Source organism: Palaemon carinicauda, chromosome 9 (genome assembly GCF_036898095.1).
Source record: "Palaemon carinicauda isolate YSFRI2023 chromosome 9, ASM3689809v2, whole genome shotgun sequence".
NCBI lineage: Eukaryota > Metazoa > Arthropoda > Malacostraca > Decapoda > Palaemonidae > Palaemon > Palaemon carinicauda.
This window is the reverse complement of record NC_090733.1, coordinates 116,141,704-116,285,882: the sequence shown is the minus strand read 5'-3', so window position 1 is coordinate 116,285,882 and position 144,179 is coordinate 116,141,704. Positions and strand designations below refer to the sequence as shown.

Below are 144,179 nucleotides of genomic sequence, written 5' to 3'. Positions count from 1 at the left end.
TGTGGTGATAATGATGATGATGCTCATAAAATTAAAACTACTAAGCGATGGTCCTTTTGCTATGGTCAGGATGTAAAATGCTACATTTTCTGGAGGGAAAGTAATTTATTGGCGTTGGAAAGGAAATGGTTTCCACATTCATGGCACCATGTAGTGTTTCCCAGAAGAAATTGCTATAGTACTTTTCACAGAAAACAATTCAGATTGTAGATATTTTTGCATATACTACATATACAGCGGCTTTTATTTCTTGTGGGAAATTTGAGAAATGTGTGGTTAATGATAAAAGGAAATTTATATAAAAGTGTTCACGGTAGATTTATGGCATTCTATACGTATTTAGGATGTGAAAGTGTCTGTGAAGCTGCTTGGCATTCATAATATGTGCGTAGTATAAGTTGTATTGCATTACTTAACATGACAAATATCAAGAATAAAAATCTCAAAGGACAAATGTCTTCCTGTTGAAAGTGATTAAGTAATATTTTTAAAAGTCTGAAAATTTTAACAGATGTGTAAATGGACAGCTTAGGAATTTTGGAGACTTGTAATTCATGATATTAATCACAAGATAACAGATGCTTAATGAAGAATAGGGTGAGTATTTTTACATTTTTTGGATAAATCTTGCATGTAAGTACAATAGTTCAATTCGTTTTTGTACTGCATGAACTACTTTCAGGTTAACTGAATTTCTTAGGGGAGTAAAATACAGTAGAGCTGACAATCCCCATGAGTTTGTACAAACTCTGATGGATGATTAGCATAATTTGGTCAGTGACTACTGTACTCATAGCATTTTGCTATGTATACTGATATCCGTAGAGTATTTGGTGAGGAATATGCGCTGTATGTTCTTCACTAATGTGTAGTTTCTGTGGATAGAACACTAATATCATAGTGCAGTCATAATGGGATTTGTAATAAAAAGGGAAAATTACATTGTGTGGAAATTCAAGTTTGATCATTACTAAAAGTTACTAAACTTATTTTCTGAATTTAATTGATCAGACATTTCTGCTTTTAAAATTAACTATATGCTTATAAAATCACTGTTCCCTATTATACAACAGTTGACATTGTTTAAATGCATTTGGCCCCTGGACCAATAAATTTTATCTTATTTGTTGCACCACAGGTCAAGATTTGTTACGAATGGTTTCAAACTCGGTTTCATAAGTATTGCTGTGAAGACTGCATGAGTAATTTAATTTCTAAGATTATTTATGTATTCACAAAAGCTTTTTAGAAGCAACAGTGGAGGGCTTTTCGAATTTCTCCCTTCCCCCACTAATAAAAACTATAGGCAACACTGCAAATCATTTATATTATCTTTAATGCATTTTAAACTTGAACACTTTAATGAACAATTGACTCCGAATTTGCAGGTGTTTCTGATAATAATGGAGAAAATATCACTTAATCAGTTGGTTCATCAAGCTTCACTTTAAAAAAAAAAATTCTGTAAAAAGGAAAAGACCAGCTAATCAAGTTAGTAAAAGCTATTTTATTGAAGACCCAGTGTGCCATACTGTATAAGCAAAAGCCATCTTATTGAAGACCTAATGTACTTTGTGTATACAGTATTATATATGTGTTATTTGTGAATATAACCATTTTGTAATCGGTGTAATCATGACATTTATATATTAAGATATATTAGATATCCATTTTTCAGTTGCTGAATGAATTTGAGTAATGCAGGTCTCCGTGTTATATGTTCTTGTTTCTTTAGCAATATCTACCTCAAAAGGGAAGTTCTTTTCATGTGAAGCTTGTACACTTATGTTTGATTCCATGTTTGTTTATAAGCAACCTAAGAGTTTGTTGTATTACATATAATGTTACTGTGTTTTAAATTTCCAAAGTGTGATATTGAAATTTTTACATCTTCATTATATTTGGGAGACAAATATCTTAATTTTTCATATGTCTACTTGTTAGGTTCAAGTTGATAAACGAAATGCAGAATACCTGCTTACACCTAGCAAAGTGATGGTTAGAAATAGGCAACCCTTCTGCTTGTAAAAGGGGAGTTCATACACCATTTAGCATATCAGATGCTCCCATTTTTTTTTAACTCAAGAAAACTAAACTAATCAGAGGAATTTGGAATAGCTCACTCCTGGTAATAGTGTTTGTGATCTTTATGTATAGAAATTTTATTTGTAATTTTGAATGGTCCCTTACAGATTCTAAATCTGTTAATTTCCTGAGCATATTTGCTTTTTAAATCAATTAGATTGATTCCTTGGCTCTTAAGGCTAAGTAATTAAACCAAAAATCCTAGTATCGGTAGGTAATAAGTACCTGTAACTAAAGGTAAACAATTTGTCATTGGAGTACTTTAGGTACCATAATCCTTTTAGATTAATTTTTTCATTACTAATTTTGAAGTTTAAGGGTTGTGTTAATTTAGTAAATACATGTAATCTTTGGTTCAATGTTTGAGTTGTACTCCCAGTAAAAAATATTTAATTAGTGAGCACAAGCTGACCAGCTATCTGTCCTTTTGAGCTACGAAAGTTGGATGTTTATAGGTCTACCTCCTAAGTCATCAACAGCGATTTCCCAGCCCTCCCTGTTCCTAGTTCCTAGCTTTGGTGGAGAGTTGTGGTCATGGACACTTCATAAATGTACATGTCCAGTCTCTAAGACATCGTAATAAGCTTCATGGTCCAGGTTTTTGTCATTGTACAAGCACATTTTCCATGACTCATCATCATGCAGTGCTGATATTTGATGTGGACTGGATACTGTGGTTACAATGCTCAAATTCATGAATCCAACAAATGCTATTCAGAGAAAAGGATAAAGGACACTATATTTGCTCTCTGTTATAAATAAAGTTTCCCTTTGTCAAACTTACATTCTCACAGGTCTTGGGAATCTGTATGATTCCTAATGCCACAACCCTATCCTCATGCTGCTATAATTGTAGTGGACCTTCTGAAACAGATGCCACTCTGATTCTAGACAAATGTTTGGAAGGTTATGGCAATCAATAGTCCTAACAAATGGTCCCTTTTAGCAGCTAGTGACTAAGTCTGGCCACAGTGATTGTATCACGATGCATGATTTAACAGCTCCCTTTTTGAATCGTGATTGTTCAAGACTAGATTTATGATGAGCGGCTTTTGCTGGTAATAAAGTAGTTCCAATTCTGTAAGCAAATTCAGTTAAGAAAATATTTAACCTGGCTGGGACAGGCATTACTGGTTGTTTTTACTAATAACACATGTACAAAACATCTCAAAGTTACACAAGTTTTGGGAATGAGAATTATAAAAGTTTAAGGGGCAGGTTTCACCATCACTTTTCTTAGTTTAAACAGCTATTTGATACTTACGTTATTTACCATTAACCAAGTGTGCAGGCTTAGATAATTTAAAAACATTGTTAATCATATGGACACATTTGTTTTAATTTTTTTATTTCATTTACTCCAAGAAATCTTAGTGGGAAGACCACATTTCAAGTGATACTAAGATTTCTAGTAAAATCGAGTACCTTTTCTCTTTCAAAAATTCATTTGTAGTACTGTAGCAGTAATTTTTTATGGCTTGGAACTTCCTTAAAGTTTTCATGTTCAAAGTAATTTTTTGGCCAGTTCAGTACTTTGTTATTTTACTTTAGCATTTAAGGAATCTGACTAATGAATCCAAAAGAAGGTTGTACTCTGTATAATTTTTCTACTTAGTTGACTTTGGCTTGTACCATAAATGACAAAAACTACATTATTAATATTGGATAACACGAGGAAAAGAAAGAAGCTATAAACAGAAAAATATTTGGCAGAGAAAGTGAGTGAATTTAAGGATTACCTTTTAATTCCTCTTAGTGCTTTTCTTTATACAAAAGGTGGTTATGGAGCTGAGGTGCTTTTATTTGATGGTAGACATTTCAAAAACATGTTAAGACAAAATGAATTGAGGAGATAAAGTATTAAATTCTACCAGGATAAGCTTTAGAACGTATAAAGTTTGTCGATAAAAAGCTTTCTTTTCTACATTGAAAAGGGGCAAAGAATATAGAAAATTTATTTTCTGTGAAGAGAAAATTACAGTTTCACGAAAATATTACTGTTTATGATGAATATTAGTTATATGTATTTTCAGTATGCTTTTATATGGTATAAAAGGATGCTATCCATGACATTATTCAAAGACTTTAAAGTACAGTAGTGAGTAAAGAAATTATACTGTACTTCTCTTAATTTAAATAATACAGTAGGTGCTCATAAACTTAAGCATCAGTGTTTAATATTTTTGCATTTTAGGTAGCAGTAGTGCTAATGTCCGAGCCAAACACTGAAACATTTGGTGCTTTGAATAGAATATTTATGTCAAGATTTTGGATAAACTGATGTTCTTGTGTATACAAGTTAGTGGTCAGATATATGGCATGTTTGTTTCATTGTGAGTAAAACTATTTTCCCCAAAACACTTTTTACAACTAAAGAAACAATGTTTCAATGTTCTTTGAAAAATATAATTTTTATTCATTAAATATACAAGGCATTATGTATATGTATCCATAATTTTTTTTTCTATTTGTGAAATATTTCTGTTAACATTTAATGGTAATTTTATAATCTAAAAATTTATCTGTTTGGCACCGGACTTTATGATTGGTACGAGTGTCAACATTGATATCATAGCTGTAAGTCAGGTCCTCTCATTACAATTACTCATAAGGGCCTTATCATACACATAAATTCTATTTTGTCAGGATGCTAGTACACAGTTGTGACTTGTGTATAGGAACAGTGGAGCTGCAGCCCCCTTATTTTACTAGATATAATCAATAACATTCAGTATAATATCAGTTTTTCTTTAATATTTTCTTTATACAGTGCATTATATATTCCTGAATAACTGCAATCTTCACAGTTCAAGTTGATTACTTTCGGCGAAGCTGGAAGGTAGCCATTAGACTTGAAGTGCGAGGTGGCAACCCTGCCTAACCGCTTGAGTGGGTAACCTGGGTGGTACCCAGCCACCTCTATATATACTGTACTCTCACAGCTCTGAGGCACTTTCTTTCTGCTCACTAGAGATTGGACATGTCCTCTCTCTTGTAGACTGTCATTGGATGTTTTTATCTTTTTCTTTTCAGGTGTGCATGTTCTCTTACGATTGCCTTCATGCGAACCTGTCCAGGGTGCGAGGGTGCCGCTTGCAGTACCTTCGTCATCATTGGAGACCGACCCTCACTCTCTGTGTTCTTCATGCAGAGAGTAAGGAGTGGCCTGCCTCCCAATGAGAGAGATTTGGATGGCGCAAGGAGGAGGAGGCCAAGCACGATCTTTCTCCTTCAGAGACAAGGAAAGAGCGTTCTTCTCGCCCCCTCCCCAAATCTCTTTCAAAAGCTTTCTCACTTGTGCCCTTCCGAGGGATGATCAAGTAGGAGCGCACACCAACTAAATCTTTGGCAACCCCGGAGTACTAGGGTGGTTGCTTCCCCTAGAGGAGCAACTGCACCTCCAGCTGCCGGGGAGCCATTCGCCTTTTCAGATGCACTGCAGGTGTGGCCAACCTTAGGGATTTCGGGACCCCCTTCAAACGAAGAACTTATGCATCTCCTTCAGTGCTAGGAAGGGCCCGTCTCTAGAACCTTCAACATCTCCCCTCTCTGGAGTTGTGCGAAGTCCATCTTCTGGACCTTCCACGCCCGGACAAGGTGATCGCTAGCGTTCGCCCCTCCAACGGCCTCCTGCTGACGACGACCCTGCTCGCCATTCTGGGACCTCGTCGTCTTGTAACCTCCAACCTTCTGTTTCTCCCAACAGGAACTCTTCAGTTGCAGGTGATGATCTTCATGGGACCAGCGCTCCTGTCACTAGCAGCGCAAAAGGACAAGCCTCGTCATTGCCTGGCCCTTCTGGACACTTCCCCTGATCGCCATTCGCGACGATTGGAAGATCAAATGGATTGTAGGTCATCACGATCCAAATGCTCCTCTTCTGGAAGGCGTTCATGCACTAGAGTATTACACTAACAATCAACGCTCTCCTCAGCGACGGTCCTCTTCACGAGCATCCCAGTCTAGACCTAGGTCCAGACGCTCGTGTTCTAGATCTCAACGATCTAGATCACCAGGATGACGCTTGCGCTTGCGAGGACGACACTCCCGTTCTCGAGCTAGCATTTGTGACGCTCACCCCATTCTCAAACAAAAGCTAGAAACTAGCGTTTACAAACAGCTCGTTTCGCGAAGCCCCTCAACCCAACCTTCACCTAAACGACCTCGGCCCGAACCTGATCATGAGACTGACTGACAGTCTCTCAGACAGGCGTCCGGCTAAGCCTCCAGTGTCGTTTACCGCCTGGGGAGTATTAGCAAAGCGTTCGCCTATGCGGCACTTGAAAATGAGTTCCCGATGTTATGTATCCTCCAACGCACAGGGTTGTCCCTACTCAGAGGCCCTCTCTGCCGACTTTGTCGGATGTAGGTACTTCTTTGCGGCAGCAGGAAGGCGTAATACCTTCCTCTTCTAGTAAGGCTCCTAGAGCTCTTGTTACGATCACTTCTGCTCGTGAATCGGTGACATGCAAAAATCGTGCCCATTGACATGCGAAACTCGGGATTTTGCATGCGAATCTCACGATTTTGCGAGCAAATCAGCGATTTCTGCGAGTAATTCACGAGCAGATGTGTCGGAACCGCGAGCAAGTGTGGTACGAACACCTCCGCCTCCGGCTTCTACCACCTCCAGCGGCAGGCCGATACCCTTTCCAGAGTATCAAGTAGCCTCTTAATAGGTTCGCGGATGTTCCTATTAGTCCGGATCGTCCTTCTTGTCCATCAAAGGAATGAGTTCCCCTGCCACAAAGACACTCCCCTGCGTTGACTAAGGCTCCTTCTAGAGATCCCCCCAGGGGACATTCTCCTCCTGGATCTTCAAGGGAAGCCCATTGCTTAAAGGTTCTGAGCTTCCTGCATGGGTGTGCACTTCTCTCTCCAAACTGCAGGTCTCTGGGAGTGGCTCTTCCACAACCACAACCTCCAACTGCCCCAGTTAGAGCGACCCCTGGGATTCCTTTGGAATCCTTGTCGAGTTCGTCCGTTGGGAGTGTAGACCCTAAAAGGAGATCAACGTCGAACAACGCACGCAGATCATCATCTTTATCGCGTGCCAAGGGTCTTCATTCTTCTGATTCTTACATGGCCAACCTGCCCTTTACCCCCAGTTAAGATGAGGGAAACCATGACCAAGAGGCAGAAGAGAAGGATGAGAGGCCTAACACCACCTCACGCCGACATCATCCACTCTGACAAGTAGGGACATAGGTTCTCCCAGGGATATAACTGTCCATCCCTTCAATCCTCAAGATATTGAGTTAGTGCTTCCGGACCAGCATCAAATTTGCTTACCTCCTCCAAGGGAAGAGCCTTCAGCCCCCCTTTGCCAAAGCTTCATCTGCTGGTGTCTCGAAAACCTCGCAAGTTCACCCTCCTAAGACCGCGGAAGAACGTCCTGTGCTTAGGGAGTTGAAAGACGCCAAAGACGAAACCCAGGAACGATGCGGCAAGGGAAGCTCTATGGCTGAGGCACAGAGAAGGTCCCCTGGGGGGGGGGTCCCACTAAGTTCTGGACGTGAGCCTGGAGATGGACGACCCTTTGGATATCAATGATAAGAATTTTCCAAAGGCGGCTAGTCCAGCTTCCACTTGAGCAAGAGAGACGCGAGTCTGAGCACACCTTTTAGCAGGTCCTCTCTTGTAAGAGGGCCATTAATACTGTAGGATGTCTACTCCTGGTACCACCACCCAGGAGGGTAAGGACATGGTTCTCGACAAAATGTTGTGGTCAGGAAGTTTGTATAATTGGCCTTGATTTTAGTGCTGCCTTTGACCGTGTTAATCATGAGGCCCTTATTTTCAAACTCAAACAGTTGGGAGTGGGTGGGTCGTTTCTTAGCATTATTATTGATTTTTTAAGTAATAGATCTCAAAGAGTGGTTGTTGATGGGCACCATAGTGACTATAGGAATGTGATATCTGGTGTTCCACAGGGTAGTGTTCTTGGCCTATTACTTTTCATACTATATACACATGACATGTGGTTTGGCCTAGAAAACAAGCTTGTTGCATATGCAGATGATGCTACTCTCTTTGCATCAATTCCATCCCCTGAATGCAGATCTGGGGTTGGTGAATCCCTTAATAGAGATTTAGCTAAAATTAGTGCATGGTACAAATTATGGGGTATGAAGTTGAATCCTAACAAAACTCAAAGTATGATTGTAAGTAGGTCAAGGACGGTGGCTCCTCAACATCCGGATCTCAGTATTGATAATGTTTCTTTAAATTTTTATGACTTAAAATTTTAGGTGTGATTCTCGACAGCAAATTTACTTTTGAGAAACTCATTAGGTCTGTCTCTTCTTCAATTGCACAAAAAATTGGCTTATTGAGAAAGTCTTTTAAGATTTTCGGTGATTAACCTATTCTGAAGAAGTGTTTTAATTCTTTCATTCTACCTTGTTTAGAGTATTGTTCTCCTGTTTGGTGTTCAGCTGCTGATTCTCATCTTAATTTGTTGGACAGAAACTTAGTCAATTAAATTTCTTATTCCTGATCTAGATATTAATCTTTGGCACTGTCGTTCAATTAGTTCATCATGCATGTTGCATAAGATTTTTCATAACTTTGACCATCCTTTACATTCAGATTTCCCTGGACAATTCTGTCCTGTTCGTAATACTAGGCAGGCAATTAATTCTAATAGCCAGGCCTAATCCATCATGAGGCTCAATACTACACAGTATTCTAGAAGTTTTATTACAGCTGTTACCAAGTTGTGGAATGATCTTCCTAATCGGGTAGTTGAATTAGTAGAACTTCAAAAGTTCAAAGTTGGAGCAAATGTTTTTATGTTGACCAGGCTGACATGAGCCTTTTTATAGTTTATATACGACATATCTGTTTTTGACGTTGTTAATAGTTTATATAGGACTTATCTGTTTTGACGTTTTTACTTATTTTAGAATGATTTATTGTTAACTTGTTCTCATTATTTATTTATTTCCTTATTTCCTTTCCTCACTGGGCTATTTTTCCCTATTGGAGCCCTTGGGCTTATAGGATCTTGCTTTTTGAACTAGGGTTGTATCTTGGCTAGTAATAATAATAATATTCGAGATCCAAAAGCCTTCCAGGACCAGTGTAGCTTTGCCTTGGTCTAAAGGCCAAAATAAAGGCTAATCGCTTGGATAGCCGGAACTTCTGGTTCCTTGAGGGTGGTTCCTCCTTCTGGTCTCTTCCACTTCCTTTTGTCGTACAAAGGAAGTACTACGAGATCAAAGGGGAACCTCATAACACCATATCTCTCGACCCTTCAGTAAAGTCCCTAACGAAGGGTCTTCCGACCCAAACCCTCTCCACTCTGAGGGCCTCCCTCTCGGCAGTTGAGCTTCTTAACATAGAGAGGGACGCGAAGTATGTCATGCGGGCGGCTTTGTAGCTTGATTCTATAACTAGGATCCTTGGGGGTCATGGTCTGCTACCATGATTTTTCGAAGGAGTCAGCCAAGAAGACTTTGTAGACTTTCCTGTTGTCAGGTACGCGAATTCCTGTCCCACCACGTCGTCAACTTGTGGGCAAATGCTATAATCAAGAGAAGGGATACAGTCATTGGGAAATTCCACAAACAAGTGCCGAAGGTGGAAGTCTCCTGGTTGAGGAACTCCACTCTTGAGGGTTCTTCTCTCTTCGTCCCAGAGGAGATAGAGAGGGCTGCTGAACAATGGAGGAAATTGTCAAACGATTCTCTCCTCCATAGGGCCATGACATCGAGGCCCTATGGTAGACCTTCTCAATCATCTCTTAGTCAGCAAGTATCATCATCTTCTCACCCTTCAGCTTTCAAGTCCTCGGGACCTACCAAGGTATCTAAATGGCCCCTTCCATCCAAAGGCCAGAAAAGAACCAAGTCCTGCAGAGGTAAGAAGGGAGGAAAGTGAAGTGGATGAGGTGGTCACTCCCACTAGGAATGGCATTCCTCTTCATCTACCACCTGTGGGAGGATTCCTGCAGCCCCTCTGGCAGAGGTGGGAGTTTCACAGGGCAGAACCCTGGATGGTAGAAGTGATCGCACTACGGTATCGTGTCACGTTCATTCAATCTCTCCTTCCTCTGACTTGGGATCCAGTGCATGTAAGCTTCTATACAAAGGGATTCCTAAAGGAGCTGACCCTCAGGGCCAAAGCCCAGACCATGCTGCAGAAGGGTGCTCTCCAAGAGGTTGCTGACTGGTCCCCAGACTTCTACGGTCGAATTTTTCTAGTTAAAAAGGCGACTGGAGGCTGGAGACCAGTCATCAATCTCTCTTCTCTGAACAAGTTTGTGCAACAGACTCAGTTCAGAATGGAGTCAGCAGACACAGTCATTCAAGCGGTTTGTTCAAGGGACTTCATGTGCACATTGGATCTAAAAGACGCATATTTCCAGATCACAATCCATCCATCTTCAAGGAAGTATCTAAGGTTCATACACGAGGAAAAGATATACCAATTCAAGGTTCTATGCTTCGGTCTCGCGACACCTCCTCGGGTATTTACCAGAGTGTTTGCCCTAGTGTCATCTTGGGCTCACAGGAATGTCATTCATCTCCTCAGATATCTGGATGACTGGCTAATCATGGCAGACTCTGAGACGACCCTTCTTCGTCACCGAAACATGCTTCTCAAGTTTTGTCAGCATTTGGGGATCCTGATGAATCTCGAGAAGTCATTACTGGAACCTTCTCAAAGGCTGGTATACCTCGGTATGATAATAGACACCACCAACAGAAAGTCCCAACCAAGACCATTCACCTGCATCTAATCAAAGTAGTGAACCATCATATTGGGCTAACAAGCAGCTTGAAAAACCCTAAAGGATATGGGCGCTGATGCTCGCTCCAGAAGAGCTGTTTCCTAAGGGCCAGGTTGTTCCTTCTAGAAGAGAGGATACTAGAAGTGAAAAGTAAACTCTTGTGAGAGGCCTCCTAAATTAATATTACTGCTTTGTCTTCCTTCTGAGAAGTATGAACAAAGAAGAGCATAAGAGGAAGAAGAAAGAGCAAATACATCACCCTTTGTCAACCAATGTTTACCATTACCACGAGTGATTCAATGGTTTCTACTAGTCAGAAACAAGAAACAAGTGTACTACCTCTGATTTTGCTGATTGAAAGGAAAAATTCTCAGTCAAACAGTATTCCTAGGTATTTCGTCCTTTGCTTAGATATGAGATCAGTCTCTCCTTAATCATTATGATCCTCAAATCATAAGAGCAAGGAGTCGTCTGTATCTCGTCCGGATAGAGTTCAAAGAATTCATCAAAAGTGGCCCAGTCCTGATACTCTGGACACTTGTAAACTCCTGAGGAATGAGAGTCGCCTTCATGGTGACTGAAGGACTGCATGCACTACAAGTCTTTCGATTCACCAAAACCACAAGTCTTTCCCTCTGCAGACTAAAGTACAGTATGGAGTAAAACTTCCAGTTAAATATGATCTGAAACTACTTATGTCACATTACGACCCATTAAGAGTTGATGGCAGAGAATTGGCGAGGTTTTAACAAGACTAACTACGCAAAAATCCAGGATCGTTCCAACTCTGTTGCAGATCCAGAGATGGAACCTGGAAGATAAGTCTCGAATGGATTTGGGTGAGAGATGGAGAGGGAATGTGGAAGCCAAGACAAACTCCATATTGACAGCAGGAAACCTATGCATTGCTCTCCCCTCCTTGACTCGGCATAGAAGGGGATGTTATGGTGGAGTAGGATCCAACCCATTCAGGAGGAAGAAGCAGGTGCTTGGAGAAGGCTGGGGGCCTTCTCAAACCCGAGCCCTTGAAGGATACCACACAGTGAATGGAGAGTTCTGGTATACAGCATCCCTTTTATCGGGGCCTCAATGTTACCCTCCTAAGAGATCAATGAGGAGTCTAGCGTTTCACTGATCCATAGAGCAACTCTGTATCCAAGAGGTGCTACCATTGGTCCGACGGTACCTCAAGGCTAGAGACGATGTGCTCATCCCTACCATTGGTGCGACGGAACCTCAAGGTTAAGAGACTATATGCTCATCAACCCATTCTGGGAATTGTTTCTTCTAAATAGCAGACAAACACTCAAATTGGTAATGGATCCAGAAACAAATATGGAGAGGCAAATTATGAATTGGCGGTGTTCCATGTCTGGAAAATAATCCTTAGCATGGGAGAGCAAAGATAGTGTCTGGTGAATGGGTGTGGCTGACTGCTTGAAAGCTGAGAGGGGGTGGATCGTGGTCACTGACAGGCTCTACTCGGTTCGGTTCCTGTTGTTCTAAAGAGTGGGATGTACCATATGGTATTATATCTAATTCCAAAGGTAGTGAAGTATCATGGGAAAGAAGAGAGATAGAAGTGCTGCTCCACTGTTCAGGAAAAAAAGGTGAGAGGGGGCACCCAAGCTCCTTGATCACTTGGCCGTCAGTGTAAGTGGTTGGCCCTGTGGCTATCATTATGGGTGATCAATGACTGATTGGCCTTGCAACAGTAGCCATGGTTGAATAGCCTCATAAACATGGGCCTCACACAGGACCAGTCAGCTGGTACAGCTGTGGGAGCAAACGTTTGTGACACATTAGTCGATGCACTGGTCTGCATGTAATAGGATACAAGATGGGAACCAGGTCTCGCCTTTTTGACGGACACTGAAGGATTGGTTGGTGAGAAAACTTTGTACCAGCTCGAACAACGGTAACATTTAACTTGAGCTCATGAAGGCTAACCTACCTTAAAGCAGAAAGCAGGCGAGCTCTGTAAGAGCGCTGACCTTGACTCATTGGGCTGGTAAATCTCTTCCTTTTGGGAATTCTGTTGGTTACACTTCATACTGGCTACAATGAGTAATACGAATGATAGCCTTATTAGCGCACAGTACAGTACGGTACTGATAATTGGTCCAGGCAGGACTGTTCGCTTCCAACTAATGAAACTGCACTTCTTGTCACACAAGGCTCAATATCAGTAAGCAACTGAAGGTAATGGTGGATGTGTGAGCTCTGTATTGGCACATGGAGGTGGAGTGAGTGATATTGCTCTCATCTTACTGCATGATGCTGGGAATTAGTCTGGGTAAGACTGTTCACCTGCGACTGATGAAACAGCAGTGGTTGCCACACCAGGCTATCTATCGCTAACTGACCCAACTGGTACCGGTTGGTGTGTGGGCTCTGTTAGTCATGCTCCATGTGGCACGAGTAGTAGCACGAAGGTTACGCCAATTGGCCTACTGTCGAGACCTGGAGATTTATCAGTGATAATCTTGATCTGCAACTGACAAAACGGTGGTCACTGTCACAAGGTTTACAATCACTAACCAATGCCAAATGTACCAGTTGATGTGTGAACTCCACATTGGTACAGTAGTGCAGACAGGTAAGCCACAGTCGTCCTCTATCACTATGGTGCTGGAGTTAGGTTGGAGTAGGGCTGCTACCCTACCCTGCCCTGGTGCAACTGCAGTTATTTTAACACCAATTTGTTACATTGTGACTAACCCTGAAGGGACTGTGCCTGTTAGTGGGCAAGTACCATTACTTGTCCACAAAGGAGGAGATCAATCACTAAGTCACAAGTAACTTTTAGTGCAAGGCCTTCACATGCAGCTGTTTTCTTCATCCTTGTCTTCTCAAGGAGGAAGAAAGAGGATAAACTCTCCTTCTCCTTGCCCTGCATTCTTCCCTGTTGTAACAGAGAAGTCATGATTTAGGTGACCAATAATAATTGCGCTCCCTCTGAGGATTAAACTACAAAGAGCTTCCTTCACTGCAGCACAACCACTACATTGTAGGTTTTGTCTCAAGGAAACCATAGGAACCACTCACCAATACTGCACTATGCAAGGATTACCATCTGGGGAACTGTTTGTGCCAAGTGTGCTCACCAGACGAATAATTTTTATTATTGGGCATGCAAGTATTTGAGACACTCAGTCCAAATCAGGCAACTGCCTCTCAAGCAGAGGTATGCTCAAAGTTCAGTGTCTTTTTTTATTGTAAGAGTGAGAACAATACTCCAAAGAAGGATTGGGTGACTGCTTATAGTCACCCAATCACTAAGGTAGCACATGTTGTTCTGAAAGGTTTGTATCATTATAGGAAAAAAGTCCACTCCAATATATGCTTGTGTTTTGGTGGGCTTCCCCTATCAAGGACAAGGTAGTGCTCACAAAAACCAAAATTCTTTTTACAAACTAAAGTAAGAAAGATCCAATAGTTGAGAAAGCAGCACAAGAGTACTGTATATCCATTCTGCTTGAAGCAAAGAAAAAAAGTGACTATTCTGTGACAGATGGATGGGCTGGGTTTTCCTCTCATGCAACCTGTCTTTACCTTGCTCACCATTATATCATATCACTCCAATGTCGAACCCACGGGAGGGCATTGTCGTTTGCCTCTCTCGGGTCTTGATCTGAGCAATGAGGGCACAATGGGCACCCTCGTACAATGTATTCCATTGTTTGTAATGTGCCCCACAGGGACATATAGGGTTAATGGCTAATCCCCATTTGTGGCAGTGTCTACAGTTTAGCTCACTTTTACTCGATCTGTTAGGGTTACCTATTCCTTCTTAGCGAGGGTTGTTCTGCTGGGCAGCTCCTCGTTGGATGGCCATCAGTCACTTTCCCGCCACTTCTCTAGCCTGTGAGTAGCTGCCCAGATTAATTTTAGTTCATACACTGTTGCAAATATTCTGTGGAATTTCAATCTTCGCCTTGCTCCCCGACGAGTGTTGAGTGTATGCCTGGGATCATTAATTAATTTATTTTCAATTTTTGTTGGAGTTTCTCCTCAGATATGGTTTGGTGGAATACCAGCTATTTTATATATAGATGGTAAAGGTGTTGATTTTTAGGTACTAGTAATAATGTCAGGACTTGTTTAGCTCTGAGTCTACCTTATGCAGATGGCATGATTTAGCCCACACTGGTGCACAGTATCCACAGTAGAGTAACAAAATGCTAGGGCTGTTTGTCTCGGTCTCTTCCCCAGCTGGTGTTGGAGAGTTTGCTGAGAAGGTTGTTCCTAGTTGCTATTTGGTTTGCTTTCATTTGTGTGCTCTTTAAAGGAGAACATTCTGTCAAGGGTGAGTGACACCTAAATAGATTGGGTAGGGGTGATTTTCCAGTTTAGTCAACCCACTTTGATCTTTAGCTTTGTGTTTCCCGGTGATTGTTCAGGTAGACAGCACACACCTGTATTTTGCTTGGATTGGTAATGAGATGCCACTTTTTATAGTAGGTGGAAAGGGTAGTTAGGGCGCTAACTGTCTTCCTTCAACAGTGGTGAAGGAGTCCCATTGTGAGGAAATACACAGGTTGTATGCATATATGTACCTGTGAATGTTCTGGTACTGTAGCTGGTGATTTGTATAAATGTTAAAGACCAACGGCACCAGCACTGACCCTTGTGGAAGGTCATTGTTGTGTATCCTCCATCTGCTTTTTTCTGCCATTCACCTCTACATAGAATCATCGATTGGTAAGCAGTGATTCAATAATGTGGACTATACTGATATTGTTTATAGTTTGAGCCACCATCTGGAGTGCTCTATGGTTTACACTGTCATTTGCTGCTGTAAGGTCAACAACGACTGTACCAGTGATTTGCTTCTCCTGAAACCCATCCTCTAGTACGTCGCGCTTAATACCTGATTGCAGCAGGATTGACCTGATCTAGAGCCAGCTTGGTCTGTCGACAGTTGGTCAGATATGGGCCAATATCATTCGTTTGTATACTTTGTACAAGATACGCAGTAAAGATATTGATCAATTGCTTTCAGGGAATAATGGGTTTTTCCCTGGTTTCCACAAAGCCACTATCACTTCAAATGTTTGCGATCTGGTAGGTCGTTGCAGTAGAATTATGCTTTTATTTTGTCTCCAAAACTGATCTTATTACAAGTCAATGGCCCTGTTCCAGCATCACTGAACACATCACTATTTTAATGGACAAAATGTTTCTTTGTGTGTAGGAATAAATTATATTTTTAACTTTATATAGTGCAATTAAAAAAAAAAGAAATTATGAATTTAATGAATGGAAAATAAAAATAAATTTGGTACATAAAAATGTTTGCTCAATAGAATTAAGTTGATTTTGAATGTTGCAGTATGATCACCTATTAATATAAAATACTGATTTGGAAAAGATAAAATTAGCATTAAATGAATATAAAAGATACTCTCAATTCTGATTAAAGAGAATATTAAGTAGTGCAGGAATTACGTAGAGACCAATACTCACAATGAGGGGGAGCAATTTGTGCTTGATGTAAGTAATAAAGTAGATTGTTTTTTTATATCCTCAATGTTTCAACTTCTATGGTGTGAGCACAATTGTCAAAATGTTTGTATTCATGTTAATATAAATTATATATATATACCCCTTATAACATGTACAGTATGTATTGATATGTATATACAGTACAGTATACAAGGTTATATGTAAAGTATCTATACATTTCTGTAGGTCTACACATTACATTCACCTTACAATTGATTATGAATAGCTCAGTAAGCACAATTAACCAAATAGAATTCAAAGTTAAACAGTATTTGAAACTAATGCTTTTTTCTACACTTACATATCAACCGTAAAATATAAAGAAACCGAGTTTTAACAAATTTCCTTTGACATCCAATGCTGTGGATCAAAATGTGCAAAAAATAAAACATAGCTTTCCATTTGGCATAAGTGAAATCTCTAACATTTTTAATTTTTGGTTTGTACCCAAAGGCTAATACTGTTTTGCAATGTCATTTTATCTTTTCATCAGCAATTTTTAGTAGGTTACATTATAATATAAATGTATTATTGAAGCTTGGGCCCTTTTAACAGTACTTAGGCCTACTTATTTATCTTAAGTGATGATTTCGAAGGGAAAAAGCAAAACATTTTGGTAATGTAAAGAAGACCTATACTACATACAATTTAAAAATATTTTTGGAAAAACCCTATGTAGTGTTTTACAAAGAGAAATATCTTGAGTATAGTACTGTAATTATTATAATGAAATGAAAATTACAGAAAAGGAAAAATTACTAAAATTTTTTTTTTTTTATAAATGTAAACATCCAAAAAAACATAAAACTCCTACAGAAATTTAAGTTTATTCTGCTTAAAAATGAGCTATTCTGATTACACTGAAACATACAGTACACTATACAAAATTATGCTATACTGTATATATATAGATTTAAATGTGCCAACCTATCTACCTAATGTATATTGTAAGTTATGTTATTTTTAACACTTGTTTTGTGATTTGTTTTTTCTGAACTACCTTAAGTTTTGTACAAATTGATTTACTGTTATTGGTTTCATAATTGGTTTCACAAATATAATTTTAAAAATTACTACTTTCAGTGGTAACAAAGAAATTTTTTAATTTATTCAATTTCAACAAAGGCATGAAGTTTTTTAAGTTATACAGGAAAAATATCATTTATGCTAATTACTGTTAACAAGAATTTGGACCCTGTACTCTAATTTTTTTATTACAATAAATTTCAACTTATTTTATGAAAAAATTCCATGTTCCAATGATAAAATCATTAAAATATACTAACAACTAAATGGATAATAAAGATTAGCACAAGTACCACCTTAGTATTTTTACCATGGTCGCAAATAAACCCCAACTGCAAAGGATACAATAACAAATACTTTAATTTTTCTTAACAAAATCTAATTTTTCTTAACAAAATCACAAATTTTAGGTAATTTTTATTTTTCCTAACTACTTACCTCGAACTACTTTCTTAGGAGTATCTGGGATCTCCTCCCATCCGACCAGAGTTTTGTGTAGTTTACCCTAAACCCATTTTCTATGAGGGGTAACCTCAGGCGGATTGATACGCGCCCTGAGGCTAACCCCAGGTCAGAGAGCATGCTTGCTCAGGTCTCGACCTCCAGTAAGTTCTGGTTGCTAAGGTCTCTCAGAAAACCAGGGGACACTCGGGGAAGGCAGGGTGGGCCATTACCCGAAAGTAGTTCGAGGTAAGTACTGTTAGGAAAAATACAAATTACCTAAAATTTGTGATTTGTTCCAACACGAAGTACTTACCTCGAACTACTTTCTTAGGAGACTTATACTTTAGGAGGTGGGCGTGGCCCTAAAAAGTTCTAAAGACCGTGCTGAGGGATATCCAGAGACCTAGAAAGTGGCTAGGTCGTGTTGACCCCATAGAAAACGATTGAGAGGAAACTACACACAAACCCATCTTAGGGTCTTAAGAAACTCACCTGTGCAAGAAATCCTAGGGGACATGTCTTCCTCTTGTCGAGGTACTCGTCTCTGGCTCAAGGCCCTCACAGAGCCCACTTGAAGCGGAAAAAAGGGGGTAAGGAAGTACAAGGGGGTTTAAGGAACGAACCTGTCTCTTGTGCTTGTTACCCGCGGTTATCACTGAGGCTATGCCTTTAAACCGTTTGGAGCGCTGAAATGATGGTACCTATTGACAACCCGTCCAGGGATCTTCTTGAATAGTCCTTCAAATTGTGAGCCGTGAAGGTAGACTGATTGGCCCAGGTGCCTGCCCTTAGGATCTGGCCCACTGCCATATTTTTCTCGAAGGCCAACATAGTACTCAGGCCCCTAATGTCATGGGGCTTGGGTTTCCCCGGCAGGAGGATTCCCGCCTTACTGTAGGCCCTGATGATGACCTGCCGTAACCAGAAGGAGATGGTATTCTTCGAGACTGGCTTCTTCACGAGGCCAGTGGAAACAAAAAGACTCTTGATCCCGGGTCGGAGTCTTGCTGTTCTTTCCAAGTATTTCCTCACTGCCCTGACAGGGCATAGGCGCAAATCCTTCATGTCGTCCGACCGGGGGATTGCCGGAATAGAGAAACCCTCAAACCTGGGGTCCCGTACGGCAGGGTTCTGGGTCTTAGTTACGAAGGAAGGGACGAACTTGAACGTGATTTCCCGCCAACCTTTCAAGTGAGCAACTTCGTAGGACAGACCATGAATCTCGCCTACCCGTTTAGCTGAAGCCAACGCCAGCAAGAAAACTGTCTTGAGAGTGAGATCCTTGTCCACGATGTCTTTCCGGGGCTCGAATGGAGGCTCGGACAACATTTTCAGGACCCTTGCCACGTCCCATTGTGGCACCTTCACATATTGCGGGGGTCATGATTGCTCAAAGGTTTTAATGAGCATTGAGATATGTCTGGAGTTACCCAGATCTATGCCCTTCAGGAGAAAAACTTGGCCCAAAGCCGCAAGGACTCCCTTGATGGCTGGAATGGACATGTTGACCACATCCCTGAGGTAAACTAGGAAGTCCGCTACTTGCGGGATGGAGGCCTTCAGGGGCCTGATGTTCTTAGTGGCGCACCATTTGGTAAAGGTGGCCCACTTAGCCTGGTATACAGCTGTCGATGATCGTCTCGGGTAGCCCGACATCCTCGTTGCTGTACTCGACGAATAGCCTTCCCTCCTCAGGAGACACTCGATAACCTCCACGTGTGAAGGCGGAGGGACCGAGGATTCTCGTGGAACCTTTGGAAGTGTGGTTGCCGAAGAAGATCTGGCCTGTCCGGTAGGGGCCAAGGCGGCTGTTGTGTTAGTTCCCTTAGGTCCACGAACCACTCTCTCTCCGGCCACCAGGGCGCTACCAAAGTCATCTGTTGGTTGCTTGTCCTTCTCACCCTGTTGAGGACCTGCCTGAGCATCCCGAAGGGGGGAAAAGCGTACACGTCGAGATTGTCCCACGGATGTTGGAAGGCGTCCTCGAACGCCGCCTTTGGGTCTGAAACAGAACAGAACAGAACACGGGGAGCTGTGTGTTCAGCCTTGTTGCGAAGAGGTCCATCACCGGCGAACCCCATTTCTGAATGACGGACCTGGCTACTTCTGGTTGTAGAGACCATTCGGATCTTACCACTTGCCCCATCCTGCTGAGGCCGTCGGCGAGGACGTTCTTCTTCCCTGGGATGAACCTCGCTGATATTCTTATCTGCTCTACTTCGGCCCATTCCAGAAGTTGTAACGTGAGGACGCACAGCTCTTTCGACCGTAGGCCTCCCTGCTTCTTTGGTGTTTCCCCGGAGTAGGTGTACAAACTCCAGGCACGCTCTTTGCACTGCCCTCAACTCTAGAACGTTGATGTGCTTTGGACTTCTCTAGGGTTGTCCAGTTTCCTCTTGCTGATTTCCTTAAGAGATGAGCACCCCACCCCTCCTTCGACGCTTCCGTGAACAGGAGCATCGCCGGAGGGTCGGCTGCAAAGGGCATCCCTTTGAGAGTGTTCGTCCTGCAGCTCCACCATTCCAGGACCCATTTCGTGTTCGGAGACACCGGAACCACTCTGTGGGGGAATCTGTTTGGTTTCAGTTCTCCTTCAGGTTCCATTGGAGCTCCCTGAGCCTTAGCCTGCCCTGGGGGACCAGTTTCTCCAGGGACACAAGGTGACCTATTAGTCTCTGCCAGTTCTTTGCCCTCCTGGGTTGGTCCGTCAGGAAGGGGCGGAGGACCTGGTCTAAGTTGTCCAGTCTGTCCGCGGAAGGGAAGGCTTTCACTAACCGGGAGTCCAGAACCATCCCGAGGTAGGTCGTCCTGGTGGAGGGAATCAGTTGAAACTTCTTTAGGTTGATGGTGATCCCCAGAGCGTTGCAGAACTGCAGTAGCATCGCGCCTTGCTCCTTCAGTACTTCCTCTGAGGCTGAAAGTAGCAACCAGTCGTCCAGGTAACGAATCAGGCGGATGCCCTGTTCGTGTGCCCAGACTGAGACCGTTGTGAAGACCCTCGTGAAGACTTGGGGGGCAGTGGACAGCCCGAAGCAGAGGGTTTTGAACTGCAACGTCTGGTTCTTCCATTTCACCTGTAGGTACTTCCTGCTGTAGGGATGAACCGGGATCTGGAAGTAGGCATCCTTGAGATCTACTGACATCATGAAGTCCCCTTCTCTCAAGGAAGCCAATACTGATTTTGGAGTGTCCATTTTGAAGTCCGGCTTGTTGAGGGCCGAGATGTCTATGACCGGTCTCCAGCCTCCTGTTGCTTTCTCCACCAGGAACAGCCTGCTGTAGAACCCCGGACCTGGGTCCCGAACAGGTTCCATTGCTCCTTTCGCCAACATCGCTGAGACCTCTCCCTGCAGAGCTATCTGTTTCAAGGGTTCCTTGGGGGCTAGCCACTCCGCCTGCTGATCTGGTATCAAGAGGAGGAAAGTCCGCTAGGAAGGGCAATCTGTACCCTTCTTTCAGAACTGTCACTGTCCACGGGTCTGCTCCGTGTTTTTCCCATGCTTGCCAAAAAAGTTTGAGGCATCCCCCACCTGAGGCTCCGGCAGGAGTAGGGGGCCTCCCTCCCTATCTCCTCCTCGATGAGCGGCCTGAATGACCTCTTCTGGATGCGGAGAAGGACTGTCTATAGGCGGCTTGATTCGGGGCTGATCATCTACGGGAGGGCTGAGACGACTGGGACCATGTTGTTGCCGAGTTCTCTCTCCTAGGGTGGTTAGGAGCGGCCCGAGAAGGGCGAGGCGAGTCGACGGAGGGTCTTCTAAACGCCGGCCTCCTGACCGGGTGGGGCCTGGTCTCAAACGGCTCCTTCATCCTCCGAATTCTCTCCATAGCTTCCTCCGCTGCGTTCGGGGGAAAGATTGAGTCGTCCCACAGGGTCAGGTTCCTCAGAGATCTGGCCTCTCTGTCTGGCAGCCTCTTGGGTATCTTGCTCAGAACAGTGTCCCTCCTTCGTAGGACCGAGTTGGCGGACATGGCTAACGACTGGTAAGACAAGAATTTTAGGGCCTTGCCTCCTGAGCTGATGAGTTCCTTGAGCAAGGCCTGGGTCTCCGAAATTGACAGGTCGTATGACGACTGAACGCCCACCAGGGTGGCGGCCCACCAGTCTAACCAGGAGGAGACGTTGACAAGGTCCTTCAACATCTCCTCCATCATGACCGCCTCCGAAGGAGAGAAGCAGATCGGAGCCGTGGACGCCCTTTTCTTCTGAGGCTCCTTGCCCTAGTATGGTGAGTGCTGGCTCCAGTGCACAGGCACCCGCTCGCTGTCCCTCTGGAAGGTAGAACCTGCTTTGGGACTTCAGGCCCTGGAGCAGCTTGGAGGAGCTCTGGCTCTTGGGCGCCTCAGCATGGTTGGCCACTATCCTGTCCACGTGAGCCTTGCCCAAATAAACGTCCCTCGCCAAAGGGAGGGCCAAGGAGGGGCGCTGCTGGACTGGGGCGTCCACAATTCTATTTAGGCTGGAACGCCAAGCCTCTTCGGAGGAGGGTTCCGGTACGTCCAGCCTGTGATGACTTCTGATGAGGCATATCACCCTCCAATAGGCCGATACCTCCACTGCTGACCCCTCTCCATGGTCGTCGAGCTCCTCCGACGGAGGTGCTGGTGCGAGTGACGAGGGTACCCCGACGGAGGACCTCGCACGTGGGGGAGTCCTGGACCGACGCTCCCGCGGGGGCTCCCGACAAAGGACGGGCATCTCCGTCGGAACGGGGGGTCTCCATCCTGGGCCTAACGTCTCTCCTGGAGGTCCTCGAATCTACGGGCCTGCTCGTTGAGGAAGGCTGAGGGCTGCGCTCGTGCCGAGCTAGGTGGCCCTTGGAGGTCAGGACTCGGCTGCCAGACCGAAGGGGCGACTCTCTCCGCTGGGTGGATGGAGACGGAACCTTCGCGGTCTTATGCCTGTCAACTGGAACCTGCCATGAGGAATCCCTCCGTCGGGTGCCGCTGCTGCCGGAGGAGTACCTATCTGGAGAGGCCATCCTCGGATGCCAACCTGAGGGGCCCGGCGCCGCAGCTAGTTCCAGAAGTCTGTCTCGGTGAACCATCACCCATTCGTTGTTCTTGGGGGATCTTGGGCGCCGACTCTCGTGGCGCGACCTCGAGGGGGAGCGGGAACGCAACAACTTCCTGCGGGACTTGCCTTTTCGCCTCTGAGGTTCCTCAGCGCCTCATCCTCCGAAGAGCAGGAAGGATCCTCCACCGATGAGACCGACGACTTATAGGCCCTCTTTGAAGGCCTCGGCTCCCGCGGTGATGTAGGAGGATTCCTACGACGCTCCGCGGACGACGACGCCTGCAGAAACACCTCTGGGAAGACAGCCGACGGCGCTGGGGGGGAGCGAGGAGGCTGTTCCGTGGGAGCCCAGGTCCCGAAGTCATCTTCCATCCTCATCGGGGACCTGAAGGGCGTCTTAGGGGGAACCCAAGCAGTGGGATCCAACGACGGGAAATGCTCCTTCTCGACGTCGCCCTCGGCTGCTGAACCACCTGAAATACACGCCCAAGAGGCTGGGGAGAAATTAGTAGCATTATTACCCCACATGGGGTCATCATAGGAGATGTGACCAGCAGGCACCAGGTCACCATCTCCCGAAAACACTCCCGCCCCTCCCTCGCCTGAAAAGACGCCACAACCCCACTGTCATGAAGCTCAGACTCCTGGGGAAGGGCCGCGGGCCTCTTCCCTGCAACGGACTTACCTCGTCCCCTACTCTAGGTAGGGGAGGCTGGTAGAGAAGCTCGGGCCGCCGAGGCGCTCTTCGAAGCAAGGGGGAAAGGGACGTTGGTCTTCTTAGGCGACTTCTTCGCCGCCGCCTTCTTCTTGGTGCTATAACGTACCCACTGCACCTCGTTCCAAGACGCGCACTCCGGACACGTGTCGGAAGGAGAACACACGCTGCCCCGGAACGATGAACACAAGGATTGCGGGTCAACTTCTGATTTCGAAAGGAACGCTCCACACGATTTGCCGGCCATAGGCCCAGGACAACGGCAAGGATGCTCCATGATGAAGGAGAAGCACTACGAGACACAAGAGCGCACAGAGAAAGCACAAAGGGACCACGTGGGAAGCGCGTGGGACACAAAGGGTCGGGGACACACAAGTCACACTGGGATAAGGAGAGCGGCGAGATGATATCGCGACGCGACCAGAGAACTTACTGGAGGTTGAGACCTGAGCAAGCATGCTCTCTGACCCGGGGTTAGCCTCAGGGCGCGTATCACTCCGCCTGAGGTCACCCCTCATAGAAAATGGGTTTAGGGTAAACTACACAAAACTCTGGTCGGATGGGAGGAGATCCCAGATACTCCTAAGAAAGTAGTTTGAGGTAAGTACTTCGTGTTGGAACAAATAGGGAGATTGGGTACTTGAGATATTTATCCTGGGATTACAATTGGATTGTGTGTTTCATGTCACTGGCTACCATAAAAAATGCAATGTTTCCCTTTTCTCTTTTGGTTTATTGTAACTTTAACCAAAGTTCACACAAATCACAGTCCCTGACTGCACTTGGAAATACTGTACAATATTTGTTATTAGTCATCTTTCAAAAAATTTAATTGTTTAACACTTACCTGTAATGTACTTCCTCTGGCTTCCTCTCTAAAGTATCACTTTTCCCTCCTATTTCCTCAGATCCCTAGCACACTATTGCTGAGTATATGGCATTGTATGGCAAGTAGTGTGGTGTGGGTATGCTTTTAGTAAGCAAAGTCAAATCAAACTCGACAACCTCTTGACATCACTAATCAGTGGGGGAGATGAGGGGAATTAAATTTATCTCAAGTGAGTATTGAAATAGCTTTTTCTAAGAAAAATTAAATTTATTTCCATGAAGCTCACCTGAGGTTCACCTGGCTGACTCCAACACTGAAGAAGGTGGGTAAAAAAGGGAAAAATTTTAATTAAACAACATATAAAAATTGGCCCGACTAACCTGACAAGGCTCACCTTAGATTTTCATTATCGTAAGGATTGCACTGCTACCAAAACATAGAGGCACTCATCGATAAAAATTATGTAAAACTAGAACATCCCCTGCAAATACCATAGGACTTAATGTCTTGCAATTTTATCAGAAAATCAGACTTCCCTTAAACTGTTCTTTGCAAATTTGGAAATAATCTGTACTTTTCCTAATCATACAAACCTGAAGCTCTTTACTATGGAGATACAATTCAGAAACAGCTGAAACTATCCATAAAATTTTTAGCAAGGTGTTACTGCCCTCCACTGGTTAGCGGGAGGTAGACCTTGCTCTCACTCGCAGTAGCCAACACAAGCCACTTTGCAATTGCAGGCAGGACTTCTTGGGGATAGGTGACAGCAGGCCAGTGTGTGTAAAGAGCTTGAGGTTTGTATGGTTAGGAAAAATATGAATTACTTCCAAATTTGTCATTTGTTCTGGCACCAAATACAAACCTTTAATCTCTTTACTATGGAGACTCGGGGTTAAGGGGGTGGATATCCAAGACCAAGTGGCTAATCCCAGACCAGGAGAGGTGGATGACTATTATGCTTTGTATGAGCTGTGGAAGAGCACACCCTATCACCAAGCTAATTCCCAATAAGATAATAGCCTGAACCATTTTGCGAAGGTTTCAGGACTAAGCAATGTGACTCATCAGGTATGACCTGAGGGGCCATGCTTGCTTACCTGAAATTTACCAAGTCTCCCTTCGCTAAGAGATTGGGGACATAATAATATATATGCACATATTAGGATACAAGGAACAATGGTACCCACCTACAGTCAGAAGAGGTCACCTTGCAGGATTAGGGGCTCGGCTCGCTCAAGCCCCAAGAGAAGGGAGAATGAAGGATTAAAGGATGAAAAGGCCAGTCATATGCTCATTCATACTACACTTACAACTGGGTAACATCTGCCCTCAACCAACTGCTACCTGTCCTACGAGGGAGCTGAGGTGTTACTGATAGTGTTTTGTGCAACCACCATAGGAGCCATGGAGAATGTGTCAAGGATCCTGTTGGTTACATCTTGCAGGCAGTGGCCAGTGAAAGTAGACAGACTTTTCCACACGCCTGCTTGTAATACCTGCGTCACATTCAAGTTTTTTTAATGTCAGGGGCGTACTAATTCCCCTAATTTCATGAGCTCGAGGTCTACGTGAGGGGAAGAGTCTGTTTGGAGGGGTCATTCGATGACTTTCCTGATCCAGGAAGAAATTGAATTTCTGGTAACTCTCCTCTTGACTCTACTTGTACTGATAAACAGCATGTTGATCTATGATCGAGCTCAAGCAATTCGTTTAAGGCATTTCTTCAGCAACCTTACAGATAAAAATAACAGTTGAACTGGGTCATTTGTTATAGTACGGAGAATCAATCTGGAAGGGCCCGAATCTAGGATCCGCTAAAGCTGGATTTTGGGTCTTGGCAAAAAACTTAGGAACAAAGCCGAGTGTCACTTGCCCCCATCCTCTTGAATGGGCGATGTCACAGGACAGACCATGTAGCATGCTGACTATCTTCGAAGAGTCCAGGGCTAAGAGGAATACAGTCTCTAGAGTCAGGTCATATTCTGAAGCCTAACTAGAGGTTCATAAGGTGCTCCTTTCGGGGATTACAGTACTGTATTCATGCTAAATTTACGATTAGGGACAAGATAACTCAAAACTAAATATTAGGATAGATAATTCTGTCCAAGATGAAATGTCAACTCTGTTTAGTTTAAAGGCGAGGCTTAAGGCTGAGCGATAGCCTTTCACGGCTGACACTGAACAGTTTTTCCTCCATGAGGTATAACAAGAGCTGCTATTGTTGGAATAGCAAATGTTCTCTCAAAGGAGAACCTGGAAACCCTAAAGAAGACCACAGCAAACGTTCAGGGTCAGCGGACAGAGATTCCCTTGTAGAGGAAGTCTGAGTCACTTCTCTAGTTACCTAGGGGAAGCAACCAGGACTTACGAACCACAAAGTTGTCCTAACGTGAAGGTGCCTCCACTCTTACCCGACCGGTCCCCTAAGGAGGCTGATCGGGCAGAATCAGGGTGGTGGGATCGAGATGTAGAAGTAAGATGGAGAGGTTCTTTCACCTTCGAAGATGAATCCGAAGGGGAAGAATTCCTCTTAGCCTTCTTCCTACGCTTACCAAAACACAGCCACTAGGAGGGAGACCACTCCCTGCACACATCACATGGAGACTCCAGCAAACAGGCGTGCCTTCTGCACGCAGAACAAAGTGAGTGGGGATTTGTCTCCAAGGAAGACATGGAGGTGCTTCAACGATGCCTGCCTGGACAAATCCGCATTCTATCAGACTGCACTCTTTATCATACTAGAAAAAGGAAAAGTTAAAATTTTAGGCCAGTTGTTCTTTTAATAGGTTTTGAAAACCGAGTAGAGCACAGATCAGAAAACGTCTGTTCTGTTTCGAGCTGAAATGCATCGACTTGTGTTGGCTACTGCTTATGTAAGTGGGGTGGTAGGTCTACCTCTCCCTAACAGTGGAGGGGAGTAACACCTCTTTAGAAGTTTTACGGCTAGTTTCAGCTGTCGCCAAAATGTATCTCCATAATGAAGAGCTGAAAGGTTTGTATTTGGTGCCACAACAAAAAAGATTTGGTATCTCCCTGACCTTCTGACAAAACCCTTTCCAAAGAAAGATCCCTAAAAAAAAAAAAAAAAAATAAGAGAAATAACCACACTCATAATATGAACCTGAACTTTCAATGTTCCTCACCTAACTGGAATCCAATTTGATGTGAGCTTCATGCACTGATGGACTCTAACCTCTCATTCTTTGTAATACTACCCGTCTTGTCTATTATTATTTCTAGCTAGGCTACAACATTAATGGGAAAAACAGGATGCTATAAGAGCAAGGGCAAAATAGCCTTGTGAGAAAATGAAAAAATAAAACAGATGGAATGGTGTGCCCGAGTAAACTCTCAGGCAAGAAAACTCTAACCCATAACAGTGGAAAACCATGGCACTATCCAAGACTAAAGAACAAATGGTTTGATTTTGGAGTGTCCTTTTTACCATAGCTAGAATGTCTATTATACCCTTACCAAGTGGAAAGTAGCCACTAAACTGTGCAGTAATTCTGTTCTCCTTGCGTGAAGAATAATTTTTGGTTTTTTTTGTTGTCAAGTGTATGAGGAAAGGGAATGTGTAAAGAATATACTATTCAAAGTATGTGTAGTAAAATGAAAAATGAACCGTAACTAGAGGGGGATCCAATGTATAACTATCTGCCTAATCAAAGGACCCTGTAATTCTCTAGCGGTAGTATCTCAACAGGTGGCTGGTGCCCTGGCCTACCTACTACCTCCAAATACACCTTAACTATCATAATTGGACAGAGGAATCTATTCTCTGAAGCACTACCAGTCATACTGCCTAATGGTATGGAAAAGAATAAGGAAAACTTTTCATCTTGAAATTATTCTTTGCCCGAAAACTTGGTGAAAAAAAATTTCATCAATAGCAAACCCCACCTTCTTGGAAAGAACTTTGCAATTCACAAATGTGTTTAGCAGAAGCCAAAGCTAACATAAAAAGCAGTTTGTTCATAAGATCCTTGAAGGAAAGGCATCTCAAAGGCTCAAAACAGGGACTTTTCAAATACAGTAATACCACATCTACATTACATGAGCTGATCTGACAACCAGAGGTTTCTCGATGGTGAAAGATCTGAACACCTGTGATACCTACAAGGATAAATCCAATCCAAGATGCTTGAGGACTGTATCAAGCATGGACCTATAAACCTTACTAGAAGAAATAAAGTCTTTTCATAAAACAGAAACACAAAAACTAGTTCTAGTCACCCAAACATTCTTGGACTTATACTAGTCAAAAAACACATGTCACTGACTCTGATACAAACTATTGGTAGACTGCCTTTAGAAAGCTAAAATAGAATAACTAGAAAACCTAGAATACCCTTTTTATCCAAGGATAGTGATTGTGGTTGGATAAAACATGTGGAGGATTGGTTGAGCCACTTGTGAAATACAGTATGTTGTCTGTGAGAAAGTTTTCTGCAATCTTATAATATAGACCATAGATATGTAATCCACTCCTTCTAAGGCCAATGGGGAGCCACCAGAATCTGGCCGCTGCTTAAAGACAGTCCGAATCATAGAGAATGGGGTAAATGCATAAAGGTCCAAGTTCAACAACTCCTGCAAAATTGCATCCCCATTTCACGCCACAGGATCTGGAACTTGGACATTTCAACCTTACGGATCCTGTACAGGAGCAAGGAAGGCAATGCTAACAACCTCCTAAAAGCTAATCATACAGGTGTATATGATGTTAAGGCTGTGGAAAGCACTAATTGAAAAGAAAGCTAGTACTAACACAGAAAAACTATTTCCCTCTGGTGAACACCTGAGGAATGAAGGCTTCACTTTCAGAATGGCTGATTGATTTGGTTTTCTGGCAACCTGACTTATAAGGTCAATGACACTAATATCATTTATAAAAGAATAGAAGGAAATTAAATTTAAAACAATTAGAGCAAAAATTTCCTTATAAAATATAAATACCTTTCAGAAGACCTGCTTCTGAAATAAATCTAAAAATACATCTAGCATAGAGACACATCATGTTCAAGAATCTTGAAAGGATGAACCTGCCATCCTCACCTTGAGCCTCAAACTGATATCTATTTTCTAAGATGTTAAAAGTGGGGCATTCAATCAATAAGTGCCTATGTTAAGGGTACCAAGCAGTTGTCGCAATATGGCTGGTGTTGCCCATTCGTCAGAAGCTCGTGTGTCAACCGAGTAAGACCAATGCGTAGACAACAAAGAGTAGTCTCCCATTTGTAGGGGCATCAAGTTATACCTCCAAGAATATATAACATTTGTTATTTCTCTAATCTTATTTCCATCTAAAGTAATCCAGTGCTGTTGCCAATTATTATAAAATAAAATTCTTAATGCTAGGTGACAAATCATTACAGAGGATGGGATACCTTCTTGGTAGCAATTCAGCTGCAGCATTCTTTGCAATAAATCTGCCTTCTAATTCCCAGACACACCTACGTGTGCCGGAACCCAACAAAATCGAACTGCTATACCCCTCAACACAATAGTGAAGAGCCTCTCTAAAATCTTTAAAACAGTGAACCCTCGTTTATCGCGGTAGATAGGTTCCAGACCCGGCCGCGATAGGTGAAAATCCGCGAAGTAGTGACACCATATTTACCTATTTATTCAACATGTATATTCAGACTTTTAAAACCTTCCCTTGTACGTAGTACTGTTAACAAACTACCCTTTAATGTACAGAACACTTAATGCATGTACTACAGTACCCTAAACTAAAACAGGCACAAATATTAAAGGCGATTTTATATCATGCGTTTCCTAAACACGCTAAAAAGCACGATAAAAAATGGCAACCAATGTTTTGTTTACGTTTATCTCTGATCATAATGAAGAAACAAACTGGAGGTAGAGCTTTGCTTATTACCCAGACATATTTCCCATACTTTTCCCTTAGAACTACATCACATCTTCCTACTTTAGATATATATATATATATATATATATATATATATATATATATATATATATATATATATATATATATATATATATATATATATATATATATATATATATATATATTTACAGTATATGTATACACATATACATACCTACATATATACATACATACATATATACATAAATACATGCATACATATATATATATATATATATATTATATATATATATATATATATATATATATATATATATATATATATATATATATATATATATATATATATATATATATATATATATATATATATATATATATATATTACTGTATATATATGGGTTATGGAAAAAATCCGCGAAGTGGTGAATCCGCGATGGTCGAACCGCGAAGTAGCGAGGGTTCACTGTAAAGGGTTACTGGAATTAAAAACTTCTAAAGCTTGTAAGACACTTCTTGCATCACTAAAAAGGTAAAATTGCCCTCTCTTTTAACGCTATTTTTTCAATAGCGTTTATAGTGCCATATAGTTTGGCAGTAAATATAGAAGATACTAGAGGAAGTGCACCTTTACAATTAAAAGCATTACAATATACTCCAAATCCAATGCCAGCATCAGATATGGAGCCATCATTATATATAAAAGTTGATTCCCTATGTTCCGCAACATGTTCTATAAAGAGATCTGGCTTCTAAGTCAGTCCTATTCTTTGTTATACCAATAAAATACTTACAGAAAGATGTCTCTGGTTATTTCTATGGAAGGGTTATCTTAAATGGAAGCACCTTATTTCAAGACTCTTTACGAAATTTAATTGTTTAACCCAAAAACCATAAGGTTGAGGAGATTTTGGGTGCAACTCAAAATATCTGCAATGCCTTACAAGGTATTCAGTCTGATAGGCTAAAGAACTAGGAAGCCTTTGCTACCTAAATAAATACCGAACAATAGACGACTTTCGGTAAATGTCTAAAGGTGATTCTCCAGCATCAACAAGATGGCTTGGTATAGGTGAGGTTCTAAAGGCTCGTGTGGCCAATCTGATACCAGAATGGTGTCTAGAATTTAAGATGTTTAAGCAGCTCAGGGTGGCTAAGTATCTTTCACACCCATAACTAATTTTTTAAAACATTAAGGCCTCGTATTACTTTAAAACAGTTTTGCAGTCAGCCCCACATGATGTATGGAACAACGCTTTTAAAAAGTTTCAGAGCCTCAAAACATTTTACTTTTGATGCTTTTAAGTGAGGGACCCATATCAGGTTGCTATCAAATATCGATCCTAAAATTCTAGCTTCACTTACACATGGGATCCGCTGACCTTTGCTGTACATATCAGGGTCAGGATGTACTCCCTGAATATGACAGAAATGGACAACGGTGGTTTTGCTTGTCGAAAACTTAAATCCGTTCATATCAACCAATTGAATAATGTCAATTGAGAGTTGTAGTTTTCTCTCAAACTTTGCCATTCTAGCTCCAGAAAATGATATGGAGAGATCATCTACAAAGAGTGTTGAGAGAATATCTTGGGGAATGACAGAGAATATCCCATTAATGACTAACAGAAATAAAGTTACACTTAGCACACTAGTCTGGGGAACTCCTCTCTGATAATTTCACCTACTCTAACTTGAAAAAATCTATGTGAAACAAATGCTTGAATGGACAATGGTAGCTCTCCTTTCTATTATTATTATTATTATTATTACTAGTCAAGCTACAACCCTAGTTGGAAAAGCAAGATGCTATAAGCCCGAGGGCTCCAATAGGGAAAAATAGCCCAGTGAGGAAAGGAAATAAGGAAATAAATAAATGATAGGAAATAAGGAAATAAATAAATGATGAGAACAAGTTAACAATAAATCATTCTAAAACAGTATCAATGTCAGAACAGATATGTCCTATATAAACTATTAACAACATCAAAAACAGGTACAGTATGTCATATATAAACTATAAAAAGACTCATGTCAGCCTGGTCAACATAAAAACATTTGCTCCAACTTTGAACTTTTGAAGTTTTACAGATTCAACTACCCGATTAGGAAGATCATTCCACAACTTGGTAACAGCTGGAATAAAACTTCTAGAATACTGTGTAACATTGAGCTTCATGATGGAGAAGGCCTGGCTATTAGAATTAACTGCCTGCCTAGTATTACGACCAAGATAGAATTGTCCAGGGAGATCTGAATGTAAAGGATGGTCAGAGTTAGGAAAAATCTTATGCAACATGCATAATGAACTAATTGAACGACGGTGCCAAAGATTAATATCTAGATCAGGAATAAGAAATTTAATAGACTGTAAGTGACTGTCCAACAAATTAAGATGAGAATCAGCAGCTGAACACCAGACAGGAGAACAATACTCAAAACAAGGTAGAATGAAAGAATTAAAACACTTCTTCAGAATAGATTGATCACCACATCCCATATCATGAATGGTTTTAAGTATACTATATCTCCAAGAAGTATCATAGGCCTTTTCAAGGTAAAATAAAAAGACTGCTACATGGTATTGTTTGGGGATAGCAGTCCGGAATAATATAACTGTTGTAAGATAACCAACAGGTTGGCATATATTCCAATATCATCCTCCTCGTCTAGGGAGATTGGGGAAGAAACTTTCCTATCTTTGTCTACATTCCAAAGAATGGAGTTCAGAAGTGTAGTTTACCAGAAAAAATAAAAAATTTTAAGTAATTTTTATTTTTCCTAACATACTTACCGAGAACTACTTTCTTAGGAGTTACCTGTAATCTCCTCTCTACCGACCAGAGTTTTGTGTAGTATACCCTAAACCCGTTTTCTATGGAGGGCTAACCCGGGAGTAAGAGAACGTGCCCCGAGGGTAGCCTTTGCGCTAGGTCGAGGTCCGCTTGGGTCGTGAGCGCCAGTTAGTTCCTCGGATGTTGCAGAAATTCTTGCAAGGGCAGAGAGGCACTCGGGGAAGGTAGGGAGGGCCATTACCCGAAAGTAGTTCTCGGTAAGTCTGTTAGGAAAAATAAAAATTACTTAAAATTTTTGATTTGTTCCAACACGAATACTTACCTCGAACTACAGTACTTTCTTAGGAGACTTACACTTTAGGAGGTGGGAGTGCCTTCCTGACCCTCAGACCCAGCAAGCTGACGCCAAGAGGCCTAGGTATAAAAAACATACTGGGAAAACGGACGATAGGGTAACTACATAAAGAGCTCACGTTAGTGTCTAAGTACTCACCCTTTGAAAAACTTCTTCTGATGTTGAGTCCAGTAATGCAGTTGCAGAGACGTGTTATCCAATGGTTACAAGAGGGTTATCTCCGATAGGGATAGGAAACGGGGATTAGGGTGAAAGGGAACGAACCTGTGTCTCCTGGTTTTGCTATCCACGATTGAGCCTGGGGCTTTACCATTAAATCACTTGGAGCGCGGAGATGACTGTTCCAATGGAGAACCCGTCTAAGGACCTCCTTGAGTAGTCCTTGAGGTAATGGGCAGTAAAGGTTGACTGGTTCGACCAGGTACCCGCACGAAGGATCTGACCCACTGCCATGTTTTTCTCAAAGGCTAAGGAAGTGCTCAGACCTCTGATGTCATGGGGTTTGGGAGTGCCTGGTAAGGCCAGTCCCTCCTCCTTGTAGGCCCTGGCAATAACTTGTCTCAACCAGAAGGAAATGGTATTCTTCGATACCTGTTTCTTAGTAACACCTGTGGAGACGAAAAGGCTCTTGATGCCTGGCCGGAGATGTGCAGTCCTTTCAAGGTATTTTCTAATGGCACGGACAGGGCATAACCTCAAATCCTCAGGATTCCCCGTCCTAGGGGGGGGGGGGGGGGGGGGCCCAGGACTGCTCAAAACTCCTGACAAGCATAGAGATGTGTCTAGAGGAACCCAGGTCGATGCCCTTCAGAAGGAAGACTTGACCCAAGGCAGCTCGCACTCCTTTTATAGCTGGGATTGACATCCCTATCTCGTCCCTGAGATTTACCAGAAAGTCTGCTATGTCTGGGACCGAGGCTTTGAGGGGCTTTATGCGCCTCGAAGCGCACCACTTCGTGAAAGAGGCCCACTTCGCTTGGTAGACCGCTGCCGACGACCTTCTCAGGTATAGCGACGTCCTCTTAGCTGTTGCTGCTGAATATCCTTCCTTCTTCAGGAGCCGCTCGATAGTCTCCAGGCGTGAAGGCGTAGAGACTGTGGGTTGTCGTGAAACCTGAGAAAGTGAGGCTGTTGTAGAAGATCTGACCTGTCGAGGAGTGGCCCCGGAGGATGACTCGCCAGGTCTTTTAGGTCTGCGAACCACACTCTCTCTCCGGCCACCAGGGCGCTACCAAAGTCATCTTTAAGTTTCGGGCAGTCCTTACCCTGTTGAGTACTTGCCTGATCAACGTGAAAGGGGGAAAAGCGTACACGTCTAGGTTGTCCCACTTGTGCTGAAAGGCATCCTCCAAGGCTGCCCTTGGGTCTGGGACAGGAGAACAATACACGGGAAGTTGCGCGTTCAGTTTGGTTGCAAAGAGGTCCATCACCGGGGAACCCCAACGTTGAATGATGAGCTTGGCTACTTCTGGAAGGAGGGACCATTCTGTCCCTACTATTTGACCCATCCTGCTGAGACCGTCGGCTAGAATGTTCTTTTTCCCGGGGATGAACCTTGCCAATAACACAACCTGGTTCGTTTCTGCCCAATCTAGGATCTCTAGGGCGAGATCGCACAATTCCCTTGATTTCAAGCCTCCTTGCTTCTTTATGTACGCTACCACTGTGGCGTTGTCGCACATCAACGCCACAGTGTTTCCCCTTAGTAGATCGACGAAGTGCAGGCAAGCTTTCTGGACTGCCTTCAACTCTAGGACATTGATGTGTAGGTCCTTCTCCCCGTCCATCCAGGTTCCTCTCGCCGTCCCGTTGAGGAGATGGGCTCCCCATCCCTGGTTGGAGGCATCTGTGAATAGAAGTAACTCGGGAGGGTCGTTCGCGAAGGGCATCCCCTTGAGCGAGTTCGACCGGCAATGCCACCATTCCAGGGAGGGTATTGTGTTTGGTAGGACTGGGATTAATTTCTGGTGCGAGTCCAGTTGGCACCAGAAGTTCTTCAGGTTCCATTGGACGGCTCTGAGTCTGAGTCTCCCCTGGGGAACCAGTTTTTCCAACGACACCAGATGACCTATTAGTCTTTGCCAGTCCTTCGCCCTCCTGGGTTGCCCCGACAGGAATGGACGAAGGATCTTCATCAGATTGCTTATCCTCTCCTCCGACGGAAAAGCTTTCACTAGTAGGGAATCCAGTGTCATCCCCAAATAGGTCATTCTGGTGGAGGGAGATAGGTTCGATTTTTCTGGGTTGATCATGATACCCAGACCCTTGCAAAACTGGAGAAGTTTCATACCTTGCTCCTTCAAAACGTCCTTCGAGGAGGAAAGAAACAACCAGTCGTCCAGGTACCGGATGAGGCGAATGCCTCGCTCGTGAGCCCACACCGAGACTGTCGTGAAGACTCTCGTGAATACCTGGGGAGCTGTCGACAATCCGAAGCAAAGGGTCTTGAATTGCAGGATCTGGGTACCCCATTTCACCCGGAGAAACTTCTGACTCGAGGGGTGGACTGGAATTTGGAAGTAATCGTCCTTGAGGTCTATGGTCATCATATAGTCTTTCTCCCTCAAGGACAGCAGGACCGACTTCGGAGTGTCCATTTTGAACTCTGTCTTTCTTATAAACTTGTGGAGAGCCGACAGATCTATCACCGGTCTCCACCCCCCCGTCGCCTTTTCGACCAGGAACAGGCGGCTGTAGAAACCTGGCCCTGGGTGTAGGATCTCCTCCATGGCGCCCTTCTCCAACATGGTGGACACCTCCTCTTGAAGGGCAGCCCTCTTCAACGGGTCCTTGGGTACCAACCACTCCGACGGGCAGGCCGGAATTAGAGGGGGAGGTTCTGCTAAGAACGGTAACCTGTAGCCCTCCTTCAGTACGGACACTGTCCAGGGCTCTGCTCCGTGAGCCTTCCATGCTTGCCTATGTAGTCTGAGGCATCCCCCAACCTGAGGCTTGGGCAGGAGTAGGGGGCCTCCCACTCTATCTCCTCCTGGAGGAGCGGCCTGAACGGCCTCTCCTGGAGGCAGAATAACCTGTCCTAAACGAGGCCGACGCTGCTGGGGCTCCTCTACGGGGGGGCTGAGGTGCTGAGGCCCAAGAGGAAGAAGGGGCTTCTCTCCTCGTCAGGCTAGGGGGGGCCTGAGGAGCCGAGGAACCGTCTGAGGCTGACCTCTTGTAGGGGGGGCCTCCTTACCGGTGGAGGCCTGGGCACGTTTACTTCTTTTCTCTTAGCCACCTTCTCCATGATCTCCTCTAACTCCTTCAAGGGGAACAAGGAGTCACCCCACACAGGAAGGCTCCTCATGGCCCTCGCCTCTCTGTCTGGGACCTTCCGGGAAAGCTTCGCCAGGATGGTGTCCCTTTTGCGAAGCACCCAATTCGCTGACAGGGCGAGGGACTGGTAGGTGAGGAATTTAAGGGTCTTGCCCCCGGAGATGATAAGCTCCCTCAGGAGGCTTTGCTGTTCTGGGTCTGTCAGGTCATATGTTGCTTGCACACCTACTAGTGTGGAAGCCCACCAGTCTAACCAAGAGGAGACGTGAACTAGGTCCTTAGACATCTCCTCCATCATCGCAGCCTCCGATTGTGAAAAACAAATCGGGGCTGAAGAGGCTCTGTCCTCCGAGGCGCCCTGTCCCAGAATGTCGAGAGCAGGTTCCACTTTGCAGGGTCCCGGTCGTTGTCCCTCTGGCACATAGACCCTGCTCTGTGTTTTGAGCCCTTGGAGCAACTTCGAAGAGCTCTGCGTCTTGGGAGCTTCGGCATTGCCTGCTACCACTCTATCAACGTGCTTTTGGCCCAGGACGAGATCTCGGGCCACAGGAAGTGCCAGGGAGGATTTTTGTTGGACAGGCGCTTGCATCAACCGGGTAAGGCTGGACCTCCAGTAGTCCTCATCAGTAGCAACTGGCTCTTCAATCCTGTGATGTCTCCTGATCAGGCTTATAACTTTTCGATAGGCCGAGTCCTCGGTCGGGGAACCTTCCCTACCGTCGACCGAACCCTCGACCTGGTCCCGGGGAGCCGGGTCACCGGGCACTCCCACCGGGCGCCTTGGTTCTGGCACAACAGGCACTCCCCTGCGGAGGTACTGGTCTTCCCCGGCGGAGACCTCCGTACCAGGTACGGGGGTTAGGACTGGCATCGCCGAGCCGGCGAGGACTACCGTCCGATCATGCTCTCTGGGGGACGAGGACGCGGATCCCGTGGGCTGACCCGACGGCGGGAACCGTTCCTTAAAGTCCGAGGGCCGCACCAGCTGGACTGATTCGGCCAGGCTGCCCGTAAGGAAGCACGGTTCCCCCCGCTGGGCGGGGTGAACCGGAGGCTTCGCGGTCTTACGCCTGCCTGCAGAGGCCTTCTTGCATTTCTCCCTGCGAGGGTCATACCTACGTCTGGAGGGTGGTCTCCGTGGCGAGAAATCCCTGGACCGCCGGTCTGGGGAACACTGTAACTCTGACTTACGGGGAACGAATACCCAATCACCATCGGGGGACCTACTCCTCCTGTGTTTCCTCCGTGGAGAGCAGGACCGTCTCCTGCTGAACCTCGAACGGGATCTTGAGCGGGAACGCCTGCTCCTGGACCGCTCCCTCCATCGCCGATGTCTCCTCCTGGCTTCTTCTTCCGAAGAGAATGACTCCCCACCATCCGAAGAGCCCGATGACACCGTACCACCCGCACGGTGGGCAGAAGCGGGGGCCGCAGAGGGCTTCGCGACTCGTTGCGTACCCGAGGTAGAGGGTTGCAGGAAGGTTTCTGGAACCGCCGTCAGAGGAGCTGGGAACGAGGGTTGGCGCCCAACACTAGGGAACCAGGTATCCAGGCCCTCTTCCATCCGTATAGGGGACCTACCTGGCGTTTTAGGGAGCTTCCACCCGCAGGTATCACTTACTGTGGAGTCTAACTTACCTTGGGTGTCACCGCCTGCCGAAGAACCTGAAACACAGGCCCACGAAGGGGGCGAAGACACAGGAACAACATTACTGTACTACACCATAAGGGGTCATCGGAGGAAACGTGCCCCCCAAGCACAAGGGCCGAGTCTCCAGAACCCCCCGACACAGCACTACCAGGCTCCCCACTAGCCCGAGAAGGCCCCGCAACTCCCACTTCACACACACCAGACTCCTGGGGAAGAACCCCTGGCTCTTTCCCCGCAACGGACTTACCTCGTCCCCTACTCTGGGAAGGGGAAGGAGAGACAGAAGCCCCGTCGGACCGTCCACTGGGTGACGGTAGCGGCGAAGAGACGCTAGATTTTCTGGGCGAACGTTTCGACGACTTCTTTTTCTTCGTGCCGTATCGCACCCACTGAATCTCACTCCAACCAACACACTCAAAGCACGTATCTGAAGGAGAGCAAATCTTGCCCCTACAGGAAGAGCAAAGGTAGTGAGGATCCACTTCAGGTTTGGAGAGGAACACTCCACACGATTTTGCGGCTCTAGGCCCAGGACAACGGCGGATTTGCTCCATAGCGCACAACCACCAGACACAGGAACGCAGGGAATCAAAGGGATACACTTGGGAAGCACAAGGAAGGGTAGTGAACGCACAGGAACACAAGGGATAAGCACAAAGTTACCACGCGGTAAACACGCGGGACACACGAGGCGGACACAAAGGGTCGAGAGAGATGAGAGCGACGTGGTATCACGTCGCGACCAGAGAACTTACTGGCGCTCACGACCCAAGCGGACCTCGACCTAGCGCAAAGGCTACCCTCGGGGCACGTTCTCTTACTCCCGGGTTAGCCCTCCATAGAAAACGGGTTTAGGGTATACTACACAAAACTCTGGTCGGTAGAGAGGAGATTACAGGTAACTCCTAAGAAAGTAGTTCGAGGTAAGTATTCGTGTTGGAACAAATGCAGATTCAGCAAGTAACACTTCCACCGCTTCGTCCCAAGAGAGGGGCAGAAAGAATGAGGAAGAGACAGTCATTCTGCCTTAATTTGAGACCTACATCTATACATTACCATGGACAGGATGCTTACTGTCCCTCATGGGAAATTGGCTTGCTACACAACTGCTTCAGCAGCCACCACAAGACCAAAGGCAAAGACATTCAGGGACTTATGGGTACTTCTGTAGATTAAAAGCTGTGAAGGTGTTCTGGTGTTAACACACCCCAACCTTCAATACCTGGCTGACTGCAAGATTCCTCTTGAGGGCAAGGGAGGGGCCTAATCCCTGACTTTGCAAGTTATGGTTGTAGCTGGTATCTTGACCCTCTCAGCAGTCGAAGCAATGCATTAAGGAACTTTTCACCCAGTCAGAAAGAGATTGTGTTCCTAGACACCTTTCTTGGTTCTGCCAGTGCAAAGGAAGAGTTGCCGACACTCAGGTCCGAGTTGTTGTGTCTTCTTCAGATAGCACTACAAAACTAAAAAAAAATTTTAATCTATTTACTTATATTTATGACTGATGAATGACATCACTGGTTTCAGTGCTTGTCCTTCAACATAAAATTAAGTGTGATAAGCTCTCACTAAGTAAAGGAGAACCTCTACATATAGAAACTATAATAGTCTGGCAAACTGGATTGTTCAGCATACAGTATTGGAAATGTCCCCGCCTGCTGATCTACTGGACTGTGGTTTGAGTCCCACTTAATTTCGATAGTTTCTTATAGTATCTGCAATCTCATCATACTTGTGAGCTAAGGATGGGGGAGCCTATAGAGCTATTCTCTGAGTTGTCAGCAGCCGTTGCTTGGCCGTCCCTGGCCTTAGCTTGGGTAGAGAGGGGCTTAGGTACTGATCAATGCATATACAGACAGTCTTTAAGGCATTGTTACTGTCCCTTGGCCTTTGCCATTCATGAGTGGCCTTTAAACATTAAATAAGCATTGGCAGTGAAGTCAGAAGCAAGTCACTTCTAACCAGATCCCTGTTGTCCGCTGACCATAGAAGAAGGATCACTAAACATGCGGCGATGCAGCAGTGAAAAGTAAGCTCCAAAGTTCTCATGACAAGAAGAATGCTGAATATCAGGTACCCTGATTCCTGCTACCACTGGAGAATTAATGAAATAATTACCAAGACAATAAATGGTGTATGAGTTAATCCAAGCATGATTTTCATCGAACATATTCTTACAAAAAATAGGGAAAACATCTCTAAACAATAATATACCGTTACAGCTTTAAGACTTTTCTCTAAAACCACTTGCATATATATTAAGCAATAATTCAATTGAATACCAGTACTGTATCTTATCTATGAATTATATAAACTTATAGTAAACGTGGGAGAAAAAATCAACAGACTACTTAAAATACAAAGTTTTATTTCTTACCTGCACTCAAAATTGTTATCATGAATAAGAGTTCCATACTACTGAATCTGAAGTATAGCTACAAATAAAAATACTATAAATCCTAAATCTACTGTACAAATAACATCTTTCCATAAAAATAAGAGAAATGTAAGATGGAGTAAATTATAATTATTTTCTATACAAAGATCCATACCTCCAAATATAGATAGAGATTTACTTTTCTTAAATGTAAATTAAATTATCTGTATAATTAAAGGAAATGAAGACCTGCATCTCTGGCATTTCAACTTTACTTAGAAGGTAATGGAGATTTTAAGTGGAAACATATGTTAAAGCCATTCAATCGCTGGTAACTGTGTCGAAAATATATTTCATCCATAATATTTTGGCCTTCCTTTATAATGTACTTTTAATTTGGATGAAATTAAAAAAAAAATAACAATTGGCTATTATTAGGAAAACATTAAAAACCTGGGATAGCTTGAGAGTATTTGTCGCATAATTAATTCCTTTTAAAAAAAATCTTCCTATTCCTAGAAAATTAACAGGTACTGTACTTGAAAACAATGAAAAACACTTCAATTTCAAACTTAATACTGTAGCTCTGCAATCACGAATAATTGATTACTGTACTTTATAGAAAGGTCTCTCGCCCAGAAATAGATTTTTCCTTCGTCAAAATCCCTTTTATAGATCTGCTATCTTTGACAAGAATAAGATCTCTAATCAAAATTTTTTTTAAATGCAACTGAATTTTAGGTAATCAATTGGCATAGAACCTTTTTCAAACTATCAAATAAAAAATGACAAAGGTCCCAATTTCTGATTAGATGTTACCAGCACTAAATTGACGTGCCAATTTCAAAAAGAAACTTTCATAAAAATCACGGTAAATTTTGTCCCAAATTATCTATAACTCAAGAAAACTTCTTACCCAGTGAAAATTTTTAATCTTCTATTTCCTTGAGGATGAAACAGCAATTCAGGGATTATTGAAAATCATGAAAAAATACAGATTCGGCCACCATTAACTTCTCCAGCTGTTGAAAGCCAATAACAGGCTATAAATGCATCTCCACACTAAAGTGAAGGGACAAATTTTATGCAAATTTTAGCATAATAACATGGCCAATTTCCTGGGGGACACAACAGATTAACTATAATTGTTCCTTTAGTGCACTATGTAGAATATATATATAGAGCAAATGGCAGCACTTCCTGGGAAAGAAAGGGAGTAACATCATGTGTAAGAGAAAATACAACTTACAGTCAAGCTTCCACTCTTTTACTTATCATCATACAGTACACTCACAATAGCATACCACCACCAGCAGATAACAGATCATTGTAACTTAAACATTTATTCCAAATTCTAACATTTCAATGTGAATCAGAAAAGATAAGTACTTCCAAGAAAAAATGAAAAAATGCATTAATATCAAAAGAAAAGATATTTTTGAAATATAATAACCAGATATCATTCTCAAGGTTTTTTTTTTTTTACATCACAAAATAGTGCTATATAAAGTCTCCCTATTTATGTTATAGGATATATCTTACCACTTCAAAATATTATACTGTACATAGTGAAATAGCAGAGACTTACCCCCTTCCTGAAAACAACAATATCCTTTCTTCTTTTTGAGCTACTTTAATACTGCAACTCCAATTTAAGCTGACAATCTAATCAAACTGCTGACAGGTAACACCAAAATATACAAAACTACACTAAATAAATATTTTCAATTAACATATTCAACATAATTTATAAATATAAAAAAAAACCATACCTTATATGATTATTTCCTCATTCTCACATACCAGGCATACAATATAAAACATTCTTGAATAGAAATTTGAGAAATAATTCTGCTTTCTAGGCAGAAAATTTTACTTCTTTACTAGGCCAAGATGTGTCTGTTTTCTGATTCATCTTTTTTGTGGCCTTGACAATGTTGTTGCTGGAATCAACAATGGCACCTGAAAAGAAAATTGCACTTTAATTATGGAGCCATCAATAATGAGAAGCAATCCTATAGATACTGGTATTTATATAAAATACAATGAGTTGCATTTCTAAAACTAAGGACTTGACTCTTGACTTAAAAAAGAATGAAAAAGATAAGTACCATCACTATCAATGGAGAAGACCCTCTTTTTATTTTCTTTCCCCTTAACAAAGAAATATAGGTGGTAAAGAGTGGAGACTTACATGAAGGTTTTTTAATACAAAAAGAAAAGGACAGGACCTCAATTGAAACTTAATTTCACTATATAGCATTAATCCACATTAAATATTGCAGTAGCATGTTAGTAAAATCACTCCAAGTTTACTTTTTAATCTGCAATTTATTTGAAAAAAAAAGACATCCATAAAAAAAAAAAATGTAAAATAAGGAGAAAATATGAAAATTTTTCAGAAAACTAAATAATTTTGTGTACAAAGTCCTTACTTAGGATTAATAATTAGTCCTTTCATGTGTCAAAAACTCATCCCATACACATCAGTCCCTCTTAAATAAAAAAAATATAAGAGCCATTAATGCCAACTGATAGCAAGTTTATGTTGTAAAAGTGAAGTAATAACCACAGCTCCCATTTTGCTGACAGTCATCATAACTTCTACTACTTTATAAATGTTCAAATACTTTTATTCTTTCAAAAAAAGTCTGCCTGGATAAGCACAAGTGTGTTACTAGTTAACACATTCTTCATATGGTCTATGGAGAAGAAAAGTCTGGAAGTGCAAGTATCTTTCCCAAACCACCTTGTTTTCTAAAAATACATACATATGGCTTTGGCAGGGTAAATGAGAATTGAAAATTAATAATGAAATGGCAAAGTGTGCTGTAGCTTGGTCTCCCCTACCAAGGAATTAAACCGAACAACAAAATCAGCTACATAAGACAGGCCTTTCAATTTCCCCTTATAGGTACATGTTACCTTACTAAAGAGCATGAAACTTGCTCACTTGCCTCAAAATTGCAAAAAAAAAGCATTAGGTCAACAAAAAATGCCTGATTTAAAGCTGTATAAGAAGCTTTCATGAATCAACATAAGATTCTTGAAATATTAACATGGTTGCAAAAGTGCAGGTACATACGACCTCAAAAAGTGCGAATGGAAAGAACGGGGCATTGGAAGAGGCACTGAGCTACAGAAGGAGCAGGAATGGAACTAGGTTGTGCTAGGAAAAACCCTAGACAACTGGCTGATGCCTGTTCCAAAGAAGAATAAAAAGCCAATCACAGAGATAGAGCATGCATGAGACTGAGGCTGTAGATTCATAAGCTGTAGAGCAATTAACACAAGTAGAAATGTTCTTACAGTACATCTATAACACTTATTTAATAATACAAATCATAATTCTTTGCAAACCACTCACAGCAAGAAAGGACAGTGAGTGCAGGCATACAAACCTAACCTCAATAGCTATTAAAAAAAAGGAGTGGTTCTTTCAACATATATCTTTGTGATGCAAATCTTACCTAGTGAAGTAGCACACTTCTTGCTGGGCAAGGAAAATTAATAAAGCAAATAAACCCGAATACACCAGGAACCGCCTGGAATCCGAGCCAAATGTCCTAAGCGTCTCCAAAGGCTTGACCATGGTCTCCATCAAAAGACCACAGCCCTTGAGGGATACCACACAGAAAATGAAGGAATACTGTACCGATACAAGACATTCAATTCAAACACTCTCATCGTTACTCATAATGCACTAATAGATAGATGAGGAGTCCAGTACCTATTGGATCCTGCTGCTAGAGAGCAAGAGCAGCATAGTGTACCCTCCCTCTCATGAATGTGTGGTCGTGTAGTTGGCCCGGCTTGAATCTCAGGCCATAGTGGAGACCAGTCACTGATCAGCTTGGCATATACAACAGTTAGCAGAACCGGTACAGAGTGGTGGCACCTTGTCTTTTGAAGGTAACAAAGTATTTAGTGAAAGAAAAGAAACTATTGCCATGATCAGTGCCTGGGATGATTGACCCCATGTGGTCAGCTGTCATACAGAATCAGTCAGCTACAGCACGGGTGATCAGCCCCTCGCAAGACTGATGACAGTTGGTACGGATATTTGGTAACAGACTGGAACAGCTTCAAGGGCAATTGTACTCGACCCACAGACTGGTGCTAAAATATAATAGGCATGTGATTGGGTATAAAGTGGGAACCTCTCTCTCTCATAAGAGAGGAGAGACTGCTAGAAGTTCTGTGGGATTTCTTGATAGGCCTTCCTGGACTTTTTTGACTTTTCCTTCTTCAGAGAAAATCATCAGAACTCTTACCCTCAATTGCCTATGAATTGGTGTTTGGTCCAGAAGAACTGACCAACTGTTAACAGTGCAAACAGAGGTCACTGTTGCACAGGTCTCATTTTACTGACTGACCCCGAAGGCATTGGTCATAGAGAAAATTCTGTGGCGACTTGAAGGTGAATACAGTTAGCTGTTACACCAAGCTCACAATTGCTAACCAACACCAAAGGTACCAGTTGGGGGTTAGAGTTTCATCGGCTATGTTCCATTACAGTACAAGAAGTAGCATAAACAATACTGTACACATAACGGCCAACTGTACAGTACTGGAGATCGGTACAAGATAGGACAATTCACTTGTAACTGATGAAACAAGGGTGGCCGACACACCAGGCTCCTGATCGTAAACCAATTCCAAAGGTACCAGCATATGCAGAGCTTCATTACAGCACGAGGAGTAACGTGAACGAAACCCCCTATCAGTCTACATACAATAATGGATATCAGTCCAATTAGTACCATTCCCTTGCAGCATATGGAACAGCAGTGGCAGTCAAACCAGACTCACAATCACTATATAACCCTGAAGCTACCTATAATGTGTGAGAACTCTGTATCAGAAGGTGGTGGTAAAGTGAACAATACCCCTATTGGCCTACACTAGGATGTTGGATATTGGTCTAAGTAGAGCTATTCATCTACAGCTGATGAACAATTAACAATAACATGATACGAACAGGGAAGATGAGTGCATACTCTAACATTCTCTTGGCCTATGGTGCTGATGTTTAGTCCTGGTAAGACGGCTCACCTGCTCCTGGTGCAACAGCCCTAACTGTAACAGTGACATGGTCGCTTGACTGACACCGAAGGTACCGGTTAGTGGGCAAGTACCGTCATTCCGTCATGGAGGAGGAGAGCAATAACAATAAGTCCCAAGGACCTTTTAGCAAATGCCCTTCCCACATATCTATCTTCTCAATTTCTTTGAGAAAATATGTCTGACAAAAGGAATGAAGGAAGGGAAGAGATTGGTAGAGGAAGATAAGAGGATGAGCTCTCCTTCCCATTGTAGTCACAATGGAGTTATGGTCTGAACAACCGATAATGACTGCTTTCCCCATAAAAAGGATGCTACAAAAGCTTCCACTGCTGCAACACAAACCATTACACTTGGGATTTTGTTAGAACTGCAAGAGCACCACTAGGAACACTCATTGACACTAGTGCACAGGGATCACCATCCAGAGGAACACTGTTGGTGCCAGGTGAGTTTAACAGATAAATAATTTTCGCTATAGGACACCCAGGTACATGCAACACTCAATAAGAATCAGATTACTCCCTCTGAGGCAGAGAAACTACCAAGTACACCATCTATCTGATCATAACATTGGAAACAACAATAAAGGTTTGTATCCACTTACAGTAGGAACAAAATCCACTTCACTTCAGGTTTACTCTCACAAAAAACATACCAACACTTATATAGGTCTATCTGCTGAGTCATCAGCAGCCATTGCCTGGCCCTCCTTGGTCCTAGCTTGGGTAGTTTACATGTACCTATTATTCAGTTTAGATCTGCAAAACACCATTTGGTATTTTTTTCTTTATTGTGTTTTGTGTTTATTTATACACAATGGCAAAAGAGGACATATCTTCAGATGAAGAGGAGGAGGAAGAGATTCTGCCCCTAATTCACTGATAAAGGAGAAGATGGCAAAAGGGGCTGTCACAGAAATTTGTAAAAAAAAAAATATCCTCCAGATAAGGCAGTAGTCAGATCAGCAAGGCAATTTTTATAATGATAAAGCAATGAGTCATATCAAAAACATCTTGTAACATAGGTAGAAACAGCCTTCTCTTGATCAATTTTTGGTCAAAAGATCCTTAAGTGAATCACAGCTAGTACCATAAAAAAAAGGTAGTTACCTAAACATTTCTATTGTTATTATTATCATTATTACTAGCCAAGCTACAACCCTACTTGGAAAAGCAAGATGCTATAAGCCCAAGGGCTCCAACAGGGAAAAATAGCCCAGTAAGGAAATAATTAAATGATGAGAACAAATTAACTATATATCATTCTACAAACTAACGTCAACAGATTTGTCATATATAAACTATAAAAAGACTTCTGTCAGCTTGTTCAACAAAAACATTTGCTGCAATTTTGAACTTTTGAAGTTCTACTGATTCAACTATGGAGGGAGACTTCCCTTCCAACAAACGCTGACACCTTCTGCCCTCCTTACCACCTTCCACTTAATCCATCCTCTCTTCTTACTACAGAGAAAGTGATGTTTGGTGTTTTACTTGTTTCATATTTATTCATTTATTCTATTAATCATAAATATTGTTCTTGTTTTGGCATGCTTTCATGTACTGCACTGTATTCTAATGTTGTAAACTTGTGTAAAAATGGCCAATAATAGGAGAATCCTTGAGTGGACAACAAATTAATGCCATTTCTGTTAATTCTTATACCAGAAATTTGTTGTTTGCTTAGCTTGCTGTTTGCGAACTAACAAGAACTTACTAGCCTCATAATGATTACAACTCATAAAAAATATTCGTGGAATACAATTGATGCAAACTTAACGCTAAACTAGAAGCAAAACAAGACTAGTTTGGAAAGCCAATATTCAAATAACCTATCACCCCTTCACTACGAGGTAGCAGACCTGCTACTCAAGCTATATACAAGATTTGTCATGATCGGATATACATGCTCACTTACTCTATAATAACCTATGTTTCTATGTTTATTTGTTTTACTGCTGTACAGTATTACTAAATAATTTTTTTCAAATTTTGCTTTATTTTCTGTTATATTTCACTCTAAAGAACAAAAATATTTTCTACATTCATTGTTTAGTAATTATAGAATAATTTTTTCAGAAATTGGTTTCATGTAATTTTCTCTAAATAATGGTAAAGAAATGACTGTATAAAAAAAAAAAAAACTATATGCATTGAAGTGACTTATTCCATAATAATTTCATGATATATAGCCGTTGAAAGATATAAAACGTTTCGTCAGTAATAATGAACTTTGTTAAACAGAAATGTAATAAAAATATCGATTTGTTTCCTTTGACACAAAAAGTATTGTATAATGTTTAATTTATAAGGTATACAATAAAAAATAGAGGGTTGGCCATGAATGTAAAGAGAGTTCTGTATGAGAAAGTGATTGTACCAACTGTGATGTATGGATCGGAGTTGTGGGGGAATGAAAGTGACGGAGAAACAGAAATTGAATGTGTTTGAGATGAAGTGTCTAAGGAGTATGGCTGGTGCATCTCAAGTAGATAGGGTTAGGAATGAAGTAGTGAGGGTGAGAACAGGTGTAAGAAATGAGTTAGCAGCTAGAGTGGATATGAATGTGTTGAGGTGGTTTGGCCAGGTTAAGAGAATGGAAAATGGCTGTCTGCTAAAGAAGGTGATGAATGTAAGAGTTGATGGGAGAAGTACAAGAGGAAGGACAAGGTTTGGGTGGATATATGGAGTGAAGGAAGCTCTGGGTGATAAGAGGATAGGTGTGAGAGAGGCAAGAGAGCGTGCTAGAAATAGGAATGAATGGCGAGTGATTGTGACGCAGTTCCGGTAGGCTCTGCTGCTTCCTCCGGTGCCTTGGAAGACCGCGGAGGTAGCAGCAGTAGGGGGATTCAGCGTTATGAAGCTTCATCTGTGGTGGATAACGGGGGAGGGTGGGCTGTGGCAACCCTAGCGGTACCAGCCAAATTCGGTTGAGTCCCTTGTCAGGCTGGGAGGAACGTAGAGAGGAGAGGTCCCCTTTTCTGTTTCATTTGTTTGATGTCGGCTAACCCCCAAAATTGGGGGAAGTGCTTTGGTATATGTATGTATATACGATAAACAAAACAACTCATGACCAAAGAAACACAGTTCATCTCCACCTTGTATTGTCTTTTTATTCTAGGACCATATTGGAGTCAGGAAGTGGAGTCAGGAAGAAACGGATCTTGTAATGTTATAATCAGCAGTGCATGGAGATATTGAAATTGTTGGGGTCTGAGCCAGTACTAGTTTGGATGGAACTACTTTTACTATAAAAATTATGAGTACCAATCTTCCTCTAAAGAAATGGAGACAGCACTGAAGCAGCTTATTGTCCCTATGGGCCTCAATCCCTTGTTAAAAGGAAGTAGAGAAAATAGCTGCTTTATAAGACAAACCTCAGAAAAAAAAATGATTTGATTTGTAGCTTAACCGCAGGCCTGGCTGTTGGCTAAAGAATAGGGAGAGAAGTGCCAGTCACTCAGACTTTCATTCCAAGATTTAAGCCATCCTTAGATGAGATGATTTCTTGTCTCAAAATAGCTTCTCATGCTACACATGTTGAGCAGCCACAAAAAAGATTCTAAGGAGTAAAAATCAAAGGACTTTTCGGTGATGTTCCTGAGGTAGAATAAGGTTAAGGTGGTCTGCTAATGCTGACCCCAGACCTTATTACCTGAGTAAATACAGCTACTAAAAGCCAAGGTAGGGGAGATATCCCTAACATCGTGAATGCTTTCCACAGTTGCATGATGAGTAATACACCCATCTGATAATTTTGCCAAGTTAAAAAATGTTCTTGGAAACTACCTTCTGTTTTCAAAGGCTCTCAGTGCCTCAAAACATGCCCAAGTTAGACTACAGAGAATGAGAATGGCATCCCACCCTGGAGACCTAAGTTTGAGGTAGGCAAGAATGTTCAAAGCTCCTCACAAGATAGAAAGCTCTCCAGAGGCAGAGAGCCATGCTGTTCAATCTGAAGATTTGGCTTAAAACTGAGTGGTAGCCTTTTAAGACATTGATAAATGCTTTCCTTGGTTTTGATGAGGCTGTGTGCTATCTACTCATGAAAAGTTCCTAGCAGAGTCCTTTTCCATGACACCAACCAATTTTCCATGGTCACAGATACTGATAATCTTCAGAGGTATTCTGACATCTCTCTAACTACAGGTCGTGGATAGTCTCCATCTGTGAAGTGGTAACTACTTCACAGATCGATGGTACTTCAGCATGTTGGGTTTGCAAAGAAGTTTGGTCCATGGGGAAAACTCTCTTAGCACCTCAACTAACAGACAGCATATTGGCATAGCTCTCAGTTTGAGGTCATAAAAAAGCCACCAGAACCATCCTGGAATTTGGAGAAACCACACTAAATTGAGCACCAAACAAATGAAAGGCATAGATGTTGAGATGATCTCAAGGGAGCTGGAAGGTGACCTTCAGGGAGATTCCTTCTATAACTGGGTGGTGAACAGGTCAACCATTGGTAAAGACCACTATTTGAAGTCTTTTAACCAGCCAAAGATGCAGTGACCACCCTGTCCTTAACCCTCATCATCAGATCAGGATGGCCCATCAATCAATCCCAGAGTACTTACATGTCTAGTAACACCACGCATATTTCCAGGAAGTTAACATGCGAATGAAGGTCATCTACTGTCCACACATCCAAGGGAACTAGGTTCTTCCCAATGCTTCCACTGAATTGTCAAAGAACAGAAGCATCTCTAGAGGAAGAGAGTTTAGCATAACTCCAATGAGAAGTTTTTGTTGTGGAGTCACAAAAAAAAATCCCTTAATTGCTAACTCAAGGGCACAGAATGACAAGGTGCATCTTTAAGGTTATCCAGTGTTGCTTAAGACACCACTGAAGTAAATCTTAGTGGAAGCACTTGTAAAACAAACTTTTCCATGTACAACAAATGACATGATAAAGCTAAGCTGTGATTTCCTTGAACTTTCTGAGGTAAATATGATTGAAAAACTCACCCTTCTGCTGAATCCATTAGCATACCCTGGTATGATTCTAGGAACATAGCAAAAGATGAGGCGACAGCCTCAATTTCAGAGCAGCTGCACCTCCAAAACTGACATGATCAGCCACAAGTCAAGATATCCCATGTTAGCAGGCAAAGGCTGACTCCAAGGTGAACACAAAAGTCAACTTCTATGGAGCTGTTGACAGCCTGAAGTACAGCTTTGTACTGATAAACAACTCCCTCGAAGACAAAAGGAGGTACTGTACCTTTAGTACAACTGATGAATGAGCAGTTTATTTGGAAATACCTATCCTTCAAATCCACTCTTTCTGATGGAGCTCAATAAAGAACATTTGGCCTCCATTGAGAAACTAGTCTAAAGGCTGAACTAGTTCAAAGGGAGAATGATGACTGGTCTAAAACCTTAAGTCAACTTTTCCACTAAAAATAGTTGATTGTACTATGTAAGCCTGGAAGAGTTTTCATTTATGACCTCCAGAGCTATCTACAACGTCACTTTCACCTCTGCCAACACGGCCACAGCTTTCTGCAACACTGGAAGGTAGGCCTGGAATTTGATCAGTTGCAAAGAAAGAGAAGAACGTGACAGTACTTTAAACTTTCCTATCCACGAAAACGAAGGGATGGCATCAGTTCCCTTAAGTCCAAGACGACTTGAAGAAAACTGCAAGGTGGATAAAGGAGTTCCAACCATCAGTTCTCCTTTTCTCCACTGCTTCCTCAACCTTATTCTGCAGAAGAGCAAGGAAAATAACGGCATTGATCTATTCCTGAGTGAAAAACTTTTGCAGCAACCTTCCTTGAAAAGAGGGACTGGGGTCACCCGTTCTTACTTCTGGTCTTCTATTTCCCTTCATCACTTCCAGGGGAAAGAGGGCTGTATTTTGCACTTTCCTGACTGTCAACAAGATCTGACAATTCCTAACACCAATTATCATCAGATGTCCATCTCCAAAACACCATCCAGTCTTCTGAAGAAGCTAACTCAGTACTGTACTTGCAAAGTCAGTAGTTGTGATCAACCAAAGGGAGGCCACAGCTACTGACTCAGTGTTCCCTAATTTACAGAGAGAAAAGTATGTGTTTTCTGCTCTAAATCTCTCCTGGGGAAGATTCTTAGTAAGCCCAGAAACTGATGACGAGTGAACCTGAAAGGGTGATGCCTTGCTCAGCTCTGGAAAGCAGACACTGCTTTCATGGCAGAATTGGAGGCAGGAGCTTCTTAGATTAAATGAAGGTATGTAAATTGTCTGACCAGGAGATCATTGAATTCCCATTCCCAAAAAATCAACTAGTAAGCCCCTATCTTGCCAGTCTAAAGAACAGATTCCCCTTCTAAAGGGTCTAATATTATATATGAATGAGTTTAATATTCTCTAAAAAGTGTTTCTCCAGCTTAACTTGGATGGGTTCTGAGGGCCCTGTAATGTCAGGCCCCAACATATCCTGTACTACTTGAGAAGACTTAGCCCTTAGAAGGGGAAATACACAAAAGGTAACAGTGGTGAATGCTTCATGTCACACAATATGCACATTTGATGTCAAGAACCAATGCAGTATAAGCGCACACTTGTGAGCTAATGTGGGGGAAGATCACAAACAATTTTGACCCTAACAAATAAACTAGGCAATTCTTTCAGTTCATTTGAGGTTGGACTAAAAGAATATCCAAGAAAGTATCCACATACACAATCAGGCATACAAAAAAGGAAGAGGTACCAAACACAGTATTCTCCACCCAAGGGAAGAGTGCACCTCATACTATACTTCCCAGCAATACTCAGATGAATGTCACAGTGGGGATCATTCCAGGGAATAAGCGCATATATACCAAGCGCAAACTCGAAGGACGTCAGCGATCTTCAAATTTCAGGAAGCAAAAGGAGAAAGGCGATTATGAGCAAGCTCTCAAGCAACCCTATCAAACCATCTGTGTTTGTACATGTGTACATGAATACCACTGTCACCCCAGAGGGACTTATGTAAATTTTATTAAATGTTCTTTGTAGCCTTTCTCACCCCAGCAGCACTGCTTTCTATCTGCCTTTTTCATCCCTTTCCTTCAATCTCTCTTTGTTTGGTTGACAAACTACTTTAACTTAACTTTTATTTTGCATTGGATAAAAAAATTGTTTTGAGAGAGCCCTATAAGTGTTGGAATATGACTCGGTGAACTAGTTTTAAAAATTCTTATTACACAACATTCTATGGAAGCTTAAAATGCTACTTCATTACCTTCTGACTTGTTCAAAGAGTATGGGCATTTGTGAATGATGATAGATATAATAATAATAAAAATATTAAATCTTACACTCACTTTTCATCATCAACCCCTGCTACTACTACCACTATTACTGATGCTGATGCTGCTGCTGCTGCTACTACAACTACAACTACTACTACTACCCTTTACTAGAGAAACAAAATATCCTCAGGCAGCAACCATGACTCAAGATAATCCCAGCAATACTGAAGTGAATTTCACTTACCTCTACTCTTCAATTTCCCTTCATCGGCTGACGAATCACTTGCAGGGGAAAGAGGGCTGTAATTTGCAATTTTCTGACTGTAGTCCAGATCTGACAATTCCAAAGAAGGTAAGCTTTATTTGAGTGGTATAATTAATCCTGTAGAAAATAAATCTTGCATTTGGAACTATATACTTTGAAATATGCATGCTAGATTCTAACCCAACTCATAATTCAATAACATGAAAATAAATTTAAGCATGACAAATTCTTTATGAAGTGGGTTACTTCTAACTTGAATTTGTAAAAGAAAAGGCACAGAATACATGCAAATGATATGTGCAATGATCAAAAGAAGAATTTTTCATTCCATTTCTTATTTTCTATAATCGTTATCACACATACAGTAGTCTACAGAAGATTACCAACACCAAAGTACAATACACCCTAACCTTTTACCAAATACTCAGCATACATTTATGTATGGCTTGACTCTTTTCTTACTACTTCTCAAAAATTCTTTGTTTAATATTATCACTACTATTACCATGATTATTATTATTATTATAATTATTTTTACAACCTGAACTCCCAGTTGGAGAGGCAGATTACACATACAACAAATCCAAGAGGTTCAATAGGGAATGCAGTCTACTAAGGAAAAAGTGAAGTAAATCTTAAGCTACAAAAGAGAAATTAATGAAAAAAAAATCAAGATATACAGTAATTAGATAGTAAAATAAACAAGATAAATACCAGATAAACTATGGAACAAAACTTATGTTAACCTACTCAGCAGCAAAGCATTTGCAAAAAGTTTGAACTTAAGCAGTTTGAATAATTAAACTGCATGATTAAACGGTCACTCAACTATTTGTTCTCAATGTGAATAAACTTCTAGAATACTGTGAGGCATTGAGCCTCATACAAGAAAATGGAAGACTTTTTAGATTCATAATACAGCTGATCTATATGATAGCTGGTAAAGTCTGAGATCTGAATACTGTACAACTGATGGTCAAAATTATTAATCCTATAGAACAAGCACAATAGCTAATACCCAAAATCTAATATCAAGATCAGAATAAGGCATTTAATAAACCACAAGCTCTTTTCCAACAACATAAGATGAAAGTTAGGTGCAGACGACCAAAACAGAGAATGATAACCAAATAAGAGAGAAAACATATTTCCTCTGGATAGTAATCTCTCAAAAACCCTAGATAAACTCTTAAAATATACAACAATACTCAGGATTTCAAACTGGTTTACAAAAGATGATAGCGATAGAAATGGAGAAACATACCACATATAAAAGAAAAAATGGAGAAATTTAAGGCAGTATTGTGAAAAACTTCAAAATGAAGAGAATAAAAATAAATTGGAATATGTTGGCATAACAGAGAGACCAATAGAGAATATAGCAGCTAAAGGGATGAAAAGGGCCCTAAGGATAATGATATATTGAGAAGTCAAAGGACCATCTGGAATAACGAGTGACTTATCAAGATCAGCAGTATAACCTATCATCCACAAGCTTACTAGAGAACAGTACTGTACAGTATATGAAAACCTCGTAAAGGAATACACAGAATCAAAAGTGTCTTACTGTAATGGTATAAGTCAAAGAGAGTGCAGGGCAGTGTGAAAATTACATGGAAATAAAACTTTCTGAACATGACACAAAAATATTAGAAAACATGCTAGAATAAAGTTAGAGAGACACTGTAAAGATCAATAAATGTCAGTTTGGCTTCAGCCTTGACGGATAAACAACAGAGGCAGTCTCTTTAATGAGAAATTTGTCCAATACCATGAAAAGAAGGAAAGATTATACAAAATACTGGTAGATATTGAAAAAGAACTTGACAGTGTGTTGAGGTAGGTAATTAAATTGGTCTTACAAAGGTAGGGGCATACTAAAAAGACTAATCAAGTTAGTGATGTTACCCAACAATTACACTAGCTCTAGGTGAAGGCAGTGGTAGGGTATCAGAAAACTTACAGATGAAGGATGGAGTTCATTAGTGCTAAGTCCTTTGCTGCTTATCAGAGTACAGACCAATAACTAAGTATAAAGGAGTGCAACAAAGGGAGGGGGAATTGGGAACTGCTTTATGGTAATGACCTAGGGGGTAATGGCAGAATCCAAGGAAGAATTGGTGGACACATTTTAGGGCCCAGCTGATATGCCAATATATGGGGGTATAGGACGAAAAACACAAAATCCTGTAAAAATTCACTGAGCTTCGTATGGCAATGGAAAATACATACATACATATACAAAGGCACTTCCCCCAATTTTGGGGGTAGCCAACATCAAACAAATAAAAAAAAAAAGGGGGGGGACCTCTCCTCTCTACATTCCTCCCAGCCTGACAAGGGACTCAACCGAGTTCGGCTGGTACTGTTAGGGTGCAACAGCCCACCCTCCCCCGTTATCCACCACAGATGAAGCTTCATAACGCTGAATCCCCTACTGCTTCTACCTCTGCGGTCATCCAAGGTACCGGAGGAAGCAGCAGGGCCTACCGGAAGTGCGTCACAATCGCTCGCCATTCATTCCTACAGTGATACCTCTACATACGATCTTAATTCGTTCCAGAAACTACTTCGTATGTTAAAACGATCGTATGTTGGAACAAATATTCCCATAAGAATACATGGTAATTGATTTAATTCGTTCCTCAGCCTAAAAACCCATAATAAATCCTTAATAAATGGCTACACATAATTACACGTGACATTAATACAATAACTGTATAATAAATACATATTACAAACCAAAAAAAAGAAAAATAATAATGAAATAATAAATAAAAAACGGGTTGTAATGTAACACTTTACCTTAGCGACAGGTCAGCGCAGGTGTAGGGACTTCTACGCAGGAGGAGACGGAAGATCAGCGAGGAGGTAGGGACGGTGACTTTGTATGATAACGTGTACGATAACTTACACTACTACGTGAACTTTAACTTAACTTAGCTTATTTTTTTTTTTCATTTTTATAATTTTATATTTTTTTTTTACATTTTTTCTTTTCTTATTTTTAATTTTCATCACTTTCACTCGATTCGGTCTTCCTTTGCTTTGCTTCACTTTCTTTCTTTTCATCATGATCACTAGACCGTTTTAAAGATTTTTCAAAGAAACTATCGAGTGAAAGTTGCTTTGTACGGCTTTTGAGGATTTTTCTAAAATGCGTTAAGCAAACATCATCGAACTGCGCAACAACACGGCAAACCTGAAGTTTCTGTGGGTGATGCTTGTCGATGAAATCAACAACGTGTTGATGATATGCCAACATCTGTTTTATTTCCGCCGTACCTAAGATTTCGCCTACCTCCTCGATCTCCTCCGACTCGCTCAACTGCGCTTGGAACTCATCATGCTGCATGGCTTGCAGCTCCTTGAGTTCCTCGGTGGTAAGATCTTTGTGATGCTCATCGACGAGTTCGGTGATGTCATCATCCACCTCCAGACCCATGGACTTGCCAAGGGATACAATCTCTTTGACGTCTTCCTCGGCGGCAAGCACAGGTTCATTCTCGGGGCCAAAACCTTCAAAATCTCTGGGAGCAACAGCATCAGGCCAAAGCTTCTTCCAAGCGGAATTCAGGGTCCGACGAGTTACTCCCTCCCAAGCCTGATCAATGATCTTTAAGCAGTGCACGATATTGAAGTGGCTCCTCCAAAATTCACGCAAAGTTAAGTTGGTGCTTTGCGTGACATTAAAGCACTACTTAAATAAGTGCTTGGTGTACAGCTTCTTAAAATTAGAGATGACTTGCTGGTCCATGGGCTGGAGGATAGGGGTGGTATTCGGTGGAAGATACAACACCTTGATGAATTTGTATTCGTCAATGATATCATCTTCGAGTCCGGGGGGGGAGCGGGTGCATTGTCCAAACAAAGCAAGCACTTCAAAGGCAAATTCCTCTCCTGAAGATACTTCTTGACAGCAGGGCCGAAAACTACGTTTACCCATTCCACAAAGATATGCCTAGTAACCCAAGCCTTAGAATTAGAACGCCATAGAACATGTAGCAGGTCGTTATTAATTCTATGTGCTTTAAATGCCCTAGGGTTTTTCGGAATGGTAAACTAACAAAGGCTTAATTTTGCAGTCCCCGCTGGCATTGGCACAAAGCGCAAGAGTCAACCGATCCTTCATTGGCTTATGTCCAGGCAATTTCTTCTCTTCAGCGGTAATGTACGTTCGACTAGGCATCTTTTTCCAAAACAGACCGGTTTCATCACAGTTGAAAACCTGCTGCTCTACGTAACCTTCCTCCGCCACGATGCTTTCGAACTTTTTAACAAAGTCTTAGCAGCCTTCGTGTCCAAACTCGAAGCTTCTCCATGACGAACAACTGAATGAATCCCGGTCCGTTTCCTAAATTTCTCGAACCAATCCCAAGACGCCTTGAATTTCTCCGTCGTAGGATCGGCTGAACTCTCCCCCGCTACTCCCCAAGAGCGTGCCGCCTTCAAGTCACTGTAGATAGCGCTGGCCTTCTCACAAATGATCGTTTCCGTGATCGTATCGCCAACAATCTCCTTGTCCTTTATCCAGATCAACAAAAGGCGTTCCATCTCTTCCACAGTAGGGCTACGACATTTAGAAATAATAGTGATCCCCTTCGAAGGTTTCACTGATTTATTGGCCGACTTCTGTTTTATGATCGTCGAGATCGTAGACATATTCCCGCCATATTGTTTAGCCAGAACGCTAACACGTACACCTCGCTCATGCTTTTCTATGATTTCCTGCTTTAATTCTAATGAAAGCATAGACTTCCTCTTTTTCTCACCACTGCTACTACTTCCTGAACCGAAACTAAGCTTTTTAGGACCCATGATTGCGGAACACAGAAAACAACACGTGAAAAGGCAAGATAAAAAACTGTTAAAACTGAGCAAATAGAGGACAACCACACGATGTGCACGCGATGAAAGGACTGGTCAAGGTGACGCTCGATTGGCGTCCCTCCGATGTGCTGCCGTCTAGCGGCGTCAACAACAAACTACGCTGGACGCTTTCGAGAAAATTCCACGGGTAAGCGTATAATTTACGTCGTATGTTGGAGCAACACTTCGTTGACAGAAATTTGGTCGAATTTAATTCGTATGTTGGAAAATTCGTATGTTAGGACAATCGTATGTAGAGGTTCCACTGTATTTCTAGCACGCTCTCTTGCCTCTCTCACATCTATTCTCCTATCACCCAGAGCTTTCTTCACTCCATCCATCCATCCAAACCTTGCCCTTCCTCTTGTACTTCTCCCATCAACTCTTGCATTCATCACCTTCTTTAGCAGACAGCCATTTTCCATTCTCTCAACATGGCCAAACCACCTCAACACATTCATATCCACTCTAGCTGCTAACTCATTTCTTACACCCGTTCTCACCCTCACTACTTCGTTCCTAACACTATCTACTTGAGATACACCAGCCATACTCCTTAGACACTTCATCTCAAACACATTCAATTTCTGTCTTTATGTCACTTTCATTCCCCACAACTCCGATACATATACATCACAGTTGGTACAATCACTTTCTCATACAGAAGTCTTTTTACATTCATGCCCAACCCTCTATTTTTTACTACTCCTTAACTTCCCCCTACACTTTGCATCCTTCATTCACTCTCTAACGTACATCAGCTTCCACTCCACCATTTGCTGCAACAACAGACCCCAAGTACTTAAATTGATCCACCTCCTCAAGTAACTCTCCATTCAACATGAAATTTAACCTCACACCACCTTCCCTTCTTGTACATCTCATAACCTTACTCTTACCCACATTAACTCTCAACTTCCTTCTCTCACACACCCTTCCAAATTCTGTCACTAATCGGACAAGCTTCTCTTTCTCATCTGCAACCAGTACAGTATCATCCGCAAACAACAACTGATTTACCTCCCATTCATGGTCATTCTTGTCTACCAGTTTCAATCCTCATCCAAGCACTCGAGCATTCACCTTTCTCACCAATCTATCAACATAAAAGTTAAACAACCATGGCGACATCACACATCCCTGTCTCAGCCCCAATCGCTCACTTCATTTCCTATCCTAACACATGCTTTACTACCTTTGTAGAAACTTTTCACTGCTTGCAACAACCTTCCACCAACTCTATATAACGTCATCACATTTCACATTGCTTCCCTATCAACCCTATTATACGCTTTCTCCAGATCCATAAACACAACATACACCTTCTTACCTTTTGCTAAATATTTCTTGCATATCTGGCTAATTTGATTCATACAACCCCTACCTCTTCTAAAACCACCCTGTACTTCTAAGATTGCATTCTCTGTTTTATTCTTAATCCTATTAATCAGTACTCTACCATACACTTTTCCAACTACACTCAACAAACTAATACCCCTTGAATTACAACCCTCATGCACATCTCCCTTACCCTTATATAGTGGTACAATACACGCACAAACCCAATCTACTGGTACCATTGACAATACAAAACACATATTAAACAATCTCACCAACCATTCAAGTACAGTCACACCCCCTTCCTTCAACATCTCAGCTCTCACACCATCCATACCAGATGCTTTTCCTACTCTCGTTTCATCTAGTGCTCTCCTCACTTCCTCTCTTGTAATCTCTTTCTCATTCTCATCTCCCATCACCGGCACCTGAACACCTGCAACAGCAATTATATCTGCCTCTGTATTATCCTTAACATTCAGTAAACTTTCAAAATATTCCACCCACCTTTTCCTTGCCTCCTTTCCTTTTAACAACCTTCCATTTTCATCTTTCACCGTCTCTTCAATTCTTGAACCAGCCTTCCTTACTCTCTTCACTTCTTTCCAAAACTTCTTATTCTCTTCATATGAAGAACCCAATCCCTGACCCCACCTCAGGTCAGCTGCCCTCTTTGCCTCACTTACCTTGCGCTTTACTTCCACATTTTTCTCTCTATATCTTTCATACTTCTCTACACTATTACTCTGCAGCCATTCTTCAAAAGCCCTCTTCTTTTTCTCTTCAATTTTTACCTTCACTCCTTCAATCCACCATTCACTGCCCTTCCTCATGCTGCCTCCAACAAACTTCTTGCCACACACATCACTTGCAATCCCAACAAAATTTTCTTTTACTAACTTCCACTCCTTTAAATTACCAGTTTCTCTTACTTTCACTTCGTCATATGCCATTTTCAGCCTTTCTTGATATTTAATTTTTACCCCCCCGGGTTTTATTAGCTCTTCAACCCTCACTAGCTCCCTTTTACATCCACCTACTCTATTCCCCCACTCTTTTGCTACAACTAATTTTCCTTCCACCAAAAAATGATCAGACATACCGTTAGCCATACCCCTAAACGCATGCACGTCTTTCAATCTTCCAAACATTCCTTTAGTTATCAACACATAATCCATTAACGGCCTTTCTACCACTCTTCCATTTGCCACTCTTACCCGTGTATACTTGTTTTTATCTTGATTTTTGAAAAAGTTAGAACTTATCACCATCTCTTGCTCAACACACATAACTACCAGTCTCCCACCACTCTCATTTTCACCTGGTATGACATACAGTACTTCCCAATGACACCTTCTACCTCTCCTGCATTTAAGTCACCCATGACAACTATATAATTCCTTCTACCCAGTCCTTCTACACACCTAGTTAATTCATTCCAGAACTCATTCCGCTCTTCTTCACTTTTCTCACAACCTGGCCCATACACACTGACAAAAGCCCAACATTCCCTACCCAACCTAACCCTTACCCACATTAACCTAGATGATATTTCCTTCCATTCCACTACTTTTCCTGTCATCCATTCACTCAGCAATAAAGCCACACCTTCTCTTGTGTATGAAAAATTATATTTTCATTAATAAAATAAATTTTTGAACATACTTACCCGGTAGTTATATATCTAGCTTACGTCCCCGACGTCAACGGCAGAAAATTCGAAACTCGTGCCAACCGCCAGTTGGATAGCCAGGTGTACCACCCCTGCACCCTAGCGAGGTACCTGGGAACCATTCCAGTGACCCTCATATATTCCATGCCTCTAGTCTCTTAGAGGGGAGGAGGGTGGGACTAAAATTATATATAACTACTGGGTAAGTATGTTCAAAAATTTATTTTATTAATGAAAATATCATTTTTAAACAAGACTTACCCAGTAGTTATATATATTGCTGATTAACACCTTTGGTGGAGGGTTAGAGACAGCTAGCATATCTGGAATTCTACTTAAGAATTAATTAAAACAAACTTAAGGGTTCGTACCTGATAAGGAAGCGGATTTCAATGATACTCTGCCTCATTATGTCTGCTAGCCTTATGAGATCCAGCGATCCTCCCAGGGGGCTGAAGATCTCGAAGAGACTGTCAAACCGGTGTCAAAACCTCATCATGACAGAACCTCCTCCAATAACCAGTTCCGGGTGCTCTCAAGGAACAAATTTGACCACCTGACAAAATCAATGATTGTGGAAGACTGACACAATCTCCACAAACAACCATAAAAAACAATTAAAAGAACCAAGAGAAGAAAAGGTTATTGGGATTATGGGAACATAGTGGTGGATCCTTCACCCACTATTGCACTCGCTGCTACAAATGGACCCAGAGTGTAACAGTCCTCGTAACAAGTCTGAACACCTTTCAAATAATATGATGCGAACACAGATTTGCTCCTCCAGAAGGTTGTGTCCATTATGCTCTGTAGAGATCTGTTCTGCCTGAATGCTGCCGACATTGCCACCGCTCTGACTTCATGAGTCTTGACCTTTAAAAGCCCCAGGTCTGATTCATTACAATGAATATGAGCTTCCTTAATCAAAAGCCTGACAAAATATGACAAGGCATTTTAGACATCTGTAAAGAGGGCTTTTTGACTGAACACCACAAAGATTCAGACTTTCCTCGTAAATCTTTTGTAGCATCTCAGAGCTCTTACTGGGCATAAGACTCTTTCTACCTCTTCTCCAACCAGATCCGTAAGATTTGGAATCTCGAATGCTTTGGGCCAAGGCGTTCATTTTTGGCAAGAAAGCCTAATTGTAAGGAACAGACAGCTTTACCATCACGAAATCCAACGTTTTTGCTAAACGCATGAATTTCACTCACTCTTTTGGCTGTTGCAAGACTGACCAAAAATAAAGTCTTCATAGTAAGGTCTTTCAAAGAAGTTGAAACCAGTGGCTCAAACCTGTCGCTCATAAGATACTTCTAAACAATATCCAAATTCCAGGCTGGAGAATCTTGGTTCTGTTGTTTTGAAGTCTCGAAAGACTTGAGAAGTTCTTGCAGATCCTTTTTGCTAGAAAGGTCAAGGTTTCTATGCCTAAACACAGTAGCTAACATACTCCTATAGCCTTTAATAGTAGAGGAGGAGAAATTGCACTTCCTTCGAAGATATAGCAGGAAATCCGCAATTTAAGCTACAGAGATACTAGATGAGGAAAGAGAGTTGATTTTACACCACTCTCTAAAAACCTGCCACTTAGATTGATAGACTTTGATAGTCGAAGTCCTTCTTGCTCTTGCAATAGCTTGAGCTGCCTCCTTCAAAAAGCCTCTAGATCTAGCGAGTCTTTCGATAGTCTGAAGGCAGTCAGCTGAAGAGCGTGGAGATTTTGATGTAATCTTTCCAAGTGGGGTTGTCTGAGTAGATCTACTCTTAATGGAAGAATTCTTGGGGTGTCTATTACCCATTCCAGTACCTCTGTGAACCATTCTCTTGATGGCCAATAGGGAGCCACTAGGGTCATCCTGGTTCCTTTGGATGTCACAAATTTCTGTACTACTTTGTACAGGATCTTGTAAGGTGGGAAGGCGTACAGATCCAGATTGGACCAGTCCAACAGAAAAATGTCTATGTGGACTGCTTCTGGAACTGGAACAGGGGAGCAATACGCCTCTAACCTCTTCGAGGTTGCGAAAAGATCTATGCATGGGCGTTCCCAAAGACGCCACAGGCTCTTGCACACATGAAGGTTGAGGGTCCACTCTGTTGGAAGGATCTGATTTCGTCTGCTGAGGCTGTCTGCCATTACGTTTTTCTCCCCTTGAATGAATCTTGTCAAAAGTATAACGTTCCTCTCTCTTGCCCACACCAGGAGATTCTTTGACGTCTCGTACAGAGATATCGAGTGTGTTCCCCCTTGCTTTGAGATGTACGCCAATGCTGTCGTGTTGTCTGCATTGACCTGAACCACTTTGTTGGTGACTAAATTCCTCGAAACTTTTGAGGGCTAAAAGAACTGCCAACAACTCCTTGTGGTTTATATGCAAGGATTCTTGGGTCTCTGACCATAGTTCTGAGACTTCAACTTGTTTAGGGTTGCTCCCCATCCTGTGTCCGAGGCGTCGGAGCATAACACAAGGTCTGGGCTCTTTATTGATAAGTCGAGACCTTCCTGGAACTTGTTTGGTTCTTCCCACCACCGAAGGCAGTCTTTGATGGGGTTTGTGATAGGAATGGACATCGTTTCTAAATCCCTCTCCTTGTCCCAATGGCTGTTGAGATGAAACTGGAGAGGACGAAGATTCAGTCTTCCTAGTGGAACAAATTGTTCCAAGGAGGAGAGGGTTCCTACAAGACTCATCCATTTCCTTGCTGAACATACTTTCTTGCTTTGAAACGATCTTAGTTTCAACTTGGCTTGCTCTATCCTTAAGGGAGACGGAAAAGCCCGAAAAATCTGACTCCGTATCGTCATCCCCAAATATAAAATCTCTTGAGATGGAACCAAGAGAGACTTTTCCTTGTTTTCAAGGAGACCCAGTTCTTTCGCAAGGTCCAAGGATGTCTGAATGTCCTTCAGGCAGTGATCGTAAGAGTGCGCTCTAAGAAGTCAGTCGTCGAGATACAGGGAGGCTCTTATGCCCTTTGAATGGAGGATCTTTGCCACATTCAGCATGAGCTTCGTAAAGATCTGAGGTGCTGTGCAAAGGCCGAAGCATAGGGCTCTGAATTGGAAGACATCTCCCATGAAAACGAACCTTAGGTAGGGTCTGAAGCTCGGATGGATAGGGATGTGGAAGTAGGCGTCCTGAAGGTCTAATGAGACCATCCAGTCGCTCCTCCTTTCTGCTGCCAGCAATGACTTCGAAGTTTCCATGGAGAACTTCGTTTTCATGATGAACTTGTTCAGCGCACTCACGTCAAGAACTGGACACCATCCCCTCGAGTTCTTGGGTACCAGGAATAGACTGTTGTAGAAACCCGGTGAACAAATATCCTGTACCTTCTCTATGGCTCCCTTTTCTAACATAAGAGACACTTGGTTCGATAGAGGTTGTCTCTTTGCCTCCTCTCTGTATCTGGGAGAGAGATCCACAGGAACTAAGACCAGAGGAGGGCTCCCTAGAAAGGGGATCTTGTAACCCTCCTTCAAGATCTGGATAGACCACTGATCTGTTCCTCTCTTCTCCCACGCTTGCCAGAATTTAAGTAGTCTGGCACCTACTGCCTGAAGGCGAAAGCAGTCAGCCACTGTTTTGCCCTGCTCTGAAGCCTCATCTCTTACTCCTTCTAGCATCAGGTCTGGAACTACCCCGGCTGGAAGATCTCCCTCGAAAGGGCTGGGAAAACTTGGGAAAAGTTTCTTCCTTAGGCTTGCGACTAGTAAAAGAGGGAGGAAGAGCCTTTCTAGCAGTCTTGAAGACAAGATCTTGAGTAGCCTTTTGAGCTAAGGCTGCAGATATCTCCCTGATAAGTTCTTGTGGGAACAGCAATGGAGAAAGAGGCACATACAAAAGCTCAGACTTCTGGAAGGGAGTAACCCCCGGCGAAAGAAAAGAGCAAAGTTGATCTCTTTTCTTAAGAATGCCTGCAGAAAATAGAGCTGCAAGTTCATTAGAACCATCCCTCAAAGCTTTGTCCATGCACGACATCAAATGGACCAGGGCATAGGTATCCCCCTTTTTAAAAGTCTCAACTTTTTTACCCAAAGCCCCAAGTGTCCAGTCTAAAAAGTTAAAAACTTCAAAGGCTCGAAAAATTCCCTTGAGAAGGTGGACTATCTCTGAAGTAGACCAAAAAATCTTGGTCTTTCTCATGGCCGACCGACGAGGAGCGTCTACGAGGCTTCAGAAATCTCCCTGGGCAAAGGCAGGAATCCCCAAGCCGAGAACTTCTCCTGTCTCGTACCAGATACTCGACCTCGAAGCCAGTCTAGCTGGAGGAAAGGAAAAAGCTGTCTTTCCTAAGGCTTTCTTAGACTGTACAGTAACCAGTCACCCATCAATTTAAGAGCTCTCTTAGACGAGCGCGATAATACCATCTTAGTAAAGCGGGCTTTCTTAGAGGCTTTCCCAAGAGTAAACTCAAGAGGCAAACGCGGAGCCACAGGCACAAAAAAAGTCTGAAATCTCTTCCGTAAAAACTTTCATTAGTTTCTTCAGATCAGCAGAATAACGGAAAGAAACTGAGTCCTCGTCTTCTGAAACATCATCGAACTCCATAGGAGAGAGCTGGCCTTCTACTTCCTTCTCTTGCAACGTTCCTTCGGGAGCAGTAGGGTTAAGAGCAGTTTCTTTTTCAGAAATATCCTGAGTGCCAACAGCAATAGAAATAGGCTCATTGCGAATAGAATCAGGCGGCAGAGTCGTTTGCGGCTCATCCGAACGCTCACGATCAGCTCGATTGGAGACAAGAAGTTCCTGTACATGAACTGTATCGATGTCTTGAAAAGAATGAGCCTCATCATCGTAATCCAAACTAACTTCCGAAATATGATAAGGGATAGGACGTTCAGGATCATATTCGGAAAAACGCTTGCCATCAGCTCCTGACAAGCGTTCGGTACTACGATCCGCTTGTTGTTCAACGACTCGTTCAACTGTTATCCTTCCGGAAACACGACCTGAAGGACGTTCACTAAAATAATTGGCGGAGAGAGAAACTTCCTGAATTATAGGACGTTTGGCAGCCTGTTTGTAAGGATGTTCGGTAGCCTGTTTGTAAGGAAGTTCGGCAGCCTGTTCTGAAGGAGGATCAGCAGCCTGTTTTGTAGGAAGTCCAGGATCCTGTATCGAAGGACGCTCGAAAGACTTTTCCAAAGAACGAACATTAGCCTGTTTAACAGGACGTTCGGTAACACGTTTGCAAGGACGTTCAATAACCTGTTTAACAGGACGTCCAACGTCTTTCTTAGAAGAACGCACGAGCACACTGTCTGAAAGAAGGAACTCCTCACTCTTGAAAGAACGTTCGCATTCAATAAAAGAACTGTCGACTGCGGACTTGGGAGAACGATCACGATCACTTCCTAAAGGACGTTCATAACGGCTAGCAGGAATCTTAGATCCCCGATTACGAGGGCGTTCGAGAACACGTCCTAGTTCGCTGTTCCAATCACGACCAAAACTGTCACGTGTGCTGATATGAGGTTTGTTGCTACGCTGGTATGATTGCATAAAGGACGAGAGCCTGCTTTGCATGACTTGAAGTATGACAAAGCTAGGATCCGAACGTTGTGAAATCGGTGATGAAATCACAACGTTCTCCTTATCGCTAAATGGAACAGAGCGCCTAGAGGGCGAAAACCAGTCTGAAGGCTGCTTAGGAGCTTGGAATGAGGTTAAGCCTGGTCCTGAGTGCACAGAAGGATCCTTGGAAACGTCCAGCGTTCTATAAGGATGTTTTATTGGGGGACTTTCAAATGGCTCTGGAGTATCCCAGTGACTACATCCAGGTTTTGAACTAGCAGGACGCCGATAGGCCTTATCATAGGTCCTCTTAAGAGGTCTGGAAGCAAGCTTCCAGCCTCTTTTAGGCAAGGGGTCATCCGAAGACGACGAAAAACACAACCTCACCTTTTCAATGGTGAGGGCGAACGTCCTGGTAGGCGCCCACAGGTACGTTCGAGGGGATGTCTGCTCGTTTGTTAAAGCCTCTCGTCTACTTTCGCCTTTCGACATTCCTTCTCCCAGGGGTTGGGGATCTTGGAAGAAGTCTAGGACTAGGAGGACGACAGACACGAGCAGGCGCACCCTCCACTGCATTTAACTTCACTGCACTTGCACTTGCACTTTCACCTTTTAATTGTTGCACATCGGACATCAACTGTGTCCTGTCCGCAGCCAAAGATTCAACTTTAGTGCCAAGAGCTTGAATCACCACTAACATATCTTTTAGTGAAGGTTCATTAGCAATTGCAATAGTGGGATCGGGATCTACCACTACAGGTGAAGGAATAAGATTAATGACATGGGAAGAGGAAATATCTCTAGATGAGTGAGAAGAACTACGCCTCAATCTATCCATTTTGAGTTTACGTCTGTATCTATCAAACTCAATCCATTTATGCTCTGCCAGTAAAACACATTCATCACAGTGATCACCTAAATCACACTCTTTACCTCTACATGCAACACAGAGAGAATGGGGGTCAAGAGAGGCTTTAACCATTCGGGTCTTACACCCACTAGTCACACATAACCTAAAAGTTATAGGGGGGGTGGCCATTTTGAAATTTTAAAGAGAATTCAGACAAGCAAAGGTCAAAAGTCTTCTAATCCAAACAAAATCAAGAAATATCCAAAGCGAGATCAATAACAAGCGGGAGTCAATAACCTAAGATTTGTACTTCACCCCAAAAAAAAACGATCAGTAATGACAGAGTAGAATTCACATGCGGCGACGGCAGGGAATATGAGGGTCACTGGAATGGTTCCCAGGTACAGTGAACCCTCGCTACTTCGTGGTTCAACCATCGCGGATTCACCACTTCGCGGATTTTTTCCATAACCCATATATATACAGTAACATATATATATACAGTAACATATATATATATATATATATATATATATATATATATATATATATATATATATATATATATATATATATATATATATATATATATATATATACAGTAACATATATATATATATATATATATATATATATATATATATATATATATATATATATATATATATATATATATATATATATATATGTATGCAAGTATTTATGTATATATGTATGTATGTATATATGTAGGTATGTATATGTGTATACATACATATATATATATATATATATATATATATATATATATATATATATATATATATATATATATATATATATATATATATATATATATATATATATATATACACACACACACACACACATATATATATATATATATATATACATACATATATATATATATATATATATATATATATATCTAAAGTAGGAAGATGTGATGTAGTTCTAAGGGAATAGTATGGGAAATATGTCTGGGTAATAAGCAAAGCTCTACCTCCAGTTTGTTTCTTCATTATGATCAGAGATAAATGTAAACAAAACATTGGTTGCCATTTTTTAACGTGCTTTTTAGCGTGTTTAGGAAACGCATGATATAAAATTGCCTTTAATATTTGTGCCTGTTTTAGTTTAGGGTACTGTAGTACATGCATTAAGTGTTCTGTACATTAAAGGGTAGTTTGTTAACAGTACTACGTACAAGGGAAGGTTTTAAGTCTGAATATACATGTTGAATAAATAGGTAAATATGGTGTCACTACTTCGCGGATTTTCACCTATCGCGGCCGCGTCTGGAACCTATCTACCGCGATAAACGAGGGTTCACTGTACCTCGCAAGGGTGCAGGGGTGGTACACCTGGCTATCCAACTGACGGTTGGCGCGAGTTTCGAATTTTCTGCCGTTGACGTCGGGGACGTAAGCTATATATATAACTACCGGGTAAGTCTAGTGTTTAAAAATATTTTGTCAAAATTCCTCTTACTTTCATAGCTACAGGGTAATTAGTAAAAGTAAATCAGCAAACCAAAAACATTGATCCGTACACGAAAATGCAGTATTTCTTCTATTAATCGTAAATTTTTATAATTATTACGTTTTAATATAAAACAAATTGTGAGTAATGGCATCTGTAAAGATTCCATAAGTCACAAGACGAAGTTTGACACAGTAATTACACCCTTCGGCCTTCAGTGCTAGCACAAACCTCATATAGAGTACACGTTTGATTTTGATCTCTGACATTCATTTGTTTTTACATGTTTTTCTTGGTTTTGCCAAAAATTTCATCATGCCAAAGAGGAAAAGACAATTCCAATATCTCGCTAACATAAGGAAGAAGAAAATTTGCTCTAATATTCAGAAGTGGGTAATATCGGTGATATTAGCAGAGTTAGTGAAGAAGAGAGAATATGAAAGAGCGACCGTCTCGCCTAAAGAAGCCACATATTGAGCAAATAGATCTTAATTTATGATTAAATTAAGATAACATTGTTTTGGAATATTAATATCCAAAAAAGAACATAAAATTCATAATAATCATGATTTATTAATATTGTCTTTGTAAAAATACAAAGAAAAACTTTGAATGCCCGTATCTCAAAACTATACTTATTGGCCTTCAAATTCTATCTTCTTCCTTCGTTTTAAAGATATATCAAAGAGGAAAAGACAGTTTCAACATGTCACTAATATAAAGAAGAAAATTTGCTCTAATAGAGTTCAGAAGTGGGTAATATCGGTGATATTAGCAGAGTTAGCACAGGAGAGAGAAGATGAAGGAGCGACCGTCTTGCCTAAAGAAGCAAGATATTGAGTTAAGGGATCTTAATTTATGATTAAATTATAATAAATAACATTTATTTTGGTTTATCAATAACCAAAAAAAGAACATAAAATTCCTAATAATAATGATTTACTATTATCATCTTTGTAAAAATAAAAAAAATAAAAAACTTTAAATGCCTGTATCTCAAAACTACACTTATTGACCTTCAAATTCTATCTTATCCTTAAGTTTTAAAGATATAGCACTGAAATTTGGTATATAACTTAGAGATCCATTACAAAACAATAAAATAGAGCCCCTTTTTCCCATTTTTGTTTCCTATTTTTTTTCCTGATTTTTAAGGTTTATTTTTCTACCATAATGAAAAAATTCATATCTAGCAAAAAAAAAAATTACTTTTAGAAAAACAACTATTTCATTGGAGGTCTTCATCAGGTCTATGTTGGGTACTAATCACAGGTCTTAATATCAAGTATCAAGAAAGGAGATAGGATTTGTAAAACACTAATTTTCAGGATAAATCAGCCTGGCATCGCAAAACCAAAGGTCCGGTGCATAAATCCTATGCAGTTTGGAGATGGCCTAAGTCCCCTTATAAAGTGGTATGAATGTCAAAGTCCTGTCCTTAAAAAACGGCATCAGCCGGCCGGCTCCTTTAAAGGTGGGAGAGTGGTATGCAGATGAGAGGAGTGAAAATTAACTTAGGCAAAACAAAGCCATGATAACTGGAAAGGAAGCAAATGAAAAATTACTATCCAGAAAGTAGCCATTTTGTTGTTGTGAAAAGGTGTGAGGGTGAACTTTGCACTGTGCACAGAATGTATCTTTTTTTAAACTCCCTCATTTTATTTTCCATTGATTGGCATTTAGTAAATTTACTTGGCTCTTAATAGCACTATTGCCTGTATCTGCTGCTATTCCTTCTTGGGATAAACAATACAACTAATATTTTAGCCATCATACACCTAATTTTTCCATACAATAACATAGGAACACCATATATCACAAAATTACAAACCTTGCATATAATACTGGAATTGACAAATATCTCAAACTGTAGTGATTCTAGCCTAGCCTTATTGGAATTACAAACTAAGGCTTGGTATTGTGATAAAACTACTGTAAGGTGTAGTCAACTATGTACTGATTCTGTTGAACCATTCAAATTAAGATCAAATACAGTACTACAGTATAAGGAAGTCAACACCATGGGTTTATCCTTAACAAAAGGCAAATTTTAATGGAATCTTTGCAAGCATGTTGCAGACATCTTTCAATATCCTAACATACTTTAAAAGAATAAACAATAATTTCCTAATTTCAACACTGTTAATATTAGTTAGGATAGTTTTTAATTAAAGATACAATATGAACACAATGTTGCTAACAGTAAACTGAACTGTTCACATTAGTTATTTACAGCTTAAATTTCTTATCCCTTTAGAAGATACATAAATTGTTCATATTATCCTACACAAAAAATCAATTCCAGTATTTTTGCCCTATACTTTACTCTATTACAGTTTCCATATACTCACCATATTCTCTGCTCATGGATCTATTTCCATCATCTTCAGGAGTCAGGAGAGCATATCCACTCACAATAACAGCACCCTGTTCCAAAGTCTGGCTTGTCTCACTAGTCGTAGAGCTTTCTCGCCTGAATCGTTTGTGTTTAGGTGAACCCGTTGAGCTACTGCTAGATGATATGGAGCTTGAATTAGATACTCTTCGTTTCTTGCCAATGGGCTGGATATTGTTGTTTTCCTTTATATCAGGCATTGGCATGTATGTTGTGGCACTTGAGCTGTGATCCTCAACTTCGCCTTGATCATTCCTGATGACAGCACCCAAACGATGCATGCAACTTAGGAAATCACTTAACGGTACTTTTCCATCCCAGGCATTTTCATAGACTGTGATGTGTAAATCAGATTCATCGAACCAATCATTACATTCCATATCCATCTCATCAGGGACAATGACAGTATTTAGAAGATAATCTGCAAGGTATGTTTTGGGCTTTTCATTCTCAAATCCCTCAAAATGATTGATATTTTCTTCATGAACAGATTCAGGAGCCTCTTCTAATATAGTGTCAAGATCCACTTTCGCTGCCACTTGGTTCTCAGATGTCATGGAATCTGAATCAGTGTCATATGTCAGTACCATGAAATTGCCTTCATCATCAGCCACTATGATATTATCCCCATTAAGTCCAAGCACATGAGGATCAATGGTGCAATTCTCATCTAAACTTTCACAAACCCCATTATTCTTGAGGCATGACTTATCATTTTCATCTGTCTTGTCATTACCTGGATGAATGTCAAAGGTAATGCTATTGTTACGTTTCTTGTGCTTTTTTGAATCTTTGTCAGAGTTATTTTCACGATTTTCCTTTGATGAGGACTCACTTCCTGAACTACTTGAATTCCCCCTGCTCTCCAGTTTTAAATCTACCTTTTCCTTTGATTTTTCTTTCTTTCCTTCAGGTTTCTCCTCTTTCGATCGTTGTCTTTCTACTGAACGTTCCTTCTTCTCCGATTTCTTATCAACCTTCTCCATTCTTTTATCGGATCTCTCCTCAGACTTATTTTCCAACTTAACTTCGTGCTTCTTGCCAGAGCTCTGAGAAGGTTTGTCATCCTTACGGTGAGTCTTCCCATCAATTTTTTCATCTGATTTCTTTAATTTGCTGCTGGATTTCTCTACTTTATCACTTGAATGATTGCTCCTATTCTTGCCCTCTGAGGATTTTCCTCCTGAGTGGTGGCTAGAACGTTCCTTATCTTTTGTTCCTGAGCTCTCCTTGTGGGAAGAAGAGCTTGATGACTGATGGTGGTGACTTCGGGACCGTTCCCTATCTCCATCATGATCCTTATCCCTTCGATGATGTTTCTTGTCCTTGTCCCTGTGAGAATGATGATCATCTCGAGACTTGGAGTGTTTTCTCTCCTTCTCTCTATGGTGTCTTGATTCCTTCTCTTTCTCTCTCTCACGATCTCGGTCACGGCTATGAGAATCTCCCCGTCTTTTGTGATCACTCTTACTCTTACTCGATTTATGTGACGAATCATGGTCTGAAGGCTGCTTTCCCTCACTAGTAGTGTGGTCTTGCTTACCCTTAATGTCTCCATCACTGAAGTCTGAGCTGGATGAGGTTATTTCACCTTCAGATTTATCTGACTTTATTTTTTCTTCAATTTCTGACTTTCCAGATATCAGGCTGGCTTTGGATGATCCTTTGCTTTCAAGAGAGTCTTCATCAAAGCTCATTAAACTTGTTCCTTCTTTACCTGATCTTGCACCTGATTGCAGAGCTGACAAAGATGGAGGGGAAATTTCAGGATCCTCAGGTGGTACATTATCCCCCTGATGTTTTTCAGATGCCTCAATTTCTTTACCATGGTTGGATCCTGCTGAGGACTGTGAGCTCTCATCAACAGGTTTTTCATCTACTAGAGGAGTGGATGTTGCAGATCTCATCTCTGCTCTTGGACTCCCATCTGCTTGGCCAACATCATCAGACTTTTTACTCTCAGGAGATCCCTTCACAGTCAGTGGAGAGAAAGTAAGCCCTGAAGAATTAGAGGAGATACTATCAAGAGACTGATCATCAAATAATGGAAGGGGTTGCTTGGTAGCTTGTACAGACTTGCTGTCATCTTCGCTCAACTGAAGACGCTCAACGTTTGCTGCTATAGCATCTGGGCTATCAACTGGACCAGGAGGACAATTCTCAAAACCATCTTGAGCATTTTCATCTACAGTCTGGAATGAAAATATACCTATAAGAGAAATGTAACAACAAAAAACCATCTAAAGCAAGTCATACCTAAATTTGTCAATCAAAAGGAATATCACCTAAAATCAAAATTTAAAAATTTATAAGTTTCTTAAGGATACAAATCTAAGTTTTTTTAATAGGAATAAGATTTCAGTAAAGTTGGAATGGCTGTTTAAAATTTTAAGGAGGCAGTTATAAACTTATAATTGCTAGCGGATGGACGGTAGGCCCTCACCAATCGCCAGGTAGCATAATCTCAACCTTGACCTTAAACTAGAATTTGCGGGGTGGTTGAGGCAGACAGTGTAATAGTTGGGTAAAATACAAATAACTTTACAACATTTAACTTATTTCTACACAAATACAAACCATTGACCTTTAATAGGAGACACAATCTTAAGAGGGAGCCAGATATTCCTGCCTCTCCCTCTCAGCTTATGTTGCGACCGCTATCTTGGACAAGAAGCTTCTTGTCCTGAGGAAGCTAGGTTCGCAACACAACTAGTTAAGTAACTACCATAGGACTAAGGATAAGGTTATCCATTGACCTGAGGGTAAACTTACATAGGTAGTGGGCAGCAAAGGTTGTCTATTGTACCAGCCTTTGGTCTTCAGAATTAGTTCCACTGACAGGTTCTTCTTGAAGGTTAGGACAGGCTCAATATCCCTGACTTAGTGTGCTTGAACCAGGATGAACCTTCTGTCTTCTCAGTGGATCAGCATGTTTGATGGTACACAAGTCAGAAGAAGCAATGTTCTTGGGTATCATCATCTTTACCTTTTCGGCAAAGTAAAGTCTCTGGTACTTCGCAAGGGGGACTGAATACTCTAGGTAGCATTGTGGTGTCTTCACATTTATAAAGAGGAGAGGAAGGAAGACTTTAATTTGGAGTTGTTCACAGCTAAATTTTGAATTTTGAATTTTGGACACATACTCCGGATCAAAGCAGAGAAAGACCTTCCGTTTGAGAATGACTTGTGAGATAAGAAATGTCATGTGGTATGCCTATTTGCAATGCCGAAACAAGGCTTGTGAGTAGTCCTGAGGTCTCGAGCAACATCCCAAAAAAGGGCTTGATCTCCTGGAGAGAAAAAACCATTTGGAGCTACCCCTGAGCCTTGGTTAATCCTCTGAAGGGGAAGGGTCTGAGCTCTTCAATTTGAGAACCGATTAAAGGATGAGTGACAGTGTTCTCCCACAGATACCAAGAGGAGCTCCCTCAACAAAGGAAGATGAGAACAGCAATCCATAGACGAGAGGCTCCAACCAGAGAAGAATCCCTTTTACAATCCAAAACAGATGGGTAGCAAATCTAGAAAACACCTGGTGTGTGGCATATGAGAGTCGCTAGGGTTATCCTGAGACTGACGAGTACTACTTACTGTAACCCTGGTAAATGGGTGGAAGGGCTAAGACATCCAGAAGTAACTGGTGGAACGTGTCCTGAAAGCTGTCAACGTTCCTGGAATTCTAAAGCAGTTGACTGGAAGATGTTCTCAAACTGGAGAGCAGTGTACTAGAAGTTCTGGATTGACCAAGAGGCAAATGGGTCCTTCGATGTAATTCCTGAAGAGCAAAAAGCTTTTATACCACGCATGAATGTGGAGACTCCTCTGGTCCTAGTCTGTGTCCTCTTGTTTGGAATGGACCTTGCTGACAGCTCTATCATATTATCAGCAGCTCAGATGTGTACTTGCTTGTCCAACTGGAGTACAGTCAGCCCCCACATTTCTAAAATTTACTTTGTGGTCCAAAATTTAATGGCAATCCTTGAAATGTACCGAATTTCACCGAAAATAAAATTTTTTAAAAATTCATTATCTTCATTTTTTCCCCGATAAAATAATTACAAACTGAGCAAAATAACAAACAATGAAAATATGATAAAATATAGATTAGAATACATTGTAAAAATATCACAAACAAAGAAAGCATGGTTGAACAAGAGCACGACTGTAAATACCCTTGGCTTGTGTCTGCTGACACTGAGCTAAGACTGTGTTCTTTACGCAAGATTGTATACAGTACCACACACTATTGGCTGACCGATGAGAGTTGGCCAATCAGGACAAGGTAATCTGTGTCCTGGCCACTGATTGGCCTACGGAGCGCAGCATCACACAAGCAAGTGATGCTAGGCCAGGCAGCATCTCCCCGTATTGCATTCCACTTTGCATTTGCAAGCCTTATGTGTTACTTTGTACTTGTGTGCTTTGTGATACTTTCATTAAGGATTTTACTTATTACATTTAATCAAACCCTAAGGTAGTGTCTAAGATTGACTGTATAGTAAATATCATTGTCTACTTCGTCATTTACTGCACAGCTACAACAATTCATTGTCATCGTCACCTTTCAAGTTTCATTAGTGTGTACAGTATCTTATGTGAGTACCCTATACAGAATTAATCAAAATTATTCAGGAATAAGATTAAGTATTTGAGTAGCAAAATGATTTTTTTTACATACATACATATACCAAGGCACTTCCCCCAATTTTGGGGGGTAGCCGACATCAACAAAGAAACAATAACAAAAAGGGGACCTCTACTCTCTACGTTCCTCCCAGCCTAACAAGGGACTCAAACGAGTTCAGCTGGTACTGCTAGGGTGTCACAGCCCACCCTTCCACATTATCCACCACAGATGAAGCTTCATAATGCTGAATCCCCTACTGCTGCTACCTCCGCGGTCATCTAAGGCATCGGAGGCAGCAGCAGGGCCTACTGGAACTGCGTCACAATCGCTCGCCATTCATTCCTATTTCTAGCACGCTCTCTTGCCTCGCTCACATCTATCCTCCTATCACCCAGAGCTTCCTTCACTCCAACCATCCACCCAAACCTTGGCCTTCCTCTCATACTTCTCCCATCAACTCTTGCATTCATCACCTTCTTTAGCAGACAGCCATTTTCCATTCTCTCAACATGGCCAAACCACCTCAACACATTCATATCCACTCTAGCTGCTAACTCATTTCTTACACCCGTTCTAACTCTCACTACTTCGTTCCTAACCCTATCTACTCGAGATACACCAGCCATACTCCTTAGACACTTCATCTCAAACACACTCAATTTCTGTCTCTCCATCACTTTCATTCCCCACAACTCCGATCCATACATCACAGTTGGTACAATCACTTTCTCATATAGAACTCTCTTTACATTCATGCTCAACCCTCTATTTTTTACTACTCCCTTAACTGCCCCCAACACTTTGCAACCTTCATTCACTCTCTGACGTACATCTGCTTCCACTCCACCATTTGCTGCAACAACAGACCCCAAGTACTTAAACTGATCCACCCCCCCAAGTAACTCTCCATTCAACATGACATTCAACCTTGCACCACCTTCCCTTCTCGTACATCTCATAACCTTACTCTTACCCACATTAACTCTCAACTTCCTTCTCTCACACACACTTCCAAATTCTTTCACTAATCGTCCAAGCTTCTCTTCTGTGTCTGCAACCAGTACAGTATCATCCGCAAACAAAAACTGATTTACTTCCCATTCATGGTCATTCTCGTCTACCAGTTTTAATCCTCGTCCAAGCACTCGAGCATTCACCTTTCTCACCACTCCATCAACATACAAGTTAAACAACCACGGCGACATCACACATCCCTGTCTCAGCCCCACTCTCACCGGAAACCAATCACTCACTTCATTTCTTATCCTAACACATGCTTTACTACCTTTGTAGAAACTTTTCACTGCTTGCAACAACCTTCCACCAACTCCATATAACCTCATCACATTCCACATTGCTTCCCTATCAACTCTATCATACGCTTTCTCCAGATCCATAAACGCAACATACACCTCCTTACTTTTTGCTAAATATTTCTCGCATATCTGCCTAACTGTAAAAATCTGATTCATACAACCCCTACCTCTTCTAAAACCACCCTGTATTTCTAAGATTGCATTCTCTGTTTTATCCTTGATCCTATTAATCATTACTCTACCATACACTTTTCCAACTACGCTTAAACTAATACCTCTTGAATTACAACACTCATGCACATCTCCCTTACCCTTATATAGTGGTACAATACATGCACAAACCCAATCTACTGGTACCATTGACAACACAAAACACATATTAAACAATCTCACCAACCATTCAAGTAGTCACACCCCCCTCCTTCAACATCTCAGCTCTCACCCCATTCATATCAGATGCTTTTCCTACTCTCGTTTCATCTAGTGCTCTCCTCACTTCATCTATTGTAATCTCTCTCTCATTCTCATCTCCCATCACTGGCACCTCAACACCCGCAACAGCAATTATATCTGCCTCCCTATTATCCTCAACATTCAGTAAACTTTCAAAATATTCCGCCCATCTTTTCCTTGCCTCCTCTCCTTTTAACAACCTTCCATTTCCATCTTTCACTGTCTCTTCAATTCTTGAGCCAGCCTTCCTTACTCTCTTCACTTCTTTCCAAAACTACTTCTTATTCTCTTCATATGAATGACCCAATCATTTTTTTTAAATAAAATAATTTGAAAGAAATGTTTCATGTCCCACAGCATTAATTACATAGCAATTTTTAGAGAAATTCTCTATATCCTGTAGCCTTAAAATATTCCACGAAGTATCATACATGTACGTTAGTGATTGTGTATACAATAGAAAAATTGACTCCAGTCAGCTAAGATAGACTAGCCTAACCTTACGTACTGTATTCAGAAGATCCCTTATACGTATAGTACAGCATAAATCGTGCATAACGAAGTGTTTATAGGAGTGTGAGAAAGTGTTGTAAGTGTGGGAAGATCTGTAAAAGTATGGGGAGGATTTATAAAGGTTTAAAATGACCTTAAATAGTTAAAAATTAGGTTTCCCCACTTTTCTTTGGGGGTCCTGGAATGTAACCCTCGGAAAAAGTTGGGGATGACTATACTCCTTTGCTTGCAGATGTAAGGCACGATGGTGGAGTTGTCCTTCAACGCTACCGAGTATCCTATCAAACTGATGGAAAGTTTGCAATGCTAACAGTTGCTAGGACTTCCAGAAGGTTGACATGCAAGTGTTTACTTTCGTGGATCACATGCTTGAGGTGTTGTGGTACTCCAGGTGTGCGCCACCCTTCTTTGTATATGTTTGTGAACAGTAGGAGAGTTGAGAGTTGAGTGAACTCCCCTAACAATTTCGTCAATAAGCCACCAGGTCTGATCATCACATGTTTTCTATTCTACTGGAACCAGAAGGTAGGGAAATCGCTGGCTGCTGACCAGTGTCACTTCCTACAACCTTAGAGCAATCCTTCCTACAACGCAGATGTCCAAGGAATGCCAACCTCCTAAGGATTACGTTGTTGTCGTCATCAAAAGGTCATACTCGTTGAGGGAATAAACAGCAAACAGGAATGCTGTCTAGCAAAAACAAAAATGTTGATACTGGTAGGTTTACACAATTGTCACACAGCTACACTTATTGGGAAACATCTGCAAATCCTTCCTTCCTAAATATCCCTCACACACAACACTTTGCTAACACATCTATAACAAAGAAAAAGCAAAACATTAAAACATCCACAAGTACATTGAAAGTATGTCTGTACTATCTGACAGCTGTAAACAAAGTGGGAACTCTTTAAGAGTTCTGTTGGGTAGGTTAGGCTTATCTACCCCCTTCTAGCAAACTACAGCAACCTTGCTATAAGTTTTGACTGCCGTATCCAGCTTCCCTGATCACATATTCCTATTACAGGATGAGGTTAGTATTCACGTGGGAACATCATGAATTTGGGTCATATGACCCTCCATTGGGTCTGGGAAATGAAACTTGAGATTAGACAGCATGAGGGAAGAAATTTATCTGGAACAGAGGTAATGTAGAAGACTGAAAAGTGGGTGCAGCTAAGGGCCTAAGGAATACTGCAAAGACCCTTCAGCAATGCATACAGTGGCCCTCCTGTGAGGTGTCCCGACAGCACTAATGACCCTAAAGTGAGAGAGGAAGCACAAAAACATACTTGAAGATAACATTTTTGACAATTCTACAAAGGCTTACGCTAACCCATCATAACAAAGACGACAACTTCATACTTTTACTTCCTCCGCTTCTAAGCTACATGATGATTTAGAATCTCCATCGGGAGACTCTCTAGCAAGTATATCATCCTCTTCGGAAGAAATGACATCAGTTTCCATTGGAAGAAGGCTTGGTTTTTTCACATCCATGGGTTCCAGTGGAGTTGGCAGTTGTTCTTCCTCTTGAAGCATTGGGTTTATGGGAGGCTCTGGAAATGGGGCGGTAACACTTTAGAAACTAATTACAAGTCCGCAGGCAAAACTTACATTTATCAACTTTAATAATCAACTAGATTATTTGTTCAGAAGTTTTAACAATAAACATATAGTAATAAAATTGCTAATATATACACCTTAACCTTTCTACCCCCAATGGACGTACTGGTACGTTTCACAAAACTCATCCCCTAACCCCCATGGACGAACTGGTACGTTCTTGCAAAAAACTGCTATTTGCATTTTTTTGCATATTTTTGATAACTTTATGAAAAACTTCAGGCATTTTCCAAAATAATGAGACCAACCTGACCTCTCTCTCTCTGACGAAAATTAAGGATGTCAGCGCAATCTAATAAAAAAATATTGCAAAACGTGCTTGAAAAAGAAAAACGCCTGGGGGTTAAGGGTTGGAAAGTTCCAAATAGCATTGGGGGTAAAAGGGTTAATAAAACTTAGCATAAGCAATGATGGAAAGTAAACTGTTCAAATTATCAACGCAATCACCAAATTCTTATTAAGTTTTATATTCCACCCAAAATAAACTAATAAAATTGCAAATATATACACCTTAATAAAACTTAACATAAATAATGATAGAAAGCAAGCTGTTCAAATTATTAAAGCAATCACAAAATACTTACTAAGTTTTATATTCCACCCAAAATACTGTATGAATATATCACAAATTTTTAAAGTAATCTTATATTTCCTAACTATACAAACCTGAGTTATTCATATAGAGAGTATGTTTTCAGTGCGAAGCTCGATGGCCGTTAAATCGTTTAACGAGCACTTAAGCAACAGGTGGGAGAGAAGGCATACAGCTACCATAGCAACAGAACAAAAAAACACCTGTTTTATCAACGATCACCATAGATAACAGTTGTTTCTCTTGAATTGCCAAAATTATGACACAAAGTGGAGTACAACAATACATAAATTTACTTTGGAGAAAAGATCCTCAATGATATAGTCGTCTCTCTCGACACTAAAGAATCTGCTTACAAAAAGAGATGAAGGATTTTACTACACATTGCAAAAAATGTTTCGTGCAATGAAAGGAGGTCCGGTACAAGAACCCGACTGTCTTCGAGACCGATTTAAAATTCGCACACTGCCAGCCCATAAACTCGCCACCATCTTCCCGTGCTCCCATTGGTTATCTCCCTGCTCAGCTGCTAGTTACTGCCATTAGATCCTGCTCTTGTATTGGTCAGCACCTACTGTACTGTATCCCATCCTGCATCTACACATTGGAGTCTCTCGCTCATCTAATTTCGGCAGCGGTATCATATGCACTGACTTTGTGTTTATGATTTCACTTTTGTGACTATTGTACTGCATCGTGTTGCGATATTAAATTACTTTATTAGCCATGGGTCCCAATAGAGTTGCTGATGTGCAGGGAAAGAGGATGATGCTTTCTATGGAGATGAAGATGGAAATAATCAAGACATACAAAGCTGGCATGCGGTTAAGTGTGATCGCGAAGGAATATGGCCAAATCTATGATAGGAATGATCCTGAAACAGAATGAAGACATCAAAGCAGCAACACCTTCTGAGGGCATGATTGTTTTCTTCAGCAAAAGAAGCCACGTCCACGCTGAGATGGAGAGACTGCTGCTTGAAAAATTTTAGAGATGGTCCGGCGTTCATTCGGTAGTGCGTCATGGAGAGGCTGCAAGCTCTGACACAAAAGTGGCCAAAGCCTTTGTTAAGACGTTCGACAAGTTGACTGTCCAGGAAAGCTACAGTCCACAGCAAGTCTTCAACTGCAATGAAACTGGGCTTTTCTGGAGGAAAATTCCTCGTTGGACGTTCATTACGGCGTAAGAAAAAATGGTACCTGGGCATAAGCCTATGAAGGACAGACTTACCCTTGCTCTCTGTGCAAACCCCTGCTGGTGTATCACTTTGACTCTCCTCAAGACCTTAAAACCCACAAAGTGATTAAGGAGAACTTTCTCGTGATATGGAGGTCCGATGCTAAATCCTGGATAAAAAGAACCTTGTTCACCCAGTGGGTAAACCTTTGTTTCGGCCCGACTGTCAAGAAATATTTGAAAGAGAAGCGCCTCCTCCTGAAATGCCAGTTGGTGTTGGACAACGCCCCTGCTCACCTTCCTGGCTTCGAGGATTTTATCCTAGGGGATTTTTCATTTATCAAGGTTTTCTATCTTCCGTCTAACACTACCCCATGGACCAGCAAGTGATTTCTAACTTTAAGAATCTCTACACGAAATATCTCTTCACGAGATGTTTCGAAATCAATGAGAGCACAAACCTCAACCTTCGTGGTTTTGGAAGGAGCATTTCCATGTTGTGTTATGCCTTAAAATCATTGATACAGCTTGGCAGGATGTTTCCAGGCGCACCTTGAACTCTGAGTGGAAGAAGCTGTGGTCTGATGCCATCTCTGCAAGAGATTTCGAAGGCTTCCACGTAGGCCAAGCAGAAGACAAACCCAGTTACGAAAAAGTTGCCGATCCTGAGCCTGTTGCTAAATCCGAGGTTGCCGAGGTAGTTACACTCAGGACGTCCATGGGTCTGGAAGTTGAGGAGGCCAACATCAATGAGCTTACCAAGGAGCACCAAGAGGAACTTACGACGGATGACCTGGAGAAGTTGGAGGTCATGCAACTGAGCAAAGTTCAGGAACAGTTCTCTAATAAGGAGGAGGAGAATGACCCACTGACAACGGCAGAAATTAAGGAGGGTCTAACTGGCCACCATAAAATCTGGGCTCTTGTAGAAAAGACACCCCAAAAAAATCTTAACAGGCCATGCTCCTGAATACTGTAATGACGTTTGGCCGAGTCATTTCAGAAAAATTTTAAGAAGCAGGCAGAACAAGCTTCCTTGGATAGTTTTTTAAAAAGAGGCCTTTGGTACTAGTAGGCCAAGAGAAAGGTCAAAGAGATCCAAAAAGAAAGAAAAGAGGCAGTGATGAAGAAAATACGTAGTTGAATTTTGAAAATACAAAATAAAGAAAAAAAAGTACAATAAGTTTCCTAAAATTCTATCCTTGGGACATAATCGAAACTAGTCTCAAGTTACACCCTGGAGGGATCCCCAGACAAGTAACTCCGAGGAGTGCTTGTTGGAAACTGCTCATGCCGCCCACTGGAGTAGAACGAATGTTTGGGCGAGCATGTGCTGAGGTCGAGACAGTCGGACATGCAAGAGAAACTTTTGGTCCACGACCTACAGAGCCTCAACGCTTCCGCTGCGTATCCAACCACAAGATCTTGAGAAGCCTTTCCTTACACAGGAACCCATGAGCCCCAAGCAAGGCAACAGCTGATGAACTGTGTCAGCAAAGAGCAGCTTCCTTACAAAGGCAGCAGGTGCCCCTTCGCTAGTGGATGCAATCGAGGCTGCTGGAGCGCAGGGTTGCCCAGGAGTCAGCCGGCTGCTACTCGTTCTCCACCGAATCCCAGGGGAAGCCAACCGAGCAGTCAGAAGGGCAAGTTTTCTTCCCTTATGAGGATGAACTCAAAGGGGAAGTATTGCTTTTAGCCTTCTTCTGTTGCCTGCCAAACTTCATTCACTGGGAGGGCGACCACTCCCAACACCCATTGCAAGGAGACTCCTGCATAAAAGAGTGACCCCTACATGTAGGGCTGAGACTGCAAGTAACGGTCTCCACAGCCAACATAAAGTGCTGCATAGGTGCCCTTCAACGCCGGGACAAACCCTCAAGGTTACGATTCCCATGGGCAGACACACCTGGAAGAAAAAGTAAGGAATGATATTAGCTTTACGGCTAGTCTAATCGTATTGGTATTGATTAGGGTTTTTCAACGGGAGTGTAAGACAATGTCTGTGCTGCACCGAGCTGAAATAAAAAGTGACAGTTTGATACTAGAGCAGGTGTGAGCAGGGTGGCTGGTCTACCCACTGCTCCACCTCCACTAACTAGCTGAGGGAAATTACACCTCATAAAAAGCTTAACGGCTAGTTTCAGCTATCACTGAAATATACCTTCACTGTTTAGACAGTAAACTTAAATCATGCGCAGAAAGCAAGCGGGAGGTCGCCCATCGCATCACCTCATAATATTCACCAGGTCAAAGACTTGCAGGGCAGGTTCTCTCTTCGACGTTGGAAGGACAGGAATCTCGCTAGGCAGGCTAAGCGATGGAGAATGCTTCCTAGAAGCCTTGTAACCTGTAACGAAGGGGAGTGAGGTCTCTTACCGGGGACAATGGGCACTAGCATGGCCTCTTGCTCTGGCTTGTAAGAGCAAGCTGTAGTCTTAGAACAGGACGATACCTGGACCCTCGACAACTCCTTCTGGATAGCCGGAAAAGGTATTGGGCGTCTGTTGTGATGGGACTCATCTGGAAGGTAACGATCCCCTAGGACAAGAAGAGGCTCGGGAAGGTCCTGGATGGGCCAGACTAGAATCTGCCCTAGATCTGGGTGAGAGTGCTTCACGCGCATGAGTTGGGGCAGGGCTTTTTCTCAAGTCTGGAAGACTCGGAGGAATGGTACAGAGAGCGTTTACGCAGAGGTTGCAGGTGACAAGAAGACTGGAAAACTTGAGCAGCAGGAAAAGCATCTTTAGAATGAGAGCGCAAGCGATGATTGCTAGTTGAGTGTGAGAAACTGGCTAGCGAGTTCTTGCAAGGAGAGAAGATGACGCCCTTGCATCGATCACGAGCTGGAGAACAACGCATGGCCGGAGAAGAGACCCTGGACGAGAAACAGCGAACACAAGCTGGTGAGTGACGGTCATGAGTTGGCGAGTACCGATTACGCCCTGGCAAGTAATGATCACACGCTGGCTGATGATGATCATGAGTTGGTGAGTGACGATCACGAGCCGGCAAGAGGCGATTATGAGCTGACGGGTGATAATCACAAGCTAGCAAGTGACGCTCCAAAGCTAGTGAACGACGGGGAGCTAGCGTACGATGAGGAGCTGACGAACTACGGGGAGCTGGCGAATGACGAGGAGCTGGCAAACGACGCGGAGATGACGAATCCTGAAATGACGCGTGACGATCACGAGAAGCAAACGACAAGGAGCCGGCACATGGCTGTCATGAGCTGGAGAACAGCGAAGAGCTGGCAAGTAACAGTCATGAGGTGGCGAGTAATGGTCAAGAAGTAGGGAGTGATGATGACGAGGTGGCAAGTTACAATCACGGGGATGCAAGTGATGCTCATGCGGTTATGAGTGACGATCACCAGGAGGAGAGTGACAACACAAAGTGACGAGCGACAGTCACTAAGCGATGAGCAGCTGGCGAGTGACTATCGTGAGAAGAGGAGTGATAATCGCAAAAAGAGGGGCAATCACGATCTGTAGGGTGGCGATCACGAGCTGAAGAATGGCAATCACAAGCTGAAGAGTGGCGATCATGCGCTGGCAAGTGGTGATCACGAACAGGTGAGCGTCGATAGTTTTGGTCCCTAAGATCATCGAAGTGGTGTCTCCTGATGAAGGGCAGCGAGGATTATGTTCCCTCGACGAGGTCCTGTCATCAACAGCACGCTGGTGAGATTCCTCAGTAGGGGAGATGCTTCGAAGGGCTAGACGTCTAGAAGTCTCTGCAACAGTGTCTATTGGGAGGGCCTCACTTGAGAACGAGAGAGGTGACCACCCACAGAAGAGACGTGCGTCGGACTTTGCTCCTCCCTCAAAGGAAGAGTCGGCTCAGCATGGGGAGAACTAAGTCTTTGGCGGCAGCAGCAGCTGCAGGCAACGGCGAAAGGTTGATCACGTCAGCGGCAGGGGTGGAAGACACTCCGGGGGCGTGAAGATCAGTAATCCTCGGGGAAGAAGCATCTACCTCTTCCTCTTAGCACCCAACAGTAGATGCTCCATCAGCGCTGCCTTCGAAGGGGGGCCCGTCACACCCTGCGAAGGTGAAATCAGCAAAACATCAGAAAATAAGAAAGTTCCACCCGAGGGTAGGGGCAAAGCTGGTTCTCTACAGGAAGCAGCAGTGTCCCTTGAGCCCAGGGTTGACCTGGTGTTAATTGGTCTACACTCCTGTTTGATCGTTATCCAGAAGAGACCAATCGAGCAGGAGCTTCGGAAAGAGACCGGGGGATCAAGGAAGAAGTCTAAATTTCTTTAATTTCGAGAAAGACCCGAAGGCGAAGAATCTCTTAGATTTTCTGCTTGTGCCATCACCTAGATATCTCCCACTGGGAGGAAGACCCTTCCCGGCATTCATTGCAGGTGTTAGACTGATCACAACGCCGTCCTCGGCAGAACAGACACAACGAATGGGAGGGGGTCAGTCTCAGTGGAGGACATAAGGGTCCCGCAGGAGCACACTTCAGGTCCAGGACATGTCTGCATGATGGACAGCAACAAGAGAAATAATAATACCTGTAAAGAAAAAAGCAAAAAAAATTACTGTAGTCAAATGGCAAGCTTAAGAGTTGGGAGGCTGAGAGAGATAACGTCCAACCAAAAGCAAAGGTGACAAGACAACACTAGCGAGTGCGCAGGGTAGCGGGCTACCGCGTAACCCCCCCCAACTAGCGCGCGGGTAGTTACACCTCACTAAAAGTCTTATAGCTAGTCTTCCAGCTTCACCGAAATTATAATCCCTATAAATAGCGGAAGGGTTTGTATCTAGTGTTGGAACAAACAGATTTACTGGACATAAGCCCTCTCTCATATTGAATAGTTACTCAATTGATTGTGAATTAAGAAAAAACACAATTTGAGAGAGCTAAACACTAAAAAGGTAAAAAAATGAGTGCGAAAGGCTCGATCATAGAGAGGAAGTGAGAAAACAACCTCTTCAATTCCCGACCAGCAGTGTTGTGAGGAGAGAGAGTGAGCAACCTCCTGCTTGGTCCTTGCATGTGCGTTTACCCAACACGAAACATGACACAATCAACCAAAATTTTGATTGGCCAGTCACAGAAAACATGATTAGTAGTAACCCCATACATATGACTCGGACGTTTGTATCGACGTAGGAATCAATATTATTATATTTACTTCAATGATTTAATTCATACGAATACAAAAGGCAACATGAAATTTGTTGCTGAAATTGATAGGCATACCTGAAGTCTTCCTTTCCCTCTTAGGTTTATCAATCTGCAAGAAGGCATATACAGTATCTTCAACATAAGGCAAAATAAGGGGCTTTATTTTGGGATTCACAACCTGCGTTATGATGGCATCAATTCCACTATCCAGGATTCCCAAACTGAAAGGAAAATTAATTCACATAATAAAGTAGCTTTTACAATAACACTAAAGTAAATTCAAAATTCCTAGAGTTGAACATCAGAGGTCAAAAGTTTCTTATACAAATTAGTCTCTGAACAAGGTTTTCAAGAACTGGTCATTGAAAAAAGTTTCAGGGATCAAACAATTTGGATGAATTAAAATTATATAAATGCTGATCAAACAAAGGCGGTTACAGCACTCCAGACTCATGAGTAACCAAAGCTATCTCCTATTGCATAACTGCAAATCCCCACTTTCGATCTGTTTTGTTGACTAGTATTCTTTTTTTTTTTTTTTTTTTTTGGTTTACGGTACATACTGTATAAACACAATGGGCACAAGACATTAAGTGATACAGGTAGTAATAAGCCAAAAAGTAAAGTTATGAGAAACATGACAGAATTAAGAAAAAGACATAGGGTACTGTAATTTAAAAGTCAGAGAGTGGTGTGCTGGTGTTTGATCAGGCTAGGCAGACCTCTGCTTAAGCTATCTACTTTCCTTACCACAGTTAAAGGAATTTAATTTTCATTTATTGCATCGATTTGAGGTTTTCCATTTTATGTATGATTCTATCCATAAAAGTACAGCAATACCTTGAGATACGAATTTAATGCGTTCCAGGACCAGGCTCGTGTGTCAATTTGCTCGTATCTCAGATGAATTTTTCCCATATAAAATAACTAAAAAAATAATTAATCCTAATCCGTTCCCACCCTCTGAAAAAACTAAAAACAGTATATAACAGTGGAAAAACATGTTTTTAATTGTTCTAATTAACATTCTACGCTCACAAAAACAAATACCTCTGAACTGGTTATGATGCTCAATAAAATGTACAGTGAACCCTCGTTTATCGCGGTAGATAGGTTCCAGACCCGGCCGCGATAGGTGAAAATCCGCGAAGTAGTGACATCATATTTACCTATTTATTTAACATGTATATTTGGACTTTTAAAACCTTCCCTTGTACGTAGTACTGTTAACAAACTACCCTTTAATGTACAGAACACTTAATGCATGTACTACAGTACCCTAAACTAAAACAGGCACAAATATTAAAGGCGATTTTATATCATGCGTTTCCTAAACACGCTAAAAAGCACGATAAAAAATGGCAACCAATGTTTTGTTTACGTTCATCTCTGATCATAATGAAGAAACAAACTCATTTAGTGTACACATATATGTATAGGTTAGTTTTTGCATCGATTATATTGATTATACAGTATGTTGATTTTGTTATTACCAATGTTTTACTTAATTTTTCTTAGGACTTCCAAATGAAATGTTTTTCTTTATGACGCCGCCTGAAACGACGGCGTCATAAAGTACTGTACACTCAGTAAACAACCACGCTCAGAACAAACAAGGCATTTAACGCGCATGATGAAAGTGATAAATAATGATACAGTATTTACAGTAAAAGCATTTACAAAATATGTTACCTTACAAATATAATTTACCGTATCGATATAAAATCATACAGTACTGTACAGTACATATTGTACGTAGCAAAGCAGGAAAACAATTTACGAGAGAGAGAGAGAGAGAGAGGAGAGAGAGAGAGAGAGAGAGAGAGAGAGAGAGGAGAGAGAGAGAGAGAGAGAGAGAGGAGGAGAGAGAGAGAGAGAGAGAGATTGTTTTACGTACGTACTGTAAATGTAAATTTTAAACAAAAAAAATCAATTTACGAGAGAGAGAGAGAGAGAGAGAGAGAGAGAGAGAGAGAGAGAGAGAGAGAGAGAGAGAGAGAGAGAGAGAGAGAGAGAGAGAGAGAGAGAGAGATTGTTTTACGTACGTAAATGTAAATTTTAAACAAAAAAAATATGATAGGTTACAACATGTAGACTTTTAAAACCTTCCCTTTAACTTAATGCATACAGTACTAAACTATAAAACAGGCCCAAATATTAAAATGTTAGAATATTAAAGTAAAAAATAAAGATTGTTACTGTACTCACCAAGAAAGAAGTTCAAGAAAAACTTGAATGATGATGGCGATGAATTTGCTGCACAGTAGAAATGATGATGATGAAGCTGATGATGTCTTCTACTGTGCAGCCAATGATAGTATTTTACGTCTCTTCAGACGGAGGTGTCTTTTCCTGGGACACCTCTTCAACTTCTTCAATTTCTTCCGAAGGCGTACTAGCAGGAGGAACTGGCTCTTTTTTGCGAGGCTGGAAGAACATTGTGATCGGAAGTTGTTGCCGCTGCTTCTTTTTTCGATCTAAGAGCATCCTGTAGGGAGTCATGATGTCATCGACCTTGTTGGAGAATTGCATAGACCGAACCATATCCTCGTCCCACTCTTGCAACATTTCTTTCACCTCCTTTATATGGTTGCAGACCTTGGCAAGCTGTTCTAGTGTTAAGCCCGTTTCTTCGACATTTTCTTGGGTCTCTTCCTGGGTTTCACTCTCTTCTTCGCTTGCCGATTTCGTCAGGTCTTCGAGGTCTGCGTCAGTTAGCGGCTAGGAATAGTAGTCCAACAACTCGTCGACGTCTTCAGTCGTCATGTCGCCAAACCCGTCACCTCCAATTATGGCAGCCAACTGCACAGATTTGCGTATTGCAGTGTGTTGGATTTCCGACGGAGTAAATCCCTCGTCGTCGTATACAATCTGGGGCCACAACTTCTTCCAGCTCGCATTCACAGTTGCAGGTTTCATCTCTTAAAGTGCCATCTGGATATTCTTCAGGCACGTGGCTATGGTGTACTGTCGCCAGTACGCCTTCAAGTTAAAATCTTCATCCTCATCATCTTGGGCAGCATCCACACACGCAACGAGGTCCGCCAAGGTATTCTTCGTGTAGAGGGCCTTAAACGCCCTGATAACCCCCTGGTCCATCGGTTGAATTAATGACGTGGTGTTGGGTGGCAGGAACTCAACCTGAATGCCCTCACGCGACAGGTCAGTTGCGTGTCCACCAGCGTTATCCATAAGGAGAAGGATCTTGAATGGCAAGCCCTTCTCTACGAGATATTCATTGACTTGCGGGATGAAACACTGGTGGAACCAGTTGGAGGTCAGCATCTTTGTAATCCATGCTTTAGGATTATGCATCCAGTACACGGGAAGGAGATTCTTATTCTTATTTTCAAAGCGCGAGGATTTTTCGACTTATAAATAAGCCCCGGCTTTAGCAAAAATCCAGCAGCATTGCCACACATCACGAGGGTAACGCGATCCTTGAATGCTTTAAAGCCAGAGGCTTTGGCTTCCTCTTTGAACAGGAAAGTTTGCGATGGCATTCTCTTCCAAAACGAGCCGGTCTCATCTATATTAAACACTTGTTCCGGCTTGTATCCACCTTCAGCGATAATATTCTTGAACGTCTGGTTCAGGTAAGTTTCAGCAGCGGCAGTGTCAGCCGAAGCAGCCTCGCCATGCAGGGAAACGCTTTTCAGGGCAAAGAGTTTCTGAAACTTCGCGAACCATCCTTTGCTGGCGGAAAAACGTTGTTTCTGAGGCTGGGAATCAGTGGATGTCCCTGGTTGAGGTTCATCTGCATCATCATCTTCTTCAGCATGGTTTCCGTCGTCGTCTTGAGGTTCCTTTGCAGCAAAATTCTCATACAAGCTCAAAGCCTTTGTTCGGATGGTGTTCGTATCCAAGGCTATGTTCTTCTTCCGGCAGTCGGCAATCCACACAGCTAAAGCACCTTCCATGCGTACGATCGTTTTATTACGCGTTGTAACGACTCGCTTCGCTGATCTGCTAAAGGTGATTGCAGCCGTCTTTCTAATGTTCGCCTCGTCCTTCTTGATATAGCGAACAGTGGATTCGTTGATTCCAAAATGGTGCGCTGCGGCCGCGTAGCTTCTACCGTCTTTCAACATATCGAGAAGCGTCACCTTCTCAGCAATCGTCATCATCCTTCGGTGGCGTTTAGGCTCACTACCAGCCTTAGTAGAAGCAGAACGCTTGGGAGGCATTGTACAGTAGGATTTACACAGAAAGTTCAACAAAAAGTTCAACTTAAAACAGTCGCACACAGCACAGATTAAACTTCACAAACTTAAGAACGTCTACTCAGCGATACGGCGTAAGAGAAAGTGGACGCCGCGGGCCCGCGAGAACCTAGATGCTGCGGGTTGGAGATGCGAGCAAAACACCAATCACAGGCTAGATAACAAAACTTGAGTTCTGATTCGTCATCTATCAGCGCTTGAACCAATCACAACCCCTCTTATATGATGCGTAGGTTACCAACTCAAAGTACAAGATACCCTGCGTATACTGTACGTACAGCATTAAAAATAATAATGATAAATAATAACAATAATACAGTAATAATAATAATAATAATGATAATAATAACAATAATAATTTTATTAACAACAACAACAATAATAATAATAGCTTTACGTATGCTATTTTATTTCTGTTGTAGGATGTGTGTCTCTCTCTCTCTCTCTCTCTCTCTCTCTCTCTCTCTCTCTCTCTCTCTCTCTCTCTCTCGTACGCTTATTCGAAATGTGATTTTTGCAACAAAAATATTATTGGATGCAGTACTACGTACGTATACATACAAAAGATTCATGGAAAAGAAGCACATCCATTATATTTGTAGTACAGTAGTAGCCATCAGCAGCCTTACACCATTCTAATATGGTATGGCTGCATCTGATTTGCGTTTCACGTTCGATTTAATTTTACTACGTACTGTATACAGTACTGAATTATCGTATGATAATAATACAGTAATAATAATAATAATGATAATAATAATAATAATAATGATAATAATAACAATAATAATTTTATTAACAACAACAACAATAATAATAATAATAATAACAATAATAATAATAGCTTTACGTATGCTATTTTATTCTTTTGTAGGATGTCTCTCTCTCTCTCTCCATCTCTCGCTCTCTCTCTCTCTCGTACGCTTATTCGAAATGTGATTTTTGCAACAAAGAATATTATTGGATGCAGTACTACGTACGTATACTGTACATACAAAAGATTCATGGAAAAGAAGCACATCCATTACATTTGTAGTACAGTAGTAGCCATTAGCAGCCTTACACCATTCTAATATGGTACGACTGCATCTGATTTGCGTTTCATGTTCGATTTAATTTTACTACGTACTGTATACAGTACTGAATTATCGTATGATCACATTCTCTTTTCGTGTTTTATTTCTTTCTGTGCTGAATTATATATCATATGTAATGCAATGAACAATCAGTAAGAGCAGATATTACTAATTACAGTATTAATGGAATTACAGGTACAGTAACGAAATATCGTATTTGGGGTCTTCAGATTTCGCGGTATTTTCGAAATTTCCGGAAAATCCGCGATATGTATATATATATGGGTTATGGAAAAAACCCGCGAAGTGGTGAATCCGCGATGGTCGAACCGCGAAGTAGCGAGGGTTCACTGTAACATTATTAAGGAGTTCTTACCTTCGAGACAGACGGTAGTGGCTAACGGCGGTTTGGGCAGAGGAGGAGGAGGAAGAGAGGATGGGAGAGAGGATGGGAGGAGAAAGACTTGACGGCAACAAGTTCGGTACGCAACACTTTTGTAACGCTACGTAACATAACCTTAACTTTAAATTTAACTTAAATGAAATTAGCAACTTTAAATTTAACTTAAATGAAATTAGCAACTTTAAATTTAACTTAAATGAAATTAGCTTACTGTACACACACTTAAAAATAAAATGTTAATCTTACATTACACTAAACTTACTTCTAATTTTGTTTTCATTTCAATTTTTTCACTTCTTCCGGCTTGGCTCTTTTTGCCTCGCTTTCACCTTCCCTTTTTGACAGCCTTTTTAAAAGGAACCTTTCTAGGAATGTTTGCTTTTCTCCCCCCTTCAAAATGTTGCGAAAATGAAGAACACAAGTGTCGTCACAATAGGCTAACGCACGACCACACGCCAACTTGTCCGGGTGCCTCTTTTCCATAAAATTAGAAAACTCCTGCCACTTCGCTAACGTCTTTGATTTCTGCTGTAGAAAGGCGGCCCCCGTCTTCCACCTCCTCCTCGCTCATGAGCTCCTGCAACACCTCCGAATGTTGCATCTCCTGGAGCTCTTATCAATTCCTGTGTCACGAGCTCTTCCTGATGCTCCTCGACAAGGTCATTTACGTCTGCCTCGTCTACCTCCAGCCCCATGAGATACTACCGCTAGAAAGTTAGGGGGTCCTTTGACTGGCCAGACAGTACCATATTGGATCCTTCTCTCTGGTTACGGTTCTTTCCCTTTGCCTACACAGACATCGAATAGTCTGGCCTATTCTTTACAGATTCTCCTCTGTCCTCATACACCTGACAACACTGAGATTACTAAACAATTCTTCTTCACCCCAGGGGTTAACTACGGCAATGTAATTGTTCAGTGGCTACTTTCCTCTTGGTAAGGGTAGAAGAGACTCTTTAGCTATGGTAAGCAGCTCTTCTAGGAGAAGGACACTCCAAAATCAAACCATTGTTCTCTAGTCTTGGGTAGTGCTATAGCCTCTGTACCATGGCCTTCCGCTGTCTTGGGTTAGAGTTCTCTTGCTTGAGGGTACACTCAGGCACACTGTTGTATCTAGTTTCTCTTTCTCTTGTTTTGTTGAAGTTTTTATTGTTTATATAGGAAATATTTATTTAAATGTTGTTACTATTCTTAAAATATTTTATTTTTCCATGTTTCCTTTCCTCACTGAGCTATTTTCCCTGTTGGGGCCCCTGGGCTTATAGCATCCTGCTTTTCCAACTAGGGTTGTAGCTTAGCATTTAATAATAATAATAATAATAATAGGTTCGGGGTCATCAGGGTCTGTTGTATCAAACCCTTCAAAGTCCCTCTCAGCAACGGAAGCTGGCCACAATTTCTTCCATGCTGAATTAAGTTTTTCTTGTGACACCCTGCCATGCATCGTCAATAATTTTTAAGCAATGGACGATATTGAAATGTTCCTTCCAAAATTCACGAAGGGTGAAATTGGTGTTGTCTGTGACATTGAAGCATTTTTTTTAACAAATGCTTCGTGTACAGTTTTTTGAAGTTGGAAATAACTTGTTGGTCCATGGGCTGGAGGAGTAGCGTGGTGTTGGGTGGGAGATAAAGGACCTTGATAAACCTGAACTCATCAAGAATGTCCTCTACGAGACCAGAGGCACTGTCGAGGACCAGGAGACATTTAGTTGGCAGGTTTTTCTCGGCCAAATATTTTTTGACTGCCGGACCAAAGGACAGATCAACCCATTCTGTACAGAAATGCCGTGTAACCCAAGCCTTAGCATAAGCGTGCCACATCACTTGCAGTTTTTCTTTCAAGATCCTTTGACTCTTGAAAGCATGTGGGTTTTCCGAGTGGTACACCAACAGTGGATTGACCTTAAAGTCACCGCTGGCATTGGCACACAAGGCTAGAGTTAACCGGTCCTTCATGGGTTAATGGCCCGGTAGTCTCTTCCCTTCTGTTGTGATGAAATTCCTCCTGGGCATCTTCTTCCAGAAAAGGCCAGTTTCATCACAGTTGAAGCCATGTCGCGCGATAACCGAGGCAAATGTTGTGACGAAGTCCGCCACGGCTTTCGAGTCGGAACTTACTGCTTCCCCATGCCTCACACCCGAGTGTATCCCAGTCTTTTTTTTAAGTTATCCAACTAGCCACGGCTGGCTTTGAAGGTTTCCGCTAGCGTCGAAGTCTCCCCTCTCTCGGCTGCTTACTTCCCTTTCAAGTCATCATAGATTCTGCTGGCCTTTTCACATACGATTGTCTCGGTCACGGTATCTCCCGCAAACTGTTTCTCCTTTATTCATAATAAAAGAAGCCTCTCCATCTCATCATGATTATCACCGCACAGCTTGGAAAGGATGGTTACTCCTTTGGAAGGCTTGGTGCTCTTTACAGCATCCTTCTGCTTGAGGAGGGTACATATTGTCGATGTACTCCTCTCATATTGGTGCGCCAGCACAGTCACTCTTACGTCACTCATGTTTTTTTATTATTTCATGCTTCATCTCGATTGTCATCATACGCTTTTTCTTTTCACAACCCTTGTTTGCACTCGCTTGCTTTGGACCCATTACTTATTCACTGAATTCTGCACGGATTAATGAAAAAAAAACGTAAAAAAACAAAACACTACAGCCGATGCTCTGGGATAAACTTGACGCGACGGAGATCCGACAGGAAAGACTGAGCGATGTTGTCCTGGTGAGAAGCCTCTCGCACTCGGCCACCTGGCGGCCGCATAGGGAACTACCTCGTATCTCAAATTTTTTCTCGTATCTCAGGACAAAAATTTGTTTGGAACTTTCCCTGTATCTCAAATTTCTCGTATGTTGGGACACTCGTATCTCAAGGTATTACTGTACAGTACAGTAAACTACGTAAAAATGCTTTATATCAAGTGATTTTTGGGGTCTGGAACAGACAAGTCCAATTCACTTTCATTTTAAGTACAGTATAAAATCTAGTCAGTGTTACAATCAATTCAGTGTTCAAACAGTTTTCTAGAATTAAGTAAGTCTGACCTCTGAGAGTTTACTGTATAGTATTAGGAACAAAGGGAAAAGAACCCTCAATGGTGGGATCCCTCAACCGAGAGATCTCCACCTTCGGCACCTGCTTGTGAAGTTTCCCGATAACGGTATCCCTTCTCTTGAGAATGGCATTCACCCACAGGTTGACAACGCGGTGCGATAAAAACTCGCAGAGTTCAGGTACCTGACAACAGGAAAGACTCTAAAGTCTTCCTGCCAGACTCCTTTGAAAGATCGTGGGAGCAAACCCTGGAGCCAAAGGATCATAGCCATAAATCGAGCCACGAAACCGCCTGAATGGCGTACTTCGCGCATCTCTCTATGGTCAGGAGCCCAATTGCCGAGAGGGTCTTCAGAGAGAGGGTTTGAGTCAGGATGCCCTTTGTTAGGTGGAATGAGGTTCCCCTTCGATCTCATAATACTTCCTTTGCAAAACAAAAGGAAGTGAAAGGGACCGAGAATAGGAACCTGCCCTCAAGGAACTAGAAGTTCCAGCTATCTGGACGATAGCTTTCCCTTTGGCGACTGTCAAACCCTTAGACTAGGCCAGAGATGCACTGGACCTGGAAGGCTTCCGAGTCTCGAATATTTCATCGAGAACCATATCCTTCGCTTCCTGGATAGCGGAATCAGGTGTAGACAGCCTGTTAATGGCCCTCATGCAAGCAAGGCCTTGCCAAAAAGTGTGCTTCGACTCACGTCTCTCTTGTTCGGAGTGATAGTTCGGACTGGCCGCTTTGGAAGATTCTCGTCATCGGAATCTAAGGGGTCGTCCACCTACAGACTCGCATCCCGAGTTTGGGGTAGGTCAGGGTCGTCAACTATATCGATGGGAGGACACGCCACAGGGGACCGTCTTTGTGCCTCAGCCATTCGAGCTTCCCTTGCCGCAGCGTTCTTGGGTCCTTCGATTCCCTACGCACAGTACGTTCCTCCGCAGTCTTAGGAAGGGGAACCTGCAAGGTTTTCGAGGCACTTGATGAAGCCTTGGCAGTAGGAGCTGAAGACTCCTCCTCTGGAGGAGGTACGGAAACCGAACATTGGTCCGGAGGCACTACCTTAATTTCTTGAGGGTTGAAGGGATAGATCGTAATCTCCTTGGGTGAGCCCAAGTCCCTACTCATCTTAGGACGGATGATGTCGGCGTGAGGTGGTGTTACACATCTCGTCCTCATTTTTTATCTCTTAGTAATGACCTCCTTTATCTTCACCGGAGTAAAGGGTAAGTTGGCCACTTAAGAGTCAGAGGCTTTAGAACCTTCAGCACGCAATCGGGGTGGAGGTGATCTGCGTACCCTCTCTGCTGTCGACCCCCTAGGGTCTTGATGAACTTAACGAGGGATCCTGGGGATTCCCTTGACTGGAACAGTTGGAGGTTCTGGCGGTGGAGGAGCCACTTTCAGAGATTTCAGCAGGGTGGTGATGAATGTATTCACCCATGGAGAAAGTGCTGATCCTCTAAGTAAGCCCTGGACAACTCTAGGAGAGTATCCTTGGGGGGGAACTCTAGGAGGAGCTAGTCGATGGAGGTGATAACCTCTGAGGCAGAGGAACACATTCCTTCAGACGCGAAGGAAGGTCCGGACTAATAGGTACGTTAGCGAACCTATTAGGAGGCCCTTTAAAACCCTCTGGAAAGGGTGTCGGTCTTCTGCTAGAGGTGGAATAAGCTTTGAGTCAAGGCGAAGGTGGTGGTACCTCACTTGCTCGCGGTTCCAACACATCTGCGCATGAATTGCTTGCACAGCGAGATGCGTTTCCAAGCGTCGCGGAGATGAACACTTCATTAAGACTCCCCAGGCTGTGAAAGGCACTGGGGGTTTAGCTGGACCCCTGTCTGAGGAGTGGTCATTCTTATCATCAGGTCCAGTCCAAGGTCATTTGGAAGAAGGTCTGGTTGAGGGGCTACGCGCTAATGGATTGTGCGTGCACCTACCTCTACCTCTAGACGAGGAACATCTAGACCTTGATCGCGATCGCGCCATTCTTGATCGTGAACGGGAGCGTCTAGCTCTTGTTTGAGAACGGCATGAACGTCCCAAATGCCTATCTCGCGAATGTGAACATAGTTCTTGTGAACAGTACCTTCGCAAGCGTGAACCCCGCCCTCGTGAACGGGAGCGTCATCCTAGCGAGTGCTGTTCTCATGAGCCAGATCACAGATCTAAAACGCGAGCGTCTGGACCTAGGTCTAGACAGTGCTTGTGATCGAGCGGAACGCGATCGGGAGACTTGTCCTCTGGACCTAGGTCTAGACTGTGCTTGTGATCGAGCGGAACGCGATCGCAAGACTTGTCCTCTGGACCTATGTCTAGACTGTGCTTGTGATCGAGCGGAACGCGATCGCTAGACTTGTCCTCTGAACCTAGGTCTAGACTGTGAGAGCGGAACGCGATCGTGAGACTTGTCCTCTGGACCTAGGTCTAGACTGTGAGAGCGGAACGCGATCGCGAGACTTGTCCTCTGGACCTAGGTCTAGTCTGTGAGAGCGGAACGCGATCGCGAGACTTGTCCTCTGGACCTAGGTCTAGACTTTGAGAGCGGAACGCGATCGCGAGACTTGTCCTCTGGACCTAGGTCTAGACTGTGAGAGCGGAACGCGATCGCGAGACTTGTCCTCTGGACCTAGGTCTAGACTGTGCTTGTGATCGAGCGGAACGCGATCGCGAGACTTGTCCTTTGGACCTAAGTCTAGACTGTGCTCGTGATCGAGCGGAACGCAATCGCGAGACTTGTCCTCTGGACCTAGGTCTAGACTGTGAGAGCGGAACGCGATCGCGAGACTTGCCCTCTGGACCTAGGTCTAGACTGTGCTTGTGATCGAGCGGAACGCGATCGCGAGACTTGTCCTCTGGACCTAGGTCTAGACTGTGCTTGTGATCGAGCGGAACGCGATCGCGAGACTTGTCCTCTGGACCTAGGTCTAGACTGTGAGAGCGGAATGCGATCGCGAGACTTGTCCTCTGGACCTAGGTCTAGACTGTGAGAGCGGAACGCGATCGCGAGACTTGTCCTCTGGACCTAGGTCTAGACTGTGCTTGTGATCGAGCGGAACGCGATCGCGAGACTTGTCCTCTGGACCTAGGTCTAGACTGTGCTCGTGATCGAGCGGAACGCAATCGCGAGACTTGTCCTCTGAACCTACGTCTAGACTGTGAGAGCGGAACGCGATTGCGAGACTTGTCCTCTGGACCTAGGTCTAGACTGTGCTTGTGATCGAGCGGAACGCGATCGCGAGACTTGTCCTCTGGACCTAGGTCTAGACTGTGCTTGTGATCGAGCAGAACACGATCGCGAGACTTGTCCTCTGGACCTAGGTCTAGACTGTGCTAGTGATCGAGCGGAATGCGATCGCGAGACTTGTCCTCTGGACCTAGGTCTAGACTGTGCTTGTGATCGAGTGGAACACGATCGCAAAACTTTTCCTCGTAAGGAGGAACACCTCTGAAGCGAGCGTTGAGACCAGCGATCTCGTGAGTGCAAAACTCTTGAGCGGGAGCGCCTTCTAGAAGAGCGCTCGGATCTTGATGATCTACGATCCATCAGATCTTCCGAAGGGAAATCAGGGGAATAGTGTCATGAAGGGCGAGGCGATGGTCTTCCTTTAGCGCTGCTGGTGGTAGGAGTGCTGGTCCCTGGAAGATCTACACCTGCAACCTGCGGGTTCCTGTGGGGATAAACAAAAGGTTGAAGGTTAAGGGACGACGAGATCCCAGGATGGAGAGAGGGTTAGTCGTCAGTAGGAGGCCATTGGAGAGGCGAATACGAGCGATCACCTCGTCCGCGTGTGGAAGTGCCCGGAGAGAGCGAAAGATGGACGTCACACAGTTCCAGAGAGTGAGATGTCGATGGCTCCGGAGAAGGGTCCTTCCTAGCACCACGCTGTAGAAGGCGCAGCAGCAGCTCCTCATTTGAATAGGGTCTCGAAATCCTTAAGGATGATCACACCTGCAAAAGATCCTTAAGGGAGAATGGCTTCCCAATAGCTGGAGATGAAGTTGCTCCTCTAGGGGAAGCAACAACCATCAACAGCACCCAAGGGTTGCCAAGGCGTTAGAGTGTCTGCGCTCCTACTCGATCGTTCCTCGGAGGAGAGTGAGTGAGAAGGAACTTTTGAAAGAGATTTGGGGGTGCGCGAAGAGGAAGAAAGCGCTTTCCTCGCCCCTGAGGGAGAAAGATCGCGCTTCGCCTTCTTCTATCTCTCTCTCTCTCTATCTCTCTCTTGAATATTTAATTTAGTTTCGGAAGTATTGTGGCATTCTAGAAAATTACGATTTAAATAGTTAATAGAGCTTTAATAAAACATTCATGTACTTTTGTTTTAAATTTTGGGAGTATTTTATCAATAAGTATTTTGGGTGCCGTGATCAGATCAGCTAATCTGATCACGGTGACAAAATACTTGGATTGATAAAACACACCCAAAATTTAAAACAAAAGCACATAATCGTAATTTTCTAAAATGCAATAATGCTTCCGAAACGAAATCAAATAGAGAGAGAGAAAGAGAGAGAGAGAGAGAGAGAGAGAGAGAGAGAGAGAGAGAGAGAGAGAGAGAGAGAGAGAGAGAGAGAGATAGAGAGTGTGTGTAGTTTTAGAGTCTTTCCAATGAAGAAGGTAGGACAAGCATCGAAGGCCGGTTGGGACTGTCCCTCCTAACTTCCGTCGGTGGTGGAGAACTCTCCGTGCGGGGGGAAACTTCTCCGAAGGGGGAAGGGAGGAAGTCTGTAACTCGCGCGACTCCCTCGGTAGAGGTGAGGTAGGAGTGTGTCCGGCGGGAGAGACAGGAAAGACAGGCCTCACAAGCCTAACAGGGGTTAGTTTCACCCTAGGGGATGTAACCACGGTAGGTCTGCTGGTGCCGTTGGATGGAAGGTCTCTGAAGAGCGAGATGATACGGCAGGCCCAAAGGCTTGAACCACTGCTCTGACCATGGCACTGAACATTGGCTGCTTGCTGACCGATGCACTGTCAGAAAGATCCCCTGAAGGGGAAGGGACCTAAGGTTCCTACGAGGAGTCTCTACCGATGTTTGTGGTGGTGGGTCCGCCTTTGAAGATGGAATCTTTGAGATTCTGAACCCTTCTGTGGAGCCTCCTTTCCCTTTTCCATGCGGTCGCGTTGTAATGCGTTTGTGAGGAGGGAAATGGGGCGATGGTGACCTGTCAAAATCTCTACTGAGTTGTTCCTTTTTCCTGTGAGATAGTCTTGAAGCCAGGGGAACCTGCTCTAGGACTTAGCACAAGTGCGCAGAAGAGCGCTGGTGCGTTGATGAGTGCTGGCGAGCCAAAGAGCGCTGCCGCACAGGAGAGTGATGGCGCTTAGGAGAGCACCAACGCGCAGGAGAACCTAGTGGCGCATGAGTGCTGACGAGCTGGAGAGCACTATTGAGCTGGCGAGCGAAGGTGTGCTGGCGAGCTGGCAAACGTCGATCCCTGGAGTGGTGAGAATGCGCTGGAGAGCGCCGGCGATTGGTAGATTGCTGGAACATTGAAAGGTGCTGAAGAGTGGGCGAATGCTAATGCACCAAAGATTGGTCAAGTGCTGGAGAGCAATGATGCTCTGGGAAGGGCTAGAGTGCTGGAGGGTGCTGAAGAGCTGCTGGGGAGCGCTGGTGCACTGAAGGGCGCTGGCGTGCTGGGGAGTGTTAGCGCGCAGCCAAACGCTTCGGAGGTGCATCACGAGCAGGCAGACGAGGAACGGAGAAGGCAGGTCAGTGTGAAGGAAGGTCTGGAACAGGGATGTGCTCTTTGGGAGAGTGAACATCCTCCGACAGGGATTGTGAAAAATCCACAGAAGAGTTCAGGACCGAAGTCCGAGGAACGGGCAAAAATCGAGGACCAGAAGATGACTGAAGCATAGGCTTCTCTGCAAGCTGACCTTTAGAAGCAGGTGTCCTCCGCAGAGGAGTCTCTAAGAGTGAACTTCTCCGAGGAGAAGAAACACTCGCAGGAGAGAGACGAAGGACTTGGTTTCCCCCTCAATGGATGAACAGGAATGGGGGAAACACAGTCGGCAGCAACAGCTGGAGAGTGGAGTCTGAAGGTGAAGGGGCATCAGCAGGGGCCACAAAAGACGCTTCAGACACCACAACGTCGACACACCTTCAAAGTCAACGAAGGCTACACACTAGCACCACGAATGATGAATGGCAGCAAGGAGTCCTTGGAGGGCGGACCCGGAAGCCCCAAGGACGACCAGACCTGTAAAAAGAAGACAGACAAGGCCTCACCCAGGGAGGGGGGGCTGCTTCGCTAGGGGGAAGCAACACCATCTTTCGAGGACAGGGGTTGGCCATAAATTAAAGGGGCTACGGTACTACTTGATGAAGAAACGGAACGAGCAGGAGTTTCTGAGGAAGGTCGGGAAGTAGGAGAAGAAGCCTTGGGTTTTTCCCCTTTCGAAGAAACCTTTGAAGGAGAAATATCCCGCTCTGACTTCTTCTTCTGCTGTCACCAAAACCTTTCCCACTGGGAGGCAGACCTCTCCCGACACTCACTACAGTACACCTGTTATCACTGTCACACCGTTGACCTCTGCAGGCGGGTCAAAGGGTGTGGCGATCGGTGTCCACGGCTGACATGAAGGTTCCGTAGGCCGGCCTTCAAGTCCAGGCCAGGTACACATGGTCGCGGAAGTCAACACACACACACTAACAAAGAGAAAGCACAAACAAAAGTAACTAATGGCAGTCTAAAATAGGCGAGGATGAAGAACGGCAACGACCGTTCACCATCCGAGCCAAAAGCAAAGCGAGCTAAATCACAGTTGTGTGAGCATGGGCGGTAGCAAGCTAACCCCCATACCCCCACTAACTAGCGGAATGGGTAGTTAACCCTCGCTAAAATCTTAATGGCTCGTCCTTACAGCTTCACTAAAAGTAATAATCCTTAATAAATAGCTTAGGTTTGTATTCCAGTTACGGAACAAACTTATATTCAGAAATATATGAGATTATTTTCATCAAGACCTAAATAAATATCACCTATACAGTATAATAATCCCATTTTAAACAACACTTTCTTTCAATAAAAAAACTCCTAGAAGCATTGAATAATACAACACTACATGACCTATGATAAGTATCATTGTGTTAAATTTAAACAGATTTGGAATAAATTTTTAAAACAAAAGTATGGTGATACAGCTAGTAAAACAAAAGAGAAGTGAAAAATTATATAAACCTTACTTATTAACATGTTTACGAACTCCATCTCGAAGTTGGTTCTTATTGAGATCATTTTTCCAAATTTTCTTCTCTAGGAATTTATTAACATGACCCTCCACTCGCTGGCGAAGATTCTGGAAAGCTGGCTGTAAAAAGAAAATAAATATTAGGACACAAAACTAAATAAAAGATCTTATCTAATAAAGTTCATTATATACTGTATTATATATAATTTAAGACATGAAAAACATCAAAACAACCCCAGACAGCAAAGTAAACCTTACGAAGCAACATTAAAGAAAGAGTGATTCTACTTTGTGTAAAATCACAGATTTTCAAAACAATTTGTTTTCCCTAACTACATATACAAAGATGACAAACTTATCACAGAGTTTGTGTTTTTCCTAACATATAAACCCGAATTCTTTACTATAGGAGGGATTCTAGCTAGGACTATTCTAGGGCGGTGATGGACGGAAGATTTGTGTAAAGAATTCGGGTTTGTATGTTAGGAAAAATACAAACTCTGTTATAAGCGTGTCATTTGTTCCTACACTTGATACAAACCCTCATTCTTTACTATAGGAGACTTAATCTTGAGGGTAGGGTGGCCAAGGAGTTCCCTATTCCTAGGGAAGATAGTCCTCAGACTAGACACTCTTGAAGAAAAAATCTCCCGTTAATCTTCTTTCTTTGTAGATCCCCATAATCTTAGCACAACTGAAAGTTTGCAGCCTTGTGGAATCAAATGTTTCAGGATGAAGTGGGTCAGGAACATTTGACTCGGACCCTTTCATACTTAGGATTCCCCCGACCTTGAGAAGGGGAAACCTCATGACTACAAGTATAACTTATACCCTGTGAGAGGAATCAGATGAGTTTCATACCTAATTTCCATAGGCAAGGTCAGCTGAAACTGGCTACGGACTAAGATACCCAGATGGGAGGGAGAAGGAAACAAAGAAGATAGATGGATGTCCTTCTTAAAACCTAGTGTAACACAGAATCCTCAATCAATGGCTACTGTCCCCTGAAAGGGCGTAAGGTAGCTACAGCACCTGTTGACCTGCCACAATAGGCCCTATAGAAAAGGTGTCTAGACACCTATGTGTCACATCACTCAAATAGTGAGTGGTGAATGTAAAGTGGCGTTTCCAGACCCCAGCTCTCAAGACTTGGGAGACTGAGAAATTTCTCTTAAATGCCAATGAGGCCGCCACTCCCCTAACTTGATGGGCTTTGGGTTGTGCTGCCTCTGGCTCTCCGTGAATAGCTCTCGCAATAACTTTCTTGAGCCAGAAAGAGATGGTGTTGCCAGAGATTCTCTTCTTTACCTTGGTACTGAGGAAGAGATGACTGAGGCATGGTCTGAAAGGTCTGGTGCGCTTCAGGTAGTTCTTTAGCGCCCTGACTGGGCACAGTAACAATTGGTCTGTATCCTGTGTTACCTTATTGAGGCTGGAAAACTGAAATTCTCGAAACCTCTCATCGGCCGAAGAAGGATTCTGAGTTTTGGCCACAAAGCCTGGCACGAAGTTAAGAGAGACTTCCCCCCATCCTCTAGAATGGGTGACGTCGTAAGACAAACCATGTAGTTCAGTGACCCTTTTTGCCGAGGGTAGAGCTACTAGGAAGACGGTCATAAGGGTCAGAAAGTAGTCAGAGGTCCTATTTGAGGGCTCATAGGGTGGACCCTTCAAGGAACGTAAGGCCAGGGACACGGCCCAAGGTGGTGGTCTACTCTCAACTGGGGGGCAAGATCTCTCAAAACCTTGAATCAACAAGGTGATATCTTCTGAGGTGGAAAGGTAAACCCCTCTCAGTCTACAGATGAGGCTCAAGGTTGAGCGATGGCCCTTAATTGCCGAGACTGAGAGGAGCTTTTCCTCCCTGAGGTCCAAAAGGAAGTCCGCCACTAAAGGAAGAGAGGGATCAAGTGGAGACACGCCTCGCCCTCTACACCAAGCTGCAAACACTCTCCATCTTGCTTAGTAGAGGTTTGTGGAAGATTGGCGCAGGTGCCTGGACATGTGCTCAGACACTTTCTCTGACAAGCCTCTGCATCTGAGGAGTGACTGGACAGCCTCCAGACGTGAAGCTTCAGTAAGGGAATTCTCCCGTGGGGGACACCACTGTGTGGCTGCGTCAGCAGAAGGGGTTCTGGAGGAAGAAACCTTGGAACCTGAACCAGCAGGGAAAGAAGGTCTGCGTACCATTCTCTGCTTGGCCATGCCGGAGCTATTAGGGTTAGCTTGCAGTTCCGGGAGGTCTTGAGTTTGTTGATCACCCTTCTCAGCAGGCAAAAGGGTGGAAAGGTGTATGCGTCCAGGTTGTCCCAAGACTGTTGAAGGGCATCCTGGATCGCTGCCTGATGATCTGGAACTGGGGACCCGTAGCGGGGCAGTTTCGCATTCAGAGAAGTGGCGAACAGGTCTATTGTGGGGAAACCCCACAAAGCTATTACTGCCTTTGCTACTCGAGGATCCAAAGACCATTCACCACTCAACACTTGGTGATGCCTGCTTAGTTGATCCGCCACGATGTTTCTCCGACCCGGAATAAACCTGGAGGCGAGAGAAATGTTGTGACCTTCTGCCCACTGGCAAACCTGTACCGCTAGCAGACAGAGGTCTCTTGTCAGAGTACCCCCTTGCTTGTTGATGTACGAGACGGCTGTGGAGTGGCCACTCATCAGCACCACCTCTTGTCCTTGTCAATCTTCTACAAAGTATTTTAGGCCTTTCCAGGCTGCTAACAATTCCAGGTGATTTATATGGAGAGTTTGTTCTATCGGAGACCAGACTCCTGATGCTAACTTCGGGCCTAGGTGGGAACCCCAGCCACGTAGTGACGCGTCCAAAAAGAGTTTTAATTTCGGATTGGGGCTTTGGAGGGGAATGCCCGTTTGGGTATTCTCTCTGGTTGACCACCACTGAAGATCTTGTATCACCTGAGCTGGAACCTCCAATGGCAAGAATGGGGAATCGTTCTTTTGGGACCAATGGGTCTTCAGATACCTCTGGAGACCTCTCATTCTTGATCTTCCACCTGGAACTAGTTTTTCCAGGGAGGAGAGATGGCACAGAAGACTCTGCCACAACTTGGCTGGAGGAGGTAGTGGAGACAAGAGTTGGGCGATGGATTGTTCCAGTCTCAGAAGTCTGTCTTACGAAGGGAACACCCTCTCTACCTGGGTGTTGATGGACATACCCAGATAGTTCATGACTTGGGTTGGAATCAAACAAGACTTCTCTATGTTTACTAAAATCCCCAGATCCTTGCAAAGGTCGAGATGCCTTCTCAGGTGATCCAGAGCTTGTTCCCTGGACGAGGCCTGGAGTAGCCAATTGTCTAGATACCTTAGCAGTCGTATCCCGAGCTTGTGTGCCCAGGAGGAAACGAGCTCGAAAGCCCTTGTAAAAGCCTATGGGGAGTCTGAGAGGCCGAACCATAGGACTTTGAACTCGTAGCTTCAACCCTGAACCAGAAAGCACTGAAATTTCCGAGTTGAGCGATGGATCAGTACTTGGAAATATGCCTCTTTTAAGTCCACACATGCCATAAAGTCTCCTGAATGCACCGCTTTGATCATGGAGGCTGCTGTCTCCATTTTGAATGAAGTCTGCTTCACAAACTGATTCAAGGTAGAGAGATAGATTGCTGTTCTCCAACCCGCCGAGGCTTTCTCTACCAGAAAGAGGCTACTGAAAAAATGCGGGGAGGTGTTAGGGACCTGTTGGATGGCGCCCTTTAGAAGCATGCTCTGGATCTCCTGAGCTAGGGCTTGCTGTTTCCCGTGATTCCGAGGGAACTAGGAGGACGAGATCGGAGGAGGAGAGCCTATGAAGGGGATGCGGTACCCACAACGAAGCACCTTGATGGTACATTGCATGGCTCCCATAGCTTTCCACCTCCTCCAACTCCCCTGCAGGCACCCCCCTATGCACTGGAAGGGGGGAGCCGAGACCCTATTTCTGTCTAGGGTTCCTCCCTCTGCCTTTAGCCTTGGGAGGAGCCAACTTTCCTCTGCCCATAGGTTTGGCTACAAAGGAGGGGCAGCTGAGGCTCTTGGCTGGGAGTGGAGTCGCGGTTGTGGTCTTAGGTTGTGGAGTTGGATGTTGTTGCATTGTGCGAAAGGAGGCAGCCTTCTGCATCGCGGTATCCTGCGTCTCTTTCCTCCAAATATCTAAGGTAGAGGAAACTGCTTGTTTAGAAAAGAGAAGAGGTTGTAGAAGGTTAGAGTTTCTCAAATCTGATCTCTCGGCCATACTGATACTCCTATGAAGTCTAGAAACTAATGATTCCCTACTTTTAAGGACCCGATTGCCCCACATGGTTGCTGTTGTAGCAGTTAGGAAGTCCATTGTCCTGGCCCCAGCAGCTAGAACTTGCTATAGGGACTGTATGGAGTTTTGGTTTGACAGGTCCTCGTAACTCGGTAGGTAGCCAACTTTACCAGACCACGTGTCAAACCAAGATAAAGCCTTCAGAAGGGACATTGAAGCCGCTTCCATTATTATTATTACTTGCTAGGCTACGACCCTAGTTGGAAAAGCAGGATAGTACAAGCCCAGGGGCCCCAAAAGGGAAAATAGCCCAGTGAGGAAAGGAAAAAAGGAAAATAATATATTTTTAAGAATAGTAACAACATTAAAATAAATATTGCCTATATAAACTATAAAGACTAATAAAACAAGAGGAAGAGAAATAAGATAGAGTAGTGTGCCCGAGTGTATCCTCAAGCAAGAGAACTCTAACCCAAGGCAGTGGAAGACCATGGTACAGAGGTTATGGCACTACCCAAGACTAGAGAACAATGGTTTGATTTTGGAGTTTCCTTCTCCTAGAAGAGCTGCTTACCATAGCTAGAGTCTCTTCCACCCTTACCAAGAGGAAAGTAACCACTGAACAATTACAGTGCAGTAGTTAACCCCTTGGGTGAAGAAGAATTGTTTGGTAATTTCAGTGTTGTTAGGTGTATGAGGACAGAGGAGAATATTATTATTATTATTATTACTTACTAAGCTACAACCCTAGTTGGAAAAGCAGTATGCTATAAGCCCTGGGGCTCCAACAGGGAAAATAGCTCAGTGAGGAAAGGAAAAAAGGAAAATAAAATATTCTAAGAAGAGTAACAACAATAAATATCTCCTATATAAACTATAAAAACTTTAACAAAACTAAAGGAAGAGAAATAAGATAGGAGAGTGTGCTCGAGTGTACCCTCAAGCAAGAGAACTCTAACCCAAGACAGTGAAAGGCCATGGTACAGAGGCTATGGCACTACCCAAAACTAGAGAACAGTGGTTTGATTTTGGAGTGTCCTTCTCCTAGAAGAGCTGCTTACCATAGCTAAAGAGTCTCTTCTACCCTTACCAAGAGGAAAGTGGCACTGAACAATTACAGTGCAATAACCCCTTGGGTGATGAAGAATTGTTTGGTAATCTGTGTGGTCAGGTGTATGAGGATAGAGGAGAATATGTAAAGAATATGCCAGACTATTCAGTGTGTATGTAGGCAAAGGGAAAATGAACCGTAACCAGAGAGGAGGATCCAATGTAGTACTGTCTGGCCAGTCAAAAGACCCCATAACTCTCTAGCGGTAGTATCTCAACGGGTGGCTGGTGCCCTGGCCAACCTACTACCAAGGCTTCTGTGGCTGTGAAAGAGCCAGGTGTGAGCCTCGCCGTGAGGGGATCCAGGGTCAGAGGAGAAGGGTTGGCGTCTCTGAACTTGTAAAAGCGCTTTTGCCTCGTAAACAGGAATTGTAAAGGTTTATGGGATCCCCGAGACTTCAAGAAACCCATTTCTCCCGAGACCCGCCTGCGAGACCTTCCCCAGACGGCCTGCAGTGTGAACAGACCAGGGAAGATAAATTCTGGTCTTAAGAGTTCTGTGGAGGACGATATAGCCTGTCTAAAGCTGGAGTGTCAGTATGTCAAGGAGACAGATGTAGATCGCCAAGGCCTGAGATATTACATATACTGTAGTTCTTAGAGCCCTCAAATAGGAGGACTCTAAATCCTTTGATGGTTGCTCTTCCGAGGAATCCTCAGGCTGCACTAATTCCTCGCGAGTTATTACAGGAGGAAGGGCGATAGAAGTCGGAGTATCTGGAGGTAATGGTGAAGTAGGAGACCATATTACAGTTGTTATTGGGGAAGGCTGAGCGCTGGATATTGGTGCCGCAAGCACCTGACCTTGTGTGGAAGTCGACGGTCTAGGAGAAGGTGACCGAATCATCGGTACTGTCTTAGTAGGATTCGTAGAGGTTGTTCTCTTTGAAAGGTCTGAAGAATGAGGTGGAAGAGGTCGAAATGATCGGCGATCTGGCCTTTTCCCTCTGCTCTCAACAGAAGAGAAGAAGGGTTGAACCCCTGCGTCTTCTTCTGAGGTTCTCGAGAGGCTCGTATTCCGTAACTCATTAGGGAGAAAGGGAACCAGAGTTGTCCTGTTTGAAACATGATTGACCCTGCGAGAGTATGACAGGAGACTTGCGCGAACAGGAAGTTGAAGGACGAGAGCGCTCTCTCTCTAATGACACGGAGCGAAAGTGAGGAGAAGTGCTCTTTCTGGTACTACGATGTTTGCGCTTGCGACATTGTGATTTTGTAGAAGCGCAAACAGAGTGCGAAGTAGGAGCCGCAGGAGCTGAAGCTACTACATCCACTGAAACTACCGCGGGCGCCGACTGAGTTGACGGGAGGTAGGCGAGGTCCGGAACTCCCGAGGGTTCCAAAATAGAAGGGACCTGAGGCACGACCTTGCCCGCGAAGAACTGGTTTCAAACTTCCTCCAAAGGAGAACCAGGAAGTCAAAGGGCACGCCATATCGCTTGTACATGATCTGGAATGGAAGTGGTAACGGAGCCATTCCTGGTGGCGGAAAATATTGCCCCCCTGGGGGAGGCAACGTGATCTGCCTGACCAAGAGGAATGGGGGTTAAAGCAATGGTGCCACTCTTCCTCAAGTTCCCCCCGGAGGAGGGAGGCAAGGAAGAGAACGAGAGGCCGAAGAGGCCAGAGACTCCTTACTTTTCGACAGTGAACCTGGAAGTAACGAGTTCCTCTTAGATTTCTTCTTCTTCCTCTTCTCAAACTTTTCCCACTGAGAGGGCGACCACTCTCTACATACTTGGCAGGGGGAGCCTTCAAAACGCCTATGACCTTTGCACGCAGGGCATAGGGAATGAGGATTAACCCGCGGCAGTGACATAAAGGTGCCACAGGATTTCGGAGAACCCCTGGACACTTCCTCATAATAGAGGACATCACATCTAACAAAGAAAAAAGAAACAGAATCATCGAAAACACAATAAAGAAAAGCTAGTCTGCCAATTAAACAAAAGCAGGAGCAGCGGTGTTACCACTGTGACGGCTAGAATTCGATTGAAGGTAAACAGTAGCTACCGCCCAGCAGTTCCCCACCGCTAACAGGTGGATAACTACCTGCCCGGTCGTTAATGACCTTGTTAAGGTTTTTCTGCCATATTTTCCAGCTTGCACTAGAATATCTCCTATAGTAAAGAATGAGGGTTTGTATCAAGTGTAGGAACAAATAAGTATGTTAATAATTATTAAAGTATAACATAACAATGTACTATACAGTAGTTACAATATACTGTAAACCCTGCCCATCTGTTAATGAACTAGACTAACTTTTGACTTAAGCCTGGGACTTGCGAGTGGTTGAGGGGGGGGGGGGGGGGGGGGGGGGAATGTAACTATAAAGACTCGGGTTTATATAGTTACAAAAAGTATAAATGACAAATTTGGAAGTAATTTGTACTTTTCCTAACAACACAAACCTGTAGCTGTTTATAGGGGTATTACTTTCGGCAAAACTGAAAGACAAGCTATTAGATTTTTAGTGAGGGTTAACCACCCACCAATTAGTTAGCGTGGGGGTGGGGGGGAATGACTACCTCTCTCACTCACACACCTGGCTTGTGAACTTCAATTTGCTTAGAGGTAGACATGAAGGAGGACTGGTGCTAGCGGGACAATCTGTATAAATAGCTACAGGTTTGTAGTGTCAGGAAAAATGGAAAACTACTTCCAAATTTGTCATTTGTTCAGTCACTAAATACAAAGCAAAGCTATTTATAGGTGTTGATTTACCCTTTAGGAGGGTGGAAATCCTTGCCATTCTGGCTTTTGGCTTTGACCCAGAGATTGCCCTTTATGTGTTTAGTACATAATAGGTGGAAACCCTACACCTCGCTAAAACCATGCTATGCATGGTCCACGGCCTACACAAGCTGTGTTCGTGATACTAGCAATGTGACTATCAAGGTAAGAGGTCTTCCAAGTTTTAGGAATCTTCAGGTCACCAAGAGATACCCAATACCCCCTTCAATAGGGTATGGGGACGTAACAGTATTGACATGATACCAGGTTACAAAAGGGAACAATAGTTTACCTGCAGTTGGTTGAGGTCAACTTTGCAGAGGAACCTGGGTGCTGATTTCCCTAAGAAAGGGAAGGATGAAGAAAAGAACAAGCCAGTCATTCTTAATCATTCATTCAGACTAATCCCAGGTAATCTTTCCCCTCAACCTCCTGCTACTTGTCCCTCAAGGAGCTTGAGGTGTTCCGCTGCACAACATGACTGGAAAACGAGCAGAGGCCGGAGGGAAAAAACCTGAGGGATTGTCATAGGCAGAGCGTGAAGGCCATAGGTGGCGCAAACCCTGAGGTTCGGTGCAACGAGAACCCGGAGGTTCAAGTCACAGAATCCCAGAGGCCTATCGTAACCAAAAAGACCCAGGTCGCGTGACCCCAGGAGTTCCGTGAGACGAGAACCCGAAGGCTTAGAGACACAAGCATCTGATGGTTCAGCGTAGTGAGTTACGAAAGCCAGAAGGCTCAGCGTAACAGGAGTCACAGGAGCCCGAAGGCTGAGCGTAACGAGAGTCACAAGAGCCCAGAGGCTCTACGAGACGAGAGCACGGAGACACTGAGTTACGAGAGCACGAAGGCTCAGCATAATGAGGGTCACAAGAGCCTGAAGGTTCAATGTAACAAGGGTCACGAGAGTCAGAAGGCCCAGCGTAATGAGAGTCAAGAGAGCCCAAAGGCTCAACGCAACAAGGGTCACGAGAGCCCGAAGGTTTAACGTAACGTGGGTCACGAGAGCATCGGGGTTCAGTGCAACGCGGGTCACGAGAGCATCGGGGTTCAGTGCAACGCGGGTCACGAGAGCCCGAATGAAAACGTGACGAGGGTCACTATGTAAAAGAAAGACAGTTTAGGAAAAATATAGAATCTTAAAATGTTTTATTTGTAATTGTATTACTGTACTTCAATATTGATTACGGTAGATTGTTTTAGGAATTTAGTTAGCTCCTGTCCATTATCACTCAAAGTTCCTTTATTTCCATTCTTAACAGGTGGCTGGCGACAGTTCCCTACACCCAGTAGGGCTTTGAAAGATCAAGTAGATTTATAACAAAACCAGAAAAACTGTAATATCAGGAAGAGCTGTCACCTGAATTCTGAGATCTTTGTTCCCTGAGGATATTTAATGTTATGTCAGATCAAGAAAGGGCATAGTGGATTTAATGATCCCGACAGGAAATCCTCACTTGATAGGGGTAGAAAATAGCCCCATTGTAGGGTGATATCCTTTCTGATTGAAATTGCTTACTTGATGACTGTACTCTTTTATCAATTCAAGCTGCACTTTATAAAACACTAGTAAATACAATCAAGAGACATATACTTTGCTTATAGGAGTGTAGTTTATAATGTGCAAAACTTAGAGAGCATAAGCTTCTGTGGAATGTCTGTGTTGTTCAATATACAAAGCAAATAAAATACAAGTACAATTGGTTTTTGAGTACCACGTGAAGCATTATGCAGGTATTTGAATTTTCATATTGACAGAAATTCCCAAGTGCGAGGGGATTTGACAAGACAAAATTATTGTGAATTAGCCTGGCTGTGATGAAACTATGCTTGTGAAGAATCTTCATTCTTCCAGTAAGTGTGTAGGACAAATCTATGCTGCACACATATTTATTGACAATACAGTATTGAACTTTGGCGAGTGATGTTTTTTTCACGAAATGAGTGTTAACTGAATTACCTGCTCCTGGGGACTGTACTGTATTCATATGGGGTGTCCAACATGTGAGCATCTCTCATTTTTTCAAATCAAATTTTTCTTTTAACCTAGTTATTGTGGGACTGAAGTGAAGAGAGATACTGTACTAGTTTTTTCCTTATAATATAAATCTAGTTAGGAGAATTGAAATTTTCCTTAATCATTTGGTATTGTCAACCTAATTATCTGATTAATTTTTCTTAAGTCTGTTTTTTATAATCCTCTTACAATACATTTCCTCTTAGAGGATGTTTTATGTTCCAGCCTATAAATACATTAAGAATGTAATTTTTTTTCTCCTAAAGTTATTAAGGTTTTGTACTTGAAAAAATCACGACCTAGAAAGCATACTGCTTTATTTATTTAGAACTTGGCACAGAATACAATGAAGAGAGATGGCATACTCAAGAAAAATAACAAGGAAGTAAGGTTCTAGCTGGGTCCCTTGGCCAGTATAAAATCAAGTGGTGGTGGCCAGTGCCCAATTCATCCTTGATTGTTTACTTTTTGCCCAGATTCCTGGATATTCCACCGTTTTATCTTTTGATGTTGGATTGTGGTCGGCATTCGAACACTAGGCAGCCTGCGTGCCACACTTGGCCACAGGCCGCAAACCACTACAACGAGAGCTGGAAAGAAAACGTGACGAGGGTCACGAGAGAAAGGAGGCTCTACGCAACGAGAGCCTGAAGCTCAACGTAACAAAAGTCACGAGAGCCTGCAGGCTCAACGTAATGCAGGTCACAGGAGACCGGGGGCTCTCAATCATGAGAGCTTGAAGGTTTAGAGTAACGAGGACCCAAAGGTCCCTAGTTACGAGAGCCTGAAGCCTCAACGTAACAGGAGACCGGAAGGTCGAGTCAAGCAAGCCAGAAGACTCAGCGGGACCATCACGAGAACCCAAAGGAACTACATGACTTGAACCCAAAGGTCCAAAAAGACGAGAAGCACGCAGGAGTCAAAAACTCCTCCGCCCGACGAACCCCAAAGGGCAACATCAAGCAGAAACCTCCGTAGTGGGAGACTGCTGAGGCCCAAAAAGTTTGGAAGCTTCCTCTCTTGGAGGAGAATATCACCTAGGACTATGGTCTACCCTGCCCAAGGGGGAGAAGCGTAGGGAAAACCTGCCTAGGACTTTGCTCTCCTACTGCCCCTGGAAGAAAAGCAACGTTTTCGGCGTCGGTCACGGGAGACCAAAAGTCAGACCAACGGGTGGCAGCACCTGCACCCACAGGGGAGGGCTCCAGTTCCGAAGAAGTAGGAGTGCATCTTCACTCAACCCCCAAAGGAGGCCATCAATGCCCAGTGATGGCCTGAAACCCAAGTCAAGAGACAGAGCAGGGGTTACGTGGAGGAAGGGGAGGGACCGAATCGCTAAGGGAAATAGTACCGTCCCTTGATCAACAAAGTTGACCTGGAGTAACCAGGGCTGCGTTGCTACTTGGCCATTCCCCAGAGAGGACTGAAGGAGCAGCAGCTTCAGGAAGAGATTAGGGGGTTAAAGAAGTTTGCGATTTCTTCGACTTCAAGGAAGACCCCGAAGGAGAAGAATCTCACTTGGCGTTCTTCTTTTTCCTTTTCCCGAACCTCTTCCACTGGGAGGCAGACCACTCCCGACTGGAGTCCTCCCAGTGATACCGGCGGCCGCAGCAAGCAGGACATAATAGGGGGGGGGTCTGTCTCTAGGGTGAACATGAAGGTACTGCAGGATTGGCTTTCAGGACCAAGACAGGTACGCATGGGACTTTAAAGAAATCAGAACACACTTTGAAAATAATAAGATTAATACTGTAGTATTATTCAAATGGCAAGTCTTGGCGGGAGAGAGCGGCAGTGACCATCCTCTACCGAAACAGAAAGAAAAGTAGGTGCTCAGCCAAGGTGTGCGAGTGAGCGGGGTAGCCAGCTACCCCCCACCAATCCCACTAACAAGCGGTTGGGGTGGATATCCCTCGCTAAAATTATCATGGCTCGTCTTTCAGTTTCGCCAAAAGCATAGTGTCGGAACAATTGTCAGTTAGAAGAGCGAAAAATTGGTCCTCCTTTGATGATGTTTGCAAAGATAGTTGCCAGACAAGAAACAAATGCTGGGTAACCATTAGCTTCAGTGGATGATGTATTGTCAGGCAACTTATGCATTTAGTGTTGGAGGTTTTCTGATGGTTCAACGGGGCCTGAACACAGGGGGTTCCTTTATACACACTGTTTTCTGCCTTGAAGACCTAATAACTCCCAGCGATGTGCGTGTAATAAGAACTGCTGAGAAGCCAAGAGTAGTTAGTTCCTGTCAAGCTCAAGTCGAGAGTAGGCCCATCTACCATGGTAGGCTTATCCCAGCCATGGCTGGCGTCGATACTCAACATGCCCAATATCTACTCATTTGTAATGTAGTTTAACCGTTTTCCCTCTAAGTCCATTCTCCCTGAGTGTGTCTGTATCTATTAAGTGATTCTATGTTATCTACAATTATGAACATTTTAAAGAAAACTGTTTCGATAATCTAAAAGTCAGCGGGAGACTTATATTTCCTCTATTATAAAATTAGAGAGACTTAGTCCCATTGACTATGTCATTAAAGAGATTCATTCATATTTCCTTGGTATATAATGCTGTATTGGATTCCCTATTCTAGACTTTCCAGGGAAGTCCTTGGGAACAAAACAACAGCGTAACCCCAAATAAGTTATGGAGGGTGACAAAGATCATTATAAAACATGAATTTGTGTGTTCCTGAGGTTAGTGAAAGCATCACGAGTATAAAATATGCTGTTATCTTTACTTCTGGAAAGCTGCTAAGAACAAAGGTCTTCACACGACTTTTGCTCGCATCATCCTGGTTGAATTTTGAATTAAAGATTTGTGATAGGATAAAAAATTGATCTCGGGAAATAGCCCAGGTCCTTGGGAGTTGTTTCAAACTACTTGCATTCCGTGATCAGCTGAGTGGAGCGACATCTACCGCAAACCATAGAAACTACAGGAGCAAGAGAAGAAACACATCAAGGGAAAGAGCTCAGTCTATTGCAATTTTACAGTCTCAAGGAAATTTCTTAAAAAAATCATTATTCAACTAAGAAATCTTAAAATACATTGAACAATTCTTACTGCATTCTGGTTTTAATATAGTTACGGACTGAAAAAGCTTAAACAACAAGTGTTTCTTATAGATAAAAGTCTGTTTTCTTCAAAAATTACACTTATTTTCACTGCAAATAAAAACAATGATCTAAGAAATAATAATAATTTTTGCGTGCGCAGCTCAGCATGTACAGCTTGCAAATGCTGTACATAAGAGCTTGATGTTTTTGTTTTTCCGTGAACGAAGCAAGCGCATGGCTTAACAAAAACCATTAGATTTCTACAAAATATCACCATTTGTAGATGGTCTAATGGGTTTTTAACTTATTTGCTATTGAAACGAAGATCAAATTCAGTTAAAGCGCATTATTTACTACAAGAAAAACTATTTTTTCTGTTCCAAATGTTGTTTCGTCCGTAATTATAATTTTACCCTTATCCCAGTCTCCTGGCTAGTACAGTGATAATGTGTTCACCTAGCATTCGCATGGCAGCCGATCAATCCCAGGTTGGGACCGTGAGTTAAAGCTGATTACTGGGCAGTACATTGCTGTAGTTGGGCACCACAATGGGGTGGTTGGGCTTGCCCGGCTGACATTCTGGTGAGCAACTATACTGATAAAATTGGAACTGAAACCAGACGTCGGAGCCTTTGAAGTTTGTTGGGATCGCCAGAAAATAAGTTAACAGCGTCAGAAATCGGCTGTTTTTTCACTGGAATTATAACCAAATGAAATATGAAAGAATTCACTAGTTTTGTAAATGCTTGTCCCAACAATCTACATACTAGGACCACTCAGCTCACGAAAGTCGGAAATGTGCGAGAATAGCCAACAAGAAACGTGTTGGAACACGAGAAAACCATAGTTTTGTGCTTGGCATTTCATACTATATCAACTGTAATTTTACTTGTTTGTCCCAACGTTCTACTGTACTAGGAACACTCGATGAACTAAAGGTGGGAACCTGGGGCTTTGGGTGTGCTTAAACAGGACAAAACGTGATTCAACACTTTAGAGATTTGTAAAAGCCACAGAATCTAACAAACCCACCCCACCTAATCTAGTAGTTTCCAGGCCACAACCCCTAGCCAAGGCAAGCCCCCAAACCCCTTCCCAGGTCACAACCCCGTAGCCAGATTTGTAAAAAGCCACAAAACCAAACAAACCCACCTAACCTAACATAGTAGTTCCCCAGATCACAACCCCAAGCCGGTGGGAAGCCTTGGACCCCCTTCCCAGGTCACAACCCCTAGCCAGATTTGTAAAACGCCACAGAACCTCACAAACCCACCTAACCTACCCTAATAGTTCTCAGGTTACAACCCCTAGCCAGGGGCAAGCCCCCAGACCCCCTTCCCAGGTCACAAGCCTTAACCAGATTAGTAAAAGACCACAGAACCTAACAAAACCACCTAAACTAACCAAATAGTTCTCATGTCACAATCCCTAGCCAAGGGCAAGCCCCCAGAACCCCTTACTAGGTCACAAACTAAAATAAAAAAAACAAATCCCTACAGTACATTATGATAGAGTGAATTGCAAATAAATATCTCTCCTACACAATAAAAGCAATGGGCAGCACTAAATTATATCTTAATTAAACTGTAATAAAAATGTTACTTGGGATTATCTTTATGTGAATATTTTACGACGATTGCACCTCCAATTATACACGTTCGTCCTCACAGCATCAAGCTGATCAATATGAGTAATAAATTCAACCACATCGCTCAAAGAAAAACTATAGGACATACGTCTGTCCATCACGGCAGTTAGTGTTCGGAAAGTGGACCTAGGAGGCTCGGTCAGGTCAATCTTGAGTCGCGGCAGGGGATTAAAAATTTAGAAATCACGCAGCCAACAAAAGCATGCCGACAAGCGCGCGGTAAAGAGAGGTTAGTTCAGGTGGGCTGATTGATGCTAGCCTAATCTTCCTAAATATCTTAACTATATATTACCTATCCTAACCTTGGTTGTCTTTATTACAAATTACGGGTTCGGCATAATTCCAGGACGTGTTCCAACGAACTACAATCTTAACAAGGGGGTAAGAATGTAGATTGCTGGAATTAGCGAAAAACATAAGTCCGAACTTCACTATTAGCCAAGCTTGCATCACCAGCTGATAGGCGAACGGAGCACCGCCTAACGGGTGTTATTTTAGTCCGGTGTGACGGTCTGAACGATCCCCCGGTCTCAGAATTCTCCTTGATAATCTGCACATGCGCGAACAATACCGTTTGCCAGTACATACGAGGTTGGTGTTTTATTTTCCTGTAATGTTAGCGTGAGCAGCTCAACATTACCGCTTGCCTGTACAGACGAGCTTGAGGTTTCATTTTCATGCGAGCGAAGCGATCTAATGGTGGAAAAGAACCATTATACAATGTCAAGAAGAATTCTGAGACCGGGGGATCATTCAGACCGTCACACCGGCAGGAAACAATGCTTGGGGGAAATTTTACGATCGAGTAACTTGGCCGTGGCTTCAGCGACCGATGCATATTGATGGGCGAGCATAAAATTGTAAAAAACAAAGGCTTCGTCGCCTGGGAGGACACAGGCTCTATCTATCGGGAAATTTTGAAACTATGCAGGAGCTACCCGTGACTCATGTGCGGACCGGGTTATTACCGTGGTATAGGTAAATCATATTATGTAAAATGATAAACTAACTTCATAGTAAGGTATATTGGATCATAATAAACATTATCCCCATAAAGAAAAACGATGTGACAAGTAAAAAGAAAGATATCACCTGTCCCAACAAACTACATTACTCATTGACCTACGGTGTGCGTCCACTAAGGATAGAACTTTAACATAATCTAAATCTACAGGAGACAAATCAGCGTAATTACGAAGGTCTATTAACACTGCAGAACCCTCATACACCTCAAATATAAACCACATTACTGATAGAGTTGCAAACAAAAGTAAAAAGTGGCCAACGCTAACCTTGAAAAAATTTCGTTAGTTAAGCCATTGTATCTTACCTTAGTGTCCACATCAGCCAAACATTCTTTTCGGAATTGATCGAATATTCCTTTTGATTTGAGCTGTCCAACAATTGCTTCTACTAAACGTGGATCCCCGGGTGGTAATTGCGTTACTGGAATATCCATAGCTAATTCTTTGTTCACTAAAATTGACATTGTAAAGACATAACTAGCGAACGAGTCAGAACGACCAAACTATTATTGTTGTGGATTTAGGGTTGCTAGATTACTTCCACTGGTCTATCGTACATAAGCCTTAAAGTTGTCGTTTTTAAACCAAAATTATCGTACACAGTTACAATATAATTATCAAGAAGTTACACGATTGACTTATTTCAAAATATTTTAGTATAATTTTTTAATTAAACACACACACATATGTATATACATAAGGTATGTATCGTACATCGTACTGGACCTAAAATAGTCGTACATGTATGATAATTATCGTACGAACTGCACCCCTGTGTGGGTTTGACTCTTCTTCTTGCAAAATGAATCACAACGTGAGTGAGAAGCTCAAAGAGGGGCCATACATGCGGAGCCGTTACAGGCCTATCTATCACCTTCTTTTAAATAATATACTTTCTAAATTTATATGTTCTGAATATGACCATCAAACTCAAGTTTCGTTACCTTGGGAAATATTTCGATCGGTCCTTGCTTGTTTGTGAGATTAAATTTATAATTTTCTTTATTCTTTCACCAATTTATTAAAATTTATTCTTCTTATATCACTGTCGCATATACAGCCTTATATGATATATCAGAGAAATGGATCTGGACAAGTTAATCCTTGTAATGAAGGCAAGATTAAATATGTTCAACCTAAAAGCAAATTTCAGGGCAAAATACACAGATGATGTGTGTGACCTATGCAAAGATGAAGAAGATATCACAGAACATTTATCTGCATGCCCAAAATTAGGACAATTAATGAAACAAGACATAAGGGTAGGTATATTTCAAAATCTTAGCAGGAATTGAGTTGCATACGTAAGTAGGGCAATGCATATGAAAGAAAAATTTGAAAAGTCCAAACTGACCACAATAGGTTCCCAAAACTGATGATAGCAAGGTGTTATTCCAACCGATTTCAAGGTAGCATGGGATAAAATAAAGATTTAAGAATTTCATTATTAATTTAGTTATGGTACGGGTAAAATAAGTTTGATTTTAATAATAAGCATAATCGTAGAAGCTTTACACCTATCTATGATACGATAGAGTGCCCGCAAACTTATTTTGCAGAATGAGTAGTTAGGCACCAGGAATTAGGCAGCTAAGTATAATATTCTTTTATGCTCAGAAACGTTGGTTTCTCATTTGAGGCCTCGTCTGAGCTTCTTAGTAATGGTTCTAGGACGGCAATAATTTTGAAATGAGATGCCTTTCCTAGGGCAAGGAGAATGGTGGTGTATACTACACTAGCGGATACAATTCACTTCACTTCAAGGGCTGCTTTTCTGATCCTATAATGCAAGGGAACCCTACTATCTACAAGACCTTCACATTCATTTTATCGTGTGCATTCTGTATGTCACACAGATATTTCTCGTTTATTATCAAATATACATTATCGAAGCACTTAGAAAACAAGAAAGTCTTCAATTTCTTCTTAGAAGCTTTAATATCTTCAGTTTTTTTAATGTCTATTGGGAACTTCTTTATAGTATTGGGGTCGCATATTTGAAGGCCCTGGAACCTACAGTAGATATACATCTTGGTTCCAATCATTTGAAACCACCTGTAACTAAGCTATTCTTGTGTCAACGCGATTTGTTGGCTGCACAGTATGTAGCAATTCTCTTACATATTTTGGACGTCCGGGTCTGATAACTTAATGGGTAATTGAACATATTTTAAATTCAATTCTTGGTTTAATAGACAGCCAGTGTAAATCAATTAGTATAGGAGGGGTCATTTCTCGGGGTGGGACCCCTTTTATCAGTCTTGCTCTTCTGTTTATTATGTTTTGTAATTTCTTAAGTTGCACTTTTGGTAGATTGTGGTAGATTGAGTACAATAGTTAGTCCTGGTAACAACACACTTTATCACAAGTTTATTTACAGAATGCTTATCTAGGTACTTCTTTATTAAAGCAATTTTTCTAAGATGATATCCAGATCCAGCAGTTTTTACTACATTATTTTTATTTGGGCATTGAAAGACAAATTACAGACAAGGTTGTCTGTAGGCGTCACAGAATGAAGACGTGTTCACCACTCGCCCTGAGCCGCGTTTTTAGCTGGTATTTCTCGTTTTTAAAACCATTGGCGAAGATATTAGTTGATCTCACGGAGACTAAAGTGAAGAAGAAATAATACATCATGTCGGCCCCTAACCACATGTACTGTACTATCCTAAATGTGAAACCACGGACAGAGACGCAAAGAAGTGGATAGGATGTGATTGCAAGAGGTACTTTCATAAGAAATGTGTGTCTATAGTGACAGGCATCATTGATAAAGAAGTACTAAACTTGAAATGGATATGCGTAGAAGAAGCCAAAACAGCTAAGTTACATATATTAGAATTGGAGGAACAATTGAGAGTAAGGGACCATGCTTTGAGTGCACAAGAGGCGAGAATAAAAAAAAAGTTGTGGAGCTTAACGCATACGCAGCAAATTCTACCCAGACCACTGACCTCAGTGAGAATGTTGATAATCTATCAATGTATATTGAATCAACTAAGGAAACAATTTAAACAATGATGGGCTCAAAATCAGAGAAAACAACATACGCCGACAAAGTAAAGGAAAAGAATCGACTGGTAATTAAATCAACAAATGCAACAACTAAAATTACGGACAGAAAAAATGAGGTCGAACATGTACTTAAAGTTATTCAGATACTTAATAGGAGGCCAACCTCAAATGGAAATGTTGTAAACTTTTCAAATGAGAGGATCAGAGCGGAAGCAGCAAACAAAATTCAGACAATGGTTGTCGACACTGAGACGCGGAAAATTGAAAAATTAAAACCAAAAATAATTATATGCAATGTTTACAATGATGGAGATGAAGTAGTAAATGCATTGATTCAAAGAAATTGTTACCCGGACCAAATCCCAAATACTTGAGAGAATTGCTACATATTACGCAGCCAACAAATCGTGTCGACACGAGAATAGTTACAGATGGCTTCAAACTGTTGGAACCTAGATATATGTCTACTTTAGGCTCTAGAGCCTTTACATATGCGGCCCCAAGACTATACAACAAGCTCCCACGAAAAATTTGATGGAAGACATTAAGACTTTTAAGAGGAAACTGAATACTATTATTTAAGAAATCATACAACAGTGACGATTCAACAGTAAATGAACAATACGTGATCTGAAACGATAAATACTCTGAACGAACAAGGTAAAACGACAGCGGAGGTCCTGTAGAGAGTGGGGTTCTCCTGCTGTATGGGACCGGAAAAGCAGTCATCAAAGTAAAGTAAGATAAGTGTAGTACTGAAGAAAAACGCTGCAGGTGGGACTACACACTATGTGCTGAAATGTGATCCTGAAGTTCGGAGGGCTATTCATGATAATGGGACCAAAGTTATGTTACGATGGGGTACTTATAACATACGTGATAGGTACCACGTGATCACCTGCTACCACAGTCAGAATAGATATCTGGAAAAAGATTGTAGGTCTAAGAATGATGATAAAGTCTGCGGGAAATGTTCAGGAAAACATTCCACTAATGAGTGTAATTCGCAAATTTAAAAGTGTATTAACTGGACAAAGTTAAACAAACGAAATGGCCATATAGTGAATTCTAGAGATTCCAAAGCTTATAACATGGAATTGAAAAGACTAGCAGAAAATACTGATCATCGATACTAAGGACGTCATAAACTGTGGCTATGTAAATATACAATCTGTTGGTAATAAAACTATTCAAATTTGAAAATTGATAAACGGGAAATATTTGGACCTACTAACATTATCTGAAACATGGTTAAATAATTTTGATAAGGCTAAGATCACTGAAATTACACCCACCTCACATACCTTCTTTCACATTCCGAGAGAGGGTAGGTCTGGTGGGGGTGTCGAGCTCTTCATTCATAAAAGTTACTCAAATCTCAAAATGTTAAAAAAAAAAATAGTATAACAAGCTTTGAATATTCAGAAATAAACTTTACGCAGAACTGAAAAATATCCATTGTAACAGTTTACAAACCTCCGAGAACAAATGCCAGTACCTTCTTTGAAGAATTCAGTGAACTCATTGAGATGATTATCATGAAGGAAAAAGAATGAGTTATTTGTGGAGACTTCAATCTTTGGATGGATGACGCATCAAATTCTGATGCTTTAGCATTTAGTGAGTTATTGGAATCATATTAATCGGTAAATAATGTCGACTGTGCAACTACTTTACCTAAACGAACAAGATAAAATGACAGTGGAGGTTCTTATAGAGAGTAGGGTTCCCCTGCTGTATAGGACCGGAAAAAACAGCCGTCAAAGTAAAGTAAATAGTGTAAGAGATACTCTTATGATCAGGAACTTTATCAGATGTATGGGCCAGATTTCCTATTTATGTTTATTTGAATATCGTCCAAGTTTTAGGCTGTTTTTCTTTACATCCACAATAAACTCAGTTTTATTTTCATTTAATTTTAGTTGTTTGATTATCATTCATTGCCAACACAGGTAAGTATTTGATATAAAGTTTCAGCAATGTCCTCTATATCATTTATGGAGAAGTAAAATTGTGTTTGAACTTCACTTCATGCCTTGTAACCAATAGTATAGATAAAGAATAATATTGGTCCCAGTACACTTCCCTGAGGTACTCCTCTGTTTAATGGGTTATATGATGAACTAGAGCTTCCAGTCTGCACACAGTAATTCTGTCAACCAATTAGTCCTTTAGGTATTCACAAGCTTGATCTATACCGATGGACCGTAGATCATTTAGTAGCAGTTCACGCACAACTGCAGCAGAAGCAATACTAAAATCGAGTAATATTAAAATACCACACTTGTTTTCATACAAGGTGCGTCACAACCCCAACCCCCCTTTTTTTAAAGAAAAATAACTGTTAACTGTTAAACGGGGTTTTCACGAAAAGAGTTTGACTGTTAAACTCGGCATATGGATGGAAAATATCCATGTCAGTCATCTTTAAGTTATTAAGTTATTTTGTTTTTACAAGTTTTCCTACGACGGTCCATTTGCTAAAAAGTTAAAAACTATTTGTGGTTCAACATTTCAAAGGACATTTAATATATTCACGAGTATTAGTGTCAAAACCATTCTAATTTTAAACTTGATATTGTCAAGACTATATACTAAAGTGTCAAAATCAACTCATATTCCCTTCAATGGACAAGTGGTTTAAGTTTATTTTTATTGACTCTTGTCCATAGTCGTTTTCATAAAACGAATTTCCCCTTGTGTCTTTATTCTCGAGACAGAGTTAGATTGAAACACAAATTATTTGTGGCCAAAAGCATGAAAGTCCCGTGTGTTAGTAATAATATCATAGGAAGCCTTTTGTTAAAAAATGTCTTAATCGGTTAATATGGCAATAGTCAAGAATAAGTGCAATAGAGTGAGAATCAACTCAATTCTCTTGATGAAATATTTCTTGTAGAGAGTGATATATATATATATATATATATATATATATATATATATATATATATATATATACATATATATACATATATATATATATATATATATATATATATATATATATACAGTATATATATATATATATATATATATATATGTATATATATATATATATATATATATATATATATATATATATATATATATATATATATATATATATATATATATATATATATATATATACAGTACACACACACACACACACACACACACACACACATATATATATATATATATATATATATATATATATATATATACAGTATATATAGATATATATATATATATATATATATATATATATATATATATATATATATATATATATAAAGTATATATATATACATATATATATATATATATATATATATATATATATATATATATATATGCAGTATATATATATATATATATATATATATATATATATATATATATATATTTACATATATATATGTATATATTATATAAAATATATATATATATATATATATATATATATATATATATATATATATATATATATGTATATATTATATATATATATATATATATATATATATATATATATGTATATTATATATATATATATATATATATATATATATATATATATATATATATATGTATATTATATATATATATATATATATATATATATATTATATATATATATATATATATATATATATATATATATATATATATATAAATTTTGTCAACATATATATATATATATATATATATATATATATGTATATATATATATATATATATATATATATATATATATATATATATATATATATATATATATATATAAATTTTGTCAACCTACCGAAGATAATGTACAAGAAAATCTTCATCTGATGAGACATAAGACATAAGTCTAAATATCTATATCATGAAGAATTTCTCCATTGGAGAGAGATCCAGTACAAGTGAATCTTCATCAAATGAGAGAGAGAGAGAGAGAGAGAGAGAGAGAGAGAGAGAGAGAGAGAGAGAGAGAGAGAGAGAGAGAGAGAGAGAGAGAGAGAGAGAGAGAGAGAGAGAGAGAGAGAGAGAATAATCAATGGGTGACATGTTTTTCCAACCTTTCAAGAGCTAAAATAAGTCACTTCCGTTTCAGATAAAACCACGGACTATGAAATATTCGCTTTTTTAAATTTTGAAAAGGGATCCTATGATGAGAAAAATCGGACAAAGTGGAATGGTTTAGAAAAAAATACAAAATTCAAAAGTTAAAAATGGATTATTGGTAGTCTGACTTCTGTAAATATTAAGTGCGACAAAGTGAGCTTATTGCCTATGGACTTGTATCTTTTTAGTTTCATCTTTTTTAAACAGAAATATGAAAAATTCATACTTTTAAGTTTGCATTATTTATCTGTTTCTGTGTTTTTATACTCGATTGAATAAATTTGCGAGCAATTCGTTTTAATAATGACGGTAATATGTGACTGACTAATGTATATATTGGTGTGCTACTGTCTTAAGCACACATTTGAGTATGAGTTGTTTTCAGATGTATTTAGATGGTTTATTGAACACATCTTGGTGGTTTTTTAAGTTTTATTGTATATAAACAACTGAGTTAAACATCTCCATCACTGGAGGAAGCTGTGTTGGTCCACATGACCAATTCTGGTGAAGTTTAGACAAGAACTGAACAAATTACTGATATCCCAAAAATCGTACACTTGCTTTAATTTGGATAAGTGACGGAATCGGAAGACACCTGCATCCGGTGACGTCACAAACTTTCACACGAAGAGTTAATGTGTTGACACTAAGAAAGAATGACAACTCAGCATCTTACATCCTGTACACAATTTGAGTTGACCATAGCAAATCTCACGGCCAGCTCTTCCAACCAACATGACATATTACGTCATTTGTTTTAAACATGTAATATTACTATTCTAATCATTACATATGCTCGGCCAGCTATCTCAATTTTTTTTACAAAAATTTAACAACAAGCCGAAACATGGTTATTAGGTGTGACTGGACATACGTATCATTCATTGTCCAAAACTAGCTATATCCAACTGAGGACGAATGTCCAAACAGGCACACCAAAATTAATAACAATAGTGCAAAAAAAGATATTACCAAAGCAAAAAGAAAAATGCATGATAAAACCAAGATCATACATATGGTACATTGCTAGCAAATGATTACATGGTACCAAAAAACAAAACAAATTCTGACTTACAAATGATTCGGTAACTTGATAAAGAATAATTGTTACCTTTGTCAGAAACAAGATACTCAACATTCAGTGCACAAATACGAATTCCTGGTACGTACACGTACCACGGTTTCGTACATATATATATATTTATATATAGGGCTGATACATTTTATTAGATGCCCATAGATTCTGTTATATATCTTATATATTTTTCTTTTTTTTTTTTTTTTTTCTCTTTTCTTTTTTAACATTCCGGCTTATATATTTTTTATTAGATGCCGAGAGAAAAAATGATTTATATCCTTTTTTATTTTATTTATTTTTTTAAATGTTATTTTAAATGTATTTTTAACAATGCAAATGTAGAGAATTTCTTTAATTACATATTACTAGCGTACTAATCAGCTTTTCATACAAACATCAATCCGACAAATTACTCCCTTAGCGAATGAGGTGGCCACTCATACAGCTTTGAACTGGATTAAATAGGGGGTATTGTCAGGGCTATGCAACTCATTCCTTTGTAGCTGCTTGCTGTGCCGTAACCTACGCCAAACAAGGATGTTCACGGCGATAAATATCATCACCGTGAAACACAAACTAGCCAGTATTATGGGGTGAAGAATCTCTTTGTAAGTCGGCGACAGGTGGTCCTTTTCGGTAAGTTTCATTAAGTGTTTCGCCACACTTCCTTTATAGGGGAGAGGAAGTGCGGGCGTTGTAGAGGTCCACGTGAAATTCGCGAAGTAAGCACGTTCTCTGATGATTGTCCGTAGGCCAGTCACCATGGAATTCGGGGAAGTCCCGATACAGCCATCTGCTGCGACGAAGATGTGGTTGTGGGATGTGGATCCGTCAGGGCATGATATATTGAAGCCGTCCTTGTCGTATCGTATCCACGAGCCATTATTTAGTCTGCAATTGAATTCTTTATTGTCAAAGGGATAAAGCTTATCCAGACAATTTTCACTTGTATGGGAGAGAGCACCGTCTAGCACTATACCTAACTCGCATGAATCCATCAAGTTTTTACGGAATTCAAATGAGTCAGCTGTACATATTTTTCTATCCATTGCGTCTGAACAGTGAGTTAATTGATTTAAGTCTTTAATGACCGTATATGTTTCCTTGTCTGGGGAAATCAATACGTGTCCTGTCAAACTGGATATTACTGGATTTGAGTGATTCGTCATGAAAGTCGGAAATGGTGATATCCTGTAAGATTGCCAGGCATCAGAAGAATCAAAGGGAATTGTAATCCTAATCTTGTTATTATCTACGTTTACTGTAATTAGGCTGTAATAAAATTCTAACCTATGTTCGTCTAACAAAGGAACATAGCCTAGTTTATCCCTAGTGTTCTCCAGAACTAATTTTAAGTAACGTATAGGCAACAAATGGGGCGACAATACACCTTTAGTTGCTAACGTGATAGCTTCTACATAATCCTTGGATTTCTCAATGAAATGTGCAATTCTGTTATGTATGTGATCTATCTTTGAATCATAATACGTTAATGTTGCTAACAAATCCTGTACTTCCATAATTTGAACGATATTATCTGAATGTTCATTTAACAAATCCATAATTTTATTGATTGAAGCTAACTGATCCCTTAGTTCTGACATAATCAATTCATCTTTATGAGTCAAGAACTCAATTTTCTTATTTTGATTACTAATTTTAAGACGATTGGAAAGTCCTAAACCTAAACTTGCAACAGACCCAAAGATGCTTAATGCAGCATAAATGAACGGATTCCGTCTTTCTTTTTGTTCGTGTCCTACAGTCCACATCAAAAGGTCATAAGCCAAAGATCCTGTCTCTCCAGTCTTATTCTTTAAGTCATCAGATAGCATCTCTGCAATTTTTAATGTTGAGCTAAGCAAACTCTTAGTAGTCAAACGAAAATGTCTCCTATGCAACTCATCCAATGATGCAGAAAACCTTGAAATGGCGGTTCTTAAGCTAGTGACATCATTCTCTTGAAGAAAAATTGCTTGCATATGCACTTCGACAATTACGTTGGTTGATGTAATAAAAATGTCTTCTTGTCTTTCAACTATATTTCCATATTTAAAATATATATTCTTAGTCTTAGAACTCATCCCATACGAAAAAAATGTCTGAGCGAACAATATCACTCCCAACAACAAAAAATTCATCTTGGAAACCTGTAACGAGAAAAAACATATGTAATTACTCCTGTATTAAAAAGAAAACTTTTAAATTGAAATTAAAATTTTTCCTCACTTCTTTTTAATTTCTTATGTGAGACAATGGTACTATTCTCTCATCCGTGGGTTGGGCTACATTTTGAATTCTAAACCTATTGGCCGTTAATATTTCCAAAATGTTAAATGGGCCTTCAAACTTAGGTGTTAGTTTATAGTTGAGCCCTTTTCTGACATTGATTTGAATATAGATGTTATCACCCACGGTATATGTTTTAGTTGGTTTCGCTATTTTATCATGATTCCTTTTCATTATGATTTGTGATTCTTCTAAATTCTTTCGAAGGATATCATATCGACTTATACTTGCATTTATACATTCTTTTAAAGGATTTGATAGATTAGTTGTAGGCGTTAATACATGGAAAGGTGTTCTAACTGGGGTACCATACAATGCTTCATGCGGTGACATTTTAATTGATATATGATATGAATGATTCAGAGTACTCAGTGCCGCCGGTATTGCAATATCCCAGTTGGGGTCTGATCCCCCTAGTGTTACCCTTAATATATTTAATATCTTCCTATTTGCTCTTTCCACTAGCCCATTCGACTCTGGGTGATATATCATGGTATTGATCTTCTTTATTTTGAGGAATTCACACAATGAGGTAAGAAAGTGATTATTAAATTCACCACCCGAGTCTGAGATTATCATGTGTGGAATTCCATGTTTACAAATGTAACACTCGTAAAACTTCCTAGCGCATTCAATCGCAGTTTTAGTTTTAAGCGCTATTAGTTCTGTATATCGAGTTAAAGCATCTATAATTACTAAGAGGTGCTTATTCCCTCTGTCTGACTCGTAAAATCCTGTTAACAAATCTAAATGTATTCTTTCAAAGGGTTGATTGGGAACAGGATAAGTTCCTAAGCTAACAGGTGTTTTCGTATGCCCTTTGTTTTCCTGACATGTGCGACAATTAGCTATGTGTCTTTTTATATCTGTAAGCATTGTATGCCAATAAAACAATGATTTGGCTTTCTGTGACATTAATGAGAACCCAGGGTGTCCATGTAATGGATTTGAATGCAACCAATTCAGGACAGTGGAAACAAGTGAGTTTGGTACTACTACCTGGTCGTTAGTTACATGTGGTGTATTGCGGGTTTTCCTTGTCACAGTCCTACACAGAATATTATCTTTGATTACATAATTCTGCTGCTTATACTTTATATATTCTTTTTCTTTATGATTGCCTTTCAAAGCATTTATAATTGTTTCTATTTTCTGATCTTTTCTTTGCTCAGTCTGTAACAATTCAGCACTCCAGCCTAAATCTTCTTGTTCAGATATTGTTTTTACAATAGGCATGGATGTTGATATATCTATTAATTCAGCTAAAGACTCCGTACAAGATGACACGGGGTTGCGTGATAATGCATCCGCAATGATATTTGCTTTCCCAGGTAAATACCCGATTCTTGCGCCAAAATCTTGAATGATTAAATGCCACCGAGTTCGTTTAGGGCTGTGATTGAAGCCTTTAAAGAACTCTGTTAGTGGTTTATGGTCAGTAAGAACCTTAACGGGATAACCGTAAATTATGAACTTAAAATGCACTAGCGAATTAACAATAGCTAGTCCTTCCTTGTCTATTACTGCATATTTACTTTCGGAAGTTCTCAATTTTCGAGAATAGAAAGCTATCGGGAAAAACTGTTTATCATATTGCTGAAGCAATACCCCTCCCACTCCTAAGTCTGAGGCGTCTGTTGCAATGAAGAATTCCTTACCGAAGTCAGGAAATTTTAAGATAGGAGAACTACACAGTTCATCTTTCAAAGTATTAAACGCCTGTTGATGTTGCTCAGACCATATGAAATCTACGCCCTTCTTCGTAAGATCAGTTAAAGGAGCGGCTATTATTGAATAGTTGCGTATAAAACGCCTGTAATATCCACTACAACCCAGAAATTGCTGTATTCCCTTGACATTAGTAGGTATGGGAAAATTACGTATAGCCGACACCTTATCATGGACTACTTTAAGACCTTGGCTTGACACCATGAAACCCAAATATACTAATTCTGTTTTGAAAAATTCACACTTACTAATCTTTACCCTTAAGTTATGTTGTCTTAATCTCTGTAGTACTAGTTCTAACTTACGTAGATGTTCTTCTAAGGTGTTGGAAAAGATTACAAGATCATCCATATAGGCATGCAATATATCCCCTAACAAGTCTCCAAACACTATGTTAATCATTCTTGTAAATGTTATAGGAGCACAACGTAAACCAAAAGGCATCCGTAAAAATTCATAATGTCCCCTGGCTGTGCTGAAGGCTGTGTATGGGATACTATCTTCTTCTAATGATATCTGGTGAAAGCCTTTAAGTAAGTCCAAACTGGTAAAATATTTATTCTGACCTAACAAAGACAAAATATCGTCAGTACATGGCACTGGGAATCGATCAGGGATCGTTTCCTCGTTTAGACGACGAAAGTCGACACAGATACGCCATGTTCGATCTTTTTTCGGTACAACTATTAAAGGAAAATTATAAGGGCTATTTGATTTTCTAATGACTCCTTCCTCTAACATTTTACCTACTTCATCATTTATTTCATTCTGGAATTTCATAGGGAGTCTGTACGAGGGTACATATATAATTTTCTGTTTGTCTTTTAACCTTATTTGATGCTCGATCACATCTGTTTTCCCTAAGGATCCATCCGTAGTGGAAAAGACATCTGTATATTTATTTAAAAGTTCAAAAATTTTCTGCTGAATTTCTTCGTCTTGAATGTCCTTACTGATTTTATTTTTAATAGATCGTAAAAGGGATTCATCCGCAACTGATTGAGAGTGATTGATTTCAGCAACGGTAAGAATACGATGTTTATAAACTTCTACATCCAAGATATGTTGATTTTTGTGAATTACTAAAGTGTTATTTAAATGATTACAGACTTCGATATTACATTGCTGATGTGAGCCTACTGTATAAATAGCTTGTGTGACAGACAATCCGTTGGTTTTCAAAGTATCGGAAAGGATTAATATTTCAGATCCCGGTAGTGTTTTCTTTATTTGCACTATTAAATTCGAAGGTATGTTTGGTTCGATATATTGCGTGCAAGATGATATTACGGGTGAACGAGAATTCTGCTGGGTCGCGTGTATTATTTCTTTATTAGTGAGACAAGTTATTGGTTCTTCAACGTACGTTACGGTTACATTTGTCGTCTCCTTATTATCCAAAACAGACTTTAAAGTATTAGAAGACTTATAGAATTTCCCTTTGATATACACGCCGTGCTTTGCAGGAGCTAAGATAATGTTTTGATTTCCCATAGATGGGTATCCTATAATTACAGCTGGATACATATTAATGTTTTTCACAACAACAAATGTATCGGCAAACGTGCGATTACCGACTCTGAACTGAATATGAGTTATGCCTATGACGTTTAATTCATTATTTCCTATACCTGAAAGTCTGATTCCTGATTTTTCAATCGGAAAGTTCGAAAACAACAAATGATGCGTCTTCAAATCCATAATATTACGTGGACTACCAGAGTCAAAAAATAACGTAAAGGATTTGTGTTCTAAATTTACAGCATATAAGGTTGGCCGTAACTCATTTTGGCTTATTATTGTATGAATTCGTTGCAAATCTACGGGAGCATGCACTGTTTTACTTAATTCGGCCGTGTGTTTCATAGGAAAATCTATTGTCTCACATTTATCTGATAAAACATTAAATTGATTATTCAATACTATTGATGTTGACATAAATGACCTTGACCCAACATCACTCTCTTCCCCTCTAGAGTTAACTATGTGGTATTTGCTTTGTTCTGCACATTCTGAAAATTAGGCTGACTTTGCGAGGTCTGGTTTGACGGCCCAGGCTCAGCGATATTTGAAGAAGTGTTTGTTTGTTTCGGACTCTGAACTGCATTGACATTTTGTTGTTTCTTCTTATTGTTAAAATGAGGATTTTTCTTTTTATTTCCATATGGAACTGACTGTGGAATTGACTGTGTATTTCTAGGATATTGTTGTGTCTTACGCGCGTAACATTGACTATAAGAATGTGATCCTGTGTTGTGAACTGAACAAAATTTCGTTCTACAGTCTGCGCTTATGTGACCTTGACGTTTGCAGTTGTAACACGTCACTCCCGCTACTGGATTATTAATTACGTTCACTGTTTGTGGTTTTGTTTCATTCTTAGCAAAAACTTGAGTTAACACGGGATCGAGATCTGGACACTTGGACATGTGCTTCTTTATCTGTTTATAGACATCCAATTCCGTACTTGCAGGCATTAACTTCTTATCAAAGCACCGCACTAAAGCTTCAGGCAACATAAGTGTCATGCAAGTTAAATACATTAATCGTAAAAAATCTTTCACGGAGATATTATCGTTAGTAACCCAAGTGGAATTACCTAAAATGTCCTGATATTCGTTAAGCCTATCAGCTATGAGAGCTGCTCTCTCAACAACATTAAGCCGATTCATAGTGGCTTGATTAAGTGTATTTCGTAACGTTAACACGACATCCAAAGCTTCTTCACCCCCATAGATCGCGCGTAACCTAACTTTGAAATCATCCCATGTAACTGCTTCCTGAAATGAAACACCTCTTAAATACGCACTCGCATCCCCCTTAGAAAAATCTATAAAACTTTTAGCTTCTTGTAATTGTACAAAAGGATCTACGATTTGTTTGGCATTTAAATGGGCATCAACGGATGAAATCCATGACTCCACATTTTGTGGCAAGAACCCGTTGACACGGCCTTGAAAAGGAAGGATTGCTGACCTGGCATTTACAAGCGTCACAATTGGAGGAGGATTAGCCTGGCCTACACCACTAGGTCCAGGGGTAGGGCTGACAGGAGGAGCCATGACTGCTGTATTCTTTTTTTTTCTATCTCTTTGACCCCTTTCAATCCTATCAAAATATCTATATGAGTACAGACGCCCACTGCGTAAACGCATATGTATAATAAAATTCCCCCAACAATGTTACTAATCCCAATACATTTCCCCCCAAGAGTTTATGAAAGAAAAAGGAATTAGCACAAAGAAAGAAAAATTCTAAATGAGAATTCGGAGTTTCTTATAACAAAGTTTAGGAATTCACTCACCCCAGTAATATTTGACTAACGACTTGTGACAACTACACTTCACTGCACAAACTGAAATGAATACAAAATCTTTGTACTTAGCTTTATATGTAGTCGAGTCGTCTCTCTCTCTCTCTCTCTTGATGTTTTGTTAGCGATGTCTCGTTCTAGTTTCTTGTAGAATGTAGGTCTTCCTGGATATGTTTTGCAATAGTTGAATGCCAGTCCTTGGGTTTCCTAGGATGTTGATTGAAGATTCTATTTGTATACTAACATATGTTGGTGTTAGCATTTTCGTTGGACTCAGTCAAAATTGTAGATATTTGTAGATAGTTCTGAGTTCTTGAAGATCTTTATCAGGTATTACAGCTTTTATGTTGAAGTCTTGAAGATATATCTCTGGTTTTACAGCTATTTATTTTTGAAGTCTTGAAGATATTTCTCTAATTCTTAGAGTATAACCGCTGTCTTTGAGTTTAAGCGCTGCCACCATTTATTGGTGTGCTACTGTCTTAAGCACACATTTGAGTATGAGTTGTTTTCAGATGTATTTAGATGGTTTATTGAACACATCTTGGTGGTTTTTTAAGTTTTATTGTATATAAACAACTGAGTTAAACATCTCCATCACTGGAGGAAGCTGTGTTGGTCCACATGACCAATTCTGGTGAAGTTTAGACAAGAACTGAACAAATTACTGATATCCCAAAAATCGTACACTTGCTTTAATTTGGATAAGTGACGGAATCGGAAGACACCTGCATCCGGTGACGTCACAAACTTTCACACGAAGAGTTAATGTGTTGACACTAAGAAAGAATGACAACTCAGCATCTTACATCCTGTACACAATTTGAGTTGACCATAGCAAATCTCACGGCCAGCTCTTCCAACCAACATGACATATTACGTCATTTGTTTTAAACATGTAATATTACTATTCTAATCATTACATATATACAGTAGATGTAGATGATTGATTTATCAATTATATTGTAATAACTAACATAGAAGATTTAAATATCTATATTATAAATGTATTTTTGTATAAAATTAAAATATATGTATTTAAATCTTCTTAATAAAAGTAGAAAAGCAAATAACATTTTATGTCCCTACATCGGCTACTATGCAATTTTGTTGTCTGTTTTCCTCATATTTATTATGAATATTTTAATTAAGTTGAAGGAAAAAAATCTTATATTGACTTGGGTTCCGTCATACTAACTGACTAGTCGGCTATTTCATTCTCATATACTTCCGAATGTTGTTTGATCTCTCTCTCTCTCTCTCTCTCTCTCTCTCTCTCTCTCTCTCTCTCTCTCTTGATATGAACTATGCCAGGTACATGTTATTTTGCCAAAAAATTGCAGAATCACACAAAATCGACATACAATTAAAACACATTCTTTCTCTCTCTCTCTCTCTCTCTCTCTCTCTCTCTCTCTCTCTCTCTCTCTCTCTCTCTCTCTCTTGATATGAACTATACCCGGTACATGATGTTATTTTGCCAAAAAATTGCAGAATCAAATCGACATACAATTAAAACACATTCTCTATAATCAGAGAATATGTGTATCCATACTATAAATAAATAATCTGATTCACTAAACTATTGTTGAAATATGAATTCTAAGATCGAGAAGCTTATAAAAAGAATAATAAAAAGCGATTACCACTTACATAAATCCAGCGACACACACACACACACACACACACACACACACATATATATATATATATATATATATATATATATATATATATATATATATATATATATATATATATATATATATATATGTACAGTATATATATTAAACATACGTCTATTTTACACATATATGTAATAGACCTAGAGAGTTAAACTATCAGTAAAACGAACGTCTAGTAGTTATAAGAAGGGAGTCGATGATCCTGTGATAATAGCCTTTATTCTTGCCTGCCGTAAAGTTGTCTTTTAAGAAATGGCCCAAGCGAGTAATAGTTACACTGTTATAGGTACTGACTTTCTTTCTTTAGAGTCCTTGACTTGTCATAGCGAAGCTTTCTAATGCTTCCTTTGCCGAATTCTGAATAGTGGTGGGGTTGGTGGTAACGGGTAAGCAAGATACCGGGAGGTTTGCGTAGTTGGTTAGTAAAAAGTTGAGTTACCCTTTATTTTTATATAGTTTAGTGTTTGAGGTCTGTTGATATGTAATTTATTTCTGTACTCGTTCAATGTATTTCAAATACCTATGTCTTAACATATTGGTTTATAAGTTATTTCTGTGTATACTGTGTTTTTTTTTTACTTCATGTTTCAACATCCCGTTTTATCTTTGCTTTCAGGAAAGAAAAATCTGGGATTTCCTTTTTACCTGCGATTTTCAATGTTATGATCTGGATGGATATCTTAATTGATTAGACCTGTTGTTACCTGTATTATTCTCGCGTACACACACCCCTGACAGTAATTACAGAAAGTGACAGCCTGGTGACAACACTGGATTCCGGTGAAGTATTTTTCAGTCTGGATTATTAGGCAAGTATTGTTTTGTTAGTTTTTTTAATCTATCCAAAGCAAGCTAGTCCTCCCCAATTAGGGGCGGCGCCCCTAATTGTGGGAGGACGTTCCTTATAGCACATGGTAGACCTGAGAGGTCTACCGTGCGCTGTAAGGAGGCTTGCTTTTTAACCCTTTTGTCTAATATCGGTGAGTGTTCAACTGTTTCGTAATTTATTTAGGTTTTGCAGTTTATTCAAAGCCTGTTGACCACAGATTTAAAGTAAAGTAGTTTTAATTTAGCTTTTTTTGTATTCTATTTCCCACATTTTAAGATTGTTGATAATCTTATTCTATGTTTAAAGTACATGGATTTATGCTCTTGGACGAAATTAGTTATGTTTTACTGTTACTATTTACTTAGTACTACAGGCTTCAGATATCAAGTCATATATGCAGGGATGCCTAACTTTAAAAAAAAAAAACTTCTGATAATTAAAACTTTTCAGATTGGATGGTGCGACTACAGGGAAAATTTTGACAATCAAATTTTTTACTTCAACTTCTACTGTACCTATGACGTTTTATTGGTTGAAGATTTTTTTTGGAAACCGGGCAGGATATGCTACAGTAACTTTAATATTACTGGAAATCCTATAGAATTTGGATAAAGCTGTCGACTGGAACTTTTTATAAAAAGTTTGTACTGGAAGATTTGGTGAACTAAAATTAAGTTCCAGTAAATAGGTTGTTGGTGAGTTATATTGGAAAATAGTTTAATTTGCTTATGGTTTTGTTGGAATTTATTCATTAATTTTGATAAGATTAACAAAATGTTTTCTTTATTTTTGGTAATTCTTGCCAAAATCTTAACAAGTTGGCCATTGAATTCATTGTAATATGATAGATGAGCATTTTTGTTGATTGAAATAAATTCGGTTGATATTTAATTGGGTGTTTGAACATCTACTTTTTATGAAGGCTTAGTTGTATAATCTATAATAAATTTCTACCTTTACTACGTGGTTGTCCTATTTGGTTTATCTTTAACGTGATACATAAATACAGTATATATATTGTAACTGGAACTGGAACGATAGCGTTTTGTGTGTGTGTGTGTGTGTGTGTGGGGGGGGGGGGGGGGGGGGTAGAGACTGGGTGCGGTGTTAGTCCTGAAATTCAATTTTCTTCCAAACGAAACTCCGGCCTTTAAAAGGCGACTTGGCTTTGTAATAAGGGAAACCGCATGGTGACCCCTCAAAATACGCATGAGAACAGGTATATGGAAACAAACTATATTTTCATTGCCTTCACTTTTGATTATTGCACATGAGAAGCCTTTCTTGTTTGTTAACCAATTATTCACTAATTTTAAAGTAAATGATTTTTGGCAGTACGCAGAAACCTGAACCATGCTACTTTTTGTCTATTAAGCATGTATTTTAGTGGAGCTTTAATATACTAGCTAAAATCCTTTCAAGTTTGTATCAAAAGCTTGTGTAACGATATGACTCTTGGAAATACTTTATTAGGGGACGCAGTTTGATATATTTAACGGAAATCCTTTCTGATATTGTTGAGGGAAGTAATGAACAGTCGGTGTTGGCCGAAACTTAAGATAGTCAATCAGTGTTGTTGAGAGATTGGCCAGACTTAATATTTTTGTAATGAGCTTCATATTTTGGCGCTCAATTACAGGGCAAAGGATGAATTTTATGTAGAGGGTATAGTCTTAGGATTGTATCGCCCGCAAATGCAAACTTGTACTGGGGAAAAAAAAGAAAAAAAAAATTCAACGTTAAGTCTGTAATTTTAAGCTTTATTCGCTATTCTTCGTTCATTCTTTTGGAAGAACTTACAACTGCGGGTTGATAACCAAACGAGCCATTGTGAAGTTTCGCTGTACTGAAATTTTAAATATAAACACAACATTTTTGCTCGCATGGTGTTCAGCAAATAGCAGAGCCAGTTTTAATATTTTTTTTTTTTTGCATTTCAAGGACTCTAATGTGATTTTAAATAAAATTTTAAATTTTTCTGTAAACGCTTTAACATTAACCAAGTTGAAAGCTAATTAAATAGTAGAAACTTATCTAAACATTAAGTGCCAATACTGAAACTTGGTAGTGAAGATTACTTTGAAATCTTTGATTTTTCTATATATATGGAGGTTTTCTTTGGCAATACAAAACGTTAAGGTAAGATTTCATACCTGGGGAAAAAATCCAATTCCAGGATCGTGAAAATGTTTGAGGCTAACAGTTACATTAGATATGAAAAGACCACTAAAGAGTTATATGGGCAGCTATTTCTGCAGTTTAAGAATTTTAAGGGTTTCAAAACTGATGCCTTTTGTCATGTTGTCAAGAAAATGTAATAGAATATTCTAAGATTTTAAAAATTCTGAAAAAATATAAGCATTTTTTTTCATTTTTCAACGATGTAGATAGTTTTAAAAGATCGTTCTTTATTGTAAGGAACTAGCTTCTTTCCTATTGCAGGGAGCGTTTAACCATACAGCTAATTTTGATTGTAAAAAAATAACGGCCATTGCTTAATCTTTATATTAAGAGAGGACACACTAGCACATATATCTATATATGTATATGTGTGTGTGTGTATATGTATATCAGGACTAATATTCTAGAAGTTTTGTAATACATCGATAACGACGACATTTTCAATTTAATACTGTAGTCAATTATAACAGCCCCATGCACCCTATCTTCCCTGGTATAAGTTTGTATTAATGTCATGTAAATATCGGTATCATTCGAGTTTGTTTCTTAGTGTTCTGTTGGTGTGCATACTTCTTTTGCTAATCTAACCATTTTTCTTCAATTTGCTGATTGTATTTAGATACCACTTTTTTTTAAGGGTATTAAACTATATCTTGGAACACTCGAGTGACAAAATTTTTTCGAGGGAGTAAGATCTATTCTCAGAAAACACTGATATGGCTGTCTTATCAATTAGCTTTAATGTTCAGTATCTGGAACAAAACTCCCATCTATCGAAAATGGAAATTCAAATGGGATCACGGATGTAATTTGATTGCTACGATTTATTTTCAATGTCACTTGATATGGAAACGTGGTATGATTAACAAATCTACGTTAAAACTCATACTAATTGTTCAATAAGCTTACCGGCTCTAAATGTAATTTGTTTCGCACAAAGCTAAGGTTTTAATTTGCGAGGTAATAAGTATGGTGGTTTTTGTTGGTTTTATACAAAAAGAAAATTGTACAGTCGACAGGATGAAGGAAGATGGAAATAAAAAAAAAAGAGGAAAATCTTCTATGAAATAAAAACCAGGGTTTTCTTAGGAGAGATTTGTATTGAGGAAATTAAAGTTTCCTGAAATGAAGCTTGGATTTTATGAAAACCTTCAAACGTTAATTTCATTAAAACAAAATATTTAAGTCTCTCTCTCTCTCTCTCTCTCTCTCTCTCTCTCTCTCTCTCTCGCGTGGTAAAAATTCACTATTTGAGCTATAAATGAAGAGATTGTGTTTTGATGTGAATGAAGTTGGAAGAAGTGGAGAGAGACTCAAAATTCACTATATGAGCTAGAGATGAAGATATTGTGTTTCTGATATGAATGAAGTTGGAAGAAGTGGAGAGACTAACCACAATTCGACGAGTAGAGAATTGATAGTTAATGGTCTAATGGAAGGATGTGGGTGCTTCAATAATTACAGATATAACTCGGAGGACGCCAGCCGATGAGGTTTTCCGGTAATGTATAGTATTGTACTAAAAGTAATTGAAGAGATTACCATTGAAATGTTTTATATAAATATCTGGATGTTGTTATTGTATAATACATTTTCAGCCTATGATATTCTATTATATGGAAACTAGATATGTCTACTGTGGGCTCTAGAGCCTTTAAATATGCAGCCCCTAAACTATACAATAAGCTCCCACGAGACATACGAATGATTGAAGACATTAAGGATTTGAAGAGGAAACTAAAGACTTTCTTATTCCATGAGTCGTATAACAGTAACGATTGAACAGTAGATGAACAATACCGGATATGAAACTTTAAATACTGAACGAACAAGATATATCGACAGTGGAGGTCTTGTAGAGAGAGGGGTTCCACTGCTGTATGGGACCGGAAAAGCAGACGTCAAGGTAAAGTAAAGAAATAGCTCTAAAATAGGTGAAAATTGCGTCATCTTCCGGAGGGTTTACTGGGCCCCACCCTGGCCCCAGGCTGTTTTAGTCATGTTTTCCAACCCCCTCTTTTTGAAACTGCCTCCAGACAGTATGATATTTTATTATGCTCAGAAACTTTGGTTTCTCAAAGGAAGAATCATCTCGGCTCCATATTACAGGTTTTGATAAACTGATAATTTTGAAATGGGATGCCATTCCTAGGGCCAGGTGAATGACTGTGTTTATTAGGGCAGAGTACCCTGCTTGGAATGTGGATGTCATGAGATTCAGGTAATAAAACTTTGTAGGTAGGCATAACAACCTCTATTTGTGTTCGATCTACCGTTATTCATACATGGATGATTCCATCTTCGATTGTCTTCTTACCATTATGGCTAAGATACAAGAAGAGAATAGAAAACCACATTCTGTTTCTCCTACTGATTGCCTTGGCTCAAGAGCTTTGGACTTTGCCTCTGAATCATGCTGTGAGCAAATCACAACTGAAGCTACTCGCAGGACTGGTGACTGCTTGGACCTAGTTTATACTGACTCTTCTGGCATTATAACAAGTAAGGTGGGTTCTCCAGTTGGGACACCTGATCATGCCTTGATTTCATTAGTGAAGCCCTTCACGTGTGGTGAAGTACCGAGTGAAAAGCAAACCATGGTTCAATAATGATTGTAGACGTGCTTATTGTGAGAAGCAGGAGGTCTATCAACTTGGGAAGGGTAACAGATCAGATTTGACTTGGAATAACTATACTCAGCTTAAAGCTTTTGCTCAGAGAGTTTATTCTTCAGCTGAAAAGGAATACAATTTAACCATAAAAGAAACCCTTCCAGGTGTAGCCCAGGACCATAAGATGGCAGTGTCACTTACTGTCCAAAGATAAAAGCAACCATTTTGGCTGACGTGTTTGACAGTAAACAGAGTAATGAGAAAATTGATCTTCCCCATTCCTGTTTTCCTGGGGCTAAACCAACTAGTTTAGCTTTTCGGTCTCCTGAAAGACCTTGATGCTTATGGAGGTGTAGACCCTAATGGTATCTTTCCTTTTTTTATTTTTATAAAGACTGCAGATATCTTAGTTTCTAAGTTATCTGTTATTTTCCGTAATTTAGCAAGAAAATGTTATTTTAACACTTGTTGGAGAATGGCTGCTTTTCCGGTCCCATACAGCAGGGGAACCCCCCTCGCTACAGGACCTCCACTGTCGTTTTACATTGTTCGTCCAGAGTGTTTAACGTTTCATATCGTGTATTGTTCCTTTACTGTTAAATCGTCACTGACAAAAGACTCATGAAATAAGAAAGTCTTCAGTTTCCTCTTGAAAGCCTTAATGTCTTCAATCATTCGAATGTTTCGTGGGAGCTTATTATATAGTCTCGGAGCCGAATATTTAAAGGCTCTCGAGCCTAAGGTTCAAACAGTTTGAAGCCATCTGTAACTATTCTCGTGTCGACACGATTTATTGGCTGCACAATATGTAGCAATTCTCTTAAGTATTTTGGACGCCCGATTCTGATAACTTGGTGGGTTATTGTACATATTTCAAATTCAATTCTCGCTTTAATCGGCAGCCAGTGTAAATCGATTAGTATAGGGGTGATCCTTTCTCTAGGTGGGACACCTTTTATCAGTCTTGCTCATCTGTTTATTATGTTTTGTAATTTCTTAAGTTGCACTTTTGGTAGATTGTAATAGATAGAGTTGCAGTAGTCAATCCTGGTAATTACACAGTTTATCACAAGTTTCTTTACAGAATTTTCGTCCAGGTACTTTTTTATAAACGCAATATTTCCTAGATGATAACCAGCAGTTTTTATTACATTATTTATTTGGGCATTTAGAGACAGGTTAAAGTCAAGAAATACACCTATATCTCGAACTTTACTAGATATCGGTACCGAGTCATTATTTATGTTCATTTGAATATCACCTATGTTGCTCACGCTGTTTCTCTTGCCCACCACCATGAATTCAGTTTTGTCCTCATTTAATTTTAGTTGTTTAAATGTCATCCATTCTCTAACACTCAAGGATTCGGTTTAGAGTTTCAGTAGTGTCATGTATATCATTTATGGAGAAGTAAAATTGTATGTCATCTGCAAATAATTCAAACTTCAAGCCATGCGTTTGTAGCATTTTCGATAGACCAATAGTATAGATGCAGAATAAGATTGGGCCAAGTACACTCCCCTGGGGTACCCCTCTGTTTAAGGGTTCATATGATGAATAAAAGTTTCCAATTTGTACACAGTAATTTCTACCAACTAAGTAGTCTTTTAGGTATTCGAAGGCTTGATCTTCAACGCCGATGGACCGTAGATCATTTAGTAGCAATTCATGCAGCACTGTATCAAAAGCATCACTGAGATCGAGCAGTATTAAGATACCACATTTATTTTCATCCATCATTTCTAGCATATCATTTACAACAAAGCAGATGGCTCTGGCGTAGAGTATAATTTTCTGTAAGCAAATTGGTTGTCAGGCAAAGCTTCTATTACTTCTAAGTGGCTGACTAGTTGTTCAAGAATTACATATTCAAGAGCTTTTGAGACAAAGGATAGATTTGAAATAGGTGTATATAATTCCTGGTAGTCCAGTACATTTTCCAGAACTGGTGTGACTATAGCCATTTTCTCAGATTTAGGAAACTTACATTCATCAATGCTTGCATTTGCTATTCTCATTATTATTTCGGCTAGACTAGAAAAGTCTATCTCTTCAATTACTTCAGATATTAGCATATGATCGATCGCGCAGTTTGTTTTCTTTGCTCTCTTTTCTTTTCTTTACTCCATTATGTAAATGAGTTTGGGGTACTTTAAGTCCAGTTGATTACCGCCCAATTTTCATAACTCCCATAATATCTAAAGTTTTTAAATATCATTTAGCAAAACGACCAAATAGGTTTGCTGAAGATAATCATCTGTTCCCTAGTTTGCAACTTGGCTTTCTTAATGTGATGCCCTTCTTACAATCTCCAATACCGTACAGAAATCCCTTGATTGTGGTCAGGAAGTTCGTATGATTGGCCTTGATTTTATTGCTGCATTTGACTGTGTTAATCATGAAGTCCTTTTTTCAAACTCAAACAGTTGGGAGAAGGTGGGTCTTTTCTTAGCATCATTAATTAATTTTTAAGTAATAGATCGCAAAGAGTTGTTGACGGACACCATAGTGTGTATAGGAATGTGATATCTGGTGTTACCTAGGGCAGTGTTGTGGCCCGTTACTTTTCATACATGCCATATGGTTTGGCCAAGAAAACAAGATCGTTGCATAAGCAGATGATGCTACTCTCTTTGCATCAATTCCATTTCCTGAATGCACATATGGGGTTGCTGAATCACTTAATAGAGATCTAGCTAAAATTAGTGCATGGTGCAAATTATGAGGCATGAAGTTGAA

At 41.4% G+C, this 144,179-nt stretch overlaps 2 protein-coding genes and 2 long non-coding RNA genes across 5 annotated transcripts in view; 2 read left to right on the top strand and 2 right to left on the bottom strand.

Moving 5' to 3' along the window:
• Nucleotides 1–1,444, top strand: part of LOC137647079 (prostaglandin E2 receptor EP4 subtype-like) — a 552,101-nt gene extending 550,657 nt beyond the window's left edge. The window contains exon 10 of the mRNA XM_068380247.1: nt 1–1,444. This exon is cut by the window's left edge and continues 468 nt beyond it. Coding sequence (XP_068236348.1) covers nt 1–210 — 210 coding nt within the window. The 3' untranslated portion in view covers nt 211–1,444.
• A 39,205-nt stretch (nt 1,445–40,649) lies between these two features.
• LOC137647074 (biorientation of chromosomes in cell division protein 1-like 1) lies at nt 40,650–119,153 on the bottom strand. 2 transcript variants are annotated; one of them, XM_068380240.1, is made up of 7 exons: nt 118,921–119,152; nt 102,759–102,883; nt 86,883–87,028; nt 79,636–79,829; nt 71,318–73,553; nt 53,213–53,302; nt 40,650–42,640 (listed from the first exon to the last, which is right to left on the bottom strand). In XM_068380240.1, the coding sequence occupies exons 1-7, from the start codon at nt 119,077–119,079 to the stop codon at nt 42,537–42,539; spliced, it is 3,054 nt and encodes a 1,017-aa protein (XP_068236341.1). In that variant the 5' UTR covers nt 119,080–119,152; the 3' UTR covers nt 40,650–42,536. The 2 variants fall into 2 exon arrangements, with proteins under 2 accessions (XP_068236341.1, XP_068236342.1); XM_068380241.1 differs by lacking the exon at nt 53,213–53,302 and having other exon boundaries at nt 118,921–119,153.
• An 8,250-nt stretch (nt 119,154–127,403) lies between these two features.
• On the bottom strand, nt 127,404–134,186 carry LOC137646844 (uncharacterized). Its single transcript, XR_011045478.1, has 2 exons — nt 134,125–134,186; nt 127,404–127,694 (listed from the first exon to the last, which is right to left on the bottom strand). It is a non-coding gene; the product is annotated as an uncharacterized lncRNA (long non-coding RNA).
• Nucleotides 134,187–136,158: 1,972 nt separating this feature from the next.
• LOC137646843 (uncharacterized) lies at nt 136,159–137,677 on the top strand. The gene is made up of 3 exons (XR_011045477.1): nt 136,159–136,236; nt 136,435–136,627; nt 137,098–137,677. It is a non-coding gene; the product is annotated as an uncharacterized lncRNA (long non-coding RNA).
• The last annotated feature ends 6,502 nt before the right edge of the window (nt 137,678–144,179 follow it).

Excerpts from the sequence above, each read along its gene's own strand:
- LOC137647074 (XM_068380240.1), bottom strand. The coding sequence starts at position 119,079 with ATGTCAATTTTAGTGAACAAAGAATTAGCTATGGATATTCCAGTAACG. Across the intron at positions 73,554-79,635 it reads TAGAAGCGGAGGAAGTAAAA|ACTGTAGATGAAAATGCTCA; the intron begins GTATGAAGTTGT and ends TTTTCATTCCAG. Across the intron at positions 42,641-53,212 it reads AGGGAAATTGAAGAGTAGAG|GTGCCATTGTTGATTCCAGC; the intron begins GTAAGTGAAATT and ends TTTTCTTTTCAG.